General features: G+C 34.8%; 7 protein-coding genes and 5 long non-coding RNA genes across 13 annotated transcripts; 8 read left to right on the top strand and 4 right to left on the bottom strand.

The window, feature by feature from the left end:
- Positions 1-1,012: 1,012 nt before the first annotated feature.
- On the bottom strand, positions 1,013-12,795 carry LOC115449092. Its single transcript, XR_003939139.2, has 2 exons — positions 12,441-12,795; positions 1,013-2,300 (listed from the first exon to the last, which is right to left on the bottom strand). It is a non-coding gene; the product is annotated as an uncharacterized LOC115449092 (long non-coding RNA).
- A 15,259-nt stretch (positions 12,796-28,054) lies between these two features.
- Positions 28,055-30,064, top strand: LOC115449090. The gene is made up of 2 exons (XR_003939138.2): positions 28,055-28,147; positions 29,736-30,064. It is a non-coding gene; the product is annotated as an uncharacterized LOC115449090 (long non-coding RNA).
- A 2,321-nt stretch (positions 30,065-32,385) lies between these two features.
- Positions 32,386-35,040, bottom strand: LOC115449104. Its single transcript, XR_003939143.2, has 2 exons — positions 34,739-35,040; positions 32,386-32,492 (listed from the first exon to the last, which is right to left on the bottom strand). It is a non-coding gene; the product is annotated as an uncharacterized LOC115449104 (long non-coding RNA).
- An 18,208-nt stretch (positions 35,041-53,248) lies between these two features.
- On the top strand, positions 53,249-56,938 carry LOC115449093 (peptidoglycan recognition protein). Its single transcript, XM_030176809.2, has 4 exons — positions 53,249-53,809; positions 54,340-54,544; positions 56,010-56,128; positions 56,619-56,938. Exons 1-4 carry the CDS (start codon positions 53,758-53,760, stop codon positions 56,816-56,818), a joined length of 576 nt encoding a protein of 191 aa, XP_030032669.1. The 5' UTR covers positions 53,249-53,757; the 3' UTR covers positions 56,819-56,938.
- Positions 56,939-60,104: 3,166 nt separating this feature from the next.
- Positions 60,105-72,614, top strand: LOC115449097. Of its 2 annotated transcripts, none has more exons than XR_003939141.2 (4): positions 60,105-60,191; positions 61,969-62,163; positions 72,016-72,101; positions 72,213-72,614. It is a non-coding gene; the product is annotated as an uncharacterized LOC115449097 (long non-coding RNA). The 2 variants fall into 2 exon arrangements; XR_003939140.2 differs by having other exon boundaries at positions 72,002-72,101.
- A 10,481-nt stretch (positions 72,615-83,095) lies between these two features.
- On the top strand, positions 83,096-85,866 carry LOC115449095 (peptidoglycan recognition protein). Its single transcript, XM_030176812.2, has 5 exons — positions 83,096-83,431; positions 83,738-83,836; positions 84,061-84,157; positions 84,943-85,061; positions 85,471-85,866. Exons 1-5 carry the CDS (start codon positions 83,377-83,379, stop codon positions 85,665-85,667), a joined length of 567 nt encoding a protein of 188 aa, XP_030032672.1. The 5' UTR covers positions 83,096-83,376; the 3' UTR covers positions 85,668-85,866.
- On the bottom strand, positions 85,858-87,360 carry LOC119189896. Its single transcript, XR_005112663.1, has 2 exons — positions 87,062-87,360; positions 85,858-86,134 (listed from the first exon to the last, which is right to left on the bottom strand). It is a non-coding gene; the product is annotated as an uncharacterized LOC119189896 (long non-coding RNA).
- Positions 87,361-87,391: 31 nt separating this feature from the next.
- LOC115449094 (peptidoglycan recognition protein) lies at positions 87,392-90,941 on the top strand. The gene is made up of 4 exons (XM_030176811.2): positions 87,392-87,624; positions 88,825-89,023; positions 89,636-89,754; positions 90,674-90,941. The coding sequence occupies exons 1-4, from the start codon at positions 87,570-87,572 to the stop codon at positions 90,865-90,867; spliced, it is 567 nt and encodes a 188-aa protein (XP_030032671.1). The 5' UTR covers positions 87,392-87,569; the 3' UTR covers positions 90,868-90,941.
- Positions 90,942-92,870: 1,929 nt separating this feature from the next.
- Positions 92,871-94,854, top strand: LOC115449091 (microvitellogenin-like). Its single transcript, XM_030176808.2, has 2 exons — positions 92,871-93,029; positions 93,447-94,854. The coding sequence occupies exon 2, from the start codon at positions 93,487-93,489 to the stop codon at positions 94,225-94,227; it is 741 nt and encodes a 246-aa protein (XP_030032668.1). The 5' UTR covers positions 92,871-93,029; positions 93,447-93,486; the 3' UTR covers positions 94,228-94,854.
- A 660-nt stretch (positions 94,855-95,514) lies between these two features.
- Positions 95,515-100,656, top strand: LOC115449098 (low molecular mass 30 kDa lipoprotein 21G1). Its single transcript, XM_030176813.1, has 5 exons — positions 95,515-95,892; positions 97,327-97,525; positions 98,644-98,762; positions 99,121-99,308; positions 99,658-100,656. Exons 1-5 carry the CDS (start codon positions 95,835-95,837, stop codon positions 100,432-100,434), a joined length of 1,341 nt encoding a protein of 446 aa, XP_030032673.1. The 5' UTR covers positions 95,515-95,834; the 3' UTR covers positions 100,435-100,656.
- Positions 100,657-102,437: 1,781 nt separating this feature from the next.
- LOC115449088 (peptidoglycan recognition protein 3) lies at positions 102,438-110,316 on the top strand. Its single transcript, XM_030176805.2, has 8 exons — positions 102,438-102,574; positions 103,686-103,884; positions 104,201-104,319; positions 104,660-104,857; positions 107,310-107,505; positions 108,634-108,752; positions 109,041-109,228; positions 109,528-110,316. Exons 1-8 carry the CDS (start codon positions 102,469-102,471, stop codon positions 109,798-109,800), a joined length of 1,398 nt encoding a protein of 465 aa, XP_030032665.1. The 5' UTR covers positions 102,438-102,468; the 3' UTR covers positions 109,801-110,316.
- Positions 110,317-111,064: 748 nt separating this feature from the next.
- Positions 111,065-113,980, bottom strand: LOC115449089. The gene is made up of 4 exons (XM_030176807.1): positions 113,774-113,980; positions 112,619-113,393; positions 111,744-111,899; positions 111,065-111,247 (listed from the first exon to the last, which is right to left on the bottom strand). The coding sequence occupies exons 1-4, from the start codon at positions 113,860-113,862 to the stop codon at positions 111,134-111,136; spliced, it is 1,134 nt and encodes a 377-aa protein (XP_030032667.1). The 5' UTR covers positions 113,863-113,980; the 3' UTR covers positions 111,065-111,133.
- Between the last annotated feature and the right edge of the window lie 21,662 nt (positions 113,981-135,642).

The raw sequence follows: 135,642 nt of genomic DNA, 5'->3' as shown, positions 1-135,642 counted from the left end.
TATACGTCATTTATACCCTAATATACCGACAATTTTTTTTTTTTTTTTTTTTACGTAGGTAAATCATCAGTTGACTATCTCCCGCCTTGGGATGGGCGGGAGGGCGTGTCAGACTTTTACTGACTAAAAACTTACGGTGTTTCCATCCTTTGCCTATGTGCCTAGGTCCAAGATCCGGTGGCATTGAGACCTAGGCAGGCACCGGCCCTAAAGGGCCCCGCAAATTACACTGACACTGCTCTTCGAGGCGCGCATGGAACACTACGCGCCGTACACACGGGCCGTTGGGGTGTTTCGGGCGACGAGCTACCCAATGCTCGTCACCCGACGGTCCGCGCCTACTGAGGCCGACGATCCTCAGCAGACGTTCGACGCCCGCGTCTTGTGCGTCTGCCGTGGCGGATGGGACGTTGGGCGCTTTGGCGCCGTATCCGTTCCGCCACCTCCTTTGCGAGCATCACGTCCTCGCAGAAGGAGGTGACTGCGTCCCACTCTCTCGCCCCGGAGCATGGCTTCTACCAGGCCCCGACGCGAGAGGTCTCCGCCACCGATGGCCGTTGTGAGAACACGGCGGTGCTCAGCCCAAGGTGGGCACACCTCCACCGTATGCTCCACCGTGTCCTCCGGCCGATCCGCACAGTAAAAACACGCGGGCGTATCCTCCACCCGGATCTGATACAGGTACCTGCCGAAGCAGCCGTGACCGGTCAGTACCTGCGTCGTCCGGAATGAGAGGACGCCGTGACGTCTCGTCAGCCACACCTCGAAGAGGGGACTTACCGCCGCTATCGTGGCGTGCCCATAATATACCGACACTTACGTAGAAAAATAATCCCATAATGTGGTAGTGTTGTCAATTTCTTTGCCGGCCATTCAACTGCGATATATTTTATTCCAGTGAATTATTTTTGTAACACTCTTCTTGCTTGATGGAAATTTGAAATGTATAAAATATTCAGTAATGTGGATTAGGGATCAGAGAATATTTTTTTTTTACATAAACTAGTATCTATCTTCTTTATTATGCCTCTGTCCTTGTATTTGAAGTAGCTGACAGGTTTCCCTAACAAAATTGTAATATCTTTTATTGACGTTTCGTTTTTCTTCCTGATGATGAAGGTATTACATAGTAAATTATGAAAAATCACAATAAATATATGAATGCAAGCACTTAAATTATTGCCATTTAATTATTCTTTTTCACACAAAAATACAAACATGCTAAAAATGCCACAACTGGAAAATTTTGTTCGGAATACTCACGTTTCTAATAATTACGCCACTTTATGTGAAGGCTTCTAAAGCCTTTGGCGATTTTCTAACTATATGTTCTGTAAACCATATTTTCAAAATCATGACCTTTTTAGATTTTAGACACTATCCATTAACTTCATTGTGGTATTAAAATATCTGGTAGTTCATAACCTAAGCTCTATCAAGGTAGCAGTAGCAACTTAGAATTAAAACAAATACATTTTATAATTTGTACCAAATTATTTACGACAATAACGATTTTTTAGCTCAAGCCGTTTAAAATAAGCTGGTACTGCTATCTTAACATCAAGGTTGTAGGAAACTAACAAAACTTATACTTATTCGATCAGGTGTAATGTAAAAAATTTTTGCTTATATTAATTAGTTAATTTTTAAGCAGATTGCGCGCTCGGAGGAGTGCGAAATTTGGCATACTTATTGTTTATATACGTATAAGACTACAGAATATGTAAAATGTATGTATTTTTTATAAATTGTTTGATTCGAAGGTCGCTTTCGATCACGGATGGACCATTAGTTTAATCAAATATCTATACAATATTGTACGTTAACAATAGTTGTTATTATTATATTTACATAACATAATTGGAATATATACTTTAATAATCTGTGCCAGAGATTTCCCTCGTGAAGAATTTTATTTGCATTATTATACCCTGTACAACAGTCAACAAATTCAAATTTTAAAATTCATTTGTTTATGTTTAATTTAATCTACATTATGTATTCCCAATTTGTTTGTTGTGTAGATAAACCTCTTTTTTAATTTTCATAACCAATTTATTCGTTAAATCTCTATATTTATACATGTAAGTTGTACCATTAAGAATTACATAATCTTTGATAATATTCTTTAAAAACAGTATTTATTTCTACTTAAATAAAGGTACATCTCCCTTATAATATATTACATTTTACTAAAATTATCACAATACGAAATTATTTTTCATAGAGTATACATAATTATCTTGCCCTTTAAGTGGTTTTATTTATATATTTTCAGTCCAAATCGCCGTTTCACATACCTGTAACAAATAAAGACATTTTATCAATATAGGTAAAGTCCGCATTTATTTGTCTGGTACAATAATTCCGTTTTTTATTTTTAAGTCCGCATTATATTTTTTTCTGGTATAATAAGTAATCCCGTTTTTTAATTTTTCCGGGATAAAGAGTAGCCAATGCCCTTCCCAGGATCTTAAACTATATACATACCAAATTGCATAGAAATCCGTTCGGTATTTTTGGTTTTATCGCGTTCAGAGATATAGACGTGGCGGGGTCGTTGTTTTAAATATTTAAGGAAGTATTTAGTTATTCATAACAACTTTTTATTTTTTATCAAAAATTTCCAGACGGATCTGTTAAGCATCTGCATCTTCCATGTTCCTCCGACCTTTATCAAGTCGTCTATCCAGTTTGCAGATGCACAACGATACGCTTGCAAGTGGTCTCTACTCGAGAACTTTTTTGTTATATGAGCCATCACTACTATTACGAGTGTGCTGTTTGTTACTCAAACCTGAATTAAAGCACTGCGTTTAATTAAGGCTTGAGTAAACCTTATACGCAGTAATTTGAGTAATTCAAAGTTTTGTATGGTTTTATTGCTTGCAATTATGCCGTTTACCATCAGACGAAAGCTACTCTCGATCGCATCATTGTCGATGCTGTTATTATCTTGTACTAACCAAAATAGCAGTATGTTTAACCAGAAGATTGGCAGACGATTTAGTACCGATTTAGTGTTGTAGCTGGTGACCACTTACCATCTATCGACACTGTCATTAGTCTTCGAAAAACCCACGATAATGTTCCATCGATAAATACGTTAGCTCCGTAAATATCCCGGACACGTTATGGACATTAACTCAATTACTTCGACCATCATGTGGTCAACTTTAAATTAATGTTAAAATTTTAACTAAAAATGATTAATACATCCGGTGTGACGTACAGATAATAATGTTATGGCGGTTTAATAATCGCGTTGTCTCGCGTATTTTGCGTATAAACGCAATTTTAAGCGTGTTCTTGGACAAGGATACTCAGTAAATCATGAAAAAGTAGGATTATTCACATTGTGACGTAATTTACACCGCTGATCCCCCATCGAATAATTTAAAATTAAATTTTTTATACAACCATTTGTAATTAAGAAATATATTCGATTATACTATCATGTATGATAGCATAATTTTAGCGAATATCGAGGAACGTTTATACTAAGAATCTCATTAGTCGACAAACAGTAATTAAACTACATTCTGTAAGAGTAATTGAGTGCAAAGATACAAAAAACAAGCTACATATTGACTATTACTTAAGCTTCCGTATCGTACCACTATAAAATCAACTACAACTGCGCTGAAGTGTATACAATACGATATTGAGTCAAATAAAACGGTAACGGATTTTTTCGCTCAATATTTACACGGAGTCTAGAATAGGGTACTTGACTACCTTCGTTTAATACATTTAACAAAAATGAATGACATTCAAAATCTATCAACCTTTTCAAATTTAGTGGAAGGGGCAAATGTCAAACAATACTTATGGCACACTGTGACGTCATTGAGTGTCAACAGTCATAACGGTGCGAGGGTGAGAAAGAGACAGCTCGATAACCCTGTAACGCCTCTACTGTTGTCATTATTGCAAGTTGTGCAACCTCCACTTAGTCACAATACTGTACTTATCTATACTTATAATAAATCTGTAGAGAGGTCAATTCTGTACATGAAATATATTTCCAAAATAACTATCAGGGGGTGATTAGGGATCGATACTGATGCCAAAAATGCAATTAGTAAAATTTTTGTCTGTCTGTCTGTCTGTCTGTATAACCGTTATAGAAACAAAAACTACTCGACGGATTTTAACGAAACTTAGTATAATTATTTGTCATACTCCTGTGCTGGTTATAGTATACTTTTCATCACGCTACAATTAATAGGAGCAGAGCAGTGAAGGGAAATGTTGGGAAAACGGGAGAAGTTACTCCATTTTTTAAGCTTCCGTCGCGTGTGCAACCTTAATGGTTAAGGCTACAGAGAAATCATGTATGACGGAAATATTCTCCTTAAAATTATGTAAAAAATATCCCACGACAGCATATGTCTATCTTTTATGGTTGACTCACAATAACACGTGTAAGTCCCGATAGCTTAGCAGTTCGAAGCTTTCTCATTATATTTGTCTACTCTTACGTTTATAACACTCTCAGTCATCCCCTAATTAAAAAAAGTTAACATTATTAAATATTCCATAAAAAAGAATCATAGAAATCGGTATAGAAACACCAAAGTTATACATGAAATACCCTAATAATTAGCCATCACGCGTGAATACTGAATCATGCTATAAGGATTATTTTTGTATATATATAAGGTCGCGAACGCACAGGCAGGCGGCTTGCTTGGTACCTAGAGGCTAGCGAATCACTTAGCGAGTAGCTTCGTAAAACGAACATTCTCGAACGTTCGCGACCGGCTCCATTTTTGAAATCCGAAATCCACGCGGGCGAAGCTGCGGGCGGAATATAGTTTAAAATATAAATAACTGGTTCATTATTCAATTTCGTATTATTTTCTGTTACATATAAAATAACGTACAAAATAAAACATGGGAAACTATCCTATTGTGTCCGGTAAATGGCATAGGGCTCACCTATGACATCGTACCTAATATAGCTACGTAAGCATGTATGATTTACGTCTCTGCCTACCATTAAAAGGGCAAAAGTTTTGATACTATGTATGTTTACAATACAGTAAAAACGTACTAATACGTAAACGTGACTTCAAAAGTAGGTGTGTCTGTCTGTTTACATTTAGAAACCGCAATAAAATGCAATTGATTAACGTTCCGCAGTCACGCTCTACTTATTAAGTACTTACATCGAATATACTGGAATACGTAAGGCCGAATCGACTGGTAAACGGTTAAAATCAAGATTTTAATGGCAAATTTTATTGTGTTTTATAAACTTTTTGATAGTATTAGTTGGAAAAGAATTTTACTCCAAGCCGTTTTAAATCACTTTAAAATTAGTTGTACTAGCGATGGAGGAAAAGACGGTGAAGAAATCTACATACATGACAATCCTATTTAAAATTTTATACGTATATAAGTCTGCCGACCCGCATTGAGCCAGCGTAGTGAACTAAGGTCTAAATCCTCTCAATAGTAAGATAGGATGTAATAAGGCTAACCCAGGCAAAGCCAGCGTAGTTCTTAGCGCTTTCAATGATAGGATAGGATGTCATGTTTAAAGTCAGTACCAAAATGGCTAGTCATTGGCCTACTTAAATGAATTCAATCATATTACCTTTGTGGCTAGAGTTTAAGGTAAGATTATATTATATGAATACTAATTTTTATCAAAAAAAAAATAAAAAAAATAAAGATATAGAGTAACCATTATAATTATAATAAACAACTCATCCCGAAAAGTCGCTTAACGGCCCACTGGACAAACACAAGCACCACACATCATTCCATTCACAGATGACCTTGATGGGAAGCACTCTGGTTGATCGACATTTGATTTTGATTTGAAATATTACGTACTTACAGTCTGATGATACGTAGTCACAGCGAAAAATATATTTTGCTTGTGGTACCCTACCTATTTTATATCTGCCCGGATAGCGACCACTGTACACAAAGTGTTAAAACCCGCCATAGTGGCTCACGTCAGTGAGTCGCGTTCCGGGATCAGCCTGTGTATATCCAGTTTCAACAGGCCGGCATAATTTTTGGTGAAGACGAGTACGTGGTATCATTTATTAACGCAATGTCAAAATGACCTTGTATAACGTACAATAATTAAGTGCGCTTATTATTATATAACTTTGCTAGGCTTCAAGCGTTCTTGAGCCATTCAAAGAGTATCTAATTAGATCTAACAGATTTTATGTAACGTTTTCCTCTTTACCAATGACTTGACTTAATTACTTATCCGCCATATTCCGCTTGCTGTACAGATTTTGTAAGATAAGAGATAAATTACTGAATATATTAATCACTGACTCTCTTCCTGCCTCTTAATTCAGTCTAATTTGGGGTCAGCGCAACACTATCCAAGTACATTGCAGAAACTATACGGTTTTTTACGTTCATTCGTCTGGAGATCATAAAGTTTTTAAATACGATTCTATGAAATTAATAAAAATGTTGATCTGGAAATTGAACCTGAAGCCTCTGAATTTTGTTTTTGTAATAATATACAAAAAAAGTAGCGATGGACTAGTTGGAAGTGGAACGGATTGCCAAGAAAAATGTCCGCAGGTTCAAATTCCAAAGGCACAGACCTCTGACTTTTCTAAAATGATGTGTGTACTCTTTGTGAATTATCGCTTGCTTTTGGTGAAGGAAAACATCGTGAGAAAACCTACATACCCGAGAAGTTCTCTACAGGAATTTTGTGGGTGTGTGAAGTCTACCAATCTGCATTAGCCCGGCGTGGTGGTAGTAAACCGGCCTAATCCCTCTTAGTAGTAGAAAAGGCCCGTGCCCAACAGTAGGACAGTACAGAATACAGAGCTGATGTTATTATAAATTATATTAATATGCCGTTACTACTCCAAAAAGTATCATTAATCCTCTAAATATACATATATATATTAATGACATAAATAGAAAAAATATTTCCATCAGCCATTTACTCAAGGTTGCTATCTTCAACGCAGTGATAACATAGAAAGCGTATGTCGAAATGTCTATCGATGCACGTCGGTTGCAAACACGGGACCAGTTTGCGACGCAACACGCGCGGTTGGTAAATGCGGATGTAAACGAGTGTGCGAGAAATATCTCGGCTTTGATAATAAATTCTATTTTATTATTGTGAAAAGAAAATATTTCTACATTTTTAGCGTTACTGTATGTTCAATTTTTTAATTTTTGTACGCCGGCATGAAAAAAAATTCCAGTATTAAAGTCTCGCTTTACTTATATATTGTTAGGGCAGGAAAGGGGATATCTTCAATTAGTTTTCTTTATTGATTGTTTATTGCGTGGATTTTGGTTTTACAAATTTGATGTGCAACCGCCTTGCGACACTTAGAACACAAGAAGAAAAAAAAATGGTGCGCAATCATAGACGACACAAAAATATTAACATAGGATTACAATAATTGATCTATGGACGTAAAGTTGTGACCACAACACCAATAGATGTCACTGTAGTCCGCAACACCAAGCATAAAAAGAAGCCTTTAGCACTTAAAAGTAATGTAGCATCGTATGAGTGAAAAAAAATCAAATCGGTTTACTAGTTTCTGAGATTATCAAATTCAAATAGACTCTTCATGTTGTGTTATGTAATAGTATAGATTAATTATTGAGAAAATATTGCCATGGAGAAAAAAAAAACATATTTTAAAATAAACTTCGAATATAGATATTTTTTATTTAAAGTCCAAATTCTACGAATTATAATATGTACATATAGGTATAATGAATCTATGTTAATGTTTAACAAAAACCTAGTATTAATAGAATGATTAAAATAGACAAATTGAGACGTAAGTATGTTCTTCCTTTTTATTCTGTTGAAGCGGTATTAATTAATTTTGATGTTTATTCATAATGATGAGTCTAGTTTATTTATTTGTGTAGATTTTACTTTATTTCGCTATGTTTGAGTGAATGCAAATCGTCGAATATAATATATGGCGACCAAATACAAAAGTTAAGCTCCCAAATATACGTAAGCTGGCGGATAATTTAAAATTTACTCGAACACTGTTAAATTGTCCTTAATGAAGAAATATTTATGTATTAATAAGTATTTTAAATTTAATTAAAAGAATAATTATTTTTAAGGCCATGCTTATTATTATTTTTGTATATTTTGTTTACATTTAAAATATCATGGTCATATCTAAAAATAATGTGACGGTCAAGGTCCTAAAGGTAAAGAAGTTATAACATAGTTACATAATATATGTAAACTTTTTTAAACTGTATGTTGGTATATTCATAATTATAATGTTACGTAAAACATTAAAGTTTTTTGACAAAATGGAATTGAATAAAACAATTGGCATTAACCTTCTATTTATTTAAATATATTGCAGAAATAAAATAGACAATAAATAAATAAATACAACCTTTGCTATGTGTTCGTAAAAATTATGAACATATTTCTTTGTACCGAGAACGATAACTTTAAAAAAGCATAAGTGGCGCCACCATAGCAGGTTTTCTTCCTGTTTAGGCTATAAAATTAAACTATGTCTATTAATTAGACCAAATAACAATTAAATTACTTGAATAAATTAAAATATACATTGGCGATGCGATGGAAATTGCCTCGTTCAATAGCGACGTTCAAGAATTTTTATTTTATTTATGTGTATTGTGCTTTTATTGCCTAATTTTATGTATTTATTTTATTATTGTAATAAAGAAAATTTTCATTTAATAGACTGAGCCTGTAACCGCCATTTTATATAATATTACATAATTAACAATGACAAAGTGAAGCCGTGGGTAATGGCCAGTAAGAAATATAATCTTCGCTGAAGGTTAATAGTATGATGTTACATTAAGAAGTATGTGTACTTAGTTGTGGTATTGATATATATTTATAACATTGGAATATAATTAATAATAATAGAGTTCTTATTTTGGCGTCTCTTATTGTGAATAATTAAAAAATGAAGCCGATAAAAATATATTTCGTATTTGTGTGTAGTATAATAATATACTACTGAGAGGGTTTAGGATATAGTCCACAACGCTGGCCTAGAGCTGGTTGCCGGACTTCACATATTACGTCGGCAGATTTGACTCGCTTCGACCGTTTTCCTTCACCGTTAAAGAAAAAGATATGTGATAATCATTGATAAACAATTAGATGTGAGGTCTCATATGGATTGCTAATTTTGCTGGCAGTGTTTTTCGAACTAAACCTTTAACAATGCTTTGCTCTTGACTATAAAGAAATATAACGATAGAATTTACATATAAAGACACATAATATGTATTCAGAATTTCAGTGGGTGAGGGTCCATAAAACCCGATTAATGTCGGCTTCCCTTTCGTAATTATATAAAAAGTTAATTATCATTAGAATGATTTGCGGATTGCTTTCATACATATTAGAACCTAGGTATAATGTGTTGAGTCGAGTTCCTTTTTGGATAACTTCATCACTGCAGGATTAATTTTCCGTGATGAAAGTAAACATTTATATTAATTAATATATGGTCTATCTATGTACCAAACTGAACCTGAATCCGTCCAACAGATTATTGTTTACTTAACAAAAACTCGAAAAACTCTTTAAACTATCAAGTAGTTGCGTGATATTTTGGAGTCTTCCCGATAATAATGTATGTTTTGTTTTGTGCTTAAAGAGTATATTTTGGAAAATGTTATGTGAGCCAAGATATGTTAATTTATCGATGCCGTATCAAGTTGCTGTAGTGCGTGTTTCTCGGTTTGCGATGTTTCTGTGCTTGTAACAAATTTAATTTGGATCTACCCGCTTTTGGACTTGTATTTTTATTGCATGGTCTGTTGTACGCTTGCAAAATTATTGCTATAAAGTAATTTCTCAGTGCGTGAATTAATTTGTAATACTTAATGAGAAATAAAGTCTTCTAAACCCAAAAAACTCATATAAAGAACGACGCTCAGACCCATAAATCTCTGATAAATATTTGTAAGAACGAATAAATATTTGCAGATCACGCAAATATTTCGAAGGTCCCTACGTAAAGTATCGAATCTGCAAAATTGCATTTTGCAGATGCAATACTTTACGTAGGGACTGTGGAATAAACATCGCTTATTTAGTGTTAATTAACATGGTGATAAGCACTTCGATCCTTATTGTGTTAAATAAATGCAGTTCATTTCAATAAGGACCGTCGATTTGTTTCAAACCTGATGGGTACAGCTGAAAATTAGTGTTGTTTAACAGCGTAAACTGAACTGGTAATCCTTCTACCACACATAATACAACAATGCCTAATGTTGTTAGCTATTAGTATGTCTCTCTCTGTTTCTTTCTCTCTCTCTCTCCCTCTCTCTCTCTCTCTCTCTCCCTCTCTCTCTCTCTCTCTCTCTCTCCCTTTGTGTGTGAGTGTGTGTGTTTTATACTTTTATTTGTATTGTTTTTATGTGTATGAAAGAAAATAAATGGTTTAAACCTGCGCCAATTATTTTGAACAGGAATCCAACAGGTGGCAATCTCCGGGAGAGGTCATTGCCTAACGACATGTTATTGTTGTTTATCAAAACTATTTTTAACATATACGACGTACTAATAGACATTGAGATATTGTAGTTCATGTTTATTTTAGATAAACCAATCCAATAATAAATATAAAAACCTTACAATTATTTATTTTTATTATTATCATAGCCTTGTTAGTTGTATTTGTAGTTAAAAACACATGGTTAACCGGCTATAGAGGCTTTCCAAGTTGGGTTCCGGGGTCAACAGGTGTACATCAAATAAGACAGGTCGGTATTCTACCATCACACGCTAGCTCTTTTTTTACCTATTCGTTTGTTAGCCTGACAAGGGTCGGCTTTTAAAAACCGACCATATTTTCGGGTGAGCACTTTAGATACTCGCAACCCTTGACACTAGCTCATCTAACTCTTATGGACCAAGTACTTCTTAAACTACACTACTGTAAAGATGTGTTTTACTAGTAGTAAAATATTTGAAACCGCTATAGTATCGTACAACGTGTAAAACCCGCCATAGTGTCCCACGTAAGATGGGTGTTTTCCGGGACGAGCCTGTGTATGTTAGCGTTAAACAGACTGTCAAAATTGTGTCGACTGGTGGGGGATAATGATCTCTAGTCATCTCGAAACTATCTGGACCTATCTTCGCAAACCATCAGTTTCTGAGGCCATATAATAAAATTAAACCTCACTTTGTCGTGGCCGTATAATAAACTATCGATTGTCTCTCAAACTGTGCCAAAGAAGCCGATAGTAATAAGATAGTAGCCAATTTATTTATTGTCCTCTCCGGTGAGGATCGCGACGCGTTTCTCCCTTATTGCCTATTCAAAAATACATATATACATCATTTTATTTCTTCTTCCCTGCCAGCCCGAGCTGGCCTCTTTGTTTACTAAGTATATTTTTCATTTATTTTATTTTCAATATAGATTGTCTTTATTTATATAAGCTAATCTATTTAAGTAATAATTAAATGTTCTCATGTACCTTGACTTATCATAACTGCAACCATGTTCGCCTACGTGATGAATAAAGCATTTTTATTTTATTTTTTTTAATTTAAACAATTTAAGCTCACTATGGCGTAGTCGGAGATTTCTACTAGTTAATTACAGTTTGACTAAGATATAAAAAATAATAGTGAAACCTCGCCCTCTACCGCCAATTTTCATTCATTCATTTAGAGTTGCCGTTGTATCAGAAGTTGCTGAGAGTATTTACATATTTATAAAATTACTGTATATTTACTACCATGTAATTTTCTCGTAATATAGAACTAAGAATATTAATATTATTTATTACAGCGACTATCAAGAGTAACCAAGAAAAGAGGTCGACCGTGAGAGCGGTTTCCGCATCAGGACAAACATTTGTGCGTCCGCGAATGTTTACCCCTGGTTTGGATTTGAAATAAATAATTTCATAGTTTTTTTACCTAGAATGAAATTAAGCCATCTTTATTTTAAAATTTTTCTAATCAGTCTATATTTATCTATGTAAAAGATTTTACATAAGAGCCCTTAGTGATTTATTTTAGAACAGTGTTGCAAACTGTCGATTGTGATAGAAATAACTGGTTTTCGGCATACGGCGGCGTCTTGCAAAATACGTGCCTACTCCGGCGTTATATTTGAAAAATTTGACAACGAATTGCTTAAGTTCAAACAAGGTTTCGGTGATGAAATTACTACGAAACTGGGAACGTTTTTATTTCTAGAATGTCGGTGTTGGCAATATATAAATAATCCATAAAATATACGATACATCCATTCGTAAAAGTAAATGTTCGAACATTATTCATGTCTCAATAGATCGTTTGAAACCCGTGAACACTCGTGAATTTAAATCTGTATCTGATTTACGGATTTTAGATTTGAACATTTATTGTTTACATGAACTTCGCGGTAAAATTCAAAACATTACTTGTCAAGGATTAATACACTTACCAAAGTAACAAGTAGTGAAGAACAAGCAGTGACTAGCAGACTGCATACAAACAACACTCAAATCAACCACTGAGTTCAACTGCGCACACCGAAACCGAAAAACTTCCTTTCCGAATTCGAAGATGTTGTAGAACACGACGAAGTGTTACTATCCTTCCTGGACAAGACATTTTTCCTTCGAACTCTGCTCGAGTCTTTGAAAAATCTATCCAAAACTTGGCGTATCGTAGAATGTTTTCTATCAAACGGGTTGGGATACATTATACCGCAGTGGAGCCGTGCGCTCTTATAGACGTTTTGCAAGAATATGCCAACCGCTGCATTGCGTGGTGTAGAGGGGATCTTGCAAAACCAAGTGTCAAGTTCAAAGCCGATCTGTTTGTAGTTACTTAAAACGTTATGAAATGTTTGGTAAGGTCTTATTGATCCAGTGCTTCTGATGGTCTTTCGAAATTGATTGCACATTTGTCTTAGGTAACGATGAGTTTGAAGTTATCGTCTTTGTGATTATAATGGTTATTTGGATGTTAATGAAATCAATTACGAGTTCATTATTTACCAAAATTCTGGGAAATGTTAATAAGTTTGTGAGTTGTTGGGATCTTTAAAAGAACAAGATCAATTCTAATAGTTACATTGTTTTTATAACAATAATAATTTTAAGACAAACAACACACACGGGTAAAGCCGTGTGCGATAGCTAATACAAAACACTATCAATAAATTAATTCAATTTCGATTATTCTAAATAGAATAATTGCGAAATATACGGAACGTTATCACGTAACCCAATTTCGATTATCTTAAATAGACGTTTCCATTCATTTGTAATGATAAGCATAGACCAGTTTCGATATGTCGCAATATACAGGGCCACCCAGATATCATTGACCTAAAGAGTCCAGATTTGAAACGCTCTATTCATCGTACTTTACTACCTAAGTCTCTGAATGTGTAGGGTAAAGGACTGCTTGAAACGTGTTGTTACGGTAGAATGACTTCTTATGTTAACACGAATGAATAAATCTATTTTAGTAATGTTACGGGTTTGATACTCGTATGATATTCTCATGGACATATTTTTGTGTGACTTTATTTTAAGACCTGGGTTTTGTTGGGCCAAAAACCTTGTTGCCAGTTATGGCCGTTATACACATTACAGGACGATTGTCGCTGTACAGACGGATACAAGTATCCTACCACCAGCGTAACGCATTGGGTACTGGGATAGAACTTACAAAACTTAGTAGATAGTGGATATTATATAACGCACGATTAGTGGCACAGGGTCTATATAAAGCGATTGCTGCCGGCTTCCCTTTTTGTAAAATTTATGCACTGCCGGCTTCTTTTTTTTTTATTTATGTAGAATTTAATTATCATTAGAATGATTTACAGACCTCATCCATGCATATTTTATTGTGTCGGATTCCCTTTCGAAAAATGTTCATCTTTCGCCATTACGTACGATTCATATTTCTATTTGCCAACTACAAAAGTTATGGTAGATCTCACATACATAACACGTACCCTATAATCCCCTTTGCCGGCTTGTTAAATTAATATCTCCAACTTTGACCACCTCATTAAAGGGAACGTAAATAATTGGCATCAAATTGAGATCAAATCAATTTAACAGTAAGGTCGAATAATTGTCTAATCGCCGGTAAATTTATTATCCTTTACATAAATGTTTCAATTATAATGCACTTGGTTTTTCTTGGAAAATGAATTTATAATACATGTTCGTTTAGTTTTAATTTATAACATTATTTTGTGATTGCAGAAAATGGAACGACACTTATGGAGTAAAGATCAAGTCAATTAATTTTATATTACGGTGATAATAGTCTAATAGTCCGTTTCCTTCGGCGGAAACTAAAATTACGACATTTTTGTCTTAGCACAGCAAAGTGGGTCTACAGACCAGTGACAAAGAGTCCATAACAGGATTCCTGTCGGCTTCTCTTTCGTAATTTATGTAAAATCTAATTATTATTAGAACGAGGTGTAGACCACAGTGATGCATATTAAAAACGAAACACAACATCACGCATTTATCCCCGAAGGGGTATGCAGAGGTGCAACCAGGGCACCCACTCTTAGCCAAATGTTTTCCGTCCCATGATATGATAAGGGCCTATCGCCATATCGGGTACAAATTCCAGACTCTATATAAAATATCTAATCAAAACCTAGTAATAACTATGATTGTGTTTATAATTGTACTCCATTAGACTTGGAATTGCTGTTTCGAAAAAAAATCTACTATCTTTTTTTTTCTACTTGTGTATCCCAAGATGAAAGTCGTAAATTAAGCATGCTATAGTTCCTAATTAAGTAACAATATAACATTTCAAAAAACAAATTTTAATAGCATTATGTATGAGAAAAGATAACAGCATTGTTAACAATACATTCAAGCGGATGTAATCTAATGTTTTATTTGGTTTGCAGTTAACGAACAAAAAATTGGAAAAAAACGTGATTTTTATGCTGTATTATAATTGAATTAACAATAGAATCTTATTGTTAATTCAATTATAATACATATATATGTAACTAACATAAACTTTATGCATATGCATAAAGTTTTAAAGTCAATTTTGGCTTTGACATTGCGTTAATAAATGAAGTCACATACCAGTGGCGGAAGGTAAAATTATCTCAAAGGGAAGCCGATACAACATATATTATATCTATATATTTACAAATGAATCCCTATTTCCCTTGGTCACGCCATCACGCGTGAGCGGCAGGACCGATTCCACAATTTTTTTTATTGTGTTTGTTATTGTCAGGAGACGGTTCTCATGAAAGAAAAAAAATCAAAAAATTGCGCGGAAAATTAGAAAACTTAACGAAACTATTCATTTTATATAACTGTCAATTGTTTGAAATAACTATCAGCGATTGACAGAATGCGCGCTGCATATTCATAGTTAAGACGGGACAACGTCTGTTGGGTCAGCTAGTTATGTATAAATACGGCCTGCAAATTGATCTAATAGTAATTAGATTCTATATAAATTCTACATGAACAGAAGCCGGTAGGAATCGTTTTGTACGGACCCTTCGCTACTGCTTAATACTCATCTTTACCTCTGCTAGCATTGTTCCAAAAATCACCCATTAATAACAAATATTTCCATCAGAAAACCAGATTTAATTTTTTTTTTACTTTTTGAATATTTTGTAGTTTAATGCGAATATGGCATGTCCGTGGCTGCATTTCCAACTGAAAGTGCGATGAATTCTCTTAAAGTAGCAGTAGTAGCATTAGGGCATTATATCCTGTTTCATTTAATGACTTAATGTCAAATGACCCTATATGTGACAGCGTGAAGATACAGTACGTAAGAAATAAACGAGATTTCTAATAAAAAATACTGCAATAACACTTCTTTTTAACGAGCAAATTCTTCAGCGGGATTTTATGTTTCACTCAAGCGGAGCTACTTAAGCTCAAAATCTGTCAATCCTTGAAGTACTGCAATACCCCCTATTGATATGGCTATCCGTACCAATAGGAAAACTTTAAAGATTTTTCCATGCACTAAAGAATTTTTAATCGTTATGTGCCAAGGTATAATAACTTAAATCCAATACGAGTTCGTGCACCCCTCGTTGCTTCGATAATTATTCGCATCCGTTTTAATGTTTATTTTTCACTTAATTGAACCGCTGTGGGAATTAAATGCAATTGTAATAAAGAATCGGACTAGATAATAAAGGTTTAGCGAGCAACGAACGAGTTTTTTAATGTCAAACGCGCGTTTGAGTTGCTATCATCGAAGAAGGATAGACAGTGGTAATAAAATAATAATCTTAGCAAGGCTGAACCGTTTTCTTAATGATTTATATGAGACTTGGCTCACTTTTAAAACATTACAATTGTAATGAAGAACTACAATATTTTATACAAGCTATTGTGTTTCATACTGCCACAGAAAGTTATCAGGGCGTATCTTAAATACAGTAGTTGGTCATGTACTTACATAAATACATAGACGCGTGGTATTCGTGCAAGGGTAGGCAGACATGTAACTTGGGTACTCACTTTTCATTGTTTGTGTTCCATCCTATGATGTGATAGCCAGGGACTCTATTACATATGGACGCATATTCTAGATTCCGAACTGATACTTATAAAAACCCAATATCTCTACCCTACTAGGGATTCGAACCCAGAAACTCGAAGCGGTGATAGTACTGCGCATTCAGAATACAGCTATGCCACCCAAGCAGTCAATCATTATATCATCAGGTATGATTATAGTCCTGTGCTACTTACCCAATGGCGAAGCGTCCATACAAGCAGATTACTACCGGCTTCCCTTTTAGGTTTATTTACGTCTGTCTTAGTTTTTGTTTTCTGTTAAAATGGCAGCGATATGTTAACTAATGTCATATTTTTGCATCGGGTTATATAAATAATAATAATATCAGCCCTGTATTATATACTTGCCCCCTGCTGAGCACGGGCCTCCTCTACTACTGAGACGGATTAGGTCTTAGTCCACCACGCTGGCCTAGTGCGGATTGGTAGACTTCACACACTCTCAAAATACCTATAGAGAATCTCTCAGGTATGCAGATTTTCTCACAATGTTTTCTTCACCGTTAAAGCAAGCGATAATTCACCAAGACTACACACATAATTTCTAGAACAGTCAGAGGTGTGTGCCATTGGGTTTTGAACCTGCATTCGTCACGGCGCGGCAGTCCGTTCCATACCCAACTAGGCTATCACCGCTTATTTTGCATCAGGTTACCTTTTCAAACTTTTCACCCGTCGCCACTGTAATTACCTGTTTGTTTTTATTGTGTAATGTTGTTGTCTAAGATCATTCTATAGCTATGACGTCAATTGATAGCTAGATAGTTATAAGAAGTGCAAAAAATGTATAGCTATTAAGTTTTTGTTAATTATTTAATATTTAGTTAAGAAAATAATTATATGCTTTGCTTTACAGTGTTTAAATTGGTTAAGGTTTTATGTTTTAAATGTTAGTTGATGAGAATATAGTTTTTTGGTATTGGTACTGTAAAGTTACATTTTATTTGTGATAAATACATAAATAAATAAATTACTTAATAGAGAACGTAGACGACATTAATATTAAAATAATGAAATCAACGTCTTTCATTCTGGGACATTTTAAGGTTTTTTAACAGTGGTTGTTGCGTTTACATCTATAAAAGATCCTAAGTTTTACATTTAGATTGAAATTGTAATAATGAAGATCTCGAGGTCACTTAAGTTTTTTTCGACTTCCCACAATCCGCTCTAGGAATTTTTTGACAACTAATAATTAATATGAAACTATTTAATGCTAATGCCTGGTATTCACTAGGACCTCTGCCGAAGCGAATGTCCGCAGGTTAAAATCCCAAGGGCACACATCTCTGTCTTTTCTAAAATGATATGTGTATTCTTTGTGAATTATCACTTGCTTTAACATTGAAGAAAACCTTGTGAGAAAACAAGCATACCTGAGAAGTTCTCTATAGGAATGTTGAGGGTGTGTAAAGTCTACTAATCCACACTAGGCCAGCGTAGTGGACTAAGGCCTAATACCTCTCAGTAGTAGAAGAGGCCCGTGCTCAACAGTAGGAAGTATATGATACAGGGCTGATATTATTGTATTATTAAAAATTATGATAATATAGGACCTAATAATGACCTAATATGATGAATAAATATCGATAGATATGTTGCAACACAAATATCTGATGGTCGGCATAGGCCATTTCTGCCGCTAAGCAGCCGAGGAAGCTATGTGATTCGGAGAACATTTTGTAAATAAATTTTCACGTCCAGTTTCATAATGATCAGTGCAATATTGTACCATTAACATCTTCATTTTTTATCATCTTTATTCAAATTACTTGGACTGTCTTGCTGTTTACTGTTTATGGCCAGTTGTAAAGCTTTCAAAGAGACAAGCGATTGTTCATCTCGTGATATTATTATGATAAATAATACTTGATGGTAATTAAAGGCTTTAATCTAGTGGACGCCAGACTTTATGCAATTTTGCTTTATAAAACTTTTGATAACTATATTCTAAGCATGTTTTTCATTTCTACAAAAACTTTTTAGCAATATATTATGGTAGACATTGCTAATAAGATTTAATTAACAATCTTGGCATTGGAATTGACATTTAACTAATTGCGACACCGTATGCGCACTTAGTGTCCAAAATACAGGCAATTTTTATATGTGCTGTTATGAATTTTAACATGAACGGACTACGCGTCAGCGCGGCAACTCCGCCTCGATTTTTTATAGGGCTCAGTGAATTGACCCTACTACACCCGATGGTAAATGGAGTGAGGTCTAACGATTACCCCTCGGCATTGGACACAATTAATAATAATAATAATAATAAGCCCGCAGGGGCGGCTTTGTGGCGAGCCGACGGTGAGTGGCGACACCGCGGTCCCTGATTCCGTGGGGGCTAAATGAGACCCCCTGACCCTTGGCTTCCTTAACTGGCCGGCTAGGGGTGGAAGTCGCAAGAGCTAAGAACCTCAGCTACAGGGTGGAAGTGCTCAATCTGCGTAATAGCGAGGAAGCCCGCTCCGGGACGCGATAGCGACCCGCGATGGTGAAATCGGTGCACATCTCTCGACACCCTTAAGCCACCCACACCGGTGTTGCGTCCTTGGCTTACGCCACTTATGGGATGCCCATCTAGTGGGGGGCAAGTCACCGTCTGCCTTGAATACATAAGATTGAGACATTTTACTTGGCAGGCGTCCCGTTGTCAATCAATCAATAGCCCAGCAACCAGTCCAGCTAGCTCCCATCCATAGACCCAGTATAATTCCTATCTTTTCTGCATTAGTCCCTGCACCTTGCAAGGGCTGTCTTTGGCTGTATTTCCTCCATAAGTACGGACAGAGAGAGTACTCGCAAGGTGTATAAACCCCAACTAGAGTAATGTATCTTAAAGGGGCCTCTACGTGTTGGATCTGTGTCCCCACGCAAGCCTTCCAAAAGGACCGGCCTTTATGCCGTGATTTCCCGCAGGAAAGATACAACATAATAATAATAATAAGTTTTATTGAAAAAGTGCATAATGTGTTTTACAGTTAAAAAAAAAACAGTGGTATAACAAAACAAATTTCTAAAAACAAAAATAAAGTATTTACCAGGAGTACCCAAACTAGGCAGTGCCTGTACCTTGGGATACCATTAAAAATTAAATATCGTATCATTTGTAATTGCTTGATGAGCATTCATCAAAATAACCGGATATACACAGATCCCAGAACGCGACACACTTACGTGGACCACTATAGCGGGTTTTAACACCTTGTGTACGGTAGTCGCTATCCAGGTGGATGTAAAATAGTTTATGCTACCTCCAGCTATTCAACGCTGAGGTACTACTTAGACCATTTTGTAACTTTAGCTAAACGAGGGGTGCCTTTGCGGATCTTTGTACATACATACATAACATCACGCATTTTATCCCCGAAGGGGTATGCAGAGGCGCAACTAGGGCACCCACTTTTCGCCAAGTATGTTCCGTCCCATGATGTGATAGGGGGCGAGCCTATCGCCATATCGGGCACAAATTCCAGACTCCGGGCTGATACTGAGCTGAAAAACCCAAATATCACTTTGCCCGACCCGGGATTCGAACACAGGACCTCAGAGCGCTATTGTACCGGACGTGCAATACAACTACGCCACCGAGGCAGTCAACTTTGTGTAACGGCAAAATAAACTTAAATGAGATAATTTTTGAAAATCCGAGTAATACCCCAACCTAATAATCACGAATAATAAATACCTCTATGCATTCCTGCAAACAAAGTCCTTGACAGGCAGACGGGAAATAAAGTGATCTTACACGGATACCTTTTGAGGCACACGCAGTCTCTGTTGCAAATAAAATCTAGATTAATTAAATCAACTAACCACAAATTACACAAACTTCCATTTTATATGTTACCAACGAATGCCATAAGAAAGAATAACCTGGGCCCTTATTCTGTATGATAGTGTAAACGCATAACGCGGCCGTGTCATGTTATCTTCGAGAAATGTGTGTGGAATGGTATTCCGTAAGCCAAATTTCTATAATCCTAAACATGATGCGTTGTGTTACGTGCTTGTTACACACTGTCAAAATAACGTGCGGGATAGAGAATAAGGCCCCTGGGCCCTTATTCTGTATGATAGTGTAAACGCATAACGCGGCCGTGTCATGTTATCTTCGAGAAATGTGTGTGGAATGGTATTCCGTAAGCCAAATTTCTATAGTCCTAAACATGACGCGTTGTGTTACGTGCTTGTTACACACTGTCAAAATAACGTGCGGGATAGAGAATAAGGCCCCTGGGCCCTTATTCTGTATGATAGTGTAAACGCATAACGCGGCCGTGTCATGTTATCTTCGAGAAATGTGTGTGGAATGGTATTCCGTAAGCCAAATTTCTATAGTCCTAAACATGACGCGTTGTGTTACGTGCTTGTTACACACTGTCAAAATAACGTGCGGGATAGAGAATAAGGCCCCTGGGCCCTTATTCTGTATGATAGTGTAAACGCATAACGCGGCCGTGTCATGTTATCTTCGAGAAATGTGTGTGGAATGGTATTCCGTAAGCCAAATTTCTATAGTCCTAAACATGATGCGTTGTGTTACGTGCTTGTTACACACTGTCAAAATAACGTGCGGGATAGAGAATAAGGCCCCTGGGCCCTTATTCTGTATGATAGTGTAAACGCATAACGCGGCCGTGTCATGTTATCTTCGAGAAATGTGTGTGGAATGGTATTTCGTAAGCCAAATTTCTATAGTACTAAACATGATGGGTTGTGTTACGTGCTTGTTACGCACTGTCAAAATAACGTGCGGGATAGAGAATAAGGCCCCTGGACAAAAACGAAATAGGTTTTTGCATAGCGGTCTAATAAATTGTGTAAAAACGCCAACTCATCCTTAGTAATTGCAATTCTTATAAGTCTGTAGTCTGATTCGTTTTTCTATCATATTCTATTATAAAAATTAATTGTTTTAATATATTACTAGGCTTCACTTGCGGCTGCGCTCGTATGAATGTTCTGCCTTATAATAAAAATAACATATAATTGCTGTGCAGTTTGCAAAGTCTTGGTTTAACTTATTGAATATATGCAATAATATTGCACTTTTCCGTAACAAATAGTCAATAAGTCAATTCCAAAACTTTACGGACTGCTCAGAAATTGTAGCCAGTGTAAATATCAACATTTAACATCTCTTGCCTCAGGGTGGCGAGCGCAGTGAAATACTAATTACGACACCAAGTTTCATACATATTTAAAATCAGCACTTTTTTCTATATTTCTTTGAATTAAATTTTTTTGAAAAAAAAAAGGTGCACCCTAAATCAATTAGCCTTTCAACCCTCGATATGCATTCAATTACATTAATAATCAGTCAAACTATATTTACTATTATCACTTTATGAATGACCTTACCTCATCCAAATATTGAGTAACTGTTGCACCGTCTCAGTTATATAATACGTAACAATTTTATGTAATATTTCATTTAACATGGTATGATTTGTTTAAGTCCTAATGCTACCGATACAGGTCAAGGAGGGATTCATAAAATACATTTTCATTTTTATGTTAAGAAACATAGAGGTGCTATTTATAAACTATTATAAAACTAAGGTTTGTGGGTTTGCCAAAGACTATCTTTCGGACTTAAACGATTTTAAACATCTTGAAGAATAACAAAAAGATTAATTTGAATAATGTGTTAATATTTTAATGGAAAATGTATTTTAGTCAATAAAAAAGCGTTTAATTGCGAATGCAAATTTTAATAAGACAAAATCTAGATAAAAATGCACTGAAAACTAATTTTTACAATACCTTTGTAATTAAAATCTACACTTCTATTATTTAAATATTATAGAAGTGTTCATTTTAATTGTAATTATTATATATTATTATGCACATACGTAATACAATAATATTAGGTATATTACCACATCTTTATTTTAATTAAGTTCTATCCGAGTTTTTTATTTATACAAAAGCCAAAGATACAAAATATACATATTGTTAGACTGAAGAGATTTTTATCAACATAAAAAGAAATATCACTGATTACAGATATAGCTTCACAAATATTAAACAAACCAAACGACCGATACGACTGTTAATGAACAACTATTTGATCCCAACTGCCAACTGTCGATTGCTGACTGACGGCTGCCTGGTCTGTCAAACGCTCTGTGTTTTTATAGCAAAAGGTATCACAAATACCCTCATAAAGATATTTGCAAAAATTACCCTCACAAGAATATTTTTATCCTAAAAATATCGTAAGTTTTTAATCTACAATATAGATCATTATTTTTTTTTAACTTAAGCACTAAATTACATTAAGACTAGATTGACTTCCTTAAATCTATGCCGTAATTGAAATGCCGACATAATTCATCCACAAAGACGTGCCATATTACTTTCCCTAATCGATTACAGTGTGCGTGTGCAGTATAAGTGCACACGCATTCATTTTCATTCATTCATTCATTCATTCATTCATTTGCCTTACTCCGTGACACCGCCGTTCAAAAGGTGATAGGGCGCGTCTTCGGAAATGACATAATCTATAACTGATATTAATTAGTTTTATGTACTCAAGAGATTATGTTCACGCGAGGAATATAATCACGATTTTAAGTATCACGTGATGGAAAATTCTCTAAAAATATAATAAAGGTGCGTTACGTATAAAAACATGTTCAAGGATGTAAATTCAATACAACCTATTTATATCCACAGAAAGTACAGAAACAGCCTTCAAAGCAAATTCATTCAATCAAAGTTACGGTAAAAACATACAGAAATTAAATATTTATACGTTATTAAAGGTACGATTCCGAATGCGGTCGTTATTGCAAATTGCTGATAAATTTTAGGCATTGTCTCGTTTTAATCAACAAGTTAATTTAAAATTCAAATTTCGAAATCGTCAAATAAATAGCTTGTTGTTACCTGAATCATTATCGTCAAAGTCAAGTAGGCCACGTCTGCCAAAAACATGGATAATGTTTTATTTTTTTAGTCTGAGATGTATTTAACCGGTGTCTAGTCATTGCCAAATTAGTAATAATTCCGCGGTAAGAAATTGGAGACAGTGAGCCATTCTCAAATGGCTAGATATCTGACTAACAAGAATAAATTTTACGGTAGTATTCTAGATGCCGTATATAATTTTTATTAATACCTATATACTGGGAATCCTGATCATTTTATATGTAGAAATACAGTAATATAGTGCAGTGGCGAAGCGTCCATATAACCCGATTGCTGCCAGTTTCATTTAACGTAGAATTTATGTACAATCTAATTATCATCAAAACGATTCACAAACCGCATTCATACATATCAGTATCTAGTACCTACCTATATGTTGTGTCAAGTTTCTTTTCAGTAAATTTCGCCTTTCGCCACTGATATAATGTCATAATCTAGAAGAAAATAATCTTAGTCAATGCCTCAATTTCGAAACGTCTATTCTGCGTCTCTCATTCGATACAGCAATAGATTCAGTCTGTCGTTGTGTTTGAAACCGTAGCTTTAATGTGTTTACATGCAAGCCAGCTAGCGTAACCGGGTTTCCCCACACCGGAGGCAGATTTGTTTACACAAAGCAATCGTTACTGACCTCACGCTATTATACATATACTTCGAAGACTTCGATACTTTGTGAGTTAAGAGTCTTAACCGACTGATCTAGAGGTTAAGTTTTGTTGATAATTGGCTATGATAAATTTAGATAGAGCAAAATAATTTGGTCAATTTTGTTTTGTGATAATTTGCTGTCATTGACCAATATTTTTTTAAATAAGTATAACTAAGTAGTGCTTTCTTAAGAAATATAATTGTTAATTACATAAATCCACTGTTCAACTTTTAAAAGACGTAACTGAGCATAATATTTAGCTGTATAAAAACTGACACTCTTTGTAAACGCAACTCCGATCATCATGAGTTAAGGTAAGGTTATTTTTCCGCGCCACTATAAAAATGATTTGACCATACACTGACGTTATTTGTTCAAAAGAAGAAAGGACGTGTTTTGAACACCTGCCTTTTCAAGTTGAAATTAAAATTAAAATTAACTATCAAATGACTGTTTTTATGCAATAAAAAGTAATTAAAGTTATTTTAACGTCAAGTAAACATCTTTTAGATATAATAAACGAATAAAACAATTAATTGCTTTGTTTAAGTTCTCTGATTGTTGACATGTCATTTTTATTGAAGTTTCTTAGCATTTGTATTTAATTAAGTTATTTGCGTTCATTGTTGATTTAAAAAATACATTTTATTTACTATAAATGATAAATAATATTGACTAATTACGGTGGCGTAGTTGTATTACGGTACGAATCCAGTGTTAAGGGCACGGGTTCGATCTCTGTGTCAGGTAAAATTATATTGGATTTTTCTATTCAGTATCAGTCCGGAGTCTGGAATTTGGGCCTGATATGATAATAGGCTCACCCCATCACATCATGGGACGGAATGTACACGGCGAAAAGTGGGTTTACCAATTGTGTCCCTGCCTCCCTTAAAAAAACGTGAGTGTATGAGTGTGATAAATGATATTGTTATGATTGCACACAATTATAAACAAATATTTGTGTCTTACAATTTCTGACACACTTAAAAATCAATTCAATTGTAATATTGATTATTTATTGGCCACTCTCTCATCAAGGCCACACACTTAAAAGTCAATTTAATTGGCATATTGTTACTATTTATTATTGATTGGCCACTTTCTCATCAAGGCCACGGCATGCAGCATCACATTATATAGATATAATTTTTTATACGTGCTCGCTAAAGTGACCCCAATGCACCTGATGGTAAATGGAGAGGGGTCCAATAGATTGTCCACTGACGAGAGATGATTACCCCTCGACAATAGATACAATTATGCCGGCCTGTTGGAATCGGATATATACAGGCTGATCCGGGAACGCGACACACTTATGTGGGCCAATATGGCGGATTTTAACATCTTGTGTACGGTGTTAAAATTACATACTTGTAAGAAATAATTTACTTAGTTGTATTATGTTTATAATTTTAAAGTGTTCTTTATTATTTATTTAATACTTCTGTATGTTTGTTTGTGTCCGTGACCAATAAAATATGTTTTTTGCTATTTCGTTTTTATTTATCAAAAGCATAAACAGAACACAATCATTAATTAATTATACTTAAGCACAAAATTACATAAAGTTTGTTACATATTACATCTCATTCACGAAATTTCCATATTTCTCTACAATTTTCTGTTAAACGATATTTTAATTTCACCCAATATTGATAGTAAATAGACATTACACTATACTTATCCGACCCACAAAACGTGCCTTATTAATGAGAACTTGATAAACTGTATTCTATTTTTCACATCTACAATAACAATATAACGAGATTATAATGAATGCGCCCACCATGTTTACTGATTTCAATTTAATTTTAATTAAAATATAATATTTAAATGCATTAGATCGTTAACAGTAGGTGAATTTTATCATCGTGTGATTGCGGTTAGGTATTTTTCCACGCGGCGTTTCGACTTTGACGTCATTTCGTAATGACTTTAGACTCAGATAGTTGTTCGGATTAGGACCATATTATTAATAATAAAATTCGATCTTCATCAACTTTATATTAGACAAACATTGTTATATCAAAATATAACTATTTTTCCGATTTTATCATGGTTTTTATATTATGATTTCTTCTTAAAGTTTCGAAGACTGTAGCCTGCATGGTCACGGGGTGGACTAAGAGGTTAACCAAGGCTAGTTCTTCGAAACGGTAAAAATTATAATATAAGAAACCGCGATGAAATCCAAAAAACAGTTTAATTTCGTTATCTAAAATTCGCGTAAAAGTAAGAAAACATTGTTAAACGTAAGTAAAGGAAACTTCTACAAGGATTTAGATGAAATTTTTCACACGGATAGATCATAATAGTCCGTATTGTTTCATTACGATTGGTCGAGTCTAACACGTGACTTGCGCATTGAGTTTCAACCAATCACAATAAGACGACACGGACTGGGTGTGATGTTTGTTATTCCAAATTTTAGGGAGTAAGAATATCATAGTATTTAAGCTACCTTTCTACCAGAATAGTTCTCTTCATTCCTATTGGTTTTCTGTACAATATACATATATATAACTCAAAGATGACTGACTGACTGACATAGTGATCTATCAACGTACAGCCCAAACCACTGGACGGATCGGGCTGAAATTTGTCATGCAGGTAGATGTTATGACGTAGGCATCCCCTAAGAAAGGATTTTGATTAATTCTATTCCCAAGGGGATAAAATTAGTTTGAACCTATCAGTACCGGGAAAATGTGTAGTAAGACTTTTATCATACAGTGGACTTTATCCCGGTAAACTCCTTCACACGGGCGAAGCCGCGAGCAATAAAATAAATATGAGAGATACAAAAACGATTTCGTTGCGGAACTTTTATGTTCGTGTATTTTTAGAATTCGCGCAGTGCTCTAAATCAATTTGATTAAACACGATTACTCAAGCAGGTGCAACCTATCAACCTGCTCTGAATATTTTTTAAATTCTATGTGTGTAACGTAAATATTTATTTAAAGGTGCCTACACATTGTAAGTTATTTATGTAACATCTCGAATGAAATCACTGACTATTTTGAGACATATTTTTGGAGAGTCTTTTTGTATCAGTGCTATTGGTGTTATTTGATTTTTAAATCACAATGTGGAAATAAAACAATATTTCGAATTTTATCGCGGTTTTATATATTATCCTTTCTTCCGACGTTTCGAAGATTAAAACTTTCATGGTCACGGGGGGATAAATTAGAAAATTGTTTCATATCAATGTCTAACATTCGCGTAAACACAAGAAATCTCATGTGCTGGAAATCAATATCGCAACCTATTATATACATATATTATGTCAATTTGAATCATTCTTAAGGCTTCAAATTTTATTTAAGAACCACTGGATACTTGAACTCTGTCCCTTTGTAACCTTTCCACTTTTATAAAAATATTAAACATATATCCCCAGTTATTTTACTCATTACCTCATGAACACTCAGCGTACGTCCATTAATTTAAAAAAATGCAACGTATTTCTGTATCGTATTCTGCTAGCCCTCTAGTGTGAAAACTCCTTTTAAACTGTTTTTCTATGAAAACAAATAAGCGCCTCTGTTGAATGTTAAGAGTACTAGACATGGTTTGATTGCATTATGGATCAAATTTAATGGGGCGAGGTTAAAAATCGTGTAACTCATTGTAAACACTATATTATAAGCTTCCTCTAAAGATTTCCAGACTAACATGTTAGAAATGGCTTGCTGTAGTTTATACAATGATTTAATCATCTGGGAAATAGAAAGATTAAATTTTGTAGTTTAAATTTAAAATCGCACGCACGATTTGTCGAATGTAATGAAGTATTATGGTGTATTATAGTCGTGAAATTAATTTTCATGTTATTTTAAACGCTATATAAATTTCATACGGTCGATATTTTATTATCAGTAGCATATTCGCGCAGGTTTCCATTTGGTTTGAACCTACTTCGAAGAAATAATTTCAAGGCTTCCTAAGCTTCTACTTAAGTATTTACACCTGCCGCTAGTTTAAGTAAGTACAAGTATTTGAATTTTGTTGTTTGACCTCTAGGCATCTGGCCAGTTATAAAGGTTTATTGTTGAAAACTTATTTATATTTGTTGATAAATAATGGTCCATTGTCCAAATATTTAGAAGATAAAAAAAGCTAATCGCTTTTGAAATCTAAAATTAAATCTTTTGTCTTTCATACTCACTGACGCCATTTATCGCCCAAAGGGTATACGTAGGTAGAACCAAAGCATCAATTTTTCACCGTCTGTAGTCCATCCTATAACGTGGTCGACGGCAAGCCTGTCAGAATATCAGGCATAAATTCCAGACTCCAGGTTGATACTGAGCAGAAAAACCAAATATGCCTTCAGCTTATCCGAGATTCGAACCTAGCAACTAGCTGAAGTTTACGCCGGCATAATACAACTAAGCCACCGAGGCTGTAAATTTTTAAAAAGGCAAAGCTGAATAGATGCGGTCTCAAATTTTTAGCGAAGGCAGCTTCGGCATTCCCATTTTTCCTTAATAACCTCATCAGTATATTAATACCAAAATATGGACCTAACTTCTTAAAAGTACAAGACAACGATAAATTTATTTATATAAAACAAAAGTAGTGGCCTTAAGCAGGTTTTTATTTTTCTGCTCAGTTTAACATCGGCTTCACAATTAAACAATGTGATTGTAATCCCTTTGTTTGGTATTAAGCCAGTCTTGTTTAGTAACGTGATACATGCATTGTCAGAAAAGTACGTGACACGGTCTCTGCAAATAATGAAACTGGTTTTCCTTTTAACGCGTCAGATATGAAAGGCGAGCGTCTTGTAATTTTATTAGACGTTGCCCGTGACTTCGTTTAGTATCCTGTTTATTTCTTGATGTACAGTTAAACACATAAGTAGCTCGACATGTTCGAAACTTCAAACCGCTTCTAAAAATTAGTTTCAATCGGAATATTATTTTTTATCCAAGACTAGCTTTTGCTCGTGGTTTCGTCCTCCTAAGTAGTTTTCCGGGATAAAAGACACACTATATATTTTTCTGTGATAGAAAGTAGTGATAAAAATTCTGTAGATTTTGAGAAAATCGATAACATATAGACAGATAGAAAAGGGGACTTTGTTTTATAATATTTATGGATAAAGTTAACTCTTTGAAATTTAGTTTCGTCAAGAAAAAATTACTGGTACTTAGGACAAAAATGTTTAAAGCCGATTTTAAATTTGCTCAGTTACTTTTATGACTGACAGTACAATAAATATAATTAATGTATAAGATGTTTGCATGATGGCGCTCAATGGCTTAGGACGGCTTTTGTCTCACAAAAAACACATCTCAGATTTTAAGGAAGGAGGCATATTGAGATTTTATTTAAATATATCATTATTTAAAATTTCATTCATGTTATTCAATTATGTTATTTCACTGGCAAAAATATATAAGAACTTTGAATGTGGAAGAGGCAGAGGTGTGTGTCAAAATTGCAGCCGATAGTGCTTAATAATTTCTGTCTACTCTTATTGGATAAGGCCTTTAGTGTGTCTGTTGTATCATAACGAGCCCCAATTTTCTTAAGATTTATATCATCTCGCATTGCTCTGTTTCAGAGGGTACGCAGAGGTGAACCATCCATTTCGCCAGCTATACTGTAGGCCCCATATAATAACCACTAGGGGTTCAACTCTCAATTTCTAACAAGGTCAAGAAATAAAGCCATCTCTAAAAACTTTCACATTTTTAATATCAAATGGGACCTTACAACAGTAATTGGTAACATCAGCCTTTGGTTAAAGTGAAGCCGCTACACGATTGAGAGCGGCTTTAATTCTTAATTAATTTAATTCTTATAGTGGCATATGTGAAATATATATAGCTATTATTTACGCAGTTATTAAGAAAAAAATATATTTAAATAAATAAAAAATATATAATATGATATAATTGTGTCTCTTTACAGCAGATTTCAATAAACGACCCCAATCGTATTATTTAATTTGATCTCGAAAACGGATCAATTAGAATAAAGTATTTGAGATGTTATGTTTACAAATGATTTATTTTGATAGGTTTATTCCTGAGATCTGATCGATGATTAAGATTGGAATCGTTTGATTGAAATCAGACGTTAGCTGATTACGCCAATCGCGACCTTATGACTGAAGACACGTATTCCACAGTCAAAAGCGAATAAATGATTTGATTATTTTATTGCGATAAAAAAGTTTACTTGCATATTCGTATCATAATCTTTTAAATATTTTTTAGTTTTGACTTGTTTTTGTAGGGGTTCAAATCGTTTTGATAATAATTTTCGATTTTCGCTTTCGTAGTTTAGTGCATTTATGGCGTGTAAGTATAATATTTCTGACTAAAATGTTGCCGCTCCAACAAACTCTCTTCGCGTAGTATTAGTTACCTAAGAGAATGTCAAATTCATGCTCCTTTTATTCATATTTTTTATGTTCGAAACTAACACACTATATTTTATACCTGACCTTTGCCATTTTCAAGAAAAAAGTATATGGTTTAATTAGTAGCGCAGTGTCAAAATGACTCTATATGTTATACTTTTATTTAATATTTTTACAGTCTATAATCACTTTTGTGTTAGATTGCTTGTGACTAGTGATATTGCACGTGTGAATTTTTTCTTAGATTAAAAAAACCTGCTTGAAAATAAGACGTAGCTTAAGTGACTCCGATAGTCAAATTTTTTATTCGAGCTCATTTGTGTGTAGTTAAGTTATTCCAAGTTCTTATAAACTTCCAACAGTGCCTTATGACATTAGTCATATATATTACCTCATTACTAAGCGGGGTCATAATCAAAATGCTTTTCTACAAAACTAATATAAAAAGAAAAAATATGGGAATGACATTCAATATAAGCATATCGCTAGGAATTGTCGTTCTAATTAGTGAGCACAAAAATATAGAGGCAATGTATGTCTAAAGCTATATAATATAAGTACTATGACGAGTGAGAGAAAAGGCGTGGCAGATGGTACAAAATAATTGAGTATTTATTTTTAAATTAGTTAGTAAATTGATATTTTATTTAATCGAGTTTGTATTTTATTACCTGGTTTATACAGCTTTGATAAAAATACAGATTAAAGCCGATAGTAACTTTTTAGATATACATTGTATAACTTGTATATTCTTGAAGTATTTATTACTTAGAATTCGGTCATCTGGGGACCATGAACCCATTTAACAATAAGAATAGGCATTATGTAATCAAAAAACCTATCATTACATGAGCAGACAAAACTCAGTAACTTTTGGATGAAAGACCACGTAAGCCCACATTTATTTAGCGCCTTTGGACAACATCGTGTTCGAATAATCTGAACTATGTTTGCAAACATAGTTAAAATGTATAGCATTCATAGTGTAGCGCAGAGAACGTAATTCATCAATGGTGAAGGGTCCATGTAACTCGATTCCTATCGGCTTTCCTTTATGCAGAATTTCTGTAGAATTTAATTATCATTAGAACGATTTGCCAACAGTGTTGTGTAGGGATCCCTCTCGGAACATATCACCTTTCGCCACTGTACTATATTTCTCTTTTATATAAGGTAGCAACTAATGGAGCCTACCGTAAAGCGTGAGAAAGCGAGATCAGCCTTACATCCAAAATGTGAATAATAAGTGTAAACATAATGAGTGATTTGGAATTATTTGTTTTGGAAGGGCTGAAGCTCGAAGGCTGCACAAAGCAAAGTAGTGTGATGAGAAAATATGTATTGTGTCTGTGATATGCACATTGATATTGAACTGTTTATAGTTGACAAGCTTGATACAAGATTTATATCGTATTGTAGGTTCCATTAGAGGCCTTCATTAGTGCACTGTGTGACTCTGCATAAGTGGTGGTAGCTTATGACGACTTTTTACCCAATTCCCAAAGGAAGGTAATACATCGAACTGTTTATAGTTGACAAGCTTTATACAAGATTTGTGTCATATTGTAGGGTCCATCAGAGGCCTTCATTAGTGCAAGACTCTGCATAAGTGGTGGTAGCTCGTGACGGCTTTTTACCCAATTCCCAAAGAAACGTAATGTTTTTTTCTTCGTGTCCTATGCAAGGGACCCGAGCGGTTATTCTCTTGCCCAGGTGTATGTGAGTAGAATGCTCTTTATAAGGCATTTGAAAATATTTAATAATTTTGGATTGTTAGTTATTTTTTTTTCTCTTAAACGTCTTTGTCTCAAAATATTAAATGTTTATGTCTAATAAAACAACGGAATATATTATATATTATTTTATTAAATTTTTACTACAATCTGGTGTCAAAGTTAGACCCGATCCCATGCTGGCTTCACTACTTCAGACCACGGACTGCGACCACTAGACCTGTGGGCAAAAGAAAAATACATTTAGTCTAAGTTAAATATTATATTGCAGATAATGGCATTTCATCATTTGATTTGTACGTCTTTAATGTGCATGTTCTGTAATTATGTTATTTTTGTATTTCAATACTATACTTTATACCAGATTTATAACTATATACTAGAAATATAGACTTATAACCAATTGGTAATAACTTTTGAAACACAAATTTTGTCCTGTGTGCGATCTATAACTATACTGTTTAATGTTTTCGGTCTATTATATTTTCTTTGAAGTTTTTTTACCTTTGTATGATTCAATATCCGATACAACACCCATTTATCAGCTTTAAATTGAACGTTTTGTTTTTCTAATATATTCTTAAATTTCAATTGAATTAAATAGTTTTTAGTTTACCATCTACGAAACATAAAAAAATTATTATTTTTCAGACTTAAATGTGTGCTTTTTCGCCATCAGAATACGGTATAATTTCCTACATAAAATACAGTTTGTTAGTTTGAACCCTATTTCAATTGAAGGATTCAATAAAGTGCCACATGACCATTGTCTGTTTAGATAACTCTACTTCAATTTAAATGTGCGCTTGGGCAATTGAAGGGAATTAATAACAGATAACAATGTTTAGTTATGTTGACATATTTATTACTATTTGTACATTTATTGAGTTTTATCCTCGTAGGGAAGTTAAATATACTAACAAACTTGTATTATTGGATACAGAACGAAGTTTGTTCCAGATTAAACTTATGACTTTATCGATTTCAGAATTTATGTTACTAAACCAATAAAGGGATTGTGTATTGTACTACTGATTTTAATAATATTTTAATTGTCGTAATTGCTCAATTAAATCAATTATTATACATATATTATTCTTCACTACATAGTATAAAACAAAGTCGCTTTCTCTGTCCCTATGTTTGCTTAAATCTTTAAAACTACGCAACGAAGTTTGATGCGTTTTTTTTAATAGATAGAGTGATTCAAGAGGAAGGTTTATATGTATAATAATAACATCCATTAAATAGTCAGCATTGCACCCGTGCGAAGCCGAGGCGGGTCGCTAGTTACATAAATATAAGACTATCCGGGTCAATGACCAGATAGTAAACATTTAAATGAGACAAGAAAACAATAAAATGTAAAATGGAATAATCGTTATACTTCATTTACTCCCTATATCGTTGGGAAATACATAATTATACATAAGAATATATTCATTAGAATTGGATCAAATATTTACAAAGCACGCAAACATTTGCCCAAATATTCCTATCGTAATCTTAATTAGCTTCCAACCGATGAATGAATGTACTGAGTAATTTTATTTTTAACTAGGTAATTAGCCTTGATTTGCTTGTGTATGCCATAAATATTATGTTTGCGTGAAATTTTTAATAAATTCTTCGCTCGCATACTTTAAATGTACTTAATGGAAAAACTTGAAACTATCTAAATTAACTAAAATACACAAAGATGTTTTTTACATTTTAATATTAAGGCACTAAGTCATAAGATCTTATCTTAATGATAAATAAAGGAAAATGCATAAATTACTCTACTCAAGCATTCGATTTTATACTTTATTAGTATAAGAAAGAGTATAAAATCATTCGATTCGATGTATCTTAAATCGCAGTTGTGACGTCTATAATTGGTTTTTATAAACGTTTTTAAATGTGTCAAAATTTAATATATTGTTTGCTGTTAAGGTCAACCTTTGAATTGACGTAACATTCTTCGTTATAATAACTTAGAAAAACTGTTGAATAGTGTATAAAGGATGCAATTACTATATGCAATTATGTGGTAATTTTTCATTACGAATAATTATTTTTATTGTAGATTTCTATTGTTTAAGTGCTTAGAACGGAAAAATAAAAACATCAAAATGAAGTCTATTAATTAAAAAGGTAGATTTTGAATTGCATTATTGCCTTACGTTAAAATAAAATTCCAATAATAGGAATAAATATTTGGTATTTTTAGGTAAACAATTTTTACTATATAAATAACATTTTTGGTACGATTTTCAATTCTATCTTACAAACACAAACAACAACAAAATCATATCAACGGTTGAAAGGCTAATTGAAATAAGAGACTTTTTTTTACAATTTTTTTTAACTAGTTTAAAAAAACATTGAAAAAAGTGCTGATTTTAAATATGTAGGAAACTTAATGTCATAAAAAATGTCGCATATCAATTAGTCTTTCAACTGTTATATAAAATCAAGACCAACCTTTTATTATAGTGGGTAACTCCAAAACAAATCACTGGCACCACGCAACACCTTTCTCCCTTCACCTCTTCGAGCTGAACTTCGATCTGAACCCATTCGTAGAAGACGCAACAGAAGACGTACTTCCCGACACGTTACTTCTCTTTGACATATCGTCCTTCTTACGGAAACTAAGGCGCATATCACCCCTCATTACTTTATCGAGGGCTTGCCGCAACACGGAATGTTTACGTTCAAAAGGATTTGTGTACATTGTAACACGTCCGAACACAACGAGATTCCAACTTAATATGCTGCCTTGAACGACGTTCGCTATATATAAAGTGGATGACGCGCGTCAATAGGGTTCAAAGACAACGTCAGAGTTTTTGTCTGACCTGTCATTATAATGTTATAGCGGTCATTTTGGATCAGACATATTTGATTGAGAGGTTCGAAATGGATTTTAATTTGATACGCTTTTTCGTTAAGAAAATAGTTTGTTTGTTGTGACGCACCGCGATGTTATTGTCTTCGGGAATGAGACGCCGCGGCTGTCAGGAATAATCAAACATTTAACTAACTTGTCCTTTCTTGTTGAAATCTATTCCCAGTTTAAAAATAAATCGGTCATAGATTTTATAACTAGTAAAAGAATTTTTAGGATCGGTCAAGAAGTTCCGGATAGTGCATTTAAACAAACAAACACTTCATCTTTATTTTCTATAGTATGTGAATATACATAAAAATATAAACAATATTATCTCTAAAAAGTATTTATTAGTAAGCAGATTTAATAAGAATAGCTATGTAATACTTATCCACATTGCATAACGACTTTTAAATTGTTTTTTTCTCGTTCCAAATTCAAAAACATGTAAAAAACTAAAAGCTACAAAAGAAAATCCTTTAATTGGCGCGCATAGATCCTATCGACTAACGACTTGTTTCTAATATTTTTTTAATACGTATGCCTCGTGTCCAATGCACGTGATATTTAATTGAATTTTTAGTACTGTGATTAATTTTAAGTTTTTTAACCTAGGCCGTATGGCCGTGCGCCGTTAGATAAAATAAGCAAGAGGAACCTGATTTTATGCTCAAAACAATTTACTGGTGGTAAGATATATTTTATATTCGCTCTAATAGCAATCACCTTATCCAAGGTGATAAATGATGAAATTGCATTTAAATAACATGGGAAATGAAAAGTATGTACTCAATCGCCATATTTATATTTTATAATAGTGAGGTACAGAAAGAAATTGAATCACCATAGATAATAAAAAATAGTGAGGAGAATACAACTAAAATAAACATAGATAATTACTATTCTACATTGGTGTACAATATTTGAGTATATATTCACATACAATAATTTCAACAATAAACCCTTCATATTGGCCCACGTAAGTGTTTCGCGTTCCAGGATCAGCTGTGTAAACGGTTCCAATAGGTCGTCATAATTGTGTCGACTGCCGAAGGGTAATCACACCTCCTCACACGATATTATATTGGATCCCACTCCACTTACCATCAGGAGCAGAGGGGTCTTATTTCCGTGCACGCACAAAAAAAATAAAAAAAAAACAGCAAGAAATAAAAATATTGAAACCTAAATTTTGTTGAACAAATTTAGGTTTAAATAAGTTATAAGGTTTCTTGATAATGTTTATACTGATGCTAAATTCCATAAAATTAACACCTAAAGATAAGAAATTTAAAACATAGTACATGAATGTTAATTTATTAACTCATAAAATTATAATTGTTATGTTATAGGACCTGTTAATTATAATAAGCAATTTAAGAATTACATTTTAGGCTTAATTTTTTTAAATTATTAATGTTTTTTTAAAACATTAATTGCCGCACTTAGAGATATTTCTACTTTGATTATTTCTTCAAAAGTCCTGCATTAAGTCAAGTCTCACAATTACTAACCATTAGGAAATACATTTTAAGAAATAAATACATACTTATTTATCTGTAAATCTGACTAGCCTTTCCCTAGGGAGAGGATCTAGATCCTTGTCTGTTCATATTTTTCGGCATCTAGTGCAGCAATTTAAGATTAAAATTTATCAAATGATTCGCTTGTTCAATATTGGAATAGAAAATTATGACATAATACTATGCTCTTGGGTAACTAAGAAACAAAATATTAGAAAATAAATGTTTTTAATCACCTTAATGTTATCCGTTTTAGCAAAATAGTTAATAAAACTACATACGAGTTTTTATATATTTAAGACTCTACGAATATAATGTAATATCTTAACTTTTAGATTCAATTAATTTATGTTCCAACCATTTAAATAATAACTGTTACTTAGATTTGCGAAAACCCGCAAAAAACATTTTTTTATGACAGGAAGCCTCGGTTTTTGCACACCGTGCATCTTGTTATTTTTCGCATCGCCGCTAAGCCCATGTCGTAGCTATAATCCTGAGCGTTTTAAGTTGCTTTTTAAACATTAAATACGGGCAAAGCCGCGAGTATCTAAGTCCTAAAAGCCAAAATGCAATCCAAATAATTTATGCCAAGTAATACTTATATAATCTCACGGTATCTAATACCACGACCACGACGCGCAATTCTGTTGCTGTGACGTCTCACGACGTATTGTTTTTGTAAACAGGTTTAATAATACGTTCACATTTCGTAATTTATTTGAGTTATAAATCAGCGAACTTGAACTTGTGCGTTACAGTAATTTTATGAGAAATATTTTTTATTGTTGGATTATTAAGATTTATATTAGCTATGGATTTTACTGTTGGAATTTTTTGGAGAAATAAAATCTTATGCTGAAAATTATTGAAACATTTTATTTGATTGGTCACAAAATTGCATGTATCACACATATGGAATTGCTTTTTATAAGTTTCCATAAGTAGTAAGTTAATATTTTAGTACACAAAAAAGGCGTTCTTCCATTCTTAGTTTGCCGGATATTGAGCAACAGAGTGAATTATGATAATTAATGTATCTACAAACGCATATTTTTGATATAGAACGAGGTGACCTTCCATGAATTCCATAACGTGCTGCAAAAATGTCTAGTTAATACATAACATTGTCAAAATTTCATATTTCTTTTTTTTGCCTTCAAAACATTAATGACGTCAAGATTGATGAGGAATGACAAAGGACGTTTTTTCCCCGAAACCCATTCGTAGTTAAATAAATACTGAATGAAACAATAAAAGTATTGCGTAAAACTTTTAGAACGACGCGATATTGTACTAATTACCTTCCAATGAATCACTTTCCCATTTTAAGTTGTTATTAATTAATTAATTGTTCATAAAGACCAAATTTATTAATTATTAACCGTTACTGTGTTGCAAGTTTTTGACGCAATTTAATTTACTACGAAAAGTTTGTGTTTGTGATATTTTACGACGTACTATCACGTCTAAATTCAGGGGTTGTAGGATTATGTACCTTATTACTGGAGTATGTAGCATGGTTTCGAACAACTGTTGTCTTTAAACCTGTGAATATACTTCATCATGAGGAGGAACTTGTATATCCTCACACAGTTATGACCTCACTACGCAGTGCATTCAGAATTTTACGATTACAAGTTGTGAGTGACGTTTATGGGCAGACCTGACGTTTGATGTTTGTAACTCGTCAAAGCTGATACTTGGGTGTAATATCGGATACAGGATTTCCCCGCCTTCAGTTTACATAATGCCATTAGTCTAACACGATGATATGGGAAATATTCGTTAATTGTTTTTATTCTCGGGATCAATTCGAAAATAATGATTACGATCATCGATTTTGGACTTTAATCACTTCATTCTAGTATGAAAATTAATATATCCCACAGCGGCGGGTCAAATTTTAAAAAAGTGCCACTGGCAAAAAAAAATGTCTTATTTACACATGGTCAATGTAACAGAAAACAAAATCTATGATAAACGTAAGTAAACCTAAAAGGGTTGCCAATAGGAATTGACTTGTAGGGACGCTTCGCCACAGATATCCCACCATCGCCTAATGGTAAAACACATTTATGTCATGACAGAAGCGAATTCCAACCACAAGGCATCAAAACGTCATCACAATACTAAAAATTTAATAGTACAAACCTACATAGTAACAATTCTATGAAAATACGTCAATTTAATACGTGTTCAAAGGCATGCCCGTGCTTAGTGTTAGGTTTGCGCGTGAGCTCATTGCGGTTATTACGCGGTTGGAGTATTAGATGTTCTCGTATTTTAATAGGATACAAGGGCATGTAGAATCGGCCGCCTTTTTTATTACGTCCGAAGGCGAGCTAACAGTATACCTGATAAATAGTCATCATCGTCCATGGACGTTGACAATGCTAGGGGCGCAGCAAGCCACTGCTTACCGTAAAACATATTTTTAAACGTCCTTTGATGAAGGACATGTAACAATACCGATTTGACGGTAAGTGGTCACCGTCCGGGTTCAAAACACCCGCTGCTATTTTTTTTTTGGTAAATAAACAAACAGGTAACCTGATATTTAGTCATTTCCTCCACTCATAAATACCGACTGACGGTCTTGGTGACGTTATTGTATTTTGTTTTGACTGCCATGCTGAAGGGTCAGGTAAGTAATACGAGTTTTTTGGTACTGAATTTTAATGAAATTTTATGCAATTACCCTGGCGTCTGGAATTTGGGCCCAACATAATAATAGGTAATAGGTAATAGGCATGGTCTCTGAATACGGGCCGCTTCCAATAGGTCGATCTGGAATTTTTTGGGGGAGACCCATGTTCAGCAGTGGACATTCTGCGGCTGATGATGATGATGGATTACCATCCATCCACCATCACACCATCCAGAGAAGGAATACACAAGGCAAAAAGTTGTTTCACTAGATGCGCTTCTGCCTACACTTTGGAGATAAAAACTGTATAAAACACCAGAAATTAAAGAATTATAGAGCTGTCTACCCTCCTCTAACATGAGCACCATTTAAAACTATACAAAGTGGTTTCAACAAAAAGTATCATAATTCATACCGTGCATAGAAAAAAACTGTTTTTTTTATGTCTGTATTATGAAGGTCATCAACTCACAAATTACGGAGATCGGTTGCATACTTGTTTAGTATTTTTTGCAGAATGATAAATACAATTTATGAGGCTAGGGGCGTGTGATAAATATGATTAATATTTCTTTAGATTTATTCACCGAAGTGAGAGATATTTACATGAATGTAAACATCGCCTCATTGAGTGGCGGATTTAGGCTTATAAAGGAATGTCAAAAACGCCGAGATAAATAGTTTCTTTTGAAAATCAACATCGTTTTAAAAAGTATTAATTGTAAAAGCACCGCGTTATTATTTTTTTATTACTCTTTATTGTACATTAAAGGTGAAAAAACAAACATAAAATAGGAATAATAAAATTAATACAATAGAACAATTGGCGGTCTGTTTGTAACTGTTTTTAATTCGGACTTAAATAAAGCGAAGGTACATAGATTTTATTAATTATCTATAAAACCAGTTGATCTTTACGTTCTTAGATAAAATATTAGATAACAAGTCCCTCCTTAAGTGTATAATGTTTTTAAATTTCATGCTATACGTGCACAAAACATATTTTATGCAAATACACAGGAATTCTGCATAGGAATAGACTTAAGGAAACATAGTAAAATAAAAAAGAACGAAATAAAAAAGAACTGTCACTTCCTTTGACCTTTGTGGTATTCTAAAAGACTGTTGGCTTTAGTATTATTCGAAGCTTGCTCACACACCTCAACCGACCAGGGATTGTAGCAAGATCTTTTTCTGTTTCTTTTTTTTTGTACGGGTCCAGCAAAGTAATCCCACTGCATCTGATGGTAAGTGGAGTGGGGTCCAATAGAATGTCGACTGACGAGAAATGATTACCACTCAGAAGTCGACACAACTATACCGGCCTGTTGGTACCGGATACATACAGGCTGATCCCGGAACGCGACACACTTACGCGGGCCCCTGTGGTGGGTTTTAACATCTTGTATACGGTCTCTATCCGGCCGGTTATAAAATCCTATCACTAACAAATTTCTACAATCTTTAACGTTAACGTTACTTATCATAATGACATATCCTAGCGATAGACTTATCGATAGTCATTACCATACTTTTATTCTGTTATCTAATATAAAAAAGCCATATTTGCTAATCGCCCAGGTGCACAATTTTGTAATGCTTCATCACCTTAAGGTTTTTTATGGCTGTTTAAATGAAGTCATTGAATTAACAATTACTAATGAGTAGAGTTATCGACATTTAAGGCGATGTCTGTCGTGAGGTGTGTGCGTAAACTGTTACAAGGTTTGCGTAGTGGAAAACCCATTTTCATTGCGTTAGGTTAGTTGATAAACTGGCTTTTGCTCACAGTTCCGATCGAGTCATTTGCCGAGATGAGACCTTTGACCAGGTTAACTCTCTTTGTGGAAACACTAATATTTTTAATACGAAAGGATTTCTGTCTGTCATGCTTTCACAGATAAAACACTAAGGGGCGATTTTTCAAAATTCTAATAAAAAATATGTATATAATAAATTATATCCGAATACTTTGGCATAAACGAACTTCTTTTATACAATTGTAATTTTTTATTTATTTATATTATATTATCGAATTACTTTTATCTAAGGATTGAAAAAGCAGACCTAATTTGACTTTATGTAATTAGATATAAAATTTGAACCACAAGAAAAGAGAAAAGTATTTTTTTTTATTCAAATTACCAAAAAAATATTCCAACCGTTCCTAACATACAAATTCTTGGAAAACACCGTCATGTAAAGCCTTGGGGTATTATTTAAGAATTATGATGTTACGCGAGGTATTTGCTTTGACTCATTAGTTCGGGGAAGTAAAAAAAATGTTTATTCTTTATTATGGGAAACGTTGTTGACCACGAACTTGACACTGCGGCGCGAAAATTCCATAAAAAGGCATGGCTTATCTATATTAATCAAAATGAACCGCAATGACGTCCATACCTCACTTAAGACTTACCCCCTTATTCATAGATGTTTTTTATCTAAGGACGGAGTAAAGCCGTGATAACAAGTCTGTTTCTCAGTGCTGACGGCATGGCAGCCTTCGCAGTGCGTAAATATAGAGCCGTTGTGATTGGCTAATATTGTTGTATCTCAATATTAGCCCATCACAACGGCTCTATGTCTGATTCCCAGTGGCGTTGGGCACTGAGAAACAGACTTGTTATCACAGCTTTACTCCATCCTTAGATAAAAAACGTTTATGAATACGGGCGTTAGCTAGCGGCACTGCTTCAAAGCAGTATTATTGTAAATTTTAAGATAATGGATATTTATGTATATAATGTTTAATGTCGTATTGATAAGCCGCATTCTTTTTAAAATAAAAACTTTTATAAAGAAAAAATATCTGGATTATAAAACGAGTTTATAATTCATACGACCAATGAATACACGTTTAAAAATTATTCTGTTTTTTATAAGTATATAAACATATTGTAAAGGAGTAACGTCTTAACAAATATGTACCTACATATGACACAATAAAGTACTATTTTAAATAATCTTATCTAAGTAGACTCGTTAAAATAATATAGTTACTTAAAATATATTTTATTTCGTTTTAGTAAGGCAGTATACGTAAAAAAACATTAACGATTCCTAATTAAAAATCATGTTTTTTTATTATAACTAGCTGGTAGTATGCAAACAAAATATTTGTAACAGATTTTGTACTTTCCTATTTTACAGATTTTATTCCGACGAGATTCACATCGTTTGTAAGGGTGTCCATAATACAGTCGGGCTACTTGGGAAAACTTATATCTGCTACCTCAACTAGGTTAGCAACTATTTATTAAGATCAGGGGTCTTATTTCTTTTACGGGAGCATATCCGTCTTTTTGCAATTACGGGCATTGTAACCAAAGGACAGCTTTGATAGCTGTATAGGTACATAGGGGAATTTTTGATTCTCTAAACTATTTGGTTAGCGAAGCTGTCCTTCGAATAAAAGACTCGTAGTTGCAAAAAGACGGATTCGACCCTATAGATAGAATAGGGCCCCCGAACCTTACGTCACATTTTGTCCTGGCGTTACGTAAAACAATCATCAAAATGCTAAAATTGGTTCCAATTTATTCCAACTTTCATTAGATAACAGTATTTTTGCTATTCTTTGAATCTGGCAACATTAATTAATTCCAAATTTAAATATCGAGTCAGGGAACTTCGTCACGGGTAATTGTTATACATTATCTAATCAATTATCAATTTCAGATTCCTAAAAATCCGTGAGACGGTGTCGCTTTTTTTATTGGCAATTTCTTGTTTATATAATTCTTTTACATAATGTTTATTGGAAGATTGTGTGATAAATATGTAGTTTTTTTTAAACATTAGGGGTTTAGTAATTGCGCACTAACCAAAGATACGTCGTGTAATATATCGAATAAAATTATAAAGAATCGACATTATACGACATAAAGTAAGTAACTTACCCTTTATTGAACATGATCCATTTCAATAAATTATCCCAATCTCAATCTTCAATCCCATTCCTAGAATGAAGCAATCGAAATAACTCATACGTAAGCATATCAAAAACTTTGGTCTAATTGGTCCATTTTTTTTTGTCCATTTTTGAGATAGATCAAAAAAAGCGATTGGCATTATGATTTCTTATGTTTACGCGAATGTTAGACATTTAAATTAAACTATTTTACGGATTTTTTGTAACTCTGACTTTGCGGATGAACAACACCACAGTCTCCTCCCCCGTGACCATGAAGGCTGCAAAGTCTTCGAAACCTCGGGATAAAAGTAAAATATTAAAACCGTGATAAAATCCGTAAAATGGTTTAATTTAAAAGCGATTGGCATTATTTATTGAAGATGGTTAGGTAACACGTCTTTGATTAACATGTAGGTAGTTTTGTGTCAGTGAAGGACGCTGTGGGACTTACAAGGGCTGCTATGGCGGGTTTTACACCTTGTTTACGGTGCTCTACGCGAATATGAATCTACAAGCCTCGATTACTTGTGGTAAGTCTCACATATGTGAGAGTTCGCCTGGGTAGGTACCATCGTCTATTTCTGACGTTAAGCAGTAATGTGTAGTCACTGTTGTGTTCCGATTTGAATAACATTGTAGCCAGTGTAACTACTAGAAATAATAAGACTTAATATCTCATGTCTCAGGATGGCGAGCGCAATGGAATACCAAACAATACTTTATAATTCAAAGTGTTGGATGGTATTTCTATTGTTTATGGGCGGTCGTATCGCTTACTATCAGGCGAAGGTAAGCTCGTCTCATCATTCAATGCAACAAAAAAAGATTACATTAACATTGGAATGAGGGAAATAATACATGACCTTAAATGGGCATGCATTGCACATAAAAATGAGGATGCGGTTAAGTCTTTCTTATTAGTATGTCCATTAGTGATGTCAGAGTACGAGCAAAACTAAAGGAAAACCTACTTATCGAAACCTATAGGGCACTTCCCGTTAACATGTAAACGAAAAAATCTGATATGTACTTTAATAACAAAGAAAGCGGATTTACAATTAAAACTTATTTGCGGTTGGTGTAATAACCGTATCCAGGGATCGAACGGCAAAACTAAGTTTGTCAAGTTTGAAGTTAGTTGATACTTTCATCCTCATCATTTCAGCCGGGAATCGTCCACTGCTGGACACAGGCCTCCCCCATTAAGCGCCACAGGGACTGGTACTGGGCCGCCCTCATCCATCGGACTCCGGCGACCCTCACCAGATCGTCGGTCCATCTCATAGGGGGCCTGCCTACACTGCGTCTCCCGGTTCGTGGCCGCCACTCCAGAACTTTTCCGCCCCAATGGCCATCAGATCTACGAGCTATGTGCCCTGCCCACTGCCACTTGAGTTCCGCAACTCTAAGAGCTATGTCGGTACTTTGGTTCTCCTGCGATTCACCTCATTTCTGATTCGATCCCGCAAGGAAACTCCAAGCATAACCCTCTGCGTTGCCCTCTGGGTGACTATCAGACTTCTGATAAGGCCCATAGTGAGCGACCACGTCTCAGATACTTTACTCGTCTTAGATACATTACCTACATATTTTTACGGTACTCTCGGTGCATATGACCAATTCGCACTCGTCTGGTTTGCACCCGCTAATTAGTGAAGTAGGGTCTAGATGCGGTCTCGAATGATAAGAGCTGATTATCCCTCGTAGTGGACACAATTATACCGGCCTGTTTGGAATGATTATAATGTTGTAGACAACATAATATGTGGTGTGGTGCTACTCATTTGTAGGCAGGTGGACTTAATACCTCACACATTGCATTCATCTGCCTTCGATCGGTGTAAAGAAGTGGTAAGTTTAAGTATACACGTATAATATAAATTGTATCTATACTAATATAATATGTACAGAGTCATTTTGACATCGCGTTACTAAATGAAACCCCATACTTATCTACTTGGAAATAACACTTTACAACAAGTTACTTGAGCCGTAGATTAAAATAAAAAAGTGTAAGTTTCGAACAAAATAAATATAATAAAAAGTAATTTTAATTTTAGGCGCCCTAAACCCACTACTACAACTCTAAGATAATTCGTTGCTGTGGCAACATCATACTTTTAATCAGAAATACACCAACAGACACGCCATATTCGCATTAAATTACAAAACGATCAAAAAATCAGAAACTACAACCAAGATTTTTCGTAAAAATATTAGTTATAAATGGATGATTTTTGACACAATGTCAGCAAAGGTGAAGACGAGCATGTGGTTTCATTTAGTAACGCAATGTCAAAAAGACTCCGTATATAGTTAAGAAGTGCATGTCAATGTGTATGTTCGAACGCCCTTATTTCAGGAACTACTAAAGCATTTTTTTTTTGCTCTAATAGGAAGCTACATTACTTCTGACTACTACAGTCTACTTTTCATTCCGGGAAAATATTTATCCCGGAAATACATTTTCATGCGACTGGAGCCGCAGGCAAAAGCTAGTTTGAAAATATAAACAAAAAACCAGTAATAATATCTTCTAATTTTACGTTGATAAATAATAATTAAATAATCGGTATGTCAAAATAAAAATAGCGATAAAACCCATTAAGAAATCGGTCGAAGGAATGTTGTGGTATTTTTCAAAACACGGGTCATAGTTTTAATTATTTTATTTAACAAAAAGTATCTTTTACGTAACATAGTATATTTTATTTAAAACATAATTTAGGTGACAAAATATTTTTATTTTTCATTCTTTTTTTAAATTGTGATGTGTTTTTTAACTTGTGGTTTGTCCCATTGACGTAGGATTGTTTGTCTTAAATAGTTCTAAATAAAAGTCCGCGACAGCATATACATATCCACCTTTTATGTGGAAGCCACTTTTACCAAAATAGGGAGCCATTTTTGTATGTATGTTATGAATTTTCTCAAAATCTACTGAACGGATTTTTATGAAGTTACGTATGGAGATAGTTGACCCTGAGAAGGTTATAGGGTTCTTCCTATCCCGGCAAAATATATAGCGGGACTTTTATCCCGGAAAATTCCTTTATGTAAAGCCAGTATAAACTATTTTTTCAAAATCTGAACTAAAATGGCAACCAAAACGTCACTGTTATAACCTACTTATTCACTTGAATGACAAATAAATTTACTTATTTCACAAATATTTTTTATTCACATTCAAGTTTACACTTGACTCGAGTTCTTATATTATGAGCGCCACTCTGTCTATAACCACACGCTGTCAATGTTGAAATCATACAAAATTCAGGTGTACGTATTGCAGGACAGTTGAGTCCAACACAATAAGTGTACAGAACGCCAGATCTTGTACGTAGTATATATATATCGTGATTTGGACAGTAAAACCGTCTGTTGTTTCGGTATCAAATAAGACTGTGAAGGTATCCATCCACATAAACAGGTGAAGTAATACCAACCTAAAAGCGTATGGACTAAGGTCGAAACCTATTTCTGAAGTAAGTTTGACGTTATCAAAATGGATAGAATCAATCTCGACACGTATTAGGATATGTTGTTAGTGGTAAATGCTGTGTTCACCTATTAGTAGCACACATATCAGATGCTGTACCTTATTGTTTTTATAATATTGATTGATGTAATATGTAATGCTGTTGGTGTACCTTATTACGAATAAATAAAGAAATAGATAAATAAATAATGAATTCATAGTATATTTACAATTCCTTTAAAATTAGATACTTATCATTGTGGAAACTGGAATGTGGAAGTATTTATCAAAAAATATGTGAAAAGCAAGCGTTGCGTAACAGTTACTTTGCATTATCCCCAACCAAACTGCTTCCCCCCAATCCTCACGAATGGTGCTAAAAGATGGGCTATAAGTAGGTATTTATGGAGTAGTAATAACTTACATTCAGGAACTGCCGCTCGGTTGCCAACAAAACAAAATAGCAAACAGCTGTTGACCAATGTTCTTAGGAAAACCCTAATACAACTCCATAAATATTAAATTCATCTAATTTAAAAGTACATATAAGATAGAATACACCGGCAACTTAACATTTTAACCTTGAAATAAGTCACAAACAGATGTTCATAGTTTTCTTATTTTCCTCAAGTGGTTCTACGAACTTAATCTATGCTGCAAGTGGTACAATATAAACTGCTCACAGTCTAAGAGATATAAATGCCTATTAAAGTATCCTGAGAGACACGTAAGATATGTTAGGAAGGTTTACAATTGAGAAGAGAGATTTTTTTCGTATTTATTTTAACTTCCAACTAAGGATAAGAATGTCTATTAAGATGGGCAGAGGGGAAAAAGCCGGGAAATGTTCGAGAGATGTCATAGGCGTCAATGTGAATTTGGCAACCATGACGCATAGGTACATACTGTGTGCATAGGCAAAAAATACACCCTCGTTCATGCAGTGGATCTAGAAACTAGAAACGAGTTGGCGAGCATCGATGAGAGGTTGTATACTACTGATCAATTCGTCGGCGAGTGTATGAGTGCGATGGACGATTATTCGCACTGCGATATGGAGTCTCGGCAAGTGTTTCGACCGCCAAGCGACAATCACTCAGCGAGAATTATCTTTGATAGTCCTTGTCGCTCAACGACAAACTATTGCAGAAGTTTTCGCGCGCAGTGTACACAGTCACCAATCAACTGTTAATATAGACATCTCTTTTGTTTATACGGAATGTACACTTATACGTTTCTTGAGCGAGAAAATAGCCGATTATAATTAGTCGCTTCCTGCATGAGACAACTAGCTAAAGGTATTAAGCATTTGCCGATTATAACGTCGCGCCGCCTCCAGCATCTGGGTCGGATCATTCAGTCTACAAATTACAAATATCTATAAATAAAAAAATATATAGGTTTGAGCTTGAATTGAATTGAGCTGCATTAATTCGCCTGCTATACAATATTGCGTTTATTAGAAACGTGCCTTATTGTGATTACGATGCGGTGCATTTTAGTCTTTGTTGCTATGTATTTAAAACGCAAAGAAAGAAGCGGGTTGCTTTCACTATAATTTAATTCATCATGACTAATGACCACAATGATGGTATAAATTATAAAAAAAAAAAAAGTTTTTTCGCCATGTTTAAGCCCAGCTGCCTAGCTATTATGTAGATTTTTTTCGTGACGCATTTGTTTATCGAAAAAGCACGTGATAATTCGATAGAAATATTTTGTTTGCAAAATAATTAAGTAAGAAATATATAAATTCCTAGGTTTATTAATACTATTAGTTGGTATGAAGTGTATATACGAAAAAATGTATACTTCAATGTAGGTAGGTACATTGCTTAATGGTAATTGGAATTTGATTCGAACATCGACTTCTTTATATTCCTATTAATGTGCTTGATACGTTTTCAATTTTTACCAAATCTTATACCAATTTCTTTTATAATATGTATAATTATAGTATACGTAGTCTGAAAGAAAGTTTTTTACTATCTGACAAAACCACCAAATTAATTTTACATTAACACAAAAGAAGTTCAAAGTTATTTTATCGTCTGGAAATACTAAAGTCAATTCCTTTCATTGGGGGGTTTATTTTTTATTCAACTTTTTTTTCGATAAAATAATTACTAACGGATAATCGCGCACAACTTTAGCTGTGAGGACAGTTTCTAATGTATACTAATACATAAAGCTGTTTGTTTATTTAAAAGCGCTAATCTCAGGAAATACTAAGCCGATGTTGTCAATTTATCACTAGTAGAAAGCTACATTACTCTTAAATGCTGTAGCAAGCAAATTTAAAATCACATTATCGATTTCGTTTACCAAAATATGCCTAAAACTCATTATTTCAATAAAAATATTTTTACAATTACGCAGTTCGGTAAGAAAAGGTTAAATTGAAAATACCAAGTAACCTCAGCAAGTACCAAGATTGCAGCAGCAGTTGCAGGAGCAAGTTAAGCGTGTACCTATACCTCATGATTACCATTTCACATTGAGGCCTATAAAGGCTCGCGAACATTTCCTGGCCTTCTCCCCTCTTTCCATCCTAAGGGTTTCCCTATCCTTCCGGGATTCCTTCCTTCCTAGCTATCCCCTCCCAACTCTCCTGCAGGGCCATGTAGTTGATAAGCCGGGGGATTCTATTAGCCCATTGGCAGGTTTCCCCCTGTGTCGACTGCCGGGTCTGATACACCAAAAAATACCCCAGCAAGCAACAATAATTGTATTGCAGAACATCCAAAAATTATAAGCTACTTTAGTTCAGATATATACTTGCCATTTTAGTTCAGATATTGAACAAATAGTTTATATGGACGTTCGTGTCTATAGAATATACGTCAATGGTTATGAATGAATGTTATTTCAAATTATTGTTTCGCTCACGTTGTTTTGACGTCATCAAAACCGTTAGAAGCTTTCGTGTGCTCAGAAGAGAAGGCTCGCCAATCCGGATTTTGGAGAGCTATAAATCATTTCCAGTCTTAGTGGCGTAGTTATTTTGCGTGAATTACGACCATACTGAGGTCTCAGGTTCGAATTCCGAGTCTGAGCAAAGTGATGTTGGGTTTCGGTGCTTAGAATCGGAATGGAGTTTGGAATTTAGGCCCGATATGGATAGGCTCGGCCTTATCACATTATACGTTCTATTTGATATGGCGGACAGTGGGTTCCTTAGTACCGCCACTGCCTTTACTTTCCGGGATAAAAAAGATGAGTGTGAATAAATTTTCTGTGCAATCAAACGTAGCCTTTTGCTCCTTTTTTACAGTTAGATTACAATCTATTGTGCTGCTATGCTTTAGTATTTATTCACTCATCCTGTAATCTGTGCTGATGGTAGGATATATTTTATATCAATAACAAGGTGTTAAACTCGGCCACAGTGGCCCACGTAAGTTTGTCACGTTCCGCGATCAGCCAGTGGGTATCCGGTTCTAACAGGCCGACATAATTGTGTCGACTGCCGAGGGGTAATCATCTCTCGTCAGTCGACATTCTATTGGATTCTACTCCACTTACCATCAGGTGCAGTGAGGTCACTATGTCGTGCACGTATTAAAAACGATTATTCTTTCGACCATAACATTATAATAAATCTGCTATGTTCTACATTTGATCAATAATTTGACCAGTGTTCTACATTGATCGCCAGCGAAAGGTATACTATGTTAGATGATATTTGATTACTGATATAAAAATTGAGAGCAAAGATACGTTAATATTATATTAGCTAGATTTATTTATCGACATCCTAAAAATACAGTTTTAGGTCTTGATAATATAGGTTTTTATAACACCACACACTATTATATGCAATAGACGACACTAAAAGTATTTAAAAAAAATAGAAAATAAAAACTAACACAACGGGTTTTTTGGCTCGAGTAACGAACCCTGGTATCATTGTATATATGTACATGAAGTATACAGTAATGAATCATTAATGTACTTGAATAACAAGGAAAATTTTATGTGCTAAACATATTTTGTTTTGATGGTGTTTTATGAGGGAAATGCGTAATCAGTATTAGGGACTTTCTTTGTTATTTAATATTGCATTGAAAATCGATCAATACAATTTAAAATTTAATAAAAGTACCACTCAGCACTCAGGAGTGTATTGTTGAAGGTACCTTTAGTATTTCTGAGATAAACGCGTTATATACATAATAAATACACTATAATTTGAAAATTTAAAAATATGTTTTTTTTAATTAACCGCCTATGTTGGGGACACACAAATAATTAGCACAAAAAAATAATAATTAGCAAAATTCTTCCATCCGTTCACGTGTGATGCTATGACCAAGGGAAATAGAGATTCATTTTTATAAATAGACTTCCGCGAATGTAAACGCTTCTGGAAGTTATTATGCTATATATTGTTGCAAGGACTTGGTAGTCTAAACTTAGCAAGAGTTATTCAATTCCCTAAAGTCGTAGTCATCGAAGTCGACGTATGGAGGGACATTGCCTAACATACAAGTTCATTAAACAAGGATTTAAAAAAAATTCGTTGTCAAATAATTCCCTTCCTTCTCTATTTCTTCCCCCATAATCGTTACTGCTTCAACGCTAGTTGCGAGTATCTCATTATCAACTTAGCTTGATATGTTTACATAAAATGGTTAATGGTGATATTAATTGTCTCATAATAATTTCTCTCCCAATGTACCTCCTGAAATCCTTGGATACCTACGTCCCTTATTTTATTGTAGAATCAGCAGAACTAACCTTGGTTAGCATTCGCCTGTTCGTCGACTTTCCAGATTATATAACGAAATTGTAAGAATCTGATAGAATTGACATATTCGCTCTCTATATTCAACAAGAAAATACTGAATCCGCTTGTTGAAACCTAAATCTAGTTTTGTATTCAGTGTTATTTTTATAACATGTTGGACTTCTGGTGCAGTAATTTGTTCTTTTAGTTCATTCGGTGACAGCCTGTAAGTAGAACAGTACTTCTACAATTATTTATTGTTTCATATAACAAATAGATATGTATGATGTATGTTTTGTTGGTTGTCCAAATTAATAAATTAGCATGGAGTCTTTAGCATCAAAAATGAAATAAAAAAGGATTGTATGCAATTAAAGCCGCAGAGATCGCTTTCGCTGGTGGTAGGATATATTGTATATCCGCCCGGATAGCGAGCACCGTACACAAGGTATTAAAACCCGCCATAGTAGCCCACGTAAGTACGTCGCGTTCCGGGATCAGCCTGTGTATATCCGGTTCCAACAAGTCGGTATAATTTTGCCGACTGCCGGGGAGTAATCATCTCTCGTCAGTCGACATTTTATTAGATGCCACTCCGCTTACCATTACGTACAGAGAAGTCATTTAACCGTGCACTTATAAACAAATGATCAATAATATCGACTTTATAATCAGCCGTGAATTAGCTCAGAGCTATCAGAATTTGTTTACCTATTTTAATAAATACTTCATGAATGCCTCGGCGGCTTGTTTGTATCGCGTTCACGGTATAACTAATGCTTAAGGTCTCAGGCTCGAATCCCGGATCGGACAAAGTTATATTAGGTTTTTCTAATCAGTATCAATTTGGGTTTTGGAATTTGTGGCTTGCAACCTATTTCATCATTGGATGGAATACACTCTGCGAAGAGAGGATACACCTGTTGCTCCAGTGATTCTGTGAAATAATTCATTAATATGTATTCTCGTTAATTTTCCTATACTGGTTTACCTTATTTTTGCTCCCATGAGAACAGGGAATACCTATATCCTTTAATAAAACGTAAACAGAGCATATCCCCTATTCCAGAGTAAGTTTAACCGTAAACCCGACAAACGTTCTGGTGATACTTTATATGTGCTAGCTTCAAAATAGGATTTTGAAAAATGCAATACGATGGATTTGAGATGGTTCAAAATTTGTCTTTTGAATGTCACTAGTCGCAAGAATCACAGTTTTTATGGTAGGGTCCACTCTTAATACGCTAAATATAAAACTATCTGTAGGCTTAACATCAATAAATATATATTGTAATATTTTCGGGTATCTTTTATTCCTTAAACTGCCTCGGTGGCGTAGTTGTACTGCATGCGCGGTACGGCAGCGCTCTGAGGTCCTGGGTTCTAATCCCGGGTCGGGCAAAGTGATATTTGGGTTTTTCTGCTCAGTATCAGCCCGGAGTCTGGAATTTGTGCCCGATATGGCGATAGGCTCGCCCCCTATCGCATCATGGGACGGAACACACTTGGCGAAAAGTGGGTGCCATGGTTGCGCCTCTGCATACCCCTTCGGGGATAAAATGCGTGATGTTGTGTTGTGTTTTATTCCTTAAGTGAATTTGAGACCTTAATTTGTTCTGTTGAGTAAAAACATCTATTAACAAAGAGCATCAATCTATTTCTTATCACAAAAAAACAAACAAATTGTTGTTAATATTTAATGAATCCTTATGCAATGCTTATCATAAAACAACTAACATACTTGACTTCACAGTCCTTTTAATATTTGTTTCTTTAAATATTTATAAATATGACGATAGTTTTAATTGTAACTAAATAAGATACGACTGACAAGGAAATTAAGGTTTCACAAACAACAAAATAAATATTGAAAATAGCATCTACAGAGACAAATGGTATCAGTAATACCATTGAATACAGAAACATTGTTGAAGGACCAAAGGAACACTAAATATTGGAGAATTTAGCTAAACTTCTCATATTTTTGGCTAGAAAAAGAAAGCTAATAGGATTTAGGAAGAACATTCATTAAAAACGATCCGCTAAAAGGATGTAAATGCACGAAAAGGCTTGACTGATGATATTATGCAGCCAGATGTCTCACATCATCGAAGATTTTCCTCTATCAAACACACGCACATAGAAAACGATAAGAGTCACTGGACGGACTTTCCTAGCCACATGGAAGGGGCTTACCCTTTTCAAACTTACACCATATTGTTTTGTAAGCATATATAAGTATAAATTACAGCATCAAATTATTTGCATTTCAGTATACGTTTCGTTGCAGATCGTATTGTTGCAACTGATCACAATGAAATACCTGCTTATCTTTGCGTTTGTTGCCAAGTTTGCAGTGGAGGCTGGTACGTAGAGTTTCCTGTTGTTCTTTGTTTTCGCAATTGATATGCAACAGTACATTTGTATTTGTTTAGTAATCTTAATGATTATCCTCAGGGTAACCGCAGTATGAGTAATTAATTCTTAGAAATCCTGTACACGTGCACTTTGCGGCTATTGGTATAATTTATTCTTCCAATATATTTAAGTACATTGACTTGTTTTGAATTTTAGATGTTTGGATGATTCTTTTGTTTTCATCTCTAAATTATATAAAATCGATACATACTAATCCATCGATAAATATCCCTGAAAAAGTAGATAAATGTAATTTCAATATTTTTACTTATGGATTTTATTCAATATCAGCTTTCGATTCTATTAAAGAATTGTCATGTGTAAAGAATAAATTATACAAAATAAACATTATTTTTATTGTATATTCCTAATACTGTTTTGACTTACACTAGCTATCCAATGCTAGACAATATATTAAACTGACTATAATATGATTCGTCCTCTGTGTTAACGTCATTAACTTCTTTGTTCGTTTCAGGAGCCGACTGCGGTGTGGTACCAATGACTGAATGGAGCGGTTCAGCATCTCTACGTAAAACTCCTCTGCCTGGACCAGTGAATATTGTGATTATCCAACACGCAGTAACTCCTACTTGTGCTACAGATGTCGACTGCCAAAACTTTGTGAACGCTATACGACAATACCAGATGGGGAAGCTTCATTTCGATGATATCGGACCTTCGTAAGTAGCCATTATTTTAAAGTAAAGTATTCATTATATAAGTATGTCGGAGAAGCATTATTCCCGTCGACATCATCATTAGTGGTTGCGGACTTAGTGGGCGTCATCAGGGTAAAATAATAATAATAATAATAATATCAGCCCTGTATTATATACTTGCCCACTGCTGAGCACGGGCCTCCTCTACTACTAAGAGGGATTAGGCCTTAGTCCACCACGCTGGCCTAGTGCGGATTGGTAGACTTCACACACCTTCGAAATTCCCATAGAGAACTTCTCAGATGTGCAGGTTTCCTCACGATGTTTTCCTTCACCGTTAAAGCGAACGATAAATTCACAAAGAATACACACATGATTTTTTAGAAAAGTCAGAGGTGTGTGCCCTTGGGATTTGAACCCGCGGACATTCGTCTCGCAGTCCGTTCCACACCCAACTAGGCTATCGTCGCTTTTTGTAAAATGCGAGCACAAAACACAATGATCACAGATATTTTTATATTCGAATTCAAATTAAACAATATTTATCATTACAATAATGACGATAGAAAAGTGGACAATTAAGACCGAGCAGCGGGTTCAAGGCACCGATCTTACTTTAACCAACAAATATTCTCAACGATCCAACTCGATCAACTCGACCAGTCACTATCATGATTCCTCCAACGAATGTCCAAAGCACTCATGGCCTACCTGAATAGTAAAGACCCCGCTCGAGGCACGTGCCATGCTCTGATTGGTCGTTTCGTAAATTATAATTTTTAAATAAACTTCTGTTACATTATGGCTAATGCGGAAGGTTTTAAGTAATAGAAAAGTGTAACAAATAAAATTAGATTAACAATTATTGTGCGTTATACACGCAAACAACAATCAACCGGAGACATAGCTTCCTCCGACAAGTATATAAAGTCTTTATCTTAATGCAAATTTTTTTGGATTTTTCGTCCTTGGAGATAGGTATTATCTCTATGTGGTCGACATTGTATTAAACTATGTCGTGTTTAGCCACATGTAATGAACTGTTGCGATCCAGAATAAAATAAGGTAAATATATTGATACAACTCATTGCAGAAAATACTTATAACTGATAAGAAAACAATGTTACGTAAGTCATTAATTCTGTATGAAGAACTAAAATTACTAGAAATTAAAGAGCACGAATAATACCGATATCATTTTATACACTTTGTTCTATATAATATGTTTCACATTTTACAAAGGGTTGTTATGATAACTATTGCTTTGTGCTAAATTTAAAACGTTTTCACCAATTAATTTTATGCACAAACATACAAAGATAATTATGAAAATTGTTGTAATGTTGACTTTGTTTGTAGTTTACTCTGAGAACAGTAATTACGTTGAGATTAAATTTAAAATATTTTTTGGATTTTGTCTAACATTCGCGTAAACATAAGAAATCAATATTACTTTCATTCATGAGTTGTTGCTTGTTTTTCTTAGGTTTTTAGTTGGTGACAATGGCAAGGTTTACGAGGGCGCCGGATGGGACCTCGTCGGTGCTCACACTTTAGGATATAACAATAGAGCTATCGGTATTTCATTTATTGGAGAATTTACAGGTAAAATGTTAATACATTTATTATTTATCGTTTTTATATTGCTGTATACCTCGTCCGTATTCTTCTATATTACTATTCATATCATTACCTTGGTTTATGTATTAGATTCTAAACAAAAAAATTAGCGGAGATAGCCTAATTGGTCGAACGGACTGCCAAGACGAATGTCCGTAAGTTTTAAACCAAGGTCATGCACCTCTGACTTTTCTAAAGTTATGCGTGTATTCTTTATAAATTATCGCTTGCATTAACGGTGAAGAAAAACACCATAGAGAAATCTGCATACCAGAAAATTTCTGCATAATAATTTCGAGGTCATGTGAAGTCTACCAACCCGCACTAGGTCAGCGTGGTGGACTGAAGCCTAAACCCTCTCAGTAGTAGAGGAAGCCTGTGCCCAGCAGTGGGACAGTATATAATACAGGGCTGATATTATTATTATATTGTAATATATCCTAAACTAAAAATGTAACTATACATTTCTCTGCAGATAAACTGCCATCAGCAGAAGCAATGGAAGCAGCTAAGAACCTAATAGCGTGTGGCGTCGATCAGAAACATCTGACTGCAGATTACCATTTAGTAGGCCATCGTCAGCTTACTCTCACACAAAGTCCTGGAGATGCATTACAGAAGGAAATACAATCATGGCCGCATTGGCTTGATAATGCTAAAGAAACTTTAAATTAGAATAACTAATTTTGCAATAAAAAGCAGCGATAGCCTACTTGGGTGTGGAACGGACTGCCGAGATGAATGTCCGCAGGTTCATATCTCAAGAGCACACACCTTTGATTTTTATAAAATAATTATGTGCGTATTCTTTGTGAATTATCGCTTGCATTAACGGTAAAGGAGAACATCGTCAGGAAACCTGCATACCTAAAAAAATCTCTATAGGAATTTTCGAGGGTGTGTGAAGTCTACCAATCCGCTCTAGGCCAGCATGGTGGACTAAGGCCTAATCCCTCTCCATGGTAGAGGAGGCCCGTGCCCAGCTGTAGGACAGTATATAACACAGGGCTCATATTATTATAAATTTTGTAATTGTCTAGTAAATTTCATGACATTCACACTGCCTTATAGCTCCTCTGATTATCTTTATATTCTGGGTTAATTACTTGTTTAGATTAATTTCCGTGTTAATTCACAGGGTAGGCGTCTGTTCATTTCCTTGTTAATTTCGCTTGGTAAAATTATGATGAACCTTGACGCTTGATATTATTTAGTTATGTTCTTATTATGTTTAAGGTAGGAATTATTCTATTTTTATAAACAGCTCCTCTTGTACCGGTAGAACGTGATGAGAAAGTACTCCAATAAAATAATTCAAATGTAATTTTATAAACATCAATATAATTTATTATTTATATGTTTTATTGCGGATAATTAGTACTTAAGATAGGTTATTGTTTTTGTATTTACTGCATTATTACTTTTAACTTTTAAAATCAACCAAAGAATAGTTGTGAATTTTATAATAAAATATTTTATTAATAATTTTTATGTTGTTAATTTTATAATTTTACCTAAATTTGTATTTAATTAATGCAATTATCGCTTACTAGCTATAAATGCCCCCTTGTGAAGTATTTCGGGATAAATATATATAATAATCCAGAATTGGATCAACCTTTTTTTTTTGTTTCGCGGAGAAAGTTCCTTATTACTACCGCCTACCTTCGTGGGGGGCGACTGAGCGGTTATGCTGGGGTAACCGTGCCTTACGGCCCGGCGTTGAGCCGCCCCGGTTTGATGACGACCTTCGGGCGACCGCCGAGCCAGGCCGAGTCCCTAACCCTATGTACACCTAACCTATGCACAGTCTACCAGCTAAAACTCCGCGGTGGCCCTCTTCGGCGCATTAGGGACGGCTACGGCATTAGGGATGCGGGCTTCCTCCGACGTTGAGGTGTCTAAGTCTACGACCGCAGTCGCCCCTGCGCGGTGCCGCATTGGGGCCCTATGGGGGGGGGGGGGGGGTTCCTCAGAAGCCCCCGCGCACCGAAGGACGCCCTCGGCGTCTACGGCAGCGTGAGGCCAACTACACACTGCCTTCCATCTCGGGGGTCAACCGAAAATGTGCAAAAGATGCACAGAAATGCACTAGGGCAGACAGCCCCCTGCTGCCCGCCGACGACCCCTTTCATGGCCCCTATTACTCGCCTCTTACGACAGGCAGGGGATACCGTGGTGAAATTCTCCAAACGCCCCCATTCCACAGGGCGGATAATTGGATCAATTTGAGAAATTACGTTTCCAACTGGAAATTGTATTATCACAATGATTCCTTCCCGAATTTCTGCCATGGCAGCCAATCTCAAAGGAATTCAGCCAGGTACGCAGGAGATATTATAGTGCATAAGGGTGTGTGCAATACTCAGGTGCACTCTATATTCCTTCACTCTCATAGTCCGGTAAGACGGCAATCTGACATGACCGGAGAAAGATAATTATTTTGAATTCATATACACGTTGGAAATAATTTTATTTTACATTAAGGTATCATAGAAAAAATATTTGGGTTCTCCCAAACATTGCTGTAATTAATGTTTCGAACTACAACTAGATCGATTATATTTCTAGAAATATTTATAATAGCATTCATCATCGTCATCAGCCGCAGGATGTTCACTGCTGAGCATGGGCGTCCTCCAAAGATATTCAGATCGAACTTTTGGAAGCGGCCCGCATCCAGCGACCTCCTGCGACTTTCGACTTACAATAGCATTGTTTTCATTAAAATAAAAACAATAAGAGAAGCCGTAGTGGAGAGTAAAAAAAACTCGCGTTTGATGCTTCCATCTGGAATGTTTAAGAAAGCAAAAAATAGTTGCCTTCGAACTTTCATAATAACAGCTTGTAGCCGAACTTGTGTATAAGTTTTCATATTCATTTTATTATTCTACCAATTTATTACTAGACAGATTCTTGTAATCTGCTGATATCTGTCACAATAAAATAATAAAATTCTTATTATTCTGAAATTAGTTTAAAGTTATATTTATAGGCAAACCGCAAACTTGCGGTTATAATATCATTAACTAATAAGTACGCCAAGGATATCTGTGTTCATTGTATCGCACGGCTCCGATATTCATCAATGTGGTAAAAAAAAATTATCGTTAGGTGCCATATAGTAAAAGTCATTATAGGAGTCGTTGGCATTTTTCCAGAATCAAGGCAAATCATTTTAATCTCAATAAAACATCGTCGTAGTACAACAGAGAGATAATCGACATTAATTCTGACACACTGTATTCGACGATAAGTGTAATAAGGTCCAGATAGAGTATCGAGTGATGAGAGATGATTATCCTTCCTCAATCGATATAATCATGCCGGCATGTGAAACCAGTTGCTGACCCCGGAAGCCGACACAGTCACATGGGCCACTACGGCGGGTATTCCAATATTTTTATAATGGTCGCTATTCGCCATGTTACAAATATCTCAATACACGGTACATTACGTATCACCCCCCCCCCCCCCTTAACCAATGCGAAACTAATTTTCAATAGTAATCAAATGTCAGAAGTAGAATCATTCGGGAAAAAAATATTATAGCAGCAATTACCAGTAATTGTAAAAAAAGTGCATTGTCATATTCTCTTCCTATACTTTATTGTCGGCTTGGTGGTTGAAAAATAATGGTAACCATTATTTTTATGAAGAAATTCTTTAGATGTTAGTTAGAGGCATCGATATATTTGTACTACGTACTAGATTTGGCGTTCGGAACATTCACTGCGTTCAACTGAATTGAACTGCAATCCATTCAAACTAACTTTAGTATGGTCAATATTGACAGCTTGGGGTTGTGTATGGAGTGGCGCTCATAATATAAAAACGCGAATCTAAGTGTAAACCTGGATTTGCATGAAAAATATTAGTCAAATGAGTAAAATTATTTATTAACGTGAATAAATAGGTTATAACAGTGACGGTTGTCATTTTAGTTCAGATTTTGAATAAAGTTTATATGGACGTTCGTGTCTATAAAATATACGTCAATGGTTAGAGGTTACTATTATGTCGATTCTCCAGTAAAACATTAACTGCCGTAAGTACTAACAACATTGTTAACTTCATCATCATCGTTAGTCAATTGGCCATAAATATTCCGCTTTCAATGGATAAAATCCAAACACAATAATTGATCGTCAATCTATCGGCTATAAATATTCCGCTTCAAATAGATAAAATCCAAACACAATTGAAGCAGTTTAGTCTGCAAGAGTTACGGTGTGTTTTGTCTGACATTCCTAGACAAAACAAAGGCCAGTATTATATTTTTAAAATTTCTGTGCAAAGATATTAAAACCAATTGGCTCAGTTCATCGCTGTTTTAACGTTAATTGGCCTATAAAGGATGTAAGTATTTACCTGAGATTTATGTTTACGATCTCATATCCATAACAGAAATTAATTGCTTTCTTGAAAAACCTTTTGAACTTGTTTATTATTATATACACTGGTGATTATTATGCATTTGATTTCGCATTTAAACAAAATACTTCGCTTAGTATTTAATTATGTTATTACCCACTTAATTTTATGATTATTTTCTTAAACACGCCACGTCATCACAATCAATTTCGATATTCGAACTTCGAGAAGTTAATGGTTGAGGCAGAAAGCCAGTCGTAAAGGGAAGATGGTGGAAGATATGATTGAACCAGGCTGTAGATCGTTTAACTATATGAAGACTCTGAGTCTATCGTTGTTTTTGGTAAGAGGATCATCATCATCAACTGCAGGATGACCACTGCTGAACATGAGCCACCCCCAAAGACTTCTAGATCGACCTATTGGAAGTGGCCCACATCCAGCGACTCCCTGCGACTTTTATTAGGACATCATAAAAGGATACCATATATATTTTGCACTTGACCAAATAACGACCACAGTGCAAAGGTATTAATACCACTTCTGATAAATGAGCTACCTAAACCACAGTATACCATTAAGAATGTCCGGCACAATTCCGGCAACCGTTGAGAAATGCAATCTTTGTATCAATATTAAGAAACAATCGAAGGTAGTCACATCACCAAAAAAAAAACACTATCGTAGGAAGTCTTCAATCACTCCCACGTATCCTACAGGGCTTCCATATCAGGAACAAAGTACAGCGAACACTGGGGGCGTTAAGTCTTCATTGATATTTATCGATATCAAATCCGGTGTCCGGCCTGACTTCCATTAACTGATAAAGATTGTCAGCGGCTATTGACGCGCCGTACATACTTAGCGTGGGTGAGGATCGATGAATTCTCCTCTCATATACAGACAATTCGTTATACGTACAATTTTTATACAGTATGTAATTTTAGTCAAGGAATCTATTGAAGAAGGTATTCAGTGCTCAATTCTTGTCGGACTGCTTTCATAGTTAGATTACCTAATTTATATACGTATATAATTTTAGTCGAGGAACCTGTTAAGGGTATTCAGTGCTTAATTCTTGTCCCAAGCATAAAATATAACCTATTTTTATGGGAATTTTAGAACATAGGTATTTTTTGGTTCCTAAGCTTGATTAAATATGAAGGGAAAACGTATGATACATAAGGGTGATATTCATACGCAATGACCTATAAGGTAGTTCCAATAAGAAGTACAAGTTTATCCACATTTTAGGAGCCTTTTTGGAAATTGCTTTTGAAGATTTACTGTAAATTATCATTGCTTTTTTGTTTTAAATATATTTTATTAGTTATTCGCAAGCATCGACTGCCGTGTTTAAATAAATCCCTCGAATAAAAAAACATACTGTATAACAAGATGGGCAAAATCCCCTCTTCCTGGAAAATACTATTATATATATTTGTCTACAGGGTGCTGAGTAACTATAAAAAGACTTTTTATATGGCGTTTCTGTACCAAAGGCCGGAGATTGAAATTGCACTAGTAGAACGTTACAATGGAAGTTAAATGAATCGGAAAATGAACCGTCTGTTTCCGTATTTACAATTGAAAATGGAGGGAACACCGATAATAACTGCGTTTTATATACGTTAGTTTAAACTGTGGTTAGTAAAAAAATATATAATTGTAAACTTAATGTCCAATATTGTAATGTTTTTTTTAAGCATTATATATATATAGACACTTTTGTTAAAGCTTATAATATAATTATTATAATAACGAAATAGGCAACTAAATTAAATTACGAAGATATTTAATAATACGTTAAAATTTACCCATCTAGCGTAGAAATTCACTTCTCCTTTGTTAAATGGCAAGGAGCTCTCTAAAGGTAATGAAATACAAGAGGTTTATGAACCTAGATCATTTACTTGTGTATGAAGCTATTCCGCCAATGTCATGTTGGTGGCTTTGGTTATTTAAATAAGGTAAACCAAGAAGATTGTACAAAACAAAAGCCAATTAAAGCCAAAGCCAAAAATATCGAATTACCTGCACACGGTGTCAAATTTATTTCGTTCGCTATTGAATGCTGCAGGTCATAGCCTCAAACCACAGGCTTTTTTTGATGCTCAGACGAGTGTTTACGAGAATCCCAAATTGCATTTTACACTTGAATTATTTTTGTTCAACAGACAAAAGTTTTAGATTAAAATGGCTTGTCTTTACGATCGCTCAGATATTTACAGTAAAAGGGCTGTTTCAAATAATAATATACTGAAATATTCTCACTGACTCAAATTGAAAAGAATTTGATTTTTAATTTAGTAAAGAAAACTAAAGACAAAAAAGTTGATGAGCTACTTCAATAGCCATATTATGCTTTATGACTTATTTAGACTATTGAAGAATAATTCGTCTAACTTGGTGAATAATTTGTGAACGAGTATGACCACATTCAGCTCCTTTTAGATATCCATCTATATTTAATGAACACAGATCTTTCAAACATCGATGAAATGCTGGTGGTAGGAAATATTTAATATCGGCCCGGTTAGCAACCACCGTGCACAAGGTATTAAAACCGGCCGTAGTAGCCCTCGTAAGCGTGTTTTATTCCAGGATCAGCCTGTGTATATCCGGTTCCAACAGGCCGGCATAATTGTGTCGACTGCCGAGGGGTAATTATTTCTCATCAGTCGATATTTCTATTGGATTCCATCAGGTGCAGCGGGGTCACATTGCACGTATAAAAAAATATCTCGGCAGGTCCCTAAATGAGGCATTACATTTCTTAATGAATGAATGAATAATGCCCTACACAAGGCTCCCCTCAGTCGTTCACCAGACACCTTCTACGTCTCCTCTGTCTCCAGGCGGAAAAGTTTATTCACGAACCCGTCCACCCTTTCCTACCAGATGATTCGCAGAAAGATACCATTTATTGCTCTGACCTCTGGCTGCTAACCACGTCAGTAACCATGGCCGGCAATGAAGGATCGTCTCCATTTGCTCTAAAAGCACTGCATTGTAGGTCCTAAGCTGGTCAGTACTAACGACTGTGTCGGAAAGTGCCCTCGCGGCCATTATCACACGGCGCAGCGTACTAACACCAACTGTTAGTGACGCAAATACTTTTTAGTGAAATATAGTTTTGGTTTTAATTTAAATTAAACAATTTTACGCCTTTTATCGCGGTTTTAATATTTTACTTTTCTCCCGAGGTTTCGAAAACTTTGCAGCCTTCATGGTCACGGGGGGGGACAGGAAAAGTAAAATATTAAAACCGCGATAAAATCCGTATAATAGTATAATTTTGGTTTTAATTATTTAAATTTCGATTCCTCGATGAAATGGTATTTTTTTGTACTTACTTGTCACATGAGAGTTTTTTAATGTCGTATGTAAATATTTTTATCATAACGCCTTTTTAATTTGAACTAGTTGAGTACTGGCTCATCGCCAACACCAACCGATGGGCAAATTGCATGAATAAGTATATTCCCAATAGTCAGTAATCCAATCGACAGTAATCCCTCTCAGTAGTACAGGAGGCCCGTGCCCAACAGTGGGACAGTATATAATACTTATATGTAGGATTATTTTCTCTACAGACTTAGTACTTGACATTAAATAATGTATAATAATAGGCAATAGGTAACATAATTTTGCTATTTACCTGAACTATGATTGATGGTTTTGTTTATAACAATAAATATTGCGTATGTAATACACATGCTAATGGAAAACTTTGTACCCACGTTATAACATGTGTAACGTTTAGGTAATTACGAAATGACGTAGTTATTGGCATTAATATACTCAGTAATATATAATTTCGGAGAAAAAAATACGCAAAAACATTGCTTACAGGTGCCTACAAATTCGAAAGCAAAACAATTCTACAGTATATTATAAATAGATTATAACGATCTGTTTGGTGATATAGCCATGAGTACAATTCCAAATAATTATCTGCCAATTTCTCCTTAATCTTATTTAATTCCATTCCTTTGTATCGGATCCTGTAATCATCATTGTCACAGACAACCAGCTTAGCTACTGCAGGGACCTGGAGGAAAGTTGGGAGGGGATATCTGGGAAGAAAGCGTGGGGAATGGATAAAGAACTCTCTTAGGATAGAAGGCCAGGAAATGTTCGGGGCCTCAAAGTGCAGTATTTGGTAGATTTTAATCATTAATTTCGATTAGCTAATGTTGATCCCTGGGGTTAAACGACTACTTAATTAAATAATTTACATTGTGACGATCTTTTTTAGTTCGCCATATTCTTACATAGTACCGTAAATTTATCATCTACTTTTTAAAGAAAACGCTTAATTTGTGTTCGGGTATATGCAAATTAATAAAATAAATAAATGTAAAGAAACTTTTATTTTCACATTTACAAAACATTTTGTTAAGGACACTGGTGAAGGAAAATTATAAAGAAAAATAAATATTTTATTAATAAATTATCTTCTTATTATACGAAACCGAGTAAAACGATATTAATGAATTTGTATCCGTAATGCGCTGGACAGACAAAAAAACAAAAGACGCGGCTGGGGCGCGCATATTATGTCTTTTGCGACTTACGAGACCCTTTCATACAAAATGTAAGAAACGTCGTGATGCAAAACATACACAAAACTACCTACGTCCTTGAGTAGTTGCGAGGTGTTTAGAGAAGGAAGATCATTGTATATTGAGTAAAATGCGGGACGATTATGTATTCAACGTAAAATTTTATAGTTTAATTGAAAATCATTCAGTTCTCTATAATTATAATAAACCAAAGTATTGCAATAACCCTCCATATGAGCGAGATACACCAGTGCTAACACATCTTCATCTTCGTAAGAAGACATGTTATCATGTCAAAATCGGATAGCTAAAAACCGTCATCTCTCGCGGCGCCCAATATCACGTCCGTGCCTCGTCTGTTCTATATGTTTTTAAAAATTACGACGGCGTCCCGTCCGTGCCATGTCTGCGCCCTACGTCTTTTTTGTATGGCCCGCGCGTAATATTCAAATTCGTCCAGCGAGTGATCCTGTGAAGTGTAACAGTGTTCTTACTGTAGGTAGCCGAGGCAAGTCACTAGTCTATAAAAAAGAGCATCGTTTAAAACACCAATTGGATATAGCATTCAAATTACGTGGTCCCTTTAATGTCTTTATAACTAGTTTCTACTTGTATTTGGTTTCGTAAAGGAGTAAGGGTCGAAACAGACACGATGTTATTGGCTTATTGTATGCTAATTGCGTATACATCACATGATATTTGTATACATAAATCTTTATCACCTATTGTACAAATTTAGAAGTTCTTTACTGTTTTAGACTTCTTATTGTTTTCAATTTAAATAGTTTTTACAATCAGGTGTCACTTCGTCATATTTATCTATACATGTTATAAAACAAAGTTCCTTTACTATCTGTCTGTATGTTATCGATTTTCTCAAAATCTACTGAATGAATTTTCATAAAGTTTTGTATAGAGATAGTTTAAGACCCTGGGCAGGTAGCTTTCTTTTATCCCGGGAAAATATATAGCAGGACTTTTATCCCGGAAAACGCCTTCACGCGGGCGAAGCTGCGAACTTGTTTATAAATAAAATCTTCCATCGGTCTTACGAATTCCTTAAATCTTAAGACGAAACGTATAATAAAATATTACCGTAGAAGAGTCTGTTGTCTGTCTGAATTGTTCGCGTTTGATGTAAAAACGATTTTTAATCAAAGTTTCACTGTTTCACGTGAAATCTAATTTAAAATACTTTATAAATATTTTTTCATACTGACGGATCCATTGGTATAAGCACTAAGTTTCAAATATTTCAAGAAAACTTATTAAAGTAATTGTATTTTTAACTAACGAAAAGGCAACTCAAATTCTAATAATATGATCTTTAATCTTAACACTAAGTTGAAAGCCTATGTTTAAATAATTAAACTCGATAATGCATTACTCGCCTTTTACGTTTAGTAAAATAAGAATTTAATACACCTAGAGCGTGTCAAATAACTTCTCTTACAGAGAATTTGTCTCTACGATACAAAAAAGTAAGCTTACGTTAATGTGTCGCGTTCCGTGAACAGCTTGTGTATATTCGGGTGGAATAGGCCAGGCAGCATCTCTCGTCAGTCGACATTCTATTGGACCCCACTCCACTTACCATCAGGTGCAGAGGGGACAATTCGCCGTGTTCGTATAATAATATCAGCCCTGTATTATATACTTGCCCACTGCTGAGCACGGGCCTCCTCTACCACTGAGAGGGATTAGGCCTTAGTCCACCACGCTGGCCTAGTGCGGATTGGTAGACTTCACACACCTTCGAAATTCCTATAGAGAACTTATCAGATGAGCAGGTTTCCTCACGATGTTTTCCTTCACCGTTAAAGCGAACGATAAATTCACAAAGAATACACACATGATTTTTTAGAAAAATCAGAGGTGTGTGCCCTTGGGATTTGAACCTGCAGACATTCGTCTTGGCAGTCCGTTCCACACCCAACTAGGCTATCGCCGCTTACAACATGCTCGTATTAGAAAAAAAAATATTATCATTGCTCAAATCTAGCGTCTAGATTCAAAACTACATACATACATGGCAGAGATTATGTATTGCCACTTTGCACGATTCTGGCATACTTCTTTCGCTTCCTCGACCTGTATCAATATTTTAATGCATTCCCGCCGCGTCAGGGTACCTTTGACCTGGCCTTTGTCGGTTGTCAGATATCTGACAATGGAAGGGTCGGTACAATTGACCCTTACCGGCTCTTACATCTACATTCGCCTTATATATCCTCTTTGTCAGTCTGTCATCCTTCCTTTACAAATGCCTTCCTTTTCAAATCACCTTAATACAATTATTTTATTTAATACTATTAATTTATAATGTCACATATATTTTTAATACTTTCTTTTAGCGCAATGACGAGACGATCGAACCCCTGGCCTATGCTTGGTCTCCACACCAAATGCACGCCCATGCATGGGGGCACATTTGCCGCAACCCTAGGCGCACAGCTCGTGTGTAAACTCGTGTGCGCTTGCTAAATTCACAGTGAGATCTGTCTAAGGGTTCGCGAACATTTCCCTTCCCTTCCTTCCAACCATCCTAATAACTCCTGCTCCTTCCTCTTTTCTTCCTTCCCTCTATCTCCTCCCTTGTTCCTCCCGGGCCCTAAGACAGCTTAGCTGTTGGCTGCCAAGCCTCCAGTGATAGCGGTAGGCCCCACCAACTCATCATGGGGCTGCCGTGGTTGCTAAGCCGGGGGATCGCTTGTACACCATTAGCAGGATACCCCGGGTGATAAACACGGCAGTTTCCCAAAAAAACCTCCTGGCCTGACCATAAACTCAACAACCACCTTTATACAATAACATCAACGTTCAGAACTGTTTTGGCTTTTGTTCGTTCTGAACTTAGCTGGTCACCCTGAGGCATGTGTTACGTCTCTTAATGCCCAGTAATTATTACTGTATCCTTCAAGTCGGATTACAACTTCGAGGTACAAAGAGTAATCGTAATCATCATTATGTGTGTCCATGGGACAAATATGATTAATATCTTTATACATTTTGCAAATCACTTTTTAAATCAATGTCACAGAACAATATTTTAGTTGAATGATACATTATTTTTAGTATTCTTGCTAATTTATTAGCAATAATTTTTATTTTTAAATTATGTTGAAGAACTAGCTTTTATTTGGAATGAAATAATTATTTATTTGAACCTGTAAAAATGTATACATTATTTAGATTCTGTCAATATTAACTCTACTACCAGTTAAGAAAGCAGTTCTCACTAGAAGAACGGGCAAGTAGCTCTGGTGTTGTTCTTTTCAAAATCAGTTTAAGGTATAAACTACACTACATAATACAGAGAAAAAAATATATAATTGTATTTTCAGTGTTGTTTGGAGCAGTTCATTAAAATGCTCGCAAAATACTTGATTAATAAATTAATATGAAATTTCCATACGAGTACACAACGCTCTCAACAATCATGAAATATTATATTATGCTTATAATTTTACCTACAATACCCCTAGCAATTAGAAATAGTAAGCGAAATGGATAGAATAGTCCACACAAGCAGCAAAACGTTCATGAGTATGACGCATGTTCACGGCTTCTACTTGCATTTTAGTCTTTTTCCGTAATCAATATTTCTGATTTAAAAATAGCTTCTACTAATACACGTATTTTAGCAAAATGGACTTTAAACGTCAATGAATACACATATAAACAACTTTGTCCTCAGTTACTATAAGGTTATTTTTAGTCATTGTCATAGTTGGTGTTATTTCTTTACAGAAATATAATACTTACGCATTGAGCGGTTGATTGACGTAAAATCCTTGTCAAAGGTAAACTACCTTTGATGGTAATGTCAATCATAAGACACGAGTTGCTTGAAAAACTCCATTGTATTTTTTGTATCGTAACCAATAAGTTAGTTGTATTAGTTGTAATTATAAATTATTTTTAGACTTCAGCCTGGTACGTACATTAGTTATTATATTATTATGTATTAATATTATAAAGCTGCAGAGTTTGCTTATTTGAACACGTTAATCTCAAGAACCAATGAACCGATTTTGATTTATTTTCGCTGATAGGAAGCTACATTACTTCTCCGCAGTCCGGTGAATTTTTTGGAAGCGGGGCAAAACCTGGGTTATACCGCCCCCGACCACCTATATTTTTATTTTTGTCATCGTCATCATCATCATTTCGCGCCCGCGAGAAATAATTTATGTGTTTAATGTACTGAACGTCTCATTAGTCATAACTGCGTTAATGATAAGTTGTGTATACGTCTGCTAAGTGTGAATTTGCCGCTCGGAGCACGGGCCCTGTCTCCCGTGTATTTTAGGCTACTTTTTATAAGGGGAAAATACAATGCGGGACTTTTATTCCGGAAAAACTTTGTCACGTCAAGGAGCTGCCAGAAATGTATTGTAAAGTGTTACCGAGCCACCATGAAAGTTAAACTTCTCACAACTTCAAACAACTACATTAAGGCCATACGTATGTTAAAGGCAATTAATTTGTTTGTCTTTGAATCGTTAACGCCACGTAGTTAGTCCTTTGTTTCAAGACATTTCCAAACGTTAGAGTATGTATGAAACATTGTTTCTGCCAACAATGTGTATTTTCCTGAAAATAGTTATACACAAAGACATTAAACTGTATTGTTAGTTATCCCTAACTGTACAGTTGTGACCAGTGACCGGAAATCAGGGTAAAATTTTTGCTCCAAAAGTTATTACCAATTGGTAATAAGTCGCTGCTTTATTTGAAATGTCCGGTGACAAGATTTCACAGCGCCTTAGATATTGATACAAAAATAATATATTTACAAAATCTGCTAATATGACCATTAAAAACATGCAAATCATGATATGGAAAACATATAAAGCATTTTACTTCGTTTTTTTGCTATTTCATGGTAGATTGAGTAACCAGCGCGAACGCAAAGTTTTTGTATGACAATCTTCCCAATTACTTCCAATTACTTCCCACTATATATAATCTTAAAACTCTTTGGCTATTAGTTAATGCTAAAATTTATAAATTACCAAGCCAGGCTGTTGTGTTGCTTAAGATGGTAAGATGTTAGCCCATGACTTATTTTTGCATTACGGTTTCATCATCATCATTTCAGCCGGGAATCGTCGGCTGCTGGACACAGGCCTTCCCCATTGAGGGCCATAGAGACCGGTTTTGGGCGACCCTCACCAGGTCGTCGGTCCATCGGTTTACTTTCCATCAAATTGCATCAAAATCGGTTTAATATTTTACTCGTGAAATGCCATTAATGAATAAATTACAAGAATTAAATCAAACCAACGCTTTCACCAGAACATTAACCTTCATGCAGTTCGAACTACCCTCATTTAATTCGTTTACGTTTGTCTTCACGTGTGAAATCATTTTACATTAAACCTTAATAACGTTACATACGTCTTGTTATTCATCATGACCTGGGAGTCATTGACGTCATCTCACGTCTTCACAAACACGTCTGCAGTCGTCTGTCCCTAATTATTTGGCGGTAGACCGCTAACGCCTTACTTTATTTCTCTTCGAGTTGAATTCAATTCTAAATGGCTATTGTTATTCATTCGGAGATTGGTGTTGCGGTGTTCATCTTAAGCTATATTAATGTTATGGCTTGAATTATTGCAGTCTGTTTGTAAATCTCTTCATCTTCAATTTCGTCAGGGTACGGCAATTCTTTGTAATAATATATATTGAGGAATTTAATCTTTGAATAAAAATTAATGTCGTTTAGTCCATTCTTTATTTTTACAACTATAACTGAATGACGAGACTAGACGTGGAAATAACTTTTTTTATACGTGCACGCCAAAGTTACCCACTGCACCTGATGGTAAGTGGACTGGGGTCCAATATAATGCCCACTGACGAGAGATTACCCCTCGACATTCGACACAACTATGCCGGCCTGTTGGATACGGATATACACAGGCTATGGCAGGTTTTAACACCTTGTGTACTGTGGACGCTATCCTATGGATGTAAAATATATCCCACCAGCGAATATCTGATCAAATCGATATCAATCGAATAATTGATAAGCTTTAAATATAATTTAGCAGACATCGAAAATTTTATATCCTGTTCATCTTAGGACTGTTCATCAGATTCTTATAATTTTCTATAATTTTACTAATTTCAATTATTAGTGCTTGCACAGTGCTGCTAACCACCAGAATTAGATGAAGGGTTTACGAACACTATACACGCACCCACGCTTTTTATCCCCGAAAGGGTAGGCAGAGGCGCAAATAGTGCACGTACTTTCCGCTGTATGTATTCCGTCCCTTGATATGATTGGGGCATGCCTATCGCCATATCGGATACAAATTTTCGACTCCAGGATGATACTAGGTAGAAAAAACTCAATATCACTCAACCCGACCCGGGGATCAAACCCGTGACCTCACCACTGCAGTCGTACCTTAATACAACTACGCCACCGCGGTAGTCTACTATAGGCACTAACAGGTACTTGTTATTTTATTAAAGTGCAAATAAATAACGCCAATACGTTATAAAAAATGACGACGTATAGTCATATTTGCTTTAACAAGAGATTTCATATAAAAAAAATGATTACTAAGGTGGGGATCTCTCATCTTCGTGTTGAAGTGGCTTCTAAGAATTATTTAGGGCCTGATTCACAAGTTTCAAGCAAAGTCAGTAAATCAGTATAATTAATTAACATTTTTATTATGATAGCATAGGTTAGAGTGTGACTTTTGTATTTGGCTGGCTTATATACCTATGTGACGAGTAACATATTCGCAGAAGGTTTGAAGCAGGCCCTTAATCTTTTAAGGTACAAGAAACTGGACCCTATGTATTAACAAATTCCACGTTTTTAGTTGTTTTAGCATTTTATCCAGTCTTTTGTGTTGTTATGTTATCTTCGTTTGCTATTTTGATTCAGATTTCGTGTTGCAGCTGTTTATTCGCACAAACAAATCGCATGATGGTGCCACAGATGTTGTGTTTTCGATGGATACAGTTATCTGCAGTAGTATTATAATGTAAATATAAGTTTCTTTCTAAAGAGTAACCTTTGGAACTATTGAATTGACCTTAAAAATATTTAATTATTTTATGGCGATATTTTATATTCATTTCATTTTTTATTTCAGGTGCAAACTTTTATGCGTTGGGAGATACGAGCGAAATATTTTTTGTAAACAAATTGTAGAATATATTTTAAAGTTACTGGTAACTTTATAAACTTGCATTTTTTTAGTTTATTTACTATAATTCTACAGCGTCCCTCAGATTTTTTATTTATTTAGCATTGACATATTCACGAGCCGTAAAGTCTCTAATGTCGCCTTTAATTACTTTCGTCTGGATTTTTTACGTTTCAACTGGGTAAGCTAGGGTCGTCACTCTTTTAATCTCCTAGGTTAGACATTTTTGAAAGCGCTAGGAATTTAAATAAAATGTAGTTCCAAAATTGTTGGTTCTTCTTAATTTATAAGTTTAGTTTTAGCACCTACCTGCTTAATTATTTTGGTTTTATTTTGATTTTATATCGAGGATAATTACTTAATTTATTCTTTATAATAAATATTTGATGATATTATTATCACTTACACATAAATTCTGTAAAGGAATAAACAAATATAGTTAATTGAATTTTGTGAACCTGTTGATTGTTCCAAATAGAATATTTATGATTTAAAAGTTCAAAATACAATGATCTAAACACCTTCTTCGTTTCTTTAATGCCTATCCTTCCAAGACGGAGAGCATTCATCCTTGAGATATCATCGGTGTTTATAGGAGGGGAGAAAAGTTTGATCAGATTTAATTTCACTTTTATCATTAAAATTAAACTATTTTTCGGATTTTATCGCGGTTTTAATTATTTTAGTTTTCTCCCGACGTTTCGAAGACTTCACTTCACTTTTATCTTTCACCAGCTTGTACCATCACTCAACATGAATCAAATCCTCTGACTTTGACCTTCCCGTTGGTATGTTTTATGTTTTGTTTTGCTTAATCCGAAGGTCACACTTCACGGATACATCGGTTATCACGTACGTCATTCGCCAATTCTCTGACAGGTATGATTTGCGATCCTGATTTTACTTACTGGTTTTTGTTTGAAGTAAAAAATCACATTAATGTTTACGATTGATCTATGGAATGTATTACGGTATTCAAATGGTCACAAGGTGACGGTCACTTGATGGTAATTATCATAGTTTTCTTTACATTGTTCTCTATTTTCATTGAGTGTGGCTAACGCGGGATACATTGTATATATTCACGAACTATTTTATTAATTTATTTATTAAGTTATTGTAATTGTTCATAAAGCCATACATCAATTATGAATAAAAAAGTAATATTTAAATGTCTCTTTTTAACGTAAGCAGATAAAATTTTAAAGTTTGTGACGGGTTGTGTTTTGATATAATTTTGTAGAGATTGTAGATAAATATCGCTTTGCACCTGCTCAAACTCGGTACGAGTATGGGGGTCAATGTCCTTCTTTATTTACGTGTAGACAAAGAAACAAAAACAATTACGGATACGTCAGATATAAAGAATAGTCTCTGCATTCCTAAGAGCATTTCTAACTACGAAAGATGAGTATGGACTGACCAGTATGAATGACAAGTCGTCATGAAGACCAAAATAGACAGTCTTTGCTAGAGACCCAGGAAAGGAATAGGTATTGGCCTCGGAGTAGCTAAGCGTTTTTAAACAGATCTGTCTATTTTGTTAGTGTATTAGTTAATCAATCTTCTATCAATATACATAATATACAAGTTATTAAATAACTGCACTGTTATTTAACATTGTACTGTTAATATGTTGTTGTGAAACTCAAGTGGTAGTGGACAGGGCACATAGACAGGCCACCCACGAGATGGACCGCTGAACTGGTGGGGACGCCGGAGTCCGATGGATGAGGGCGGTCTAAAACCGGTCCCTGTGGCACTCAATGGGGGAGGCTTATGTCCAGCAGTGGACGATTCCCGGCTGTAATAATGATGATGATGTTAATATGTAATGGGAAAAAATATTTTGAGGGTTTTCTGCTCTATCAGTCCGGAGAGTGGAGTTTATGCCTGATATGGCGATAGGCTCGTCCGCTATTACATCATGGGACGGCATACGTAGGCGAAGAGTAGATGCACTAGTTGCACCCCTGCGTACCACTACGAGGATACAGGCGTGATGTATAAGTCCATTGCGATGCAGGATCGTTGATGTCGAAACGATAGCGGTGTTAAAACTACACACACACACACATCACACATTTATCCCCGAAGGGGTACGCAAATGTGCAACCAAAGCACCCACTTTTCGCCAAGTGTGTTCCGTCCCTTGATGTGATAACGGGCGAGAACCTATTGCCATATCGAGCACAAATTCAAGGCTGGGCTAATACAGAGCAGAAAAACCCAAATATAATTTTGTCTGACCCGGTATTTCTCTAAGCTATCTGACGACATAAAAATCAAGATTTTAATTTTTTTTGAGATATAGCTTTTGAGTTTCGCACGGTAGTATAGCAGCCACTAGCCATATCTCAGTAGGTACCCATCGGTCATAGGAATACGAATATCTATCATAATTTATCATAAAATCTTTGTCTAAATTAAAATCACGTGTAATTTAAAACCTACGTTTCGAGTGCCTGGTAATTGCAATTGGATAATTTGTGTTTTTGTTGCAGTCAATTAACAAAAGTATCATTAGGGTACCTAACATCAGGTTATAATATATTATTTTCCAAGATTTCTTATATAATACAGTTTTTCTCTGTTAAAAGCATGTCTCCACGGTCATTCCTCGAGAAAAAATTAGTAATGGATCTTGAGTGGTTACTGGGCATAAGCATACGTGGAGTTCGAAATAAGACAAAATGTTTGAGTATGTATGCCAAGTTCATCGTGATGATCTAATGAAAACATGGGCGTCCATTGTATTTGGTGCGAACGTGTGCTACTCATGAAAATAATAGCTTACGCGATATGATGCAGGACCCCTTTTGGCAGTATAGGGTAACAATAATACTTCTTTATTTGAAATAAAAACCACCCATAGTATTAGTAAAATAATCATAATTACTTAAAGACTTCAATACTTAAAATAATAGTATTGCCTCACGGTATCAGCAATCTTTAAGTTAGTTTATTAGGTAATTTGGGACGGGGAATTGGCTGATAGTTCCGACAATCTATATTATCTGTTGTAGCTCCTTAGCAAACGCAGGATTTTAAGGTCAATATAGAACATTTGCTAGAGCATAACAATATAGTGTTCTTATGAATGTTACAATATATCTAAGCAAAAGCCCAGTTTACAAATGCTTTCTCATGTAAATACTTCCGAATGATCGACGTTTTGTTCGGCGTATGACTAAAGACGAATCAGCATTAACCTGTAACATTTCTTTCTATTTTGCGTTTACTCTTTGTTGAAATGCCAAACCTAGTGCGCAGTGTTGTGTATGTCGCACGCGCTCGTGTGTTTGCTCGATAAAATGTTACACCAATACATTCGCTGGATTTTAAAATAAGTTTATTAAAGATAGAGCGTCATGTTTGAAGTGCGGTGGAATAAAAATAAGAACGGCGAATGCTCGATATTCTGTTACAAGTAAATGCCTTAGTATTTCTTCACCTCTAATTGATTATTCATGAACACCTTACTACATATAGTTTGCTAAAAGAAAAAAGAAAAGAAAAAAAAACCTGGCAACACAGTAGTCGCATCCCTATCGACGTCACATCCCTATCTACGTCACTTCCCCATTCGGCGTCTGCAGCGTTTGTTCGTCGGCCATTTTATTCATTTCAACTTTTGTATTTAACATAATAAAGAAAATGGGAACCCTACTAAGTTTATAATCATTTTTAAAATCAAAGTTGCGCAGGCGCGACATCAACAAACAGTGATTTATACAATAAAATAATAAAGCAATAAATTGTTTACTTTTTATTTTATCGTCATAACTTACACATTTATCTTTCATTTTTTGTTAATCTATCGTCAGATGATCAATTGCCCATTTATCTTCTTGTTCATGCTAAAAAAAGTCTGGTCATTTTATAGAGGTTAGACAAAGTGCACGGCAAATATTTTGGGTTCGGAATTGATCATGTTACATAATAATTGGCTAATGACCGATTTTAGGCCGTGTCATGCTGAAACTAGTTTAAAATGGCTGCCTTATGACGTCAAACAACTGGTCGCGACTCAAAAAAATATATCAATGTTTTGCATTTTTTGCAAGTGGAACTTTGTCTTAAAGGCCAATTATTAAAATAAAAAGTCTAGCAATAAAAGTATCTATAAGAATTTAACTACGGAGTTTATATTCTAAGGACGAAGTCGAAGTGACGCAGTGCAGTTTGTCAACTGGCACTGTACTATAATATGTCTCACATATCTGAGTTGCTGAGTCGGGTTAGGTCTATTTTCACAAATCCTACTTAGCTTAGTACGAAGCTATTCTGTGATAATTAGCTTTCTGACAGTGCTTTAAGTACAACAGCTTTCGCAGTTATTAGGTTACATTCAGATATAACTTTTCTTTGACTGTCAGATAAACTAAGCTGAATAATACTAAAGAAAACTATGAAATTGCCGACACTATGCGTTCGGGCGCGCTGTGCGTCCTCATGGTATTGTTTGTGAATACGAACGTAACAGTCAAACTTAGAAAGTATCCTCTACCATTAGCTGATGATAATTCTTATTTACTTTGAATTTATGTTAAACAGACGATATAATCATAAAAGTAGGCTGATATTCATTCTCAAAATTCAAATATAAATCACCAAACATCAATGATGACTCAACTTATAATTTAATTATAAACAGTTTCGCGGGGAAACACCGTTGAAATTAATACAACGAAAAACATTTCTATTATGGAATACAAATTAACGAATTTTAAAGAGAAAGTATATAATTATGTTTTTGTGTTAAAAGATTAGAAATTCTTCAAACTTTCTGTTTTTGTTTTCATTTAATTTAAAAAAAAAGTAATTTTGTAGACAGCAAATAATATACTGTGGATTTCATACGCAACTAAAACGCGCGGTATCTAATGGCTTAGCGATTTAGTCAGATGCTATATTATGCTTTTAATATTCATCTACCTGTGTAGTACCTACCTATTTGCTGAAGATACGCAGAAAAAAAAATATCAGCAAGTTTTTATATTTAAAAAATAATAATTCTTCTGTGAAATTAGCATCAAATTTACTTGAAAACAGTTATTCATATTAGAAATGTTGTTGTGCGCAAAACTGCAGGCGCAGTTGGTTTATCGGGCAATCTCTTTCTCACGCATGCAGCATTATGGCCATTGACACTCGGTGACGTCACAGTTTGCTATACTGTTATTTGACACACCCGTTCTATTAAATTTCATAGCATTTAATTTATTTATTATTGCGTATCTTTTGAATTGCTATTATTTTTAAAGTATAGCTAACTGCCCTATTACTTACTATATGTGAGATTACGTGTAGAGTCGGTTGATACGATTATTAATGTTATCTTTTAGTGTGGCTCCAGAATGAACGCCATAACCACAGAACACATAATATACAAGATGTTGTTTTGCTTCCCCGTCATGTTTGAAGAATCCATTGTAATGGGTACACATCATCTAATAATACAATGTAAGTCCTACCTCAAACTGGAGACCGAATATTTGATTAAATTATTTTAAAGATTTAGAATTAACCCTCCCATACATGTCAGAATAGGAACCACGGCAACGCAAATAGCTCCTGTTTGCAATGGACACGGCTAGTCGCCGGCGGCTATAGCGCGCGTCAAAGCACTTTGTGTGTGTGCTGTATGGCGCGAAAATCATCAATGCCACACGGGGTGAGTCGAGGTGATGCCCATTGCACGGATGGTTTTATTTTTAATCAATAATTTATTTAAAAGTGTAATTTTTGGTACTTATTTTTCGTTGATTCGTGTTCTATAAGTGGAGTATACCAACGTCCGAAAATATGGAATGCAAAACAACACCTAGTATATTATGTTCCATGGCCATGTATATTCAATGTTCAAAAAGAATACGTACCTATAACCTAAAATTTTGAGTGGCAATTTACCTATAAGTACTGGCACGTCAATGTCACTCCACTTCAACTTATGGTAAGCGCAGTAGGGCCTAATAGAATATCGATTGACTGGAGACGATCCTCTACAGTCAATACAATAATGCCGTCTGTGGGAACCGAATATACTCAAGCTAGTCCTTGAACACGACACACTCACGTGGGCCATTATGGCGGGACTACTTTTTTTTTTTTGTTTAAGGCACACACAGAATACATTTAAAACTTATAATAATAATGACTATGGCTAGGGTTAGCACTTAATCTAGATTGCACTCCGAAATGTGTGCCCAAATCATGATTGTTACCAACGATGTACAACTGCGGTGCTTCCTGAGATATGGTGATTTGCAAGCATTTATTTACAACGGTTACATTTTTATATTAGAACACAATGAAGATTTCACACCGATTGAGTGGCTGAAATAGAATCCTTGTCGAATTTTTTTATTACCTAACAAAACATGATTAGCAAAGTTGCACTAAGGTAAATATTGAAATATAATTGAATATGCAATTTCGAAAAGAGCAAATCTCAAATATAAAATATCTAGAAATGTATATATAGTAACAAATAATAATAAAACTTCTGTAATTTTTTATTGCTAATTGAACCGAAATTGTAACCAAAATAAATTTTTTTTTACACTACTTTAGAAAATAATGAGATTTTTCCATGTCCTGAACTTTTTACATTTTCAGACATGTTCCCTTTTCGAAATTGAATTCAATTAAAAGAACGTTATAACTAAATAAAATTGTACATAGGTACCTACTTATTACGTGCTATACAATTCCGGAAATAACAAAATTCTACAGGACTTCTCCAAATACCTAACAGGGCCTTCTTCACATTGTGTTAGTAAATGAAACCACAAACTTACTTCTTGAAAATAATATTTCACGATAAGTTACTTGATTCGTTGACGTAAAATAAAAAAAGTAAGTTTGGCACAAAAGAAATATCAATAAAATAATTTACAATTTACACGCCCTAATGGCACTACTATTACTCTAAAAGAAATTTTGTGTTATTATATTATACTTATTAGCATCGATATCTTAATAGATATTTATGAAGATATTGTTATAGGTAGATATAAATACATAAACAGAGAAGAGAGGTAAGCAGCAGCATCCCAAGGCATTTACTTCCCCCAAATGTGTTCCGTCCCATGATGTGATAGGGGGCGAGCCTATCCCAATCGACTATAGGTACCTATAAATTTTACACTTCAGGCTGATATTGAGTAGGAAACTTAAATATTACTGTTCCCGACCGGGCATTAGAACCCGGGACCTTAGAGCGGTATCCTACCGCGTAAGCAATATAAGTATGCTACCGAGGCAGTCATATTACAAATAGACCTTTATGAATGATCTATAACTAAGTTATATCTGTTCCAAAACTCGAACTGTCGAACTTATATTCCGAAAAAGGATAAATATAAAAGTGTAGAGTAAAATAATACAAAATTTCATACACACAAACAAAATCCACACAACAATGCGATAATCCTCAAATAAAAACATTCAGCGCTTTAAAACACAGATGCAATACAAATATTTCCCTGTTTAATGCGGGAATTGAACTCGCGAGGGATTTGAACCTGTGACCTGTGTTACATTCTTGTTCTTATTTACATTTAGTGCCGTCTGCGGAGGCAACAGACACCATAACAAATAACAAACGAACGCCTAATTATATTGAGATAGCAAATACCCAATTAGCCGACATAATGTTGCTTTGTGAGTCTGACAGGCGCCCTTCACAGTGCTATTGTGTCCTGGGTTAATACGTGATTAATGGGTTCAGTCTAGTCTAGTTGTAGAGATAGCTTAGTTGGATGTGAAACGGACTGTCGCAACGAATGTCCGCAGGTTCAAATCCCAAAGGCACACACCTCTAACTGTTCTAAAATTATGTGTCTATTCTTTGTGAATTATCGCTTGGTTTAATGGTGAAGGAAAATATCGTGACGAAACCTTTAAACCTGAGAAGTCCTATATAGGAATTTTGAAGGTGTGTGAAGTCTACCAATTCGCACTACAGCGTGGTGGACTAAGGCCTAATCCCTCTTAGTAATAAAGGACACCCCTGCCCAGCAGTGTGGCAGTATATAATACAAGGCTGATATTATTAAATGGGTTCAGACGTTAGTCCTAACCAGATCACCGAGTTTAATTTAAGAACATGCTTCGAAAACCTAATCGGTGCGGAGTTAAAGCCTCGTAAGTACTTTAGTCAACATGGGGTTGCTACTCATTGTAAGTTCAGTCTAAAAACAACATAGGGTCGGTGTTTATTATTAGTTTCGGCCGGAAACCACAAAAACATTAACAGTTAATAATATTTTTGTGCAGATCAGCCGGCTTATTTGCATGTTGCGATTTTTATGACATGGACACGGTTCATTAACTTATTGGAATTTGAGCGATATTAGTTTGGATATCTTAAAATAATTGGAGCGTGTTATTTATCCCCAATGCATTGATGCAGCATCGATATCTTACAAATGTGATTACGGATAGTCCAAACATTTATTAATAATCACATGCCACTATTATATTTACATTTTTTACATACACAAGAGCTTTCCAGTTAAACGGTTAAAGTTACGCAACAAATACGTGTGACCTATTACTCTTAAAAAGTTCTAAAAATCTATATATATAAAAGAAAGTTGTGTTAGTTACACCATTTATAACTCAAGAACGGCTGAACCGAAAAGGCTAAAAATTGGTAGAGAGGTAGCTTAAAGCCAGGAGACGGACATAGGATACTTTTTATCCCGTTCCCACGGGATCGGGACGTGATAAAACGGGGTATAACAAAACGACATTTGTTATGGTGATGGTTTAAGATGGGAAATATATAGTGGGACTTTTATCCAGGTAAACTCCTTCACGTGGGCGAAGCCGCGAGCAAAATCTAGTATATCATAAAACAAAGCCACGAGAGACAAAGGCATCTGTCTGCCTGCCTGAAAGCGATAAACTCAAAAACTAGTAAATGGGTTTTGATGTTTGGTATGTTAATAGTTCGGGACTCTGGGAAGGACATAGATTACTTTCTATCCCAGGAAAATATATAGCGGGACTTTTGATCCGAAAACCTTTTTACGCGGACGGAGCCGCGAGCAATAACTAGTAATATTATGTAAGGTTAACTCTTGCGTGAAGCCATTTGGTATATTGAGAATCCCCTGAGTTATTTCCCATATACGATATCAGTTTAGATATTGACACCTTCATTACCTATATGTATTAGTTTTGTATAAGTTATGAGGGCTTACGAATCACTCTGACTATGCCAAGGTTACGCAAAACGTTTTACTGTGACAACACTATGATATTGTCTTTTATCTAATGAAGTGTATGTATGCTCTCTAAAATTTATTACCTACGTGTTAAGTGCTTCTTTTTAATGTTTTAATGCTTAGTACTTCAATATGCATTGTTGTATGTTTTTTATATATTAATTATTCAATATAAGTACCACGTTCACTATGGTTGGTTGTCTCTAGGACCCCAAACATTTCACTATTTTTTTTGTATTAAATAAAGACTTTTTACACGAGCAAGACAAAGTGACCCCACTGAACCGAAGGGGACTGAAGTCCAAATAGAAAGTTGACTGTACTGACAAGTGCTATTAAATTGCGTTCGCGATAAATAAACCAATTTAATTTTACATTCGTTTTCTATCAGACAATGCCGCAGTAGCATCGCCTTGGTCGAGTCAGTCCGTTCATGTTTATTCAAAACTATTCATATTATACGTTCCAAATTATTTTAATATCGCGGTGGTACCTGTCCTCTCACATATGAAACACTTAGTTAAAGTAATAAAAAAATTACCAAATTTTCATTACGCAAAATCTTGCGTGCGTGTGGACGATATAAAATTTGTGTGTGTGTAATAAAATTCAATTAGTAAAACATAAATAACCACACCAACCAAGCAAGGGCATTTAGTAGAAGTGAAACTAATGAATTAATCCTTCCTAGCCGAATTCCGGTCATGGCGGTCAATCTCAATGGAGATCAATCTGGTATGCAGGATACATTATAGTGCACAAGTGTGTGCGCAATACACAAGTGCACTGTCAGTTCCTTGACTCTCATAGTCCGGTGAGACGGCAATCCGACATAAGCGGAGGATAATGAGAGACCAGGCGCAGGACCAACAACTTTATATGCTTTCCGAGACACGGGGGTATCACACCGTCATCTTTCAGACTCCGGGCTGCGACTGAGTAATTTTTAAAATGGAAAAGCCCAGTTACAATTATTTTTAAACTAATATATCCACAGTTCAGTGAATATATCCGGCCCATTATATGAAGACATACAGAGCACAGTGTGAACTCAAGTGTGTTTTTCCGAATCAAGTCAGCTCAGCGACACTCGATTAACGAGGCTATTTGAAACGGTGGATATTTGGTTTTGGAATTACCCGGAGGTAATATTTTCTTGTACAGAGGACGTATTAGCTCATCGCTGCACCTCATTATTGCATATCCCATTGTTTTAATATCCTACCCACAAACCACAGATTGCATTGTTTACCCTCTTAATGACATCTGTTCCCTGCACAATAGTTTTTATTCTGGCCAGTGATAAAACATTTTATATACAATTGAATAATCATTGACGTTTATTCTATAGACACGAACGTCCATAATATAAACTATTTGTTCAAAATCTGAACTAAAATGGCAACGAAAACGTCACTGTTATAGCCTAATTATTCACTTGAATACTTGCAAATAAAAGTAGCCTATTACTCAGGAGTAATGTATCTTCCTAATAGTGTAAGAATTTTCAAAATCTGTTCAGTGTTTCCAGAGTTTAGCCTTACAAACAAACAAACAAATCTACAAACATTTTATATTTAATAATATAATATAGATTGCTTATATCTGTCAAAATTTGTATACAACATTTGTTTAAAGTTACCATAATAACTATTTCTATTATTATAATTGATCATCTTTATGTCAACACAGGGGCAGGCATAGGTATACCGATCAATCACTGTGGGGTATTAGAACACGATGGGAAATTACAGTTAGAAAAAAAGAGATACACTGAGGAATTCATTATAGAAATAGGTATTCCCGCCTCAGGAGTATATAACATAAAACGTGGACATTATTTAGACAGAATCTGTGGAAGACAGAACAAGATGCGTGTATTGTATTGTTTCATTTTTGTATTGCTTATTGAGTGGTCGTATTCAGGTATGTAATGTTTTGTGATTAGTACAGTTAGTACGTTTTGTTGATGATGCTTAGTAATTATATTTTACAACAAATCTTCAATACGTATACTCTGTCGGTATAAATGTATAAACGTTAATGTAAAATTTTTGCACCACGCGGGTAAAGTATCGCTGCCTATTATTAGAAAAAAAAAAACTTTCAGAATTACATCTCAACTTTCCCTTAGTATAATAATAATGCAGCACAGCATTATTCACAGAAATTGTTATTAATGCATATTATATAGATTAATATAAGATAATATCAAATTCTTTTCCTTTCTAGACTGCGGTGTGGTCACCAAGAAGGAATGGGATGGACTGCCTGCGCAAAGAGTGGAGTACCTTCCCCGGCCCGTAAACCTGGTCATCATTGAACACACAGGTGCGAGCTTATCAAGAAATTACATAATAATTTTAGTTGTATTTAGTATCTCATAATACAGGCCAAGCCTTGTTCGGCCTATGGAAAGCATTGTTATTTTAGTAATTGTTTTCTACACTGATTGGACTGATGCTACAAGAAGAAGTATTGAGATTTGTAAAACTAATGTCTTGTATATGATATTGAAAACAAACTATCGAAGCTTTAATAAAGAATTATTACAGGTGGCCAGTCTTGTGGTACCCCTGACAAATGCAAGGAGGAACTTCGCAGCTCACAGCTTCAAATGATTATGAACAATTATACTGATATTGCGTACTCGTAAGTATAAATTTTCTTTATAATTGACTATTTATATCCAGTGAGCTACAAAAGTAGGTTAACGAATTGAAATTTGAAATATTTTCTATTTTTAATATTCCGTTCAAAAGGAACCCCTTTCAGGGTCAATTTTCTGTCTGTCTGTCTGTCAAGACCTTTTATCTCATGAGAGGGTCTATTATCTCTTTCAACTAGGAAAGAATTAAACTTATAAGCCAACACGATGAAAAGATATAATCGTTTTTATCGCATATTTTGTTACTTACGCGGGTATCAAAATTCAAAAGCTACAGAGTACCTTCTGATGACCTAGAACCATAAAATTTGGCAAGAAGGTCTAACGGTTGAGAAATAAATTTGAAAACTGTAAATATGTACCTTAAATACATATAAAAGCTAGTTTGTATGGAACCCTCAGTGCGCGAGTCAAACTCGCACTTGTCCAGATTTTTATGGTTGACGTAACTGGTTCTCTACTCCTCGAAGCTGGCAAAATTTGCCTAAAGATAAAATAGTTGTCTATACAAACATTTAGCTTGCAAATCAATAAAATATGTGGAACTAGTGCGTTAAAAGAAACCTATTAATAGTATGACTTATATTTTATTTGCTTACTTATAGCTCTGATCAAAAGAGGCTAGCGAAAGACAGCCTCGCTACTTATCCTTGCAACTTTTATCTACCTCGCATATATTTGAAGGTTATGCGCCCTTCATATGTAAGGAACTAAGATATGTTAGTCTTTCATTAGATGCCGCAATAATGAACATATTATTTGATTTCAGTTTTATGGTTGGTGGAGATGGAAAGGTTTACGAAGGCGTCGGGTGGGTACGTGCAGGCTCTCATACGTACGCCTACGACCATAAGTCCATCGGAATTGCTTTCATTGGCAATTACAATAGTAAGTAGTTCTTAAACAAAATAGTCTTTTCCATTAGAAAAGACGTATTCGAGATCGTTACTAATAAAAAAAAATCCCTATGTTGAGGTTCTTTATCCTCAAAATATTAATATTATTTTACCGTGTTGATAAGACCTTTCAATATATGGGTATGGGGCAGCCAACGTCAAGTCTTGCAGAGAATCGCAGTTTAAAGTGCTAAATTGCTGTTGTTTTTGATAAGTAAGGATAGGAATATGTAATATTCTCAAGCATGATCAGCTAGCTACCAGTTACAATCAAGTGACCTACTTGTTTATTTAAGAGATTTTTCGTGCAACAAATACTCACCATATGCAGGTTTTTAATTTAAATAACCCATATGAATCGAATCGTACATGCTATATACAAAATTGATTATTCGTTGCAGACGATACACCAACAGCTGAACAACTTGAAGCTGTAAAGGGTCTGTTGAAGTGTGGAGTGGATGAAGGACACCTAACGCCTGACTACCATATCGTTGGACATAACCAAGTCCTCGCCAAAACTCAGAGTCCTGGTCGCAAAGTGTATAATGAGATAAAAAAGTGGCCACACTATCTGGATAAAGTCGGCCAGATTTAAAATGATGTAAGAGTTTAAGCCTATGCGTATAAAGTTAAACGAGCTGAGGATGCACTCCGACTTCAAAACGCGCAGTAGCTTCACTTATTATCAGTAGGGTCACTTTATCATGCCCGTCTAAAAAAATACAGCTAGAACTACATCGTTTGCCATATAAATATGTGCACTGAAATTGCATAATAAAACAGTATTTGTAAAATATGACAGTTTTATTTAAACACGCATAGCTTAGTCTCTGCATCTGTTTACAAAATCATTTCATTTTCAAGTTATTATCAATTCATATTCTTTCTCTCTCCAGTCGGTTCCTCATTATTGAAGATCGTGACTTTCAATTATCTTCATAGTGATACATCTTCATCGGCTTCGGTCTTCGGCCTGGTGAAGCGCTTCATTAATAGAGACAGTCAACGCATTGGAAACCTGGTGTACCCACCTTTTGTGGTTTCGTCTTTATGGTCTCTTCCCTGCCAACAATCCATCAATTCATATTATTAGGCTTGAATTATGTAAAGCATAGCGTCGTACAGAAACTTTGAGATCGCTGGTCGAACTGAATACAAGTTTTTTTTTTTTGTAAGGGACCCTGCGGTCTCCTTTAGGGAAACCTGCGAACGGGATACTGAAATTCCCCGACTTAAGAGGGTCCGAAGGACAGTTAGGAGGGAATAATTTGTGGAGGAAGTGGTGTAGGATGGAAATCCTCTTTAGGACAGCCGGAGTTGAGAAGGAAGGGAAATGGTCGAGGGTCCCTTATAGACCTCGATGTAAAATTAGCAACCATGGGGCTGCGACAAACGTCCCCCGTTCATGGGCCTGAATGCAGATTGCGGATAATTATGAAGTGGGTATTAACGTGAAATTTAAAATATTAATTGATACCTATTTATTGGTGTTAAATTTAAGGCACAAAATTCTGTGTAAACAGACATGGATTTTTACAGGGAAATATTATAAGGAAACTTTAAATATTATTGTCGAAATGAACGGACATTAGCCCGCATCTGCATAATATGTTAATTGTCCAACTAATCGTTACCCGTATTCTCCATTCGTAGGTATCACACTACCAGTAAATTAACCTACGTTTTTATTCGAGTAATGTTACATTTACGCTTCTTAGAAAATGTAGCAATTGTTACTTGTAACGCTGGCAACAACATTTATATTAGTACATGTAATGACATTATTATTTGTATAGCCATCATAAATATTCAAGTAAAGGATATAAGATAAACTCCGCAAGCCTTAACAATTCCGAGATGATTCCTAGATTTCTTAGTCCGTATATTATGTAGAAATAATTCTAGTCACAGTTAGAAACACTTTCTCCTTCTTCAGTTTTTCGAAGTCTACTGCTAAATTTAGATCCCCCCTAAAATGTCCAGACCAACCTGTTAGAAGCGGCCTGTCGTCTGTTAACCTTGTAGGAGGAAAAGAAGAACAGAAAGAAACACTTTGACCCACAGTTGACGACCATGACCATGAAAGCTGCAGTCTTCGAGACGTCAAGAGAAAATAATATAAATAACCGCGATGAAATCTGTAAATAGTTCAATGTCTAACATTCGCGTAAACATAAGAAATTATAACCCAGTTCATATTTATTGAATACAACTGTTTACACTCTAAACAAAATACATCTAATATCTATAATTGACACTTATCCCAAAGGCCAGTTAAGGTCATTGCCTCCAGATAATACAAAATGTTCAGTCCACGCTCAGGCACGATAGACACTGCAATGAAAATAATTGCATACAGTGGGTATTTACATCTGGGGTTATAACAGAGATAGACTGAGGAACACAAAGGGAATTCCCAGCTGGCAGTTTGTATTAAAAGACTCTAAGAGCCTCAAGACACTGTTTATTCAGAATCCGTAAAAGACGGTTGTGCAAAATGCGTGTGTTGTGTTGTTTTATTTTTGTTCTGTTTATCGAGTGGACGTATGCAGGTGAGTTTGCATTGTTTTTGTTGTTGATAGAATGATTCATTGTGGTTTTATTTTGTTAGTTTATCAGACTGCATTGGTTAACCGTAAACTGTTTGTTATATTATTATTTTTAACAATAATTATTGTATAATCAACACTGTTTTATCTATAAAATATATTTCACGCGTCATTCGACCGTAGCGTCGGCGCAACACTTCTTCAAGAAAGTAAAAATATTTCCTTAGTTTTTATAACAGGTTACCTCTCTGAGGTCAACGCTCTCTGATGAATTTAATACTGGGCAAACCTCACTATTTTTTTCCCTTAGATTGGAAGACAAAACTTCCCAAACCACCTATGAATATACGATACCGCTAGATCAAGGAGACATGATTACTAACTTTAAAATTAACATCTATTATAATATCGTGCGACAAGACGAAATAGACCATTACCATGGTAGATTTATAATCCTCAAGTAGTAGCCCATTTGTACGTTTGTCGCTGTATCCTAGACTGTGGTATAATAATACCTCTTAGGATTCTTATATGTGAAACTTACACTGTCAACCTTATGAACGAGGTCATTATCGCTTTGGGTGCAAGACACATACATATAAATATTATGTATGACACTTTCCCGTCGGCAATGAAAGAACCTGTTTATTTTATACAGTTTAGGCATGCGCCGAAGGCTGCATAAAAGCAAGTTTCTAGAATTAAAAAATAGCCTATAACACTAAGAGATCATGTCACTACCCGTATTTGAAAGAACTTAAAAATCGGACCATCAAACCCAATGATGATTAGTGTGTTTATTTATTTAAGGACATTCCAACGAAGGATACACGGCATATAAAAAAAAAAAACAATGTCATAGTATTTTTAAAATTAACAACGTGACGTGCCTCTTCAATTATAGGAGACCACAGCATGCAAATGTATTCAAAATGTGTTCAAATAAATAAGAAAACCATGTCTCATTACATTAATACATGTGATAGATACTATTGCTAGAGAGGATATTGAACTATGAATCTACTGAGGTGATCTAACTGTACATTATTGGCAATGAAGTCTGCTGCTTATGAAACCTGTACATAACATGACGTCTGACGTAAATTCCAAAACTTGTGCAAGCGGAAGCGGCAAAATTAACATTGTTAAATTACAATAACATGTTATTTTCCTGTCATAATATTTACTTCTGTTCCTTTCTAGACTGCGGCGTGGTCAGTAAGAAGGAATGGGACGGACTAGCAGCACTCCAAGTGGAGTACCTCCCCCGTCCAATCAACTTGGTCATCATTGAGCACACGGTCACGCCGTTTTGTGAAACAACTGCGAAATGCAAGGAGAGGATTCGCAACATCCAGGATTACATGATGGACAACTTTAATTTCCCTGATATTGGATATTCGTAAGTATACATAATTATTTAATGAATGAAACCAATGATGATGATCAGTGACTTTCTATAAATAGCAACTTTTTTGAATGAAAAGGCATTGACACTGCATTGGACCTATAACTCTGATAAATTACATCCCATAATGCCTTTTATATAGGTTGAAACAGTGTTTAGACATAGTTACCTACTTAAAGCGATTTACAAAGGGTAATACACACACTCACGCCTTTAATATACGACGAAGGGTTAGACGAAGGCGCAACTGGTGCATTCACTTTTCCTCCGGGTGTATTTCGTCCATGATGTGATAGGGGGCAAACCTAGCGCCATATCAGGCACAAATTCCAGACTCCGGGCTGATACTGAGTAGGAAAACCCAATATCACTTTGCCTGACCCGGGGATCGAACCCCAGATCCCAGGCACTGCAGTCGTAACCTAATATAGAAATTAACAAAACGTTGGTTTCTTCACGAAAAGATCTCACTGGAGAATCGAATTAGCTAAGTATCACTTATGATAACTGCTTATCAAAACGCGCATATTTAGCTCCAAAAGCATTCTCGTGGTGTGGATTTTGAGTTCTAATGCTAACGCCTTAATGCTCACATTGCTTTTTTAGTTTCATGGTTGGCGGTGACGGGAAGGTTTATGAAGGCGTGGGTTGGCTGCACGTGGGCGCTCACACATACGGATACAACCGAAAATCTATTGGAATTGCTTTTATTGGAAATTACAACAGTAAGTTTATTGAATTTAATAAAACGTGCGAAAGGAATATATCAGATGTTAGTGAAATATATAATGGTCTCAATATATAACTATAAGGCAAACGAGGAAGTGTACGAGTAAGTGTAAGTGTATTGTGTAGTAAATATCTTACTAATTAACTGTGTATATTTTTGTAATAGTTATTTTGTATTGCTGTATAGACATTTACCACGAAAGGAAACAAGACAAAACATTGTATAGCTATGACAAATATATATATTATATAGGGTCCAAAAAAGCCAGCCAAATTGTAGGCGCTTTCTCAAACAATTACACTAAGGTACTTCATATTTGAATATGTATTGGATATCACCCTCGCTGGTCAGAAAAAATTTGAACACGGAGATTAATGGTCAAACAATCTGTCAAAAATACAAAATTACATTTCCAATCTGCTTTACCTACGCTGGTGAATGAATAACATTAAGGTTATAGCTTAAGGTCCATTTTTCATACATTTTGTTTCACCTTTAATCTGGGTAACTAAACAAGTATTGACAAGTAAAGAATTTAAATTCACGTCTAGTTAGTGATTAGTTCTCGCAGTTGAAAGAAAAACGTAAAAATAATTAATATGCATGGATATTTCGGCCTTTAAAATTTCGTCGTATTAAATTGTCTGTCTGTCTTAATCCGTCTCAGTACTAAAGAAGGCCCGTGCCCAGCATTGGGACAATATTATAATACAGGGCTGATATTATTATATATTTATATATATTATTTTAATTGTGTATCAATCTACGGCAATTTTTTGTTATCTTTGTAGTAAACTGTGGACAACATTGTGGGGTGTACACTTATGTTAATGTTGATCAGTAAAAGCCGTTTGTAAAGTTATGGAGCCGTTTGGTATCCCAAAATCAATAAATTAACTTATACGTTATTGCAGATGATACGCCCACATCTCAACAACTTGAAGCCGTGAAGCAGTTGTTGAAATGTGGAGTGGAACAAGGACACCTGACTGCAAACTTCCACGTCATTGGTCACAAACAAGTCCTCGCCACTGAGAGTCCTGGTCGCAAGCTATACAACGAGATCAGAAGATGGCCACAATGGCTGGATAAAGTCGATCAGATTTGAAATGATTATATTGTAAGAACTATGATGTCATTACTACGTATAGCCGTAAGGATTAATATAAGATTACTCATAAATTAATGACTTTTATTTTTAGACGTCACAGGAATATCTTTTTGGTGGAGGACGTATAGTTAAATATAAAGCGAGGTTTAGATATAAGCAAGAAAACCCTACCCTACCCTATAGAAGTCGTCTTCCGCAAAATGATTTCTTATGTTTACGCGAATGTTAGACATTGAAATTAAACTAATTTTCGGATTCTATCGCGGTGCTAATATTTTATTTTCTCCCGACGTTTCGAAGACTTTGCAGCCTTCATGGTCACGAGGGGGACTGAGGTGTTGTTCATCCGTAAAGTCAAAGTTACAATATCTACCTACATTTTACAATTATACAACTTTTTTTAAATTTTTAAAATTTTAGCTGTTGGTGGTCCGATCTACGCAGAATGAGCTCACAGTGTCTTGAAGTCTGGCAGCCGGTCTTTTGGGTTCCGATTTAATTAAATGTAGAACTGGATCCCAGGCTTGTGCAAGCTTCCAACCATCTTCCCTATTGAAATTAGGATGTTTTTTAATTTCAATAGCCTCGCGAATCATCCTAGGCAGGAATCGGTGTTCTTTGGCGAGGATTTGTGGCTTGTCTAGTCGCAGATAATGATTGGTGCCTCTCTCAGAGTGTTCAGCGACTGCAGACTTCGTCGAGCGTCGGTGTTTCACGTCAGCTATATGTTCTTTTACGCGGGTCCCTATATTTCTTTTTGTTTGCCCGATATAAGAGAGGCCACAGTTGCAATCTCCCGGTTCTTGTAGAGGTATGTGACACTTGACAGGTGGTAAAAATTGACTAATCTTCTTAGGCGGCTTAAAATAAGTTTTTATGGAAGCACGCTTCAGGATGTAGCCAATCAATACAATACAACCGGAACACGTTCAACTGTGGCTGGTTTCACTCGGTTTCTGTGACGGCGGCGTGGAATTTGGAGCTTGTTGTCTCGCAGTACTTGCTTGACATGTTGCAGCTCAGCGGCCAGGTGTTTCTCGTCACAGATTCCTTGTGCTCTCTGAAACAAAGATTTGCCCACGGTAGCTAACTGTTTTGGGTGGTGATGAGATTCACCGTTCAGATATTTATCAGTATGGGTCTGTTTCCGATATACAGTATGACTTAAGGTCTGATTAGGATTACGGATGATTAAAACATCTAAGAAAGCAAGAGATTTATTGTGTTCTAACTCCATAGTAAATTGGATTTTATTGTTGATGGAGTTAAGGTGATTTAAAAATGCAGTTACTTTATCAGATGGTAAAATTGTGAAAGTATCGTCTACGTACCGTTTATAAAACCTTGGAGTGACCGGGGCTGTACTCAGGGCTGTCTCCTCGAAGTCCTCCATAAATATATCGGCGACTACCGGAGATACAGGGGAGCCCATCGCCAAGTTTTTTTTACCATAGCAAGCTGACTTCTAGTAATGTTGTAGTTTTCAGAACTTGCGGCGAGTCGCATTTTATTTTATATTATTGATTTGAATGACGAGACCAGCTAGCCGTTCGTCAGATGGTAAGTGATACGATCGCCCATAAACAGTAGAAACACCATCCAACACCTTAAATTACATATTATTGTTTGGTATTCCACTGCGCTCGCCATCTTGAGACATGAGATGTTAAGTCTTATTATGTCCCGTAGTTCACTGGCTGCAATGTTCAAACCGGAACACAGTAGTGACTACACACTGCTGCTAGGCAACAGAAATATACATTAAATTGTATAGAATTATTGCAATATTACCGCTAGTGTAAACACATTTTCAAGTTCTTGGGCAATATATTGCTGGAAGAACTTGTTAAAACAGCATTACATTTAACTCTGGGCGAAGCTTTGCTCTCGCAATTAGGTAGGCACATGGACGACTGATCCAATTGTAGAAAATCATCGTGGATATTTGCAACTTCCACCCACGATTTGTCGTTTACTCCCAGTGATGTCATTTGTTTACTTGTCAGCTGCGGTCTCTATGACATTTCTCAATGATAATGTAACCGCTGTTGTCTTTCAATACGAATTTTTCAACCACATCGCCTTATCAAAATGTAACTACGGGTATATAAACGATGAATTTTGCAAATTTTGTTATACAGGTCCTGGTTTCTGAAGTGGTAAGTTACATATTTTTATTTTATGATCAATAAGCAGAGTTGACTTCTCTAATTTACGCGTGTATTCACTGTTAGTGATTGTAGCATTGTACGACAAGGAAAATATTCCATAATGTCTACAATTTTGAGAGTTTTCCGTAAGAACTTCGAAGTTATGATAAGTGTTCCGATTAGCATTATTTGCTTAATAATTGAATTCGTAATAAAAACAATAAAACTATACTTATCTGTCTCATATTATCTAAATTACTACACTAAAAATATAATAAAATGATTCACTAGGTAAACACGGAATCTAATTCTTTTAAGTTGGCTAAAAACCTTAAGGGAAAAGGTCAGCAATATATATTAATACGTTTAGAGAATACTAAAATTTCTTCCATGAATTGTTTGTTAATAAAATATTGTTTATTACAGATACGTGCTTCTTGATGATACACCTAAGTGCAATATAAAGATGGATTTCGGAATATACAGTTGTGGAAACGCCAACGTGAGTCTTGAAGGTCTCAACGATCAACTCTACAGTGCCGTGGTCCTCGGCGAATATGAAAACGCTGTAACCATCAGTCTCGTTTTAGATAAACTATCTAATGGTAACGTAGTAAAAAATGTTGTTGACAGACTTCTTAGGAACAGTATTCGTAACACAATGGAATACTCGTACAAACTCTGGAGTTGCGGAGGTCGGCACGTGGTTGCCAATCATTTCCCTGTCGAATTCAGGCTGATTCTTGGCGAAGACGTTTTAAAACTGGTCAATAAAAGAGATAATCTTGCACTCAAATTGGGTGTAGACATAGACGGGGATGGCGACAGAGGTGCTTGGGGTGATGGTAAAGACAAATCTAGTAACAGAGTTAGCTGGAAAATGATCCCTATATGGGAAGGAAATAAGACTTATTTTAAAATATACAACCCTGACACGAACATGTATCTGAAATCAGGCATTGTTGATGATAATATCGGAGATCGTAGATGTTATGGATCCAGCGATGCTGACACTAATAGACATCAATGGTATTTACACCCGGTTAAGTACGACGAAGATGTATTGTTCTTTATTTACAATAGGAAGTATAACCAAGCACTAAAGCTGGGTAGAGATGCTGACAATATTGGTGATCGCGTACTTTGGGGACACAATGGCTATGTAACCAACAATCCTGAACATTTCGCATGGCGCATTTTGCCTTAATTTACTTTAATTGAATCCAAAAAAAGACTTAAGATGTACGTATAACATTTTTATCTATTGCTCCTGAGGACAGAGGAGCTAACAGATCACTACAGCGACGACATCCTGCCCACATGACTTATTTTAAAATAGACAACTTTAATACAGATTGAAAACGTCTTCACCAGAACGTTGAGGAACTTGTATTTCCGCCTGACCGCACGCTAAATAGTGCGTATCTTAGACATAAAACTCTCAGACCTTAGGATAGCCGGTTGTATTGCAGTAATTCTCAAAACATGCACCCCTGAATTAACTCTTATACTTATGCGCCTGTATCGCCTTCCCCCCGCCATTCGGTTTGTGCAATGGGAGACTAGATCGAAAGAATATTCCCTTCGCAGTTTTAGTAAGCCACCAGACTGCGCGCCTACCACAGGGATAACTCTTCAGTCGCTCGCCAACTCTGCTGACATGATCTGCCATTGTCTTCGCGATTACACTTTTGCTGAACCTGGTTTTTGAGATGATTTATACTGCTGTTTTTTTTATTTAATTTTGTCATCATTTGGATTTTGTTTAATCATAAGTTTGTAACATAAAATGTGTCCTTTGCTCTCATAAATAAATATAATATTGCATAACAATGTCAATTTTATTTCAACTTGTCAACATAACATTACTTAAATTATTTTAAATATCATTTATTACCCTAAGTTTACCTTTTACAATATTGGTAAGCTGATATAAATACTCCTATATTTTTTAAATTTCACAGTCTGTTATTACATTAAACTATTAAATATAGTCTTTCTATGGAGATCAAATATCATAATCACGCTACTATAATTATTTAAATCGGTGCATTTCAACAATTTATTTTTGCGAGTGTTTGCTGATCCTGCCAAATTTGTTGCTACTAGGCATTGGGTTTCAATGCGCCATTATGGACAACTCAATGCCATGTATGTGAGTCTTCCGATAACAGTACATTCCTGGATTACACCACTGTTAACTAAAAATATTAACTGCATGCAGGCCGTTACCAATAGACCGGTCTAAAAATCTTTGGGAGGCTTATATCAAGTACTGGACATCTTGAGGCTGATGATTATTACTGTCTGGATCCAGAAGTATGTTGATGGTAAGACTATGCTGCTATAACAAAGTATTTTTTGTGTGAAATGTATGGAAGTCGGCGTATCGCCAAACCGACCATTAATTTGTACCGCCAACGAATTAGGTTTATTTTTCGTATCAGTTCACACCAACGTAAGATAAACCTCAGAATAGACTCAAGTACTTCCTGCTCAAGTCTACCATTGCCGCTTGAATAAGGAGGTTTAAGTATAACATTGAAATGTGTAATTATAAGAGTTATTATGCATCTGCATACACATTTTAATACCTGAGAAACAAGTTTTTATATCAAGTTATTGGAAACCAAGGACCTCTAGTTTCTGGTATTGCGCCGTCGATCACTAATAATCTAGCTTCGGCCTATAAACCAGTACATCTTGCGAATTTTAACATAAACACGTCACAATCCTTTTTTTACTTAACACAGGTAAAATCAGGTGTATGTTTGTGGCATAACGTTGCGAAGGCAAGCGCGTTGGTTGTGTGTAATGTGGTGGCATTCGTGTGTTTTGTTTTTATTTTTAAAATGGAGTTTAATTAACGCTGGTGAGTATTTCGTGAACTGATATCTGATAATTTTAAATTACTGAGCAGTTTTAAAGAAAACGGGAAAATGTTTTGGTGTCTTCGTAAAAAGGTAGTGATTATTAATAAACAAAAAAATTGAGAATTGTTTTGGGCATACACTTTTCAATTATCTATTTTGTCAAGTAACAGCGTGATTTAAGCACCATGGTGCGGTAAGGAATATTCTTAACTGCTGGTCTTATAAAAATGTAATTTGCTAATGATAGGATTTTTTTTATCTACCCGGATAGCGACCACCGTACACAATGTGTTAAAACCCGCCACAGTGGCCCGTGGCTGTAAATGTATCGCGTTTCAGGATCAACCTGCGTATACCCGGTTCCAACAGGCCGGCATAATTGTGTCGACTCCCGACGGTCAATATTCCACTGGACCCAACTCTGGTAACCATCAGGTGCAGAGGCGTCACTTTGTCGTGCCCATTTAAAAAAAATATGATGTTCGTTATACAAAAGACCCATGTTTTATATATATTATTACCATGTTTTATTAAAAAGAAAACATTGACCTGATCGTTAGATTTATGGCCATGTGCCTTACTGGTTGAACATACTAAGCAACTAACATCAGCTATATATAAGGGTCATGATTTTAACACATAGGTATATAATATATCATATATGTAGGTATTAAAATCATGATCCTTCCTCGCTTCGCCGAAGTCAGGTGAAAATAATATCAAAGCGTAAAAAAGGTTGACACTATAAAAACGGTTTCAAATGATGAACAATTATAATTACTTCGAATACTATAAAACGAGTTTGAGTTCTGCAGACAGTGATGAGATGTATTTTTTTTATTTTGTTATAAGCAACACTCTTAGATTAATAATTCAGGAATTATTCGCCCTTAGAAAAAACAATAAGAATAACTAAAACATAATAGACCTAACATACAGCCGCTTAGCAGTAACTGACAAAATAGACAACCGAAATAAATTTGCTAATGAAAACAATTTGAGATTGTAGATACAAAATAATTCACGTGTGAATATCTCCTACTCTAAGCGGCAATTACCGTCATCGCAGACGTCAACCACTTCTTATCCAGCGAAGGTAAATGTATTAAAAACCTACAAAAAGCAAGACTTAACCTGGGAATCAAAACCAAATCCACGCAGTCCGCTATTCATATACGGTTTCGCAAGCCGTAAGAACCCAAAAAATGTATGGTGTTTTTCTTTTTATAAATCATTGTACCATGGTAAATGGAGTGGAGTCCAATAGAATGTCGACGGACGAGAGATGATTACTCCTCGGCAGTCGAAACAATAGGAAGTAGGCCAGTAAAGCGGGCTTTAACACCTTGTGTACGGTGATCGCTATCCGGGCAGATATAAAATATATCCTACCATCAGAAATATGGAAAGATTTAATGAACAAGCTTTTGTAGATTGTGACGTAATCGATAAGAAAGAATGGAATGGAGTGAATCCTCATTGCGCGGTATACGTGCCTCGACCTGTGAACCTGGTCATCATCGTACACACCGACACGCCTTGGTGCAGCACCACGGAACAATGCAAAACCAGCATCAAGAAGATCCAAACTGACACAATTAATTCAAACAAATTTTACGACGTTGGATATTCGTAAGTTCTTGACTGTTAAAATATAAAATTAATTACTCATTATTCTAAAGTAATTGAATGATACAAGTAAGTCTACTGCTAATGGTAAGCATTATGGATAAGCAGTAGCAACACCAGTTAAAACTTTAAATTCTAAAGACTTATCTATAAACTATACCCGTCATCCTAAGATATTTATATCACAAGCTGATAAAGCAGAGGTCATCCTGTCAAATCTCGTAATTACCAAAAATTATAGTGGCTACAGGTCTTTTAAAATTAAATACAACGGTGCTTACATACTACTGCCTGGTGAGAGAAGTAGACAATAGGATGAATAAGTAACGGACTCGGAAAACTAGAGACTCATAAAACTCAACTAGTACTGGTTTTAAAAAGAGAGAATAGTGAAGCTTCAGTGTTTCACAGGCTAGTGTCGAGGATGTCCAGGAGGGAATAGGAAAGATTTTTGTTGATGCCACGGCAGTCTTTATTCTCGGACCTCTTAATAAGTATTAAATTCCGAAAATACTTGTATTGAAGGTCGAGCCTTTTGAAGTTAAAACACATTACGTGATGCATTTGTTATTTGTTTTTATATACGCCATCTTACGTCATTTATGTTACATATTTATAGTAAAATGACAAAGCATATACAAGTGAATACTTGTGTGTTAAAAATCTTATATGTACTAATGGTGATAAGTATTTCGTATGTGAGAGTCTGCCTGGGTAGGTACCGCCACAATGTTTATTTCTGCCGCCAAGCAATGTGTAGTCACTGTTGTGGAACTACTGGAAATTATCATCTCATCATCATCTCAGCCAAAGGAATCCACTGCTGAACATAGGCCTCCCCCAAGGATCTCCACGTCGAACTGTTGGAAGCGGCCTGCATCCAGCGACTTTCTGCGACCTTAGCCAGGTCGTCCGTCCACCTTGTAGGCTGGCACTGGAAATTATAAAACTTCACAACTCCTGTCTTAAGATGGCGAGCGCAGTGGAATACCAAACAGTACTTTGAAATTCAAGGTGTTGAGTGGTGTTTGTTCTATTTTGGGCGGACGTATTGCTTACCATAACGCGAAGGTCAAGCTCGTCTCGTCATTCGAAGCAGTAAAAAAAAATGTTTATTATAGATTTATGATCGGCGGCGACGGCAAGGTATACGAAGGTGTGGGATGGATTCATGTGGGCTTCCACACTATTGGCTACGACCGCTCGGCCATTGGCATCGCATTCGTTGGAAATTATAATAGTGAGTGTCTTTTAGACGTGTTTAGTTCCAATTAATATTCTTTTTTTGGGAGGACCTAAAATCATATAACAGTATGCGTAAGTTTAGTTCTTAGTTTTAGGTTTCCTCTACATTTTGAAATAGAATATAGGCCGTAGTTCTATAGAGGATGGTGTATTCTCCAGAACGCACCAATAGCGGACATGGGTAATTTACTGATCATACTTTTCACAATATTATGAATACGACAAAATTCTGGACGCTGTCTTAAAACAGACTTAATAATGTTACATTATTCAAATTAGGTATTTATTACTTCTAAAGGAGTGTTTTAACTTATGCTTATGAATTTTGATTGAATTAAGAATCTCATTTGCAGAGGATGCACCGACGGCGCAACAAATGGAGGCCTTAAACGGGCTGTTGGCGTGCGGAGTGAAACTCGGCCACTTGACGCCTGACTACCGCATCATCACCCACAGGCAACTGATCCTCTCTGACAGTCCGGGGAAATCGCTCTACAACGAGATTCGAAAACGGCCTCAATGGATAGAAAACATTGATAAAGTTTGTATTGATTGTGTGATCTTAAGATTCTTTAAGGTTTATAGGCAAGTGGCTAAGATCTACTAGTTACAAGAAATCAAATCACCTATGCCAATTTTAAACACACCACAAGAACTTCATAAGCATCAAAAGCGTTTTTGTTATATTTTATTTCCTTTGAAACATTTGGATGTTTCTAATATCTAAATACCAAACATTTTTACAAATTTTTAATTTACAAAATATATTTTTCAATGGAAATTAGGATACTTGAATTTTAAGATGAAATGTCTAAGAAATCGTAACGACTATGAATACTAACATTAATTAAAAATGTGATAATTTTCGTGGTGAATTCAATTCATTTCAGATTTCTGAAGCACGTTCATTAATCATCACTGGATATGCTGTAGAACTAGGCTTCTACGATACCAAAACTGGTCTTTTAAATATTTCTGGGATAGATAATAGAATCTATGAAGCCGTGGGCAATCGTGACTACAATAATGCTGTCGACCTTAGCATGATTCTAGAAAAATTCGGGACCGACAAAGAATTAACGGACGTAGTCAACAAACTTCTTTATGATCGTGTTTCAACGACTTTGGAGTATGCTTATAAACTTTGGGACTATGGAGGGCAAAAAATAGTTTTAAAGCATTTCCCTGTGGAATTTCAAATGATATTAAATGGAGAGTCGTTCCAAATAGAAAACACAATGGACACACAAGCACTTAAAACGGATGCCAGCCTAGATAACGATGGCGATAGAAATATCTGGGGCGACAGCAGAGAGAGATCCACTAATAGAATGAAATGGAAAATGTTTCCCATATGGGAAGAAAATAAACTTTATTTTAAAATCTTTAACACTGGCCACCAAATGTATATGAAAATGGGAGTAAAGGAGGACGACATAGGAGACCGTAATGTTTATGCTTCCTCATCCTCCGACACATATAGGCACCAGTGGTACTTACACCCATTGAAACACAATAACGAAGTTCTGTTTTTAATATACAACAGAGAATATGGACATGTCCTAAAGCTTGCGAGAGCGGTAGATGATTTGGGTGATAGATTATTGTGGGGCCAAAAAGAATCTTCAGGTGACCCTGATATTTTGGGTTGGCGCATCTTTCATTAGTAGGATTGTACACCTATATAGAGCCATAATTTTTGGGCAATATCTTAAGTAGGGTGAGTAGGGTAGTTCCAAAAAAGAAATCACTGTTTGGGTATTGTAAAATTAAGACCCTTATTCGCAATATCTTGTACAAATATATTTTACATAATTCAATACCATAGTACATAATAACAATAAAATAATAAAATTACCATGCTTTGTGCTATAACTTAGCCAACAATACTTACGTCTTTTATTTACCAAAATTTTCCAACCTTGTCCTGTAACATGTTAAAGCTTTTATGCTACTATTTTGCTACATCTATAGCGCCTAATGTTCTCCTTAAAGAATTATTTTTAGCTATCTCCTAAATGAATATAAAAAAAAAAAAACAAAATTCCATGCGATACAGCAATTATAGCCAGTCGCCTGAAGTCTTAACATTGAACGGTCGACCTCATAAAACCAATAGAAGTAACTAGATAATGATCTGAAAATATGACGGTCTAGAATTCTTGGGACCTATGTTCGACTGCAGACTTCCTTTGTCTGATGATAATGATTCGCCCTAAATGTATTATTTTCTTTCTACACACAAATTTGATTCAAGATAAATACCTAGGCGTTAGAATCTTCAAAGCTGTAGAAACCTAAGCCTAAGGTATTATTGAGTGATTTAATAGTATTGTGATCTTTGGTGATTAAGACAACGTTATTAATCAAACTGATTACCACGTACATCAACCCTAATGTGTGGTAGCTCTTCTAGAAACATCAGTTTTAAATAAACTATAAAAGCAATGTAATAAATGATGTTGTTTGTAACACAATGCGTAAAATATAATATATACTGGGATGTCAAAATCAATGAATATAAAACGTCAAATCGATTAAAATAATTTCCTGTTATGAAATTATCATGGTTAATTAATAAACAACATAAAGCCTTCGTTTCTATTATTACAATAATTAATATCGTGTTGCGCGCCGCTATCCTAGCCGATGACATTGGGCGTTTCCAGAAGTATTCGGCTGCGCGGGCAGGCTGACAGAAGAGAAGATATGTCACGCGGCGACTATTCTATTATTCTCTCTGATTGGACATTGTCAAAAAATTTTTAAAATTGTATTCTGTAATTGTTTTTCTATAATGTTTACTGTAAAAATAGCGTTTAACAATCATTTATCGTATCGAGAGCACTAGAAAAAATCATCAATATCAAAAATTGATTAAGTCAGTCACTATCAGATTCCACAATTATGTTTTTTAATATTTTACACCTCTGAACGCTGTCTTTTAAGCCAAATACTATTATGCAAATTATCGATATAGCCACATAATATTTTGTCTCAATCATTATTGTTATGTATTTTTGGGTAGGTAAACGTGCTGCTTAGCCTCAGATCAGCGTTCTTTAACTATTGTAGGTATAAAAAAGATGTATACGGAATATTCAAGTTCGATCTACGTAAAAAATAAAGTTGAAGAATTCGTTTTTTTGCTTCTTTGGAATCGATTATTTGCAGAAAGCTTTTTTGAAAATATTTCACTAATAAGAAGTTATATTAGTAGTTTTCATCCGATTTTCATACAGGGAATGATATGAATTCGGGTGGGGCCGAGAGCCGGGCTCACTTTGTTTATATACCTATATGAAAATTCATGAACATCAATTTTCCCTCGAAAAGCGGCTCTTCCTGTTCCTTTATGCCCATCATAAGTAAGCTTTTGTCTCTTTCTCTTCCTCTCTGAACTTGTGCCGCTGTTCTCAACTGACAAGCAGAATATCGTTAGTATCTCATTAGCAGAATATAAAGACTCGTAGTAACATTACAGCGGTTTCAAAAAATCCCCTCAATATTGCCATTTGTTTATATTTAATTTATTTACGCCAATCATTTTCACAATAAGCCATTTCAAATATTCTGAGAACAAATGTAACGTAATACTATGACCCGGTGATATGCGGGGAATAACATGCACAATCCTTAGCCCCGTTGAAGATAATGAGATATCAAGTTGAACTCGGCATATATATAAAAATACATCGCGCATGATTGCAGTATTCTTTAGCACGCGAACACGGCTGATTAGCAAAATGAAGTTATTTTTGTGTGCATTTTTAGTGCTCGTCGCAAAAACAAGATTCCTTAATGCTGGTAAGTGTTTATGTTAATAATGCAATCTTGTTTTTTACTAATGCCATTTTTTTCTCGTATAATTATTACTAGTTTTGTTTTGTGTTTCTTAACTTGCTATGATACTTCTTTATGATTAGTTAATTTTACTAGTGTTCGGTTGTTCGTATCTAAGAACTGGAATACTTTCAATAGCTGTACCTTCTATATCATATTAGATGACCCGGTAAGCTTTGTATCACCTACATCTATTTGTTCAATATTATTATTATTATTCACTGTGGAACGCAATTCTGCCATACCAATACGAATGTTATCATTATCTGTCTCCTCCTAATGGACAGTACGGTTTGCATGTGTGGTAGCTCGTCGCACATTTGATTGACTTCGACGACCTAAGTCAGGTCATCGTCTCCTTGGCATTTTAAATCAATAACAGTATATAAAGTTTTCGCGCACTGAGAAATTGATGATAGATTTTAATTATAGTCTTGAATTTTTTTTTCTTTTTTGGACAACCAACTGACACTTGTACATTTTTTTTTATTTCTAAAATGTTTTGTATTTCAATAAAATAAATCAAAGAAACCGGACCTCAATTCTCATACTACAGCTATGAAACAAAAAAAATCTGAACGCACCTATAAATATTTGACAACCAGGTGACAATTCTTTTTTCTAAAAAGACAAAAGTCACCACATGTGCTAGGAACATTTTGTAATGGAAAATTAAATTGTCGTTCTTATAATTTTTCGTTATTTATTATTTATGTTTCTCACCGTTTAAATCTTTCCTGAACTTCCACAAATAATTCAAACCAAAATTAGCAGTCCAGCCGTTTTCGAGTTTTAGCGAGACTATTGAATAGGAATTGATAGAAATTATATATACTGATATTTTTACACGATTAATGTTTTCTCTGATCGCAAACATGCTAATAAAAGTGAAAAAGAAAAATATAAGTAGGATAGAAATATAAAATCTCATATTGATAAAGTTGCTAGAAAAATCTGGCCTTAGAAACGTAGCAATTGTAATAATATTAAAAATTGGAAATCCAACTTAATGTTTAATTAAATAAGGCCAAGATACAGGAAGACCAGATTCAATCTCATCATTAAAAAATTTCAGACTGCAACGTGGTCAGTAAAGATGACTGGGACGGTATCACTTCCGTCCACATTGAGTACCTTACCCGTCCAATCAAACTGGTCATCATTCAACACACTGACACACCTGGCTGCGATACCGACGACGCATGCGCAGCGAGGGTTCGCAGCATTCAGGACTATCACTTGGACACTTTAAATTACTGGGACATCGGATCTTCGTTAGTACCATTTTGTTTCAAATTCCTGATCATCGTATTAAATTTCAATTCAATGTTAATGATATAGATCTCTCCCAGATAACGCTATTAAGCTATTACTTAATATTAAAATAAAATATAATAGATGACCAAGCCATTTATATAAGGTGCTACGAAAAATAATCGAGTTGAATTAAAATTCCTTGAAAAAATTCAACCCCAATAAAAATTTAAGTGTTTTCTATTATCATAGTATATTATGAGTACTTCTTAATTGGCATCTAGTTTACTGTAATATATTGGCTATATTATCAGCTCTAATAGAATAAATTTTCAGGTTCCTGATTGGCGGTAATGGTAAAGTTTACGAAGGCTCCGGGTGGCTTCACGTGGGCGTGCCCAACTATGCTTACAACCGAAAAGCTATCAAAATCACGTTCATCGGAAGCTATAATAGTTAGTATTAAAATGTTTACTTCGTCATCACGTTACACAATTGTTCTTATCTCCATATTAGCAACAAAATATATGTATCCCAGTTGCCAGGAGTGAAGACTAGATCCAATTTAAACCATATTACTATTAACGCAAGAGGCAAGAACTGCAACTACAGAAATAATCCTTAAATAATTTTATCTGTATAATAGAATCCCAGTGGATTCTATGTGGTTGATGATATTGTTGATGATAAGAATCCCTAAGTACCATTGGTATTAGTTTTGATTCATTCTTTTCCAGGAGAAAACATACTTGAGGATTTAAGACTAATTCATTCACAACATCACTCTTTTTACAGGTAAAGAGCCAAACTCCCAACAACTAAATGCTATCAAAGCCCTGCTGAAGTGTGGCGTTGACAATGGACATCTATCTTCGGATTACAAAGTCGTGGGCCATCGCCAGCTCTTGGACACCGACAGCCCTGGACGGAAATTATACAACATCATCAGGAGATGGCCAGAATGGACTAACGATGTGTCCGAATATAAAGACTAATTCTTATTGATTGTTGTTCAGCTACTTTTGGAGAAGACCATACGTATAAGTTGGTAAACAAATACCAAAGTTCAAATCTGTTATACAATTTTGTCTCAGCAATTTGTATTTCTTTTTTAAGGCAAATTATATATTTACGATTAAAAAAAAATATTTTATTACTTATTGTATCATTATAATGTATATGATTTAAAATAGCGTCTATTGCACTTGATTTCAATTAATTTAATTATTAGCAATAAATAATTGTTAACTATGCAACATTTTTGTTTCACTAAACTATAATTAACAAAATAATAGAAGACCAGGAGGCGTGGCTTACTGCAACGTCACAATGACATGAGTGACGTGATCAGTCGTGTAAAAAAAAAGAAAAAGGGCGCGAAACTGAACCGGCCTGCGCTCGGACTACTGCGTTGGCAATATACTTTTGCTTGCATTTTTTCTTTGGCTCAGACGGACTTTCACAATCAATGCATTTTTACTAACTATATTTTTATGCCCTGGCTTTTTTGCTTTATTAATTTTCATACAACTAAATGTTAAAACCCTAAATCTATAGTATCTTGTTAAATAGACTATAAATTATTAATAATTTTAATATTATCTTCCCATATTATTTTATCTCATTGTAAGGCCACTAGCATCGAAGAAAGTGTTTTTTCGTACATCATCATAAGCAGACTACACGGTTCCATTTTTAATATTAAGCATATCTTCTACTGACGACCGATCAGAAATTTCAATCAGGAACAAATTCAGGTATGGTCTTTAATCCAAAAAAATATATAAATTAGTTGATCAACCTTGAAATTTTTAAGAATTTCCGGTCGAATGTCTTTAATAACGCGTCTATATCAAGAGGATTTAAGCAAGCCATTCCTGGAACCCGTCGACATGACAGCTTTATGATTTCTCAGTTGGTGGCGTCACTTCATCACAAGACAGAAAACCTTGAACTGGTAAAAAATAATTTTAAAATTATATAATTCTAAAATATAGGTAAATACTATAGCTTCCATTTGCGAATGACCAACACCTCAGTACACATCATGACCATGAAGGCTGCAAAGTCTTCAAAACGTCGGGAGAAAATAATGATATAGATAACCTTTAAACAGTTTTATTCCCAGACAGAAAAGTTAGTTGGCTTCATGTGCCATTCGTTTTAAATAAGCAACATTTCTTTACCAGTTAATGTTTGACATATCTGCGAGTAGACCATGAAAGAGCAATCTCCTATATGATTCTATTAAATAACACCTCCAACACCAAGTCAACGGACTGTGACGGCATGTCGGCAGGTTTGATATGTGAAGCTATTTATTATTGCAATAAAACATTGAATTTACAAGTTATTAATTATGCTATGCATAAGTCGTATTTTAATACCTGAGAAACTTGTTTCTGCGGCAAGTTAAAGTCGAGGACTTTTAGATCTTAGCGCGCCATCGATTACAAACAATCCAGTTTCTGCATGAACCAAAACATTCTGAGTTTTAATCTTTAGATTAGGTTAGACTTTATCTTTTTTTTCCTTGAAAAAGGTCCAGTAAGGTGTATGTTTATGATACAAATTTGCAAAAGCTGAACCGTCGGTTGTGTGTGAAATGTGGTGGCATAAGTGCGTTGTGATTTTGTTTTTGAAATGGATTTACGTTGACGCGAGTAAGTACCTATTTATGTAAATATATGAGATAGGAGTTTAAATTGTAAATTATTACTTTTTCGTCAGAAACAATAATTAACGTAATGTTTTTTATTTTCTATTATAATACTTAGTTAATCATATTTACTAAATATGGCTTTGAGCATTCCTCAATTTTATACTTATGTGTCCATGTAGCAACGAGTTTAACCACTGTTATACGATAAAAGAGCATTATTGTTTAAATAAAATAAAGTTATTGTTTAAATCACTGATCATAGGAGACTTGACGTCTAATATCTCATAATGGCTAATGCAGCTCAAAAATATAGTGATTTAAAATACCAGAAACCTAAAAATTATATGGATGATTTTATTATAAAAAACAATACAGGTAAAGTGAAAAACTCAAAAAAATGTATACACAAAAAAGTTATTAGAATGATGAGCTCTATAACTACTCAGATTGTTACTTTAAAACAAGTTTCGAGGTTTGGCTACAGATAATGACGTAAGTTTTTTTTGTTAACGAGATGAACAAGTCACTATGGCAATATCACGACTGACCATAAATAATACAAAAAAAAATAAAATAAAGAAAATAAATAATAAATCGAGTATCGCAGAAGTCCTATGCATGGTCAAGTCAGTCATTCAGACTGAAATAAACATTTCTGCGGATACAGACCAGATCTACTTTTGCTTTATAAATATTATGAATTACAAAGTATAAATTAATTTGAGTCTGATCATGTGTTTGAGTAAACTGGATATATACACACTAAACATTATGTGGTTGCAGATTGTAACGTAATCGAGAGGAAGCAATGGAGCGAAGTGACTCAGCACGTTGCAGAAGCGCCTCGACCGGTAAACCTGGTCATCATCATACACACCGATACGCCTTCGTGCCGCACCACGGATCACTGCAAGAACATCATGAAAAGCATCCAAACTAACACAATTAACTCAAAAAACTTTGACGACATTGGATATACGTAAGTTCTCGTTTATTTAGAAATATAGCGATGCTTAGAAATAAATAAGTGTTACGCGCCGCTATCCTAGTCGATAACATCAGGCGTTTCCGGAAGTATTCGGCTGCGCGGTCAGGCTGGCAGAAGAGAAGATATGTGCGACTATTCTATTCAAAAATAATTATTATAGATTCTATTATTCTCTCTGGTTGAACGTTGTCAAAAAATTTCTAAAATTATTTTGCTAATATAATGTTTACTGTAAAAAGAGCGTTTAACATAAATTAATTTTTAAAAGCCATGACTCTTTACTCGATACTCATTAATGTGTTCTCCATATTTATGTAGCTCGAGATAAGAAGTCAGTCACCAAATGGTAACTCCCTATCAACAGTAGCGGCACCAAGCGAAATATTATATAACAAAGATCTTTCCAGTATTAGATTACGCTCATCCATCAAAAAATAACTGTCCTTAAGACGAGGTTACTAAAGTTTTTCCACAATAGGCAGCGGCTTGGCTGTGTTTCTGGTACTTCCAACGCCCATGGGAGACAGTGACTACTTATTCATCAGCCGGTAGCTTGTCTGACTTCGGAGGCAATCAAAATATATCTAAGGAATCATCTCTTGATAGTGAGGTTTAATCTATTCCCAGCAATTACGCTGGCTATGACCTATCAAATATTGAAATAAAACTAAACTAACTAGTTTTATTTCAATGTCTAACATTCGCGTAAACATAAGAAATCACTATCAAATATTATTACAATAGTCCCTACACACTATTGCTTAGCGACAGAAGTAAAATTCTTTCTTAGAGGATTATTGATTATGAGAGACGCATCACCAAGTCCTGATCCTATTAGTTAAGTTAAGATGATGGGAAAGCTAATCTCGCGGTCTAGTATCATGCTCATGAGTGAATGTCTCCTGGGTGAAATAAGTTGTTCTAATACCACAATGTTCTTTAGGTTCGGATTATTCAATACGTTTAAAGACCAAGAAAACTTGTATGGAAGGTGCCTTTGGAGGTTGAAACACAATACGAGATTATTTATTAGTTAAATTTTTTTCATTTAACAGCAAAAAATACCAAGAATGTATGGTTCTGAGTTCAAAACTGTTAATAAAAAATTGATTATTGCAGATTTATGATTGGTGGCGACGGCACGGTATACGAAGGTGTGGGATGGAATCGTGTGGGTTACCACACTATCGGCTATGACCGCTCAGCCATCGGCATCGCATTCATTGGAAATTATAACAGTGAGTAACTGATATAATTAATTATTCTCAAGAAACAACACGATTAACACCTGTTTCTTGCGAAAATATAGAGCAAAGGATCACTATGCGTTAATTTCGCTTCTGATTTTAGTTTCTTTTACATTACGGAGTAAATTTAGACTGTAGTACAAAACGCATCATCAAAGGTGACTAAAAAATAAAATATTACAGGCTATCATTTTGTGACCAATCTATTTCTATGAAGTTCGGGTAAGAATAAAATTATGACTTAAGCTAATGATATTTTAGCGAGTATCTTATTTGCAGGAGATACGGCGACAGGGCAACAATTAGAAGCTCTAAACGAGCTGCTAGCGTGTGGAGTCAAACTCGGTCACTTGACGCCTGATTATCGTATCGTCGCCCACAGGCAATTGATTCTCTCTGAGAGTCCGGGAAAATCGCTCTATAATGAGATCAGAAAATGGCCTGAATGGCTAGACAATATTGACAAGGTTTGTACTGAATATGTTTTGTGATTTTATATTCACTATGACAAAAAATCTTACATGTTTTTGTTCGCTGTTCCTAGCGTGTCTCAGGCTTTTTGCGATATAAAATATTAATGAAGCTAATTAAACTGTATCCAACATTTCATAGAAATATCTTCTATTAAATATCCAAATATTATCTAATCATTTCAACTTTCTATTACTGGTAAGGTTTAAAAGGAAAATATAAAAAAAAAAACACTTTTGAAATTAACACTATCATACATTGGGATAATTTTTTGGTGAAACATGTTTTATTTCAGATTTCCGGATCTAGCTCACTATCCATCACTAAATACGCTTCGGAATTAGGTATATATGATTCCAGAACTGGTCAATTAAATATTTCTGGGATAGGCAACCAAATCTATGAAGCCGTGAGCAACCGAGAGTACAATGATGCTGTTGACTTCAGTTTGATCCTGGATAAATTTGGCACAGGCAAAGAACTGATGAACGTTATTAACAAACTTCTTCTTAATCGTGTTTCAACAACTATGTTTATAGACTTTGGGATAATGGGCGACAAAAGATAGTCCTAAAGTATTTCCCTATTGAATTTCAAATGATATTTAATGGAGAGTCGTACCATATAGAAAATAAAATGGACACACAGGCACTTAAAACAGACGCCAACCAAGATAACGATGGCGATAGAAATATCTGGGGCGACAGCAGAGAGAGATCTACTGGTAGAATGAAATGGCAAATGTTTCCCATATGGGAAGAAAATAAACTTTATTTCAAAATCTTTAACACTGGCCACCAAATGTATATGAAAATGGGAGTAAAGGAGGACGACATAGGAGATCGTAATGTTTATGCTTCCTCATCCTCCGACACATATAGGCACCAGTGGTATTTACATCCAGTTAAGCACGAGCACGAAGTTTTGTTTTTAATACACAACAGGCAATATGGACATGTTCTAAAACTTGCAAGGGCGGTAGATGATTTAGGTGATAGATTATTGTGGGGTCAGAAAACATCTTCAGGTGATCCTAATGTTTTTGGATGGCGCATTTTCCATTAAAATGCCCGAACAAAGTACAGAGTAGTAATTGTGTATTGCGTACTCAATTTTCAATAAAATATACAGAATAGAATAATATTATGGGGCTTGTTTATTGACAGACTATACAATTATTTAATTATAATGATTACTCTAGGTATGTTTAGGTTCTCGCGATGTTATTTGTTGTTGTTTTCCTTCATCATTACATCAACTTATATGAATCTAGTTTTACAATTATGGTACGAAACAGACTAAAACAATTTATACGACTTTAACCCTTATTGTTGTATTCTTGAATAATTAAAAATATTAATATTCAAGGATTTTTATAAACGAAATATATATTTGGCTCAAAAATTTTCGAACAAAAAATATATTCTGTTCAATAGGTTGTATAATAAGAATTTCATTTTTATGGATACAACATTGTAAAGTAAAATCTATTTATACATTCATTTGATAAAATTTCGCATACATTCCACAAAGACTTATCCTCAACGGAGAAAGCAGATAGGACGTAATCATAACTTCAAGAAGCAAAAGGTGCATGTCATGGCAACATACTCGAAATATACCTTTCAATAAACTGTGCCATTAAAAACTTTTTTTATTGTGACCTACCACAGGTACTACGCGTACGCACACTTAATTTAGTTTTAAGCATACATACATTGTACCTTTAGTCTCAATTAGAAGGCGAGTATGGGGAGACTTTGCGTCGCGGCATATAACAGTTTGCAGCATTAAAACACCCTGTCGCACTTTCAAGAAATAAAAATCGCATACCACGCTTCAATAAATTAGCAAACGATGAATTTAATATACCCAATTATGAACAATGTTATGTTTGTAATTCACTCTTCACTCTCCTGGAATTGAAGTCGCATTTCATACTGAGATCTGTACCATATCCACCAGCCCAGGGCATGACGCGTGGCAGCCGACACGATCCAGCAGTAATAGCATACCTGGACATGGAGAAGGAGGATATCTGGATAATTATGTTCGAATTTTGCCGGAATCAAACCTGATGATAAGAGTCAATACCACTTAAAACCTTGAATGGTACAAGACTAATTACGTTATGCATTCATAAACATTTAAACATTAGCAGTTAAAAACCTTCAAACCAAAACATAGCAGTGCTAGTACACTGCTTGGCTGTACATAATAATATTATAGTTAATAATATTAGAACAATAATTAATAGCAGCTTTGTATTATATACCGTTGCACTTGCCTCCTCTACTACTAAGAGGGCTTCGACTTTAGTCTCCCACGCTAATGCGGGTTGGTAGACTTCACATACCTTCGTAATCCTAATGTAAAATTCTTAGATATGTAGGTTTCCTCACCATATAATGATTTACCATAAAAGCTAATTACAATTGATAAACCTTTTGCCTATAATAATTACAATCGTTTCTGTGAAGAACCATTAGTGACTTATTTACAGCAGATTACCAAAGTCATGCAAGCGAGTACGAAGGTGGACGCCAAAGGCCAGGGAGCAACATGGTTGTCCTGCGTCATGAGACCGGCGAGCGTGCGTCCAGAGAGCCACGCGGCAAGCACTGCTAGAGGCGACATCAGCATTATACCCAAACTGTCCACCATCAACTGGAAACATTTTAAAGCTTTTTTATTTATAGTTCCTTGTTTTTAGTTATAGTATTTGAGCTACTGCATAGTTTGGGATACACTTTTCAGATAGAGTTAAAAATAATTAATACCAGCCCTGTATTATACTATACTTTCCTACTTAGGCTACATGCTGTTCTACTGGTGCGCACGAGTCTCCTCTATTACTGAGAGGATTGAGGTCATTCGTAGACTCAACACGTTATGCGTTAATTGATTATATTATTCACTATCGCATCTTATTTATTTATGCCTTCAACCTATATTTTTGTTTTATCCTAGCTCGGCAAAGTGACTACACTGTACAATGTATAAGTATAGTCACTCTGTAGTCCAGTCGAAAATATATTCGGTGCCACTGTCATAACTCTCAGTATTCTGAACTATGGTTTCCCAAAAAATCTCCGCTATATCGTTATCGCATCGTAATCTTTTGTATTGATATATTGTTCATATGATATTTTTGTCGTAATATCAAGATGAATCGTATAGCCAAAATATTGTATTGAATCTCGATAAACCGTAAAATGCTTTATCAATATATCGCATCGTAATGGGAAATCCTATTCCAAATATTCACATATCCAAACCACATTTAATTTCCCCCAAAACACGAAAAACGAAACGAGGATGCAAAATATACATTTTGTGAAACGCATCATTACGACAAATAGAATTTAAGTTACTAGCGAAATTACCTGTTTTGCATTTTGACTCAATATCCACATAAGTAGAGCTCGCGGCACGCCATATCGGTGGACACGTTTTGTGGCGTATCTGGTGCCGCAGAGTTCGCATCTAGATTTACCTGATTCGGTGAGCCACCGCTCCAGGCATTTAACGTGGACCCTACCAACGGTACCACGACACGAACACGCGGATATCAATCTACCGAGTTCTTGTGATAACGCGTCCCCGCTGTGGCATATACGGCACATATCATCGGTTGAATGGTCGCTTGGTCTGTCTTCATCCTCAGTACTTTCTACGGGTAGAAGCTCAGGTACGACATCAACTTGTGACCAGTCAATGGGCGCTGTACCAATAGTCCGTCTGTCATTATCAGTTTTCGTTTCAAAGATAGCCACGCGTCGTTTCGGACTTCTGACTTTAACTCGATGCTGTCTAGGTTTATCTCGTCTGACTGTTCTATCTCTGTGTGTATATCCTACATTTTTTAATTCGTCAACATCAGTGTTTATTGCTTCGTTTGACTGAGAAATGGGTTCATCCTTTTTGGCTTCCTTTATAAGGTCAATGCTACTAGAACTTGCTGACACGTCTTTATCTACGGTTACACTGGATCGTTTTTTGATTGTCAACATGGAAGTTTTGCTCTCACATTCGGCAACTATTTCGAGAGACGAGGAATTTTTAGAACTGCTCGGATGTGTTTTGTTTTTGACCTTCGCGGGTCTCATCGCCACGAGGTTGTTGGTCATCACTTTTATCTCTTCATTAAGGTCTGGATGACTGAAAATACATAAATTTAATGGGCATGAACTAAAGCATCCTATAGAAACATCTCTTTGTTTACGTTTATCAAGTTTGAGCGTATTACGATTATATCATTCCAAAACTAATTATCTACATTTATGAAGTCTGAGTTTATTACAATTTTATCACTTCAAAATGATAGCATAAACTAACATTGGAGTCTAGTAAAGAAAATATCTTTACGAGATCGCAAACACTCCTTGTAACGTGTAAACTACATTAGAATTATACAAATTAACCAAATTAAAATGAGTAATAACTTAAATCTGCATTTCAACACAGTATCTTGCATTAGGAAATTAAAACCAAAATATATTTGCACACGAAAATGTACACGCTATTTGTCCACAATTTACCTGCTTTGAGAAATGTTTTGAATTTTGGTGGAGTCTCGGCGGGCGATATCATTTTGCACAGAGAACCGTCGTCGTCTTGTATTGGGCATTTCACTGAGAATTTTTATAATTTTTTTAATATAATTTTATAATAAGTTATTTACTGTCATTTATTGTTGCATTTTTGACGTAGCCTTTGACATATTTCTTTCTTTGATTTATTGTAATTGTTTAAAAAGTTCGAAGGTTACATACCTTATATAGCCATTTCCTTCTAGTGGCAGCGAATATGGATAGTTTGTATCTTGTTCTAAGGTTGAATCGAGTGATCCTATGTTTAACCCCAAGTAAATCAGTTTTCTAAATAAATAGCTTACAATGGGAACTTTTAGATTTCATCTCATCTCATCTCATCTCATCTCATCAGCCTACGACTGTCTACTGCTGAACATATCCTTAGATTTACCCTTTTATAATTTTTGTAAAAATGATAATTTATTTCACACAAAAATATTATAGTTACATATGATACAAAAATATACTAAAATTTAATTGATTCTAATATATAAAGTTATAAAGTGCAACTCCTATTCTAATATTATAAAGTGCAACAGTAAACTAGATATAACAATCAACTTAAAAGTTTTACAAAAAGAAAAAAAAGCCGGATCCGAACCTACGACCTTAGGTTTCGTATCATACACGTAACTACGCCACCGATGCAGTGAACAAAGTTAGAAGTTATAAATTTAATTTTGTCAAGAAGTTAAAGCAAGTCATCTTTAACCTGAAGATTTCGATATTTCAAAACGGGAAAATTTATTCATGCGTGCTCCTGGTGACGGTTTAAATTGATTGACGGCCTTTTTATCACATCTCTACTTATCTTCATGTTACAAGCGGGATGAAACGTTAATTTATTAAATAGATTACCTTAAATCATAAATTAATAATTCGAAATTCTTATTTTTTTTTTATTGATCTTTGAAGGCTACATAGTAATTTCTTGATCAATTGCGATTTATTTTTGTTTTTTATGTTACACAAAACAGGTTACAATCGACTATCGAGTAAATATAATACGAATTGCTGCATATAAGATCTAGGCTATAAATGCATAACATGCAACCAAGACTTCAAGACACTGAGTTCATTCTGCGTAGATCATACCGTCGAGAAAAAATATATAATTATAAAATGAAGGTAGATATTGTATCTTTGACTTAAAGTCGACCAACACCACAATCTCCCCATGACCATGAAGGTAGGTTTTCGTCGGGAGAAAATAATAATATAAAAAACTGCAATATCATTCTAAAACGTTCGCGTAAACATAAGAAATCACTGCAACCAATACTGACATCTATTCAACTGATCTACAGAATATTATTTTAAAACTCACCTCTTCGCAGAGATTATATCTCTATTGAGCTCGCATCCCAGAAGCCTTAGATAGTACCCCTTTCTCTTCTTACAATCGTTAACGCTAAAAAAACGAAAGGCATCTTCTTTCAGTTTCCGGATTGAAGATAAAGGATACAAAATGCTTCGTCATCATCATCATCATCATCATCAGCCACATAAAGTCCACTGCTGAATTTAGACCTCCCCTAAAGATTTCCAGACGGACCTGTCGAAAGCGGCCTGTATCCAGTATGAAATATTTATTGCATAGAATTTCTGAAATAACTTATCGAACGGTTTTATGAGTTGAGCATATAATAAAATGTCTAAGATACCTATTTATATAGATAAATTGGGTATTCATTAGCCTCAAGTAAAATTAAATATAAAATAAAAATATTACAATGAAGGTGTTCCAATAATAACGCAATTATTTGGGACGCAAAAACCCATATTTTACAATATAAAACATAAAAACAGAATAACAATGTAGACTACTATAAAAATTTAATTGAAAAATGGAACGACCGGCATAAGATCTAATCTGAAAGTGTGGCAAGTAATGGCGCGAAACAAATAGGGAAGCCAAAGAACCGTAAACAGTGGCGCGAACTCATAAAACACTATATCCTTCAACGTACACATATAGATGACTTGATAAGTAACAGTATTAAATGAAATGACGAAATGTGCACATGTTACATCTCTGCCTAAACCTCAAAAGGTAAACAGACTGTGAATGTAATATTGGAAAGTTAATTATTATCCAAATGCAAAAATTAACTTACCTACTTTCTTATATAAGCTCAGCAATGTGGCTTCACTGCACCTGAAGCCTATAGAAAATGCTAACCAACTATAGATACAAGCATCTCTGGACGGTCGGCACAGTTATGCCGGCCTGCATCATTGCTTCTTCACGCTCCGCTTGAAGGAACGTAAGTTATAGGAAGGAGGGAACACGTATGCTGGCAAACCATTCCACAGCCTGATGGTGCGTCACAGATATGAATTACCGAACCGAAAATATAACTATATGTAGAAAAGAAAATCAAAGTTTACTTAATCACTAATCAAGAAAGGCTTCGCAAGGCACTTTTCATGTTGTTTAGGGGAAAATTTTGTTGCTATCAGCCAGTCGATGCGACGGTAGCGTGGAAAGCGGACGGTTACCTCGATTGGAACGCGATCCCGCGCCAACTTTCGAATTTCGAACTCCAAGGACTAAGTGCTGTTAATACTGGTTTATAATTTTATTAAAAAATAAAAACATTTAAAAAAGGTGCCAGTGTTTCGTTAAAAAAGTTTGAACATAAACTTTGGAATATCTAAAAGTTATATAAGGTTTTGTGAAAAGTAAGTACAAAGATTGAATGAATTTTGTTGATTATTTGAGATTTGATGGAATATAACTTTTGATTGGTTTTTCATCGGATAATACTTATTTTATTGTGTTTGGTGAGTGTACGATGGATTATTTCTAAAGAGAAAAAAAATTATAGGGATTGGATTTTTTAATGACACCTGGAAACTATAATTATTTAAAATGCCTCTAAAATCATTTGATTTAAAAAATGCAAAGTACATAATTAACTTATATAGAGTTGACATTTTTACTCCATAGAAGCAATAATCTCCTTAATTTTTCTGTGGAAAAAAAGGATTATTAGATGTTATAATATTTTAAAACATAAAATATTATTGGGAAAAACATACGTTCAGCTTATTAATTTTAACATAAATAAAATATTAAAAATATAAAATAAATAATATAACAGCCGTAACTATTTTGTGCAGTCGAGTAAAATGATTTGAATATATAAATGAACAATAAAAGATTATTATTGATAATAAAAAAATCTTAAAATAGCTTCTTAAAAATACAAGAGTAATAGAAAAACCCCACGCACCTGAAAATTTCTAAAGAAATAGATATTCCATTTAAACGTACTTCAAATACTATTGGACGTTTTGTTTGCGACTTCTCGCGTATCGAATATCTTCTTGGAGAAAAGTTAATTAAACCAATATATTATGTAGAATTTGTTTATTCAATCAATAAATTATATAAAAATTGAATTAATTATTATTATCAATTAAATTGGGCGTCAAGTAATAGGCTGGTAATGCGTTCTATTAGAAAAATATTAGAATCAGATGAGTTATAAACATTTAAAGAATTTTAGAACTTGTTTCATAAGATCCAAGTAAATTTTAGTAGACAATTGATAGTTAAAGTATTAAACAGCTAATGTAGACAGTACTTATTTTATTACCATTTTATTGGGAGCATACATAAGAGGTTGACTCTTATGTTTTCTTATGGTCGGCTTATACATTTTTGTGATGATATTACAACTTACTTTTTTATATAAAATTACATTCTACAATTATTATTTTCAAATTTATTAGTTGACGTCAATTTATTTTGGAGCATCCAGGGCAGTGTAAATTTCCTTTGGTTGATATCATAGTTTATTTAAATTTATACTGGACTGTTACCCACTCCAAGTTCAATTTTACCCCAAAATAACCTACGCGGGTAATGTAGAATCCGACCATTTTAGTATTGTCAGAAATAATCGCTTATACTTTCGAAAATGTATAAACTATAATAAAATTCTCTTTGGTATAAACTCGCGTGAATTACAGGAACTTCCGTGACAATAATTCTGACGATTTGACATTACTGTGACATTTGAGATATTGACGTCCTGTCAGTACGTGTCAGAAACGTCAATTATAGAGGTAAATGTCAGACTGTTAAATAAATATTGCCCAATTTATTTTCTGACGGCTTAACAAGCCGAAAATCCGTGGTAGAGTTTCTAAGGTATTTTTGTCCATATTAATAGTCCGATGGACCGGTCAGGGCATTTTATGCCAATAAAATCCATTTGTGGCAAGCTTTGCTATTATTTTCTTAGGTCGTTGATATCAAATAGATATTTAGTGTGGTAAATATTTTCGGACTTATTCAATTATAAGTTTGATTGTAAAGGTTTTCCTATTACAAAGACGCTTGACATATCCTTTGTTTTTATTTTGGGGTGGGCAAATGTATATTTGGGTGTCCATTTTCGAGGTCTTTATTATCTCTGGATACCTCTTTACCCTAAAATATCAAATACTTTTAATTCTTATTCTACTAAGGGTGTATAAATCCATGTGAATACCTCCAGGAAATCAGTTGACCTTGGCATATCAAAACATTATTGATCTTGATAAATACATTGTAGTAACGAAGCGTCATGATCTCCAACAGCAGCTAGAACTATGGCGGCCTGTTTTACTGCATATGAATAAAAAAAAAGTTTTGTTTTGGATAACCATTTCATTTCAAACCTACGTTTATTTAAACTAGCCGCTCTGATACGGTATTTTCCATTTATAATAGTTGTTACGCAGTTAAAAATATCTAGTGGATAGGCCACTAAATTTCTTTCTCTATCAAAGAATACATTCGCCATTATTTTATTGCAAAAGCCGACATGCGAGCAAGTGCTTCACTTGTTGCCAAGTGATCTTCAAACAAACATCCGCAATACAATGAGAATAAATACGGCCTTAAAGGAGAGGAATCGATGGATTACCGAAGCTGTATTTCTCTCTTACCATATGCAACCCGGTATCACCTAAGCTAAGGCCCTGCCTCGAACATAACAGAGCTTTAACCGTGTTTTAGAAACTACCTATACGAAACGTAGAAAACTTTTTTTTTAATTAAAGACCATATTTTTTTGAATGAAAGATTATATGATATTTCTACAATATGTTATTTTGGTTGTTAATTTTTTTATGATTTTGTTTGTTTAAATTTTAACGAATATGCCTTTAAAATAGCTGACTCCGTTTATCCATCTAAATAACATTTAATTTTAATTTTAACCAACACTATTAGACAGATAATTTACATAAATATAGGAAGATAAGGAACAATTTGGTGATTTAAAATTTTGAAAAATATTAAATGACTAATATTGATTATAAGAAATGTTTCCTAAATCTTTCCTTATTTCTTAGTCTATAACCCGCACGCCGCCGAGTATGGAACGAATTGCTCAAGGCATTTCTACTAGGAAAGTATTTTCTCTCAAATACGTCTTGGTATTAACATCAAAATATTTATTTTGTTTTTATTTTATTGAGAAGAACAAACAGCTGTACATTAGATACGACTTAAACACATACATATTTTTTTCTAACATGTAACCTATTACCATCATGTTTAGATGATGTAGTCCAAAATTTTTTGCGATCCGAAGTTCTTTTTAGTTATTATTTATTTAAGGTGGGTTTTGAACCATCAATGGTGAGAGACTAGAGAAGGGTTTCAAATTTTAGGCGTTCAACTTGCAGCTTGTATGGGTGTTTTAATTTTCTATAATCTAATTAGATGCAAGTTAAAGTTTTACAGCTACTTGCGTAGTTTAAACGCGGCTTTATGGCTATAAGCCGTAAGATAGAATATATATAGTTACGTTTCCACAGAAATACAGTTCACTAAATATAGAACAATATCAAGAAAATGTCCCTTGTTCACAAATTGAGTGCAGAAAATATCAAGAAAATGTACGTCGTTTTCAAAACAAGTGCCAAGGTTTCATTCAATTGGCGTGAAATTTTTACAAAAGCAAAATATACCGTCTCTTACCTGAGGCCGCATTCTCTATGATAATGTAAATGTGTAACAAGACTGCGTTACGTTATCTTTGTGAAATTACCGTCGAATTGTATTCGTTATATCAATTTTTATTGTCTTAAACGCAACGCGGTGCGTTACGTTGTCAAAATGTGGTGTAGGGAATGAGGTCCCTGAAGTTTAAGTATTGTTTAGTGACATGTTTTGTGGTGGCGTGTTTATTTTGGACCGAAAGGTTCTCGGTTGAAGTTTCGGTGTTCAAATCGGATAACTTTTTTAGGAATTTTATATCTTTGGATGTTGACCATGGCTCCTCCCGAATAGATCTTTGCCAAAATAAAAATTCAATTGTTTACTTTTCCGTGTTAGAAAAGTCAGAGGTGTGTGCCCTTGGGATATGAACCTGCCGACATTCGTCTTGGCAGTCCGTTCCACACCCAACTAGGCTATCGTCGCTTTAGTAGTAGCATTAGGACACGTAAAATTAAAATTACTTTTTATTAATATTTTTTTTTGTTCGAAACTTACACTCTCAAGTAACTTATTGCAAAGTGTTATTTCCAAGTAGATAAGTGTGTGGTTTCATTTAGTAACACGATGTCCAAAAGACCCTGTATAACTTACTTATAGTAATCAATTATAGCATCCTAAATCAAACCGGTGAATCTTTCTATAAATATTTGATTTCAGCGTAGCAAAGTTAGACATAAATTTTATCAGCACGCAATCGGCCAACGTATCTCCGCGCGATTATTCTCGCGGAGTTTTCCAAGTTATTTTGTTTAACATTTTACTTATTATCCGTAACAATTAGGTAGTGAAAACTTTCCAAAAACTTTTGCCGTTGGTATTAAAGCTCGAGAACTTTATTTGTAACAGCATGTATTATTTTCTCCTGCAAATAATATATCGTGTTTACGATGAACTGAAGAAATTCGATTTTAAAAATGTTTTTTATTTCCTTCACAATTATAATTAACTTGTGCGTAATTTCGTCGCAATAAAAGTAAAGCAAGTGAGTAGGTGACAATGGAGTGAGCGATATGTTCCGTGACATTTATATGATGTGTGTGTGGTCAATATGATTAATGGCTTGTATGGTTCGATAATAAAAAAAATAAAGGCGCCTTAATTCAAAGGCAACACGGTCGACATTTGTGAAATTCGGCGTCTACATACATGCTATAAAACATATTTATTGTAGCAAATGTTTAATTAAAAATATGAGGAAAGATGAATAACCTCTGTAAAGTATGGCTGCAGTAGCTACCATGAGGTAGCTAATCTATTGGATGGAGATAGATGACTATCTCCATCCATTAGATTATTATCTTTAGTAACTGCCTCAGTGGCGTGTTGCTTGCGCGATCCGAAACTGCTATAAGGTCCCGGGTTCGAAAAGTGGGGCAAACTGATATTCGGTTTTCTGCTCACTATCAGCCAGTGGATGGAAGATGTTAAGCAAGGCCTACACCTAGATGATTGAAAACTAACAAAGAAGATGAAGAAGATTATTAAAGTCTTGGATCTGTGCCCAATAAAGCAATAGGCTCGCCCCTACCATATTATGGGACTGAACACATATAGCGAGAAATGGTTGCCCTGTTGCACCTCTACCTGCTCCTTTAGGGATGAAGGCGTGAAGTATATTGTGATATTTTTGTTAATTGAAATAGTAAATCAAACATTCCCGTTTTATTTCATCCCACAACTTTCGAAAGTTGAGCTATAAAGTAGCAAATAAGTTGGTAAGTACCGAAAAACTTTCAAGAAAAGCTCTTGACAATGTACTAAAGTTTTGAAAACTTACTGAAATTATAATGTGTTAACTTAATAAAGTATGGCTTATTCGATAAAAAAAATTGTAATTCTATTATGTTTTTTCATTTAAATGAATTTTTTGACAGATGTGCAAATTCCCCGAGAAAATAAAAAGCTTAAAAGCTCAACCTTCGTTTCAAAATTTTCCAGTGAAAGTTGCAATTCGGTCGTTTCAAATGTCTACGTAAACTTTCATAGTATCGCAATCGGGATGCGAAGTTCAAATATTGGAATGCGAGGTGCAAATATCATTTAAGTTACAAAAAATTATAGCCAATCCACCAATTTGGAGATTCAACTCCAAAATTAAAATAACTTTCATACAACCGATTTAAATATTGAGTGATTCAATTCTTTATCCAAACTATTTAAATCAAATTTTTATTAAATAAATATACATTAAATAAAGCCTAAAATACACTGTTTTTTAACGTCGGCTTTACTGAATTTGGATTTCATTGTATAAATAAATACTATTCACAAAAACTGCTCATACATATTAAAGCCACTGAATCTAATGTTTCATATCGGATTTATTGGAACAGCTGTTGAGGTTCGTTTCTTATTTTGCTATTGTGTGGAGGTTTAGCTTTCGAGTTCAAGGACCCTACTACGAATCCATGGAGCCATTGAATCCTGCGTTGAATATTTCAATATTTTCCTTTTTACGCTATTTTAGGAGTAGTGGTAATATCCTTTAGTGGATACGATGCAGGTTTTCAAAGAAAATTTAGAGGAGAAAGTATTTTTCAAAGAAAATATAAAGATGGGTCATACGTGGGTAGATGTCTCGAATTTTATTTTTAGCTTAACCTCCCTATACTCACGTATTGGTCCCTCAGACCGACAAATAAATAATAGGATTTCTCAAAAACTACCATCACTGAGACGTTACGGTTTTTAGTGCATATATAATTTGATGTTAGGCATTAATTAGCGCAGTCGTTGTTTATGCCTGCACAGCAAAGTGAACCTTCTGCACTTGGTAAATGGAGTAGAGTCCAATAAAATGTCAACTGACGCGAAGTTATTACCTCACGGCAGTCGAAACAGGTTTGCCAGCCCTTTGAAGCCGCATGTTCACAGGCTGATCCCGGAACGCAACACACGTACGTGGGGGCACTTTGGCGGGTTTTGACACCTTGTGTACGGACGCTATTCGGTCGGATATAAAATATACTATAACCAGCTCCTAGATTCTAAATGCAACTCATTTTCGAACGATACCAGGTGACACGCTGTCAAATTAAGTCAGCATCTTAAGGATGTCAACAACATCTCAAATGATATCTTAAGTTCAGAATGTGACGGATTTTGACAGCTGGGTTTTGTTTTTTAATCAACGCCGACTCATCTGAAAACAACCTCTTAAATGCCATCTTAAGCTTTGTTTATTTAATAATTTAATAAATTAAATGTTTCTTGAGATCATAGTTAAAGGTGAGATTGATTTATTAATACGAACTTAAGTGTCACTACTTTAGGTAAGTAATTGGTTTTTAATTTTAGAACATTATCGCCTTTCTGTACTTATTTATTTTATCGTACTTATTCATTAAACTTTTTTTTCTGCTCAATAAATTTATAGTTATAATATATTATTTATCTATTTTATTATATTAAATTATATCCTCTTTTATTAATAAATGTAAGTAATGTTTAATACCCTCTCAGTGTTGGAGCTGGCCCATGTTCAGCAGTGGGCAGTATATAATACAGAATTTGTATTATTCTTTATTTTGACAGTTACTTTTTTTTATATATCTTTAAAATATCACTGCATCTAAAAACACAAAAAATCCTTACCCTCCGGTGGCGAAGCTCACGCTCCAAGCCATTTTATTACTATTTAACATTTGAGAACGGTCGTGATTTGCAGCAGTTGACATATTCATATATCTCATACTTAATAATATCAGCCCTGTATTATATACTTGCCCACTGCTGAGCACGGGCCTCCTCTACTAATGAGAGGGATTAGGCCTTAGTCCACCACGCTGGCCTAGTGCGGATTGGTAGACTTCACACACACACACACCCTCGAAATTCCTATAGAGAACTTCTCAGGTATGCAGGTTTCCTCACGATGTTTCCTTCACCGTTAAAGAGAAACGATAAATTCACAAAGAATACACACATGATTTTAGAAAAGTCAGAGGTGTGTGCCCCCTTGGGATTTGAACCTGCGGACATTCATCTTGGCAGTCCGTTCCACACCCAACTAGGCTATCGCAGCTATCTCATACTTATTAGTTGCAATTTCGAATTGCAATTATTGTAACTGCTTTTTTAGATCTTTTGTTTAACTGTGTGCATGTGCTCCCAATAGCCGTTAATATGATATATATTTCATGCTGTGACAGCCTGCAATTATAACAGCACTTAAGCAATTACTTATTGAATTGTTAAAAAAACTATGTATGTTTTGTTGGCTGTTCAAATAAATAAATAAATGAATATATAAACTGTGTATAATAGTTATACAATTATCTCCGACATATATGTAATTTCACTTTTATATAATTTATTATACAATTCTTTTTTATCCCAAATTAAATAATATGTTATGAATAGACTGATCTGTGTTCTCGAGTCCCTCATCAAAGTTTAGGTCTTTTTAACTAACTTGTCATCTAAATTGTCGAAGTCAAAACCAAATACCTGTGAAAAACGACCGCCATTATAACCTTGTTAATGGAACAATGCATTTTTAAACCTGATTTATGTTCAATCGACGGACTTAGACAGTTTGAATGGATTTAAAAAAGAATTTACTATTTAAAAATTTTAATACAGAGTTTTAAATTGCCTGTCTGTGAGTTTAGGGTTTGACGGGTCTTTACCGCTAAATATTTACTTAAATCGCCATTTTGACGTTTTTTTTTTAATACAAATTCGGAGAAATGCAATTAATTTATTTTCCAGATCTGTAAGGAGACTAAAGTAAAACAAAAAACACCTTTTTTGTGACCTTTTTCACAAATTTCAGCAGTTTTACATTCTACTCGTTTGTAGCTGGGCCTCGGCCTGCCTAAAAAAACATTTCCCGGGATAAATATCTTTCCGGCATAAAAAGTAGCCTATAGGATTCCGGAGTAATGTAACTTCCCATTAGGAAAAAAATCAAAATCGGTTAAATAGTTCCTGAGATAAGCGCGTTCAAACAAGTTTTAGAGCTTTATAATATTAAAATAGTTTATATTCTCTAAAACTGGCTTATTATGTACTATGGGTACAGAATTAAACGAAGGAAGAACCACGAACACAAGTTAATCGTAACAATTTATTTATTTATTTATTTATCACAAATTAATGTAAGTTTACAGTACTGACACCAAAACACTTACATTTTCATTAACAAAAATTTTAAACATAAAATTTAACAAATATAAACTCTATAAAACAAAGGGTATCATTATTTCTTAACTAAAATTAAATTATTAAAAACTTAATACCTATACATATACTATGTGCACTTATTATAAACTATCTAGGAACAGCTTAATTACATTATATGTATGGCGGGGTTTGTCATGAAAAAGGTCTAGATCTGCGTGTTGAGCGTGCATAGCGTTGAGTAGTGCGACGGCGCGGGCGGTAGGCGCCGCAACACCGCGGTGCGTGCGCACCCCTCGTGGCGCCGCGAACATCCTTCTGCGCCGACGTGGACCATCTGCGCTCTCCGCCCCGACCAGAAATCGAGCCGGAATGCAAGCTAGACCCACTTGTTCTAACGTGGTCGGATTGTCCACCTTGTTTATAAGGAGATGGTAGTAGTGGACTAAAAGTAACAGCTTCCGCCTATACTCCAGCGTATTTAGCCCCACCATCCCCGTTATAAACAAAGATGGGTACAGATATGGATAATACCCATACATTCGCTTGTACAAGTATCGGGCGAATTTTTTTGAATTCGTTCGATTCCTAAAGTATATATACTTTGGTATGGGATCCCAGACCAATGCATTATATTCGAGTCTACTGCGCACATACGCTTTGTATAGCGTTAAAGCAACTCTACAACTATCAAACGTGGAACATACCCTTATTACAAACCCGAGAATTTTACTGGCACTTTCGCAGGTAGATATTATATGCTGCCTAAAGTCCAATCTTGAGTCCAGTAACAGTCCTAAATCTTTTATTTTATCTACCCGTTCTATCCTATTATCATTGATAGTATAGTTAAACGTAAGTGGTCGGCGCACGCGTGTAAATGTAATTACTTTACATTTTGATTCATTGAAATGTAGGAGATTTGCTTCACTCCATGCGACAATAGCATTTATGTCATTTTGAATGGCTTTGCAATCATCAACCCCACTTACAGCCCAATACAACTTTAAGTCATCCGCAAATAGTAAACAGCGAGAAGTGCTGACTGACGTCGGCAAATCGTTTATCATAATCAAAAATTGTGTCGGCCCCAGCATACTGCCCTGGCTGACCCCTGATCTAGTATAGAAACTACCAGACTCGTACCCGCTCAACCGCACGTATTGAGTTCGATTTCGCAAATAAGATGCGAAAAATTCCAATAATTTAGGTGTAAAACCTACTGAAGACATTTTTGAAAGGAGAATATCATTATCAACGATATCGAATGCTTTTTTAAAATCAAAATAGGCGGTGTCCACTTGTCTCCCCGCGTCCATTTGTATTGTTACATAGTCAACAAAATTAATGTGAGTAGTGGCTGTCGAGCGACATGCTCTAAAGCCATGTTGCTCGTCGGCGATGTGGGTGACGATTTGCTGCCTTATGCTGTGATACAAAATCGACTCAAACACTTTAGCAAAAACCGAAAGCACTGCTATTGGTCTGTACATAGTAACATGTTTACTCGGACTGCCCTTAGGTACTGGTGTTACTCTAGAAGTTTTCCACCTCAACGGATACCTCGCCATATCCAAAGATAGGTTGTACAGATACAATAGCGGCTCCGCCAGTACTGAGATACAATCCTTTACCAGAAAAGGTGGGATCTCATCTGGACCAGAGGCAGAATGTGGTTTAAGGCGAGCGACTGCCCGTCGTAATTCTGCCGAGGTTATGTTGTTGATAATAACCTGAGCGGAGTTGTTAACAGTATTTCTTTGTGCTGCATTATAATCTAATTTGGGTTCATCGGGATGAAAAACTGAACTAAAATAAGTGGCAAATGCATTTGCAGCATTCTGGCCTGTTACTGACCGGCCATCATATTCATATTCAGATATTATCTGTTTGGTGCTTCGCTTATCTTTAATATACTGCCAAAATGTTTTTGGATCATTTGCTATATTTCGTTCAACTGTTCTGATATATGAGTCATAAGCAGATTTTAACAAAAACTTTACATGGGTTCTATAGAACCTAAATAATTCCCCTATTAAATTGTTTTCCTTCGGTCTTGTACTTCATGTGATGATAATATTTACGTTTGATATTATTTATAATTTCAGCAGTATACCATGATGGATATGTGAATTGACGTTTTCCTAAAGTGTGTTTTTTTTAACGGCACGAATTTATTTATATTGTAATTTAGTCTAGTGTAAAAAAATATCCAAGGCAAGATCAATGTCCGATTCATTATATAAGTCAGTCCAATCCATATCTGTTAGTGAAGCGTATAGTGTATACAAATCACCCCTGCGAAAGTTCCAATTTGGTGCAGATGCTGGATGGCGATGCGAGGTTGTTAGTAATGGCAGCGTTCTTACTGGTCCGCGCGGAAATTTTACAATAACAAACAGTGGAGGGTGATACTTGTCCGGCGGCACCAGTTCCTCGTCACTGGCATATACGCGTACATGGTCATTCCCGAGCCCACTCAACACTAGATCTAATAGACCTCCATATTCGTTTAATATATTATTATACTGGTTGCAATGACAAAATTCTTTAAAATAATTGAATTGGATTTTTACATTTGTACTACATGAATTAAGGTTAAAATCGCCTAATATAATAAATTCTAGTGACGCGTACTTACAAATAACATTTTCAATACAAGTTAAAACACTTAAATATTGTTCTTCATTATATCTAGGCGGCAAGTATACTACAACAACCAAAAATTTTATATTTTTCCATGTAATTATTGCAATGAGTAACTCTTTATCATCTGTTACCTCATAGAAGTCTGTGTGTGTGTGTATAAAAGATATCTAACACAATATACCTTAAAACTTTTTTTTTTAATACAGGCACGGCAAAGTGACCTACGCCTGATGGTAAGTGGAGTGGGGTCCAATAGAATGTCGACTGATGAGAGATGATTACCCCTCGACAGTCGACACAATTATGCCGGCCTGCTGGAACCGGATATACACAGAGCGATCCTGAAACGCGACACACTTACGCGAGCCACTATGGCGGGATTTAACACCTTGTGTACGGTGGTCGCTATCCGGGCGGATAAAAAATATATCCTACCACCAGCAAAAAAAATAAAATTAAATTAAGTTTTCAAATTTAAATAAACGAATCCACGTTCATTTGACTATTGAAACTAGTGTGACTTTATATTTAATATCCAATGTTAAGCCTATAATTCTGCAAATTGTAACTTTAATTTTATTCTCACATACTTAGTAACGATTTAAAGTTATGAAATGTGGTTAATTAATATTATGTCTAATGAGTGCGAACGATTTTAAACTTTATAAGATGGTTTCGTTGCCAGTCAGATTAAAAACGTATTATATAGACCGTTAAATCAAAATTGATCAACTTGGTCTCTGTCTCGCGTCAATGTAATAATTCAAGCATACAAGAATATTAATAATTAAATTAAAAATGTTTTGGATAATATTATACTACCCACTTCGATGGTAAATAATAAAATATTAAAAGTATCAGACCTGAATGACGAAGACACTTATGAAAAACTTCATCTACCTACATCAAATAAAAAGTTTGAGTAACCTTGGTAAGTGAGTCTTTAGACCTTTGATTTGATTTAAGAATCCAGATAAACTTCACTGTTCCTAAATAACATAGTTCACATGACGGATGATGTAGATGTACACAAAAACTTAATCTAGTTTATGCTACATCTCTTGGTTTATCAATTGATAATTGTTTTTGATTATAATAATAAATAAATGGAAAAAAACGTGAAGCGGGCACACAAAAAATGTTAATGTCTCAGATTTTAGTAATATTTGATACAAAATATTTTTAAAGTGTAAAGTCTGCTTAGTGAGTTAAGAGCGTTTACGCATCCGCGCGCCGTATGTCTCAAAAACAGCACTTTTCGAAGGAGATAATATCCATCAAAACATTATTTTAAAAACATATGAATTAGTAATTACTATAGAAAATTTTGTTGTCTAAAAAGTTAGTAGAGAAAATTTTTAGATTTATTGAGTATTTGTAAATTGTTTAATGATTACTGAACAGAGGTTTTCAAATTTGCGCTTCGAACGTCTATTTCGAAGCTCAAAATATCTTAAACCACTAAGGAACATAACAATATGTTATTTTTATCTAACTAAAAAGATCCTGAAGAAAAAGTTAGTAGAGAAAAAATATCTTTTTATGTTTAATTCATGAGAAATAAAAATTCAAAGAATTCGAAAATTTCAGAAATGTTGGTCATTTAAATGATTTTTTTATCACTATATCTTACTTAATTGAATATAATATTGGATTACTATAATAGAAGAACATCTCCTTAAAAACATACAATTTAAAAATTCAACAAAATTCGTTCTGTTATTTTTCTATAAATATTTTAAATACCACTATAAAACGCAACGCGCAAATCGTTTCAAATTAGTCCGCCTTGAGGCTTTCTAGAGAGAGGACGTATCGCTCGTCGCTCCGGCCAGACTCCAGTTGGCCTTTGCTGTGCGTAGAAAAATAGTCACGTGTATACAGTGATTGCCACATCTTAGTACTTTAGTAAGTAAAATATTTTTTCTTTAATGAGTGACAATAATTTTAGTAGTTACTATAAATTATTATTATATTATTATGTTTCAGACACAATGGGAAGTAAAGCTATTTCTAGGCAAGAAAAGGAAACGCAACAACGCTGAAACTTCGGCTAAAGCAAAAGCTAAAAGATTGATGTACTAATGTTATAACATGCGTCAGTAGTTATGGTTGTTGCTTTTTACTCATTAAACACTTGAGCAACAGTTACTCGAAGGAAAAAATGGAACCTTAAGCTAAAAACAATTAGCCCATTGAAATGTTACATGAGCTTTGTATTTTTAGAGGACCCAATATTATTTTTAGAACATGTGTGGGGGTCAATAGAAGCTTAATCTCAAGTTTGTGAGGTCGCCCTCCTTGTCCCCTGGCGCCATCATGGAAAAAGGGGTGAAAACACTTTTTTCGCGATATCTCGGAAACTATGCGTCTTACATAAATTTTGTAAAGTCATAATTTGTAGCAAATTGTTTTGCCTACAAATATGTTTATATAACTTTTTGCCATAAATTAAAAATTAAAGAAGTTATAAGCAAAAATGTGAGAAAATGTTTATAAAAGTTTTCTTTTTTGCTCTATAACTTTTTTTTTACATTTTACAAAAAAAATTACCTCAAAGTAACTTGTAAGTGATCTTTTGAGGAAAATTGTTCCCTATAATTTTTTTTATTTCATTCATTTAAAACGCTGTTACAGCGCTCCAAAGTTTACCGGGTTCGTCAATGCTCATGAGAATCCGGTCGAAACAAAATGTTTAACTTATTTTTGTTTTTTTTTTTTATTGTAAATATATTATTACAATTTTTTTGTTAAATTCGTACAACTTTACTTATTTATTCCTAACTCTTTTCTTTGCCATAGAACTTACCAAATTTAACTTATCGAATGTTATGCAGGTAAAAAAATAAAGGAGAAAAAACATATTTGCAGGCAAAACAATTTGCTACAAATTATGGCTTTACAAAATTTTTGTAAGACGTTAAATGTTACGACGAGTTAGCTAAATGATTGAAATTAGCTGCAGAGGACAGGATGCAAGAGGCCGCTAGAGAAGAAACTGATAAAGATGTTGCCTGTAGCGATGTAAAAGACGGTATTCCCATACTTACAGTCAAAGCTGACTGCTGTTGGTCAAAAAAGTACAGAACCAACTATTTTGCTTCATCGTGTGTCGCAAATATTATGCAAAACTATGGATACAAAACTGGTAAATTGTTATACATGTATGTACAATCGGTCGATTGATGATCGATGTCACTGAGAAGCAATACCTATTAAAAAAAAAAAACTATCCAAAAAAATATAACCAACTTCCAAAAAAAGAAATCTTTTATTTCTCACTTTTAGTTATACATCTAAAAATGACATCTCATTACATACACCTTCTGACTCAAAATATAAATTCCAATATGTAATTTCTAATGACTTAATTTAAACTTTCAATACGCTAAATATTAAAAACTGCAGATCTATGGAGTAATTATGTGGTCCATTATAAACATCGTAGCACAGTAATTTTCCTGATTTATTGTCTGATTACGGAGTTCTGGTGCCTATCTTTCGGCTTCATGATGAGCTCCACTTTACTAAGGGTACTTTTCTAAATGCAAATGCTTAAACTTTTAAGCATTTACATTTAAAAGTGAAAATAACAATTTGTAAAATTGCCGTTAAAATTTGTTAAAAATGTTTATTTTCTTTTATAATTACAAAATGATACATATAAACTATTTCATGATGAATTCTTATATATTTAATAATAGAATTCTTCATTTATCATAAATTCATAAATCATAAGTTACATTCCAATTAGATAATTAAAGCGAAAAGATCAAAATTAGTTGGTCTGACTATAAAGATAGCCGACGCGCTAACTCTACGCACACAGCTACGCAACGGCTCTGTGTGAGTGAATTTTGCGAAGAATTACCTATAGTTGACTTCACGCGCGGCACGTAAACGCTCTTAAAGAACTGAAGTTTTGACTGGCCGGCTGGTATACGCCATTTCGAATTCCTTTATAAAGTTTTCAAAAGTGACAATAAAATAAATAAAGTAGTGAAATATATACTTCATTGAATAAACGTTTCTATTGCAAGTGTGGTAATTAAAAAAAATTGTTGATAAAAAATATTCAAAAATTATTAAAATCTGAGACATCAATATTTTTTGCGTGCCCGCTTCACGTGGAATGCCCACTAAGTATTGTATGAATCCTGTACCGATGTACCGTTTGTTCCTCTTTCACGAAAAAACTACTGAACGGATCTGGATGAAACTGTACAGTAATATTGGTTATACATCATAATAACACACAGACTACAATTTATAATGATTTTGTGTAATTTGGTCATAATATAACGATGTATATGAAGTAACTCGGAAAAAAAATTATTACGGAAAACTCCTTCACGCGGGCGAGAAGCCGCGAGCAAGAGCTAGTATAATATATTTATGACTATGTAAAATGATCACGAAGTCTCATAGTGAATAAATTGACACAGTATTTCCAGATCCGTGTCACAAACAGCGAATAGCTCTCGAGGGAAGTAAAGTAATGGGATTATCTCTAACGCAACTAATAGGTAAAAATAGATGCCTTAATAGGTGTATTGGTTTGCCTGTTTATAGTACCGGTAGCAATACATATTGTGTATTTTTTTCTAAAGTGATGACGTGTTTTTTTTCGCCTAAAAATATGTCCGCAAAATGCCGTCGACTTCCAACTAAACGTTGGTTGACATCATTAACACTACGTTGTACTTACTACTAGAAACTTACAAATTACACCGTACAGAGTTTATGAAACAAAGCCTATCTGTGCAATTTACACACGGGAGAAGTAAAAACTTTTGAAAAATAGCCTCCGAGAGATTGAGGTGGATATAAATTATCTGGAGAATTAAGACAATTGCAGGTTTATTAATTTTGCATAGCTTGCAAAATTAATTTATTAGTAAGGTTATCTCTTATATTAAACACATACTAACGAAAATATAAAAATATACAAAATGTAGCATGCAGTCTGGTTAAACGCTGTTCCTTTTTCAAATATCGTGATGCATGTTCGTTTCATCGAGTTTCAAGTCACAAAGAAGTTTCACTTCAATATGGTTATGAAATATAACATCAAAACCATCGAATTTAAAATAACAAAAGCAGCAGAAATAAAAGTCTAACAATAGTTTTGTCGACTAAGGACTGACGCTTGTGTGAAACAATGAATTGTTCCAATTCAGAAATAATGATAACTGCCACTGACAGCATAAAGTTTGTTGAACTATTGATAATAAAAAATAGAATATGAAATATTTAAATCGAATGTATTTGTTAAATTAAAACCAATCTCCCTAAATATTTTTTACCGTAATAAATATTATATTTAAAAGATATACTATGCAGTGGCATGAGTTGTTACATCCTTTAATATGCTAAGTTCCAAAGCATGTATGCTTTAAGATGAAAACAAAAATGGTAGCATAATGTCACTTGGCTACATTAATAGACTGAAACAATTAGATATTACTTTGGAAAAGACACTATATAATATTTAAAAAAATATTATATATAATAATATCAACCCTGTATTATATCCTGCCTCACTGCTGAGTACGGGCCTGCTCTACTACGGAAAGGAATTAGGCTTTAAGTCCACCACGCTGGAATAGTGCGGATCGGTTCACACACCCTTAAAAATTTCTGTGGTGAATTTCTCAGGTATGCAGGTTTCCTCTCGACGTTTTCCTTCACCGTTAATGCAAGCGATAATTCACAATGAATACACACATAATTTTAGAAATGTCAGAGGTGTGTGCCCTTGGGTTTTGAACCTGCGGACGTTCGTCTCGGCAGTCCGTTCCACACCCAACTAGGCTATTGCCGCTTTTTTTCAAAATCATTGTCTTTTCAATAGAAAATGAAACCCAAACAACAACAATCACGATATAAACTAATATATACCGTAATGTAACACATTTTGCTTCCGGGAAATTGTCTATAAATTTTCGTCATAGTTCAGAAATTGATTACGGCTGACAAAAGGCTGTGGAACGTTTTATGTAAGCTTCGGCGAAAATTTCACATCGTAAAACATGAGGCTCACACAAAAATGCGTCGTAGGCCTTTAAACATGGATCATATTATTGTTTGGTGACCTAATATTTTAAGAGTTTCAAGACAGGTGCGTATTTGCCGTTATAAGTGGGGTCTGTAATATTTGAAGAATGTTATTCGAAGACTTTTTTAAGATTTTTCTAGATATAAATCTTGGAAGATTTCTTTGTGAAGGTCACACATAAAGAAATAACGAAGGTCATATTTTTTTACTGAATCTAAAATGGATTAACATTCAACTCGAAATATAATATATAAGCTCTATAAATTAAATCTGTTTCCAATTGTTAAATAATTAATAAAATTAACAATATTTACGATTTATAATTCTGAGAACTAATTTAGAACGAAACCCATTAGTAGAAAAGTTATTTTCTTTTTTTTATTTGGAGTTACTACATTTGGATAATACTTAGGAAACTCTATTAATATGAAACGTGAGTCCTTGCTACTTTAGATTTTATTATGCGTGCATGGCAAAGTGATCGTACTGCATCTGTTGGTAAGTGGAGTGGGCTCTAGATAGACTGACGAGAAATGATTACTAAATAGATCCACACATCGATAGATAGAAACAGGCTGATCACAGAATGCCTTCTGTGGGTTAGTGTAGCGGCTTTTACACTCTGTGCACAGTGGTCGCTATATAGGCAAATCATTGACGTATAAGTATTCTGAAGACCCGAACGTTATGAGTGTTTATGCAATATCAGGATGTAGAACTGCAGTTTGCTGCAGTGCTAAAACGTCAAACGTCGTTTAACCAAACTTTAAACATGCAGTGCTAAAGCTATTTAAATAGAATATAAGTAAAATGGCAACCAATACCGGATTACAGCACACTTCAATTGAACACAGTGAGTGTTCAGAACACCAGATCTAGTACGTATTATATATATTATATGGATGGGTAAAATACAAATATTCTACCACCGTCCGACATCTTAATACACCTCTGCCCCAAAAATGTATTACGCAACTCAACGGAACCGTTTTATAGCACATAAAGCTCTATATTATCTGCTTTTCAGTAGTTCGGCGAATGAGAAATATCACATTGAAGACCGGTTATTGTGAATTTCTTAGAGATCGTATCAATAGGTTTCAGGTCACGTTTGACAGCTCTTTTAATAATTTACATGTTCGTTAAGCTTACCACGTTGACTGATATTTTGCATACATTTTTAAATTTTTGTTAAAGTTACTTAACTCTTGTTAATCGTGTTTACAATCTCCATTGTATTTTATTATGGAAGTTTATATTTTCTAGATTCTTGTAGATTTTTGGATGTCGTATTTGTTTGAACAACAAACTATTTCACATATATCACTAAAATTTATTCATTCAGTCAAATTGGTAAAGAACTAATAAACTAGCCACCAAAACAGTCGATATAAGGCAGATTTTTCAAATATCAGCTAAAATATATTCGTAGGTAAAAATACAGAAAATAAATGAAAAATGATAGTCTATGAATAGTTTAACTGTCTAATTTATATAATATATTCTTAATATATCATGTCAAGTCATGGGCTAATAATTCAAACCATTGAATTATTAGCCCTTAGTAATTTGTTTGAAACAACTATCAGTTTTATTATAATTACGCAGGTAATCGTATAAAAGCGAAATTGTTGCTCTTTACCACCATTTTGCGTCGTTTCTTGTGCAACGAGTTAACAGTGTTCGCTCGATGCCATTAAGTATTTCGTAAGTGTAATCCCAAGCGTGAACTTGAGAGGAATCGTATCCAATTTTTAGTTTATTTTGTATTCGCATTTTTATATGTATTATTAGAAACTGAAGCGATTTTTATTAAAATAAAGAGAAATATCACGGAGCACAGATATACTTTCACAATTACACAAACCGAACAACCGGTACGACTGGTAATGAACAACTGTTAGCTGCTGACTGACGACTGCCTCGGTCTGTCAAACGCTCTGTGTTTTATAGCAAAAGGTATCACAAATACCCTCACAA

This window comes from Manduca sexta, chromosome 20 (assembly GCF_014839805.1).
Source record: "Manduca sexta isolate Smith_Timp_Sample1 chromosome 20, JHU_Msex_v1.0, whole genome shotgun sequence".
Taxonomy (NCBI): Eukaryota; Metazoa; Arthropoda; class Insecta; order Lepidoptera; family Sphingidae; genus Manduca; species Manduca sexta.
Note: the sequence above shows the minus strand (reverse complement) of the source record. Positions and strands in the feature narration are given on the sequence as shown.

Coding starts and splice junctions, on each gene's coding strand:
- LOC115449095 (XM_030176812.2), top strand. CDS start 83,377: ATGCGTGTATTGTATTGTTTCATTTTTGTATTGCTTATTGAGTGGTCG. Junction 83,432..83,737: donor TATTGAGTGGTCGTATTCAG/GTATGTAATGTT, acceptor TTTCCTTTCTAG/ACTGCGGTGTGGTCACCAAG. Junction 84,158..84,942: donor TATACTGATATTGCGTACTC/GTAAGTATAAAT, acceptor ATTTGATTTCAG/TTTTATGGTTGGTGGAGATG.
- LOC115449094 (XM_030176811.2), top strand. CDS start 87,570: ATGCGTGTGTTGTGTTGTTTTATTTTTGTTCTGTTTATCGAGTGGACG. Junction 87,625..88,824: donor TATCGAGTGGACGTATGCAG/GTGAGTTTGCAT, acceptor GTTCCTTTCTAG/ACTGCGGCGTGGTCAGTAAG. Junction 89,755..90,673: donor TTTTATTGGAAATTACAACA/GTAAGTTTATTG, acceptor ACGTTATTGCAG/ATGATACGCCCACATCTCAA.
- LOC115449088 (XM_030176805.2), top strand. CDS start 102,469: ATGATTGCAGTATTCTTTAGCACGCGAACACGGCTGATTAGCAAAATG. Junction 104,858..107,309: donor TGTGTCCGAATATAAAGACT/AATTCTTATTGA, acceptor ATGTGGTTGCAG/ATTGTAACGTAATCGAGAGG. Junction 108,753..109,040: donor ATTCATTGGAAATTATAACA/GTGAGTAACTGA, acceptor TCTTATTTGCAG/GAGATACGGCGACAGGGCAA.
- LOC115449089 (XM_030176807.1), bottom strand. CDS start 113,862: ATGCCCAATACAAGACGACGACGGTTCTCTGTGCAAAATGATATCGCC. Junction 113,394..113,773: donor CAAAACATTTCTCAAAGCAG/GTAAATTGTGGA, acceptor ATGTATTTTCAG/TCATCCAGACCTTAATGAAG. Junction 111,248..111,743: donor TACTCGCTTGCATGACTTTG/GTAATCTGCTGT, acceptor CTCCATGTCCAG/GTATGCTATTACTGCTGGAT.
- LOC115449098 (XM_030176813.1), top strand. CDS start 95,835: ATGTGGTGGCATTCGTGTGTTTTGTTTTTATTTTTAAAATGGAGTTTA. Junction 95,893..97,326: donor ATGGAGTTTAATTAACGCTG/GTGAGTATTTCG, acceptor AAGCTTTTGTAG/ATTGTGACGTAATCGATAAG. Junction 98,763..99,120: donor ATTCGTTGGAAATTATAATA/GTGAGTGTCTTT, acceptor TCTCATTTGCAG/AGGATGCACCGACGGCGCAA.
- LOC115449091 (XM_030176808.2), top strand. CDS start 93,487: ATGGATTTCGGAATATACAGTTGTGGAAACGCCAACGTGAGTCTTGAA.
- LOC115449093 (XM_030176809.2), top strand. CDS start 53,758: ATGAAATACCTGCTTATCTTTGCGTTTGTTGCCAAGTTTGCAGTGGAG. Junction 53,810..54,339: donor CAAGTTTGCAGTGGAGGCTG/GTACGTAGAGTT, acceptor TGTTCGTTTCAG/GAGCCGACTGCGGTGTGGTA. Junction 54,545..56,009: donor TTCGATGATATCGGACCTTC/GTAAGTAGCCAT, acceptor TGTTTTTCTTAG/GTTTTTAGTTGGTGACAATG.